Source organism: Hermetia illucens, chromosome 1 (genome assembly GCF_905115235.1).
Source record: "Hermetia illucens chromosome 1, iHerIll2.2.curated.20191125, whole genome shotgun sequence".
In the NCBI taxonomy this organism is placed as follows: domain Eukaryota; kingdom Metazoa; phylum Arthropoda; class Insecta; order Diptera; family Stratiomyidae; genus Hermetia; species Hermetia illucens.
In genome coordinates, this window is record NC_051849.1 from 208,217,349 (window position 1) to 208,361,527 (window position 144,179).

The following is a 144,179-nucleotide window of genomic DNA, read 5'->3' on the forward strand; positions in this document are numbered from 1 at the left end:
CCAAATGGAGAGCAACTTGCTCCCACTGTTTATGGTCCACGGATTTCTCTTTTTGGGTTCAACACCCGAGGTTTAAAAATTAGAAGAGAGACGAAGACGGCTAGGCTACGGTTTCGTACCAAGTCCACGGCACCTCATCAGACGCTGCCTCACCTCTGCCCTGGGAGCAGTGTGACCGAAGCGACTCGCAGATGTTATTACATTCCCTTTTATAATTCGCAAAACACGGCAAGGGTGCGAATTATATTCAACGTAAATCCGCCCACAGTTCAGACCAAAGCTTGGCCGGAGGTTGACACTTTTTTTTTAGGAATTTGGGAGTCCAAACTGTGGGCCATCTGCGAGCCGTTTCGGTCACGCTGTTCCCAGGGCAGAAGTGAGGCAGCGTCTGATGAGTTGCCTCAGCCCTGATATGAAATCGTAGCCGTCTTCGTCCTCCTTTAACTTTTTTTTGCTTCAATTTCTCTGTTATCACCCTTAATACTGTGAAATCGATAAGCCAATCGTATCTGTAGAAGCACACAGTCAAACATAAACATTCATGACGACTGGCGTCCAAGCTTGAGATAACGACATTATGTCTCTTTTGCTGTCGATAACAAAAATAATATCAATCAAATATGGATCCAGCCAGCTTTAAATATTTTTAGGTATCTTGCGTGCTACCATTTCATTAGAAAGATAACAGTCCTGGGGCACGTGAAAAAATACATGGAAAGTATGATCGATGGAGAGCAGGCTGGATATCGCTGAGCATCTTTCTAAACTGATCACATTGCAACTGTGCGGATCACTTTCGAACAGTGTCCGGAATTTAAATCTTTCTTTCACTGACTTTTCATCCATAATGATTGTTGTGAAATTGCTCCACCCATTAGTGCAACCTGGATGATGTGGCGTTTCACAACTGGTGTCGCAGTGCCGTCCGTTCTGTCGCCCTCTAGGGTTCTGAGTGTTGGTCAAGCAACAACGAAAGCAATGAACGCCGTCTTGCGGTAATGTAGACGAAAATGTTGGATTGGACTATGTTTTGATCACATCCGAAATGAGGATATCAGCGATCGATATGGGATTGCACCTATCATGAAGAAATTGCGAGAGTGGCGTCTTTAATGCTATGATCACAGAATTTGCGCTAATGAGAATTCACTCGTCAAGATTGGTCTGAATATCGAAGTCGATGGTAAACGACCAAAAGGCCGGCCGAAACAACGGTGGCTTGATACGCTAGATGATGATTTGTCCGAGGGGGATACCATGCATGCTTTCAAATGGCATCGTTTGGATCGGAGAAGTTTGCAAAATATGGTGATTTCACATTCACATTCGAGTGGCAAGGGAGGTTAACGTAAATCCCTGTAGGCATAATTCCACGGTCCTGTTCAGACACGGATTGATTTGAAGACTACAATCAAAGTCCCATCGAGGCTTATACTGAGGCCATTCTAATACTTCTGACGCAATTAAGGGGTACAATGCCCGAGTTGCACAACGTAACTCCAGAGTAGAGCCCACAATCGGGCGGGGAGCACATTCCGCAAGTTTGGATGTGATGATCCTCCTTGAACGCGTGGGGGTGAACTTCAACGACATGTGTATTATCTCATTTGTCTAGTTCTTCCAGTACACGAAGAATATCCACAGTTTTTGCAAACATACTTGGGCAGAACAACGTCTGCCGGGATCAGCTAATAATATATAAATAAATGGGGAGTTTTACCACAATTTATGGTCAAAATTAAGGATTTTTTGGACATTAACCTGCGTCTCCTAGTGACAAGATTCTTCTTCCTTTTCTTCAGCCTTTGTCCCGTTCACAAGCGGGGTCGGCTCGTCGTGATCGGCTTCGCCATTTGGCTCTATCGAATGCCTGATCTGGGTGCAATCTCGAGGCTTTCAAATCCCCATCCAGCGTATCAAGCCACCGTTGCTTAGGTCTGCCTTTTGGTCGTTTACCATCGACTTCGATGTTCAGACCAATCTTTGCAAGTGAATTCTCGTTTGCACGAATTGCGTGACCATACCATCGAAAACGCCTCTCTCGCAACTTTTCCACGATCGGTGCAACTCCATAACTATCGCGGATATCCTCATTTCGGATGTGATCTAAACGTGTGACGCCACTAGTCCAACGTAGCATCTTCGTCTCCATTACCGCGAGACGCCGTTCATTGTCTTTTATGGTCGGCCAACACTCAGAACCATAGAGAGCGACTGGACGGACGACATTGCGGTAAATTTTAGATTTGAGACGTTCGTTGATACGTCGATCACAAAGGACACCAGTTGTGGAACGCCACTTCATCCAGGTTGCGTTAATGCATGAAGCAACTTCATAACGCAGCTCTCCATTGGCTGATAGCGTTGACCCGAGGTATTTAAATTGCTCGGATCTGGGCAGATCACTGCCGCTGACAGTGATTGTGCCTGTTTCATGGGGATCGGTCGTCAAAAATTCAGTTTTGTTTAAATTCAATCTGAGATCGTGTTGCATGAGGCGATCATTCCATTTTTGAACAAGTTGCTCCAGATCATTTTTGCTATCAGATGCTAGGAAAACATCATCTGCATAAAGCAGAGTGTAGGGCGCTGGACGTTGGATATCCCGTGTGACGGTGCCCATAACAAGGACAAAGAGGAGTGGTAAGAGGGCACTTCCTTGATGAACACCAACAGAGACACGAAGCGGTTTTGATACACCCGCCATACTTCGAACTTTACTTTTCGGATCGTGGTAGAGCAATTGAACCCAACGCACGAGTTCTTCTGGCAGTAAGTGTTGACCATACCGGATGAGTTCGTGTGGTACACTGTCAAACGCTTTCTCTAGATCCAGAAAGGCAATGTAAAGAGGGCGATGCTTTTCACGGTGTTACTCCATGAGTAACCGCGCAGCGTGTATTGCGTCAGTAGTTCCGCAGTTCTTGACAAATCCGGCTTGATTCACGGTTATTTCAACGATTTCGCGAATACGGTTGTCAAGAATGCGTTCAAAAATCTTCATGGTATGGGAAAGTAACCGGATCGGACGGTAATTTGAACATTCTGCTGGACTACCTTTCTTTTTCCATATTGGAACAGTGGTACTTTCTTGCCAGTCAGATGGTGTTCTTCCTTCCTGAATAACCCGGTTAAAGAATTCACTCAGCCACGGTGTTGGGTCCCAGCTCTTTGCTTTCCAGAGCTCAGATGCGATGTCGTCAGGTCCGGTTGCTTTCCCCGATTTCATTTGTTTTATTGCCTCCTCGACTTCAGTTGCGCTGACTGGTGGAACTGCTCCAAATGTCGGCAATGATTGTGGAAGTGGAGGATGAGCAAATTCTTCAGTTGAAATCTGCTCGAAGTATTCTCGCCATCTATCCGTCGCGGCTCGACGATCAGTGAGCAAAGTACCGTTCTTGTCATTAACACAACAGAAGTGTTCAATATCCTGTGTGCGTTCATCACGGCTTTTAGCAAGTCGGTACAGATCTCTCTCGCCATCCCGAGTGTCCAGTTTATCGCTCGGGTGACAGCGACCGCTTTCTTTGCTTCCCGGTTGGCATTCTTATAAATTTGCCAATTAGCAGGCGTTTTATCGTCGAGAAATTTATGGTAGAGGCGTTTCTTTTCACGGACCTTCATTTCAACATCATCATTCCAAAGCCAAGTATCTCGGTTGATGTACCGCTTACCCGGCTTGGTGACCCCGAGGGTTGCAGAGGCCGCTTTGTGGATCGTGTCTTTCATTTGGTTCCATGATTCTTCCACATTCGTAATGGTTGGCAATCGTATGAGTGAGACCGTTTCTTCCCGCTTCTCACCAAATCGCCACCATTTAATGCGCGGCGGGCCAGTGCGTTCCTCACGCCGTTTTATCGGTGGCTTAATTCGCAGGACAGCAATCAACGGCCGATGTTGAGGTGCGATGGTCTCATAGGGAACGACTTTGCAATCAGTGACAGTGGTAAAATGTTGGCGTCTTATGAGAATATAGTCGATTTGAGTTTTATTGTTCCCACTATAAAATGTGGGAAGATGAGACAATCGTTTGATGAACCATGTATTCATAAGTACAAGGTCATGGGTGTCCGCAAAATCGATTATACGCTCGCCACCTTCGTTGCGCGCTCCGAACCCCTTTCCCCCATGGCACCTGTTACCGTCTGCCTTTTCACCCACATGACCATTAAGGTCGCCGGCAATGATTATGTAATCGTCAGCAGGCACGTGACAAGTCTTTTCATCGAGAAGTTGCCAGAAGGCATCTTTCTCGGTATCAGGTCGGCCTGTCTGTGGTGCATACGCGGTGAAGAAGTGAATAGTGCGATCAGCTGATATAATGGTGAGCTTCATCAGCCGATCATCAAATCGTTCGACTTCTGTAATGGCATCACGGAAACCCTCTGAGATGGCAATGCCAACACCATATTGAGTGTGTGGGTTACCAAAATAGAGAAGTTTGTAGCCATTTTTACCGCGTTCGCGTTCAATGTCGCAGCTTTTGGAACCAGACTATCGGGTTTCTTGCAGAGCGCAGATGTCAATGCACCTTTTCCGAAGGGCTCTTGCGAGTTCCTCGGTCTTTCCAGTTAGGGTACCAACATTTAGCGTGCAGACACGTATTTGTTTTGTTCGTTGTGTGCGGACTAACTTGCTTACGTCCTGACGCCGTCCATGCGTCAAGAACCCTTGCCCATTTCTCGACAGGACCGGGGCCCGTCCTGCCGCGTCGACTGAGGTGGACGCCCTAGCATTTCTCCGAGGCCTGTGACTTAATCCGATCATCATGTTTGTAACGACATTCTATGCATTTTCTTGGTCGACCTGTCGCGGGGCCTGTCACCAAGAGAGATCAGGTAGGATTTAGCATAGTAGAATAACTCCAACTATACTCTATTTATCTCTTTCCCTGATCTCAGCATTTTATTTTTGTTTTACTGAGGATAGTACAGAGTACGTTGCCTCAAACCCTCCTCCTTTACCTGGGCTTGGGACCAGCATACTATGTTAATATCATGGCGGAGTGACAAGATTCAAAGTCCATATTTCAATACTTAATCAGATCATTATAATTAGCCTAAAATTTTGTTTTGGTTGAATACGCTTCATGCGCTCACAGCAGAAAAACCTATACCTGATGAAGGTCGCATAACTAAGGTACTTTGGGTTTTACAGAACTTGCAATTATTCATCATTATTTACTGTTCTAACTTATTTGCTCAAAAGGTATCAAAAGAAAGGTCATTGATTAGTATTAGTAGGAGTATGAGAACAATTTTCCAATCTCATAAAGATTCGCTATTTATCAAAAAATATTTAAAGAATGCTACTATCTTAAATAAATAAGACTTAAAAGATCGTTTCTATATTCATTTAGATAGCCTTCCATTGTTTGCTTGATAGTATGTGTAAAAGCACGTGGTGTCAACTTGAAAAACCCTGTACCGTTTTCGAGTCTACCTTATATGCTTCACTTATCACCAGTACTTTAGTGATTGACTAATTGGTTTTCCACACCATGGGCAGTAATGCAAATGATACTATTTCTTAATGTCCGTCTACCCTACCTTTGCTTCCTAATCTTCTGGTATTTGACCTGTTCAAAAAAATGCATTGCATTCGAAATTAGATGGAATGATGAAACGATGAGAAAGCGATGGCAACTTTTCATTTGTACAACAATAAGGAGGAGATTCTATTGCTAGACAATTTCACCTTGAGAATTTGGAAATTTAGTGTGAAATATGCAAGACCATTTTCATGATAAGTAACAGTAAGATACCCAATAATGAAAGAATTCTTTTCGGCTCCTATGTTGCAGTACCATAAAATGCACCGCATGGTGTTGTAAAAAGAATAATTCCAATCAGACTATAGGTAACTCAAACTCGATTAAAAAATGCTCAAGCGGAAAAAAATCAACTCCACTTTGACCATAAAAATAGGATAGAAGGGATGAAGGGATATCAATTCACTTGAGAGATACACTTGCCCCCGAACAAATAGAATAATTTTTCAACTACCATTATTAATCCGCTCCAAGAAAAATTTACATTTCAATCATGTTCCAGTTTAAAAAAAAAACTGCTTTTAAAAAAGCGACGCCCTAGGCGTAACTGATGCATTCTATTGTCAACTTCTAAGAACTCCCACATGAAAAATTGCATTCCAACTGTTATATCCCCGCAAATAATCAGCACAATACTGTATTAATCTAAATCCTTATTCCAGATCAACAAAGTCAATTATTTTCTTTTACCATTTCTTTTTCCACCCAATTAAATCTTTCAGCCCACCCACTTGACTTGCGAGCCGAAATCTTAATCTGAGCAAAAAAAATGCATCTGATTTGCTATTTATAACGTGGGAAACTTTCATGCCCAATGGGAAGCTTAAGAAATGAATTATGATCCATATTTCGTCCACAGATCTCATGCTGAAAGTTTGACAAGAAAAGGAGCCTTAAAGAGCCATAGAAGGAACAAAATAAGACACTCGGACAGATCATTAAAATGCAATAAAAACTTTAATTGTTCATGATTGGCTGTGTTCCGGGCAAAAAGATCCAGCCACCAGTAATCCATTCAGCCTTATTTAGTGTAACGATTCGGTTATCTTTTTAGTTTTTATTGGGGTATAAAAGATGAAATGATCGTGATATGTTTTAATTCGCCAAACCCACCAAGTCATGATCTTGTTAATTTGATCAATTTTTTTATCGGATTACGTTTTCTTCATATCATTTTATTTGGAGTGTTTTTCAATGCATGGTTGTTTATTACTCTTTTGGTTAGGAGTGAAATTATTAAGATATTGCAGTAATCATATTTCAATATAACTTAAGATTTTTCTGTAATTAAAGTGGACCTGGAAGAACGTAATATATGTACAAAGGGTATGTTAGGACCACCAAAGGTAAAAAACCCAACCCAGACGACGAGGCCGATACGGTAGAACACTGTTACCGAATTCCTCCTTTGTTTAATTCACTCTAAACTCCATATTCAATAGGGTCCTTGCTGGTCTTTCTGCACCATATACATGCCTGCCATTCTAGCTTCTCTGGGCCTAATAAGATTGGAGGCGCGCGTTGCTAGAAATGCACACCCATTAAACGGAAAAGGAAAGGGTGCCATTTGAGGTCCGATACGAGCTACCAAAGGAGTCGTCTAACTTGGGTTGGGGTTCTCCTTCCACAATGGAGATCATTAAAACCGTTAATCGTAGGACGGTTCGACGTCTAGGCACGCCGATGACCAAGATCATGGCTCCGCTTGCTGCAGCTGTTTCACTATATGACGACCACTTCAGCTAGTTTGCGTAGGCACCGAGTGAAAAGGATTGACGCACCTCTTTATTAGCCACTCCTCCAAGGTAAAATATAATATTTCGCATTGTTGCACCAAAGATTCGTCGAGCGTTTCCCGTATGTGACTGTACAGTATACTGACAATGACTGACGCTGACCAGTACCAGCGAATCAATCCCGGCGACCATCACGAAGCGCGTTCAATTTAAGGCCATCGCAGAAACTGATGCTGTGTGTAAGGTGATCAGAACTTAGCATACAAACATAACCTGACAACGAAAACATTACCAGTTTACCGACATGAAGCGCAAACAATACTCAACAGTTCTGCGTACGGCATGCATACGTCTAAAGAAGGTGGTTGTAATTCTAATAATACCAGCTGAAGGTATTGTTAGTAAGTCCCTGACAGTTTCCCTAGATGTGCTAGATCTCTCACATAATCTGCTTCAAATCAACCATAAGCAGGTTCTCAACGGATCTTCCCATTAGTCTTTCATATTCCACCAACACCGCCAAAGGGGGGAGTCGAAGAAAAATATAACTCTCCTATTATAGGCTAACGATAAAACCTTTAGCGATTAATGATATATAACAGCCCATTGGGCCAGGACTTAAAGATGCTCTCAAAGTATTCCTTGCTTATCGGAAAAGGCGACTAATCTGGTCTAGACCTGCCTTAGTAAGGAACTTAAATACCCCGGCTTTGTGTCGAGGTCTACCAATTCGATATCCCTAAAAGCTGTTTGGCGGCCAGGCTTAAGCCATCGTTCCATCTCAGGCAGACTCTGCCTCGTCTCCTTTTTCTACCATAGATATTGCCCTTATAGACTTTCCGGGTGGGATCATCTTCATCCATACGGATTAAGTGGCCCGCCCACCGTAACCTATTGAGCCGGATTTTATCCACAACCGGACGGTCATGGTATCGCTCATAGATTTCGTCATTGTGTAGGCTACGGAATCGTCCATCCTCATGTAGGGGGCCAAAAATTCTTCGGAGAATTTTTCTTTCGAACGCAACCAAAAGTTTGCAATTTTTTTTTGCTAAGAACCCAAATTTCCGAGGAATACATGAGGATTGGCAAGATCATTGTCTTGTACAGTAAGAGCTTTGACCCAATGGTAAGACGTTTCGAGCGAAACAGGGTGTGTAAACACAAAACCTTATTAAAATCGGTTTACTGTCTGTCTGTCAGCCTGGGCACGCCAGAGTGTGGGATTTTTACCCACTAAAACCACCCCCGACTCCCCCCCTACCCCGTGGGACCACCTTTAGGTATTACATCACGGGGCGGAGTTAGCTTACTTTAGCTAGGTCTCCTTCCGTCTACCCGCGGGGTTCGTAACCGCGTCTTCCTCACTTCTTCTGTTCGCAGTTTTTCCTGGATTACAGCAATCATGGAATTGATCGCATCCCAGTCTTCCTGACAGGCTACCATTCTTCGGACAAAATTTTCCGGTGATAGCACTTCACCTAGAGTTTCCTCCAGGTTCCTCCTTTCTTCCACGAACCTAGGACACTGGAAGAAAACGTGCGCCGGGTCCTCTGGGACCCCGCAGTTTGGACAATTAGGCGAGGTGTCCAATTTAAACCTGTACAGGTATTGACGGTATCCTCCATGGCCGGTGAGAAACTGGGTGAGATTATAATTGATCTCCCCATGCTTTCTCTCCAGCCACTCCCCGATGGAAGGGATCAACCTGTAAGTCCAACGACCCTTTTCTGACTGGTCCCATCGCTGTTGCCACCTGCTTATGGATCTCTCCCTTTCGGCTTTTTTCACCTGAGATAAGGGAGAGATGGACCTGGTGTTATAAATGTTCATCATTTCGGTTGCCAGGATGTCAATCGGCATCATTCCCGAGATGACGAACGCTGCATCGTCTGAGACGGTCCTGAAGGCAGAACACACCGTTAGGGATGTTCTTCTGTAGACCGCACTCAGTTTATGTGTATTGCCTAAAACCTGCAGTGCCTTTCCCCAAACTGGGACTGCATACAGCATAATAGAGCTCACCACCCTGGCTATGAGCAGCCTGCAAGTATGCCGCGGGCCTCCTACGTTCGGCATCATCCTTGCCAGAGAAATACTCGTGGTGGATGCTCGTTTACAAGTATGCTCTATGTGCTGCTTAAAATTAAGTCCTCCGTCTATCATCACCCCCAAGTATTTGATGGCCGGCTTGGAAGTGATGATACGATTCCCGATTCTAATGCAGGCGTAATTTCTTTTGCGGCGCTTAGTGATGAGGACCGCTTCCGTCTTTTCCTCCGCGAGTGCCAGTCCAGCACTCTCTAACCAAGCCTTAATAACACTGATTGCTTCGCTTGAGTACAACTCAGCATCCTCGAGATGCTTTGCAACCACAACCAGTGCTATATCATCGGCGTAACCCACCACCGTAGCCTCCTCTGGAACCGGAAGGTTGAGCACATCATTATACATGATGTTCCACAGTAGTGGGCCCAGTACAGAGCCCTGGGGGACACCCGCAGAGACAACGTACTCTTTGGATCCGTCATCGGTATCATACCAGAGTGTCCGCTCTTTCAAGTAGCTATCGATAATAGCGGCGAGGTAGGTGGGAACACCAATCGTCGCCAGAGACTTTCGTATAAGGTTCCAATTGGCCGAGTTAAATGCATTCCTCACATCTAGGGTCACCATCACGCAATATTTGCTGGTACAACCCCTTCCGTGAATTGCATTTTCGGCCAAGCCAGTAACCATTTTGATGGCATCGATGGTTGATCTGGCTTTCCGGAACCCATACTGCCTATCTGAAAGGCCCCCTTGGCTCTCGACGACTGGAAGTAATCTATTATAAATGGCCCGCTCCAACATTTTCCCCATAGTGTCTAGAAGACATATGGGTCTATAGGAGGACGGTTCACCTGGAGGTTTGCCAGCCTTAGGCAACAGTACCAGCTTCTGCCGCTTCCATGGTGCAGGAAAAATACCCTCCGACATGCACGTTTCAAACAGCTCCGCGAACATATCCGGTCTACTTTTGACGGCAAGTTTGAGAGCCTTATTCGGTATGCCGTCAAGACCCGGGGCTTTACTGTCGCCTATTCGACTGCAGATTTCTAGCAGCTCCTCCCTGGTGACTGGTGGAATCGGCGTCACATTTAGGGGGCGCTGGAAGGTGTCAGCACCCCCCTCTTGCTGGGGAAATAACCCCTGGATTATTTTCAACAAGAGCATAGGGCACGTGATCTGCGGAGACGATCGGCCTCTGAATCGTCCTGTCACGATTTTATAGGCGCTACCCCACGGATTTATGTCCGCCTCCGAACAGAGCCCCTTAAAGCATTCCCTCTTACTCCGCTGGATGGTGAGCTTGAGGTTCTTGCGAGCTTCCCTATAGGCATGCTCCTTTTGCCCCTGATCGATCCTACCTATTGCCCTCTGAGCCGTTCGTCTGGCTTTGTGGCAAATCGATCGAAGATTGGCAAGTTCACTATTCCACCAATAATTGGGTCTTCTAGTGGGGAATGAACATCTCCCAGGCATCGACGCGTCACATACTTTAGAGATGCTCTGTGTGACATGGAGAGCTCTATCCGTGGAGGTGCCTGCTTTGCTAGGCAAGTCTAGCCACACCTCCATGAATGTCTGCTCATCCATCGCTTTGGCAGACCATCCTGGTGTTCCTCTGGATTTCGGCTTCCGGGGTGTGGGTCTCCTGCCTTGTGGCTCCATCCTTAGTTCAAAGGTGATTGCCTGGTGGTCGCTGTACGTGAAGTCCTCACTGACTTGCCAGGACATGTCACGTGCTAACGCAGGGCTGATAAAAGTCAGATCTACAATTGACCCAGTTCCCCCTTTCCGATAAGTGTTTATATCGCCTTCGTTGGCCAGAACCACATCCAACTGGGCGAATGCTTCTAATAAGCAGCGCCCCCTTGCGTTAGTCTCTTTGCTGCCCCACTCGATAGCCCACGCATTAAAGTCACCGGCTATCACCTTTGGACTCCGTCCCTTTGCATCGTGAACAGTTCTTCAAACTCGGGCAGTGTGAGGCTCGGTGGGGCGTAACAGCTATATATGAATATACCGCTTATTTTTGCCCACACAAAGCCTCTAGTCGCCTGACCCATGCTATATTGTATGGCTTGACGACCGCACGCCCATATCGCTGCTCCACCAGTCGAATCTGTGACCCATACAGCACCGTCAAGATTTCTGTACGGTTCACTGATGATAGCAATCTCCATTGCGGATTCGTAAGTGGTCTGCGCAAGCAAATCTTGTGCGACCCTGCAATGATTAAGGTTTATTTGTATTAACCTCATTTTTTCACTGCAGTTAACGCCTTCCTAAATTCTGGGCATTTCCCACTTCCGGCAATATGCCGGTTATCCCTTCCCTCCTTTTCTTCGCACAAAATGCATTTGGGGTCTCTATTGCACTCCTTGGCCCTGTCTGTCTGTCTGTCCGTCTGTCTGTCTGTCTGTCCGTCACACGCATTTTTCTCGGAGACGGTTATAGCGATTGACACCAAATTTGGTAGAAAGGTGGAAACTGCGAACGCTCACGCATACAGTGAATTTCATCCTTTTACGTCAAATTTAAGGGGGGGTCCCCATACATGCAAAAGGGGGGTGTAACATTTTTATTCATCAAATATAGTCATGTGGGGTATTAAATTAAAGGTCTCGATTAGTACTTTTCAAAGCCGATCTTAGTTTTGACATTCGTTGGAAGGGTGGAGAGCGCGGGGGGTTGAAAGTGATCACTTCTTTAAGGGGGCCATTCTCAGAAACTACCAAACCGAAAAATCTGAAAAAAATCAGGAGGCTGTCACTATATGACGCCTGGGCTCCGAAATACCTTCCATGCCGATATCATACATACTAAGAAATACACAAAACCTTTCGTACCTGAAGCGTCCAGCTTCCGGTTTCCCGACTTGTTGTAACTTGAAATAGGCTCTGTTACCAGGTGACGATCGTTTTGATTCTGGTATGAAATAATTGAGCCATGTTTTATCCATCGTCATATATTGATGGATAAATTCGGGTTTTTTATTGAGGAAGAGCTTCAAACACGGCTGAGAATCGTCAGCTTGTTGTTGTTTTTAGTCGATTTTGAGTTCGCGCAGCACCCGCTTTGAACAGAGCTTTCGCATACCCGAACATTCTTGAGCTATATGTCCAAGACGTTCCCTTGATATCTTTTGAGCCTCACCTATCTCAATCAACTTCACTTTGCGGTCATCCAAAATTATTTTGTGGACTTTTTTGATGTTTTCGTCGGTAACAGCTTCTTTGGAGCGTCCACTGGGTGCATGTCCTCGCACAGCAGTCAAATTTGTACATGTGTTGAAGGTCAGGGTTAACTAAAAAACCATATGGATTTAATACTGATAACGCCATCTGTGTGTTAGCTTACGGACTTTTCAGCTCATCTGTTATGCATATAATTCAACCAAGAGCTATTTGTTTCGATTCTTGTATACCAGTAAATGAAAACACGGATTAATTGTAAACTCAAAATCAATCATTAACCTTACTATTTCAGTGTATGTCCAACGAAATATGTTCGGGGTAGATTCCCATTTTTCCTTGCTATGGAACTGCAATTCATCAGAGCCCTTATAATTATAATTCCCAATTATGAGACCTCTGTTTCTAGTTTCGCCTTTTGGGTGATGGCGCTTGCGCTCCCCACTGAATGGTACTATGGTGTCCTTGATTGGATTGATACGCAGCCTTGCCTCTAGTGATTGTAAGGCCAGTTTGGAATATATCACATAGAGTATCCTCATATTTCTCCTACAGATTAAAGCATCAGCGTGACCCTAGGCTTGTATTCCAGTATTTTGTATCTCTCCTAGGAGTTTATCAGCTGCCATACTCCATATATACGTTATGTGAAGCAAGTACATGCACAAATGCTTATTTCGAGCAATAAATACTAATATAGAAATAACTAATAAAAAAGACTAAACAGAGACAGATAAGAGGATCCCATACAAACTCCCATTCATATGAGCTAATTTTCTTATTATAATGATGACGCCATGCACCTCTAACAGTGGAATAAATGCACATGAAATAGGAAAAATTACCCTTTTATAACTTTGTTAATAATTGTTGGATTTCACATAAACTTTCCCAAAATATTCCTTATATTAGCAGTTCTACGAATGACAAATTTTGCACTGAAAGAAAATATCCTATCTCTGGCTAGGCGAAGGTCGATAGAAACCCCGAACTACCCGTTCCTTTTCGGAGTTTCACTTAACTGCTGTCAGAAGGAGAGTCCAGAATCGACTTCTCCCGGTCTTAAAGATGGCGATGTAAGATTTAGATGTGCTAGAAAGAGGTGCTGCCTTGATGGACACTTTTCAGCCAGTTACGACCAGGTCTTTGTTTTTTATTGTCATCAGGTGAACACGGGGGGGGGGGGGTATACCCGTGTGATTTAAATGTTCTACCCAACTAAAACTCCTTACACCAGTATGCAACTTTGGTCACGGGAGGAGTAAGGTCCGCTTATGTTCCTATCAAGTTTATTTTCTCCATCTCTATATTTTGTATTCAACGGCTAATATTCAGAATAATGTAGCTTAAAAACCTTTTAAATAATTTTTGGGATCTGCAACTAGTAACCTTATTCCCACTCCAGGCTGTATATATTATGTAACCGTCATACATCCTTCCCATTTCGTATCTGAGAAAGGATCGCCAGAAATTAGCTTATCATGATTTGATTAGGATATTTTTCGATAATAATTATTAATTTTTTTTACACTTTCAGGCTTAATGTGTTACACTAAATATGGCAAATGACCGTCACAAAATATACATCGCCATAATACTCTTTGGAACTGTTATAGATTCGATAGTTGCAGAAAACCAAAAGGACGGTAAGTAATTATTCATTATTATTTGAGTTGAAGCCATGAAGCGTGACGAATCGAAATCGTAAAAGGGTTAAATTGAGACCACAAAACTAAAAAAAAAAAATAAAGAATTAGAATTCTCATAGCATCACAATTGGCAGACATTCACATATCTAGCCTTATCTGCCTTTTTGTCTGCTTTTTAAATTTTTGAAGAGGTGGGAATCATAAGACACTGGCCTGGACATGCCAATGAATTTGAATTCACTCATCGCATTTCACTCTAGGTTAATCCGATCATAGAGTTGGAAGCCTCTCAATCTCTTGACATCCCAGTATCCTCCACACCAGATTTTCTGATACCAGTACTTCTCCTAGGGCTTCCTCTAGGTTAAATTTTTCCTTTCTGACACAAATTTTTGATAGTGGTAGAAAACATGCTCTGAGCCTTTTAGAATTCCGTCGCAGTTAAGATAATCAACAACTGCCCCGTTTGAACTGGTACAAGTACTGCCGAAATTCTCTACATCCCCTGAAAAATTGAATGACGTTATAATTGGCTTTGCCATGTCGTCTCTACAAACATTCCTTGATAATAGGGATCAGCATATGTGCCCACCGACCATTCCGAGCTTTCCCAACACACTTACCATCCATTTACAGACCTCTTCCATTCCGCATTCTTCTTCTGCGATAAAGAAGAGACCCGTATATAGTCGTCATCTCATCTGCCATGGTGTCAACTGGCATCATTGCCGAGATGGCAAACGTTGCATAATCTGAGACAGTTCTCAAGATAGAACACACTTTTAGAGCTGTCCTTCTATAGACTGCCCTCAGTTTATTACCGCTAAATTTGTTCTGAAATGCAAGGGCCTCCTTTTCAACAACAAGGTCTACGATAGATTACTCAAGTAGTTTCCACACAGTGACCAGAAGATATATGGATGCGTAGGAGGATGGCTAATCTGGATTTTTACCGCCCTAACTTCTATCGCTTCCATGCTGCAAGAACTATTCCCTCGGAAATGCACACATAGAAAATCTAGCGAACATGCCTGGTCTTCATTTCACGGCCAACTTAAGGGCTTCATTTATGCCGTCCAGACTTTACCATCGTTGACCTCTAACAGTTGCTCTCTGATAACTACCAGAACGGCCGTCACATTCGCTGGAAGCTCTGAAAGCCCCTAGATTTCATACCCCGTTTATTTTCGCCCACACAAAACAACTGGCCGTCTAACGCCCATATCACCGCTACATTAGTCAAATCTGTACCCTTACTCACTTAGGCTAATTTCATACGTATAAGGTTCCATTCGGTTCAGTTAATTATCGGTTTAGTTTCGATCGCTGCCAACATATGTGAAACGGTGTTTCCGTTTCAATTCGTTGTCTATTCGATATCTAATTGAAACCGCATAGTGCCGAATGCTTCCACGACAGGAATAGGTTTTATCAGGTTTCAATACGGTTCGAAATTATGTGGGAACAAAAAGCTATCAAGGCCTTCACACACGCACGGTTCAGTTTGGTTTTGAATTCACAATGAGTGGATGTTAATTATAAATTGTTTAAAGTCATCGAGTTCTATTTGGGTGAAATTAGTAGTTTACCTCCTACCGTTTGTGAATCGTATATGTATGAACGGATTTCATTCAGTTCGGTTCGTTTTCGGTTGTGATCGAAATCGTAGCGAACCGAATGGAACCATATACGTGTGAAAGAAGCTTTATAATGACAGTTTCCGCTTTGAAATCGTACGTGCTCTGCAAATTTATTTGAGTCAATTTCAATTTCTCATTGCAATTAACCTCTTGCTAAATACCGGGCATCTGGAACTTCCGCGACTCTTATCCTTCCTTATTCTTCTTTTCCTTCGTAACATATGCATTTGTTATTCCTATTGCACTCTTTGGACATGCATATGTCCTTTCTCCTCACTATGACTTCTTGGTCGTGATACAGTAGACGAATGCTCCAAGACCTATATACATAGACGACACTTCCGGCTCAGTTGTAGCGCTTGACCCCCTTGTGGGAGTTTCGTGGGGGTTGCGGTTACGTTCAAGCGAACAAGAAACCTTCGAGCCCCAAACGGGGTGTTGCGTTTCAACACGGGTGCCGTATTCTAAAGTTCGGTAGAGATTCAGGTAGGTCTTGCATCTACCAGTATAAATAAATTGAGCCATGCACTCAGTATAGACTGGTACCGTTGTGCCTTTTTGCGTAAGCCATTTGTTGCTCACGTGTTCACCCAAGTCCAGGAAGGAGCTGTCTATCTTTACCTTCTCCAAGATCTCCGAAAATGTCACCTCACTTGTTGTTTTTAGATGCGGCGGATCTTGCCCATCTACTGTCGCGACACCGGTCGACAACAGGGTAGACATTTCTCCTCTGTGTAGGCTGTCTTGGTCCATCTTCTAATGATATTTAAAATTAATAAACTAACAAATTATATAATAAGCCACTGAGCACAACAACGGCCATGGTACTTGTCCGAGTAATTATTACTTATATACACTGTTCAGGAGAAAACAACTAGAGTTTACTTTAGGAAAGGGAACCAAAACTCAGTCTGCGATTGATCTCTTGTGACAACGCAACTGAGCCGTCGGCTCCGGTACTACACTACACGCTCAATGATGTTTTTGTCTCAATGTAGCACTATGTTATGATGTCTGTCTGTCACACACACTTTTCTCAGGAACGGTTGTACCGATTGACACCAAATTTGTTGGGAAGATGGGAACTGTAATCACTAACACGTGTAGCGGAGCTCCGAAATACCCTCCATATCGATATCTGCTAAAATAAAAGTTAATAATAGTATGTTTTTTAAATTTACTGCCAACCCTTCTTAAATTCATCCTAGGTCCATAAAATATAACGTTAATATGGAGCCGCTTGCTGGAAAGTTTGGTGGAAATCCTACTATTATCAACAAAGTTACTGCAGGTCAATGTTTCCTCTTTTGCGTCAAATTATTACCCCCTAAGGCATTAAATGTCAGTACTACATCAAATTGAATATCCAGTACGTTCAACATATATAGACTACGAGTTTTTTATAAATAAAACCATCGTGTACCCGAATATTATTACTTGAAACATCAACAAAACCTTTGATACCTGAAGTGCCGAGCTTCCGGTTTTCCTGACTTGTGTTGATATTATATACACTATTCTCTTGAAGTTGTACCTAGATAAATCCTACGCACATAATTCTCACCCACTGAAACCACTCCCACATATCTGCTTCCCCGCGAAACTACAGAGGAGGAAGGCGCCCTGGTTTATACGAGCACAATTAAGTCACGCGTCCGTTGCGCTTTCCACGCTCGATCCAGTTTATGCCGCTTTTCGTGTATCGCAGTTACTGTTGCGTTTACCACGCTTCAACTTAGTTCCGACCTAAGCATCTTCTTCATAAGATTATACATTATTATCTCGGACGATTTAACATATTGTGCTCCGAGTCCTCGGGTGTAGCAGCGCATTCGGGATAGTCTGGGGATTCATCCAATGCGAAGCGACCCAAAAGAATTCCCGTACCCACGGCGTCCCATAAGGAACTTTATTAGGTGGTGATTAAATTCTTCGTATTTTCGCTTGATCCAGCTTTCAATACGCAGGATCCGGGAATAGAATGGGTTCGTTGGCCTTTTCGGAAATATCCCACCGTGCTTGCCATCTCTTCCACAGCTCTTCCCTAGTGGTTTTTCGAAAGCCCAAAGTCACAGTACCAGAAGGCAACACATGTTTTGATCAAGATTGTGAAGAATAAGGAGGCCGGTACTCATACAAGTCGAACAATAACTCGGAAACCAAGCAATCTCTGCAAACAGGTAATCGGTAATAGCCGGCCGACGAGGCACGAACTGCGAAACCCTTCAGTGATGTGACCAGGAGTCGCTTGTATGTGGCGCTGGCGGATAATAATCCCGCTAGCACCAAACTAGTGTCGGAGGTGTGAACCAGTGTTGGAGCCAGGCTATCGCAGATGACCAGCAACCATCTCCTGGACTGCAAAGGAGAATTCATCCGTTAATACGATTCCTCTCAAGTGGTCCATAAAATATTATATTACGGTTCCATGCTGTAGCATTCAAGGGCCAGTTCTGCAGGGACTTTCTTCGTTCGTGCGTCGCTAAGATCAATCATTCCATAAGACAAGATCCCCAGATCGGTCGCTCGCCACTGGTTGCTCAAAACCCGCATGGGTAAAGAAAGTCTGATCCAATCCCTGCGCCATTAAAGTCCCAGAATTCCCATCGACTACTGGGTGGTTATCATGGATCAGGAGGAATCCCTTCTGCTCCATATAAAGGGAGCGTGCTTGGAGCCACTGAAAAAGACGGATTACAAGTTACATTCGGAGTCAGGAACGCAAAGGTGAACGTGTTACATTACGCGAAACCAGATAATGATTTAGTTTCAGTAGACACCCTTAAAGAGTTGATGGAAGTGATGAAAATCGACGGTCCGAGGGGAACTGACGAACCTCCTACTCAAGTAGATCATGCTAAGGGTAGTGCAGATAAATCTTCAGCACTCGAAGTGTTCCTCAGATAATCTCTTGGTCTTCCTCCTAGAGGAAGACATTGGCTTCACTAATACAGGAGCCCTGAATCGGAGGAAGCCAAACCAACAGAAGGAGGAAGAAGAGCCTGTATGCTTTTCTGTATCTGGACCTGAGTTCCTGTAATTTAGCAAAAATATACACATTCTAGTATATTTCTTCGGCTTACATAGTTCAGCTCTGCCCAAAGAACTACGATATTTGACATCCACGATCGCAGCAAAGAACGTCAACCTGTTGATAGGCTGCGACGCCAATGTAAGGCATACGCTTTGGAGCAGCTCGGAAATCAATGAAAGATGTGAGTCATTCTTTGATTTTATTGTTAACACAAATCGATAAGTATGCAGCACTAATGTTCCATATTCCCAGCGCGGAGAGCTGTGATTGTTAGAAGGAGGTCCTTGATGTCCCCCAACTACCCGGCAGTGACCAGAGATTGTGGTCACAAAATGAATCCGTATCGTAAGAGGACCGTTGGATTAAGTCAACTTGACAGGTACCCATCTTCTAAATCGATGGGATTGACCAATGTCGCTAGTGCATGCCTTCGCGGAATATCCATACACGAGGCATTTGAAGTCCCGCCCTAGTGAGGTTTGTTCTCTTAAACGCCAGACTATCCATCCAATCCGAATTTTCCTGCCGCTAACAACTTCTGGGCTGCCTAAACTATAGCTTTATCAGTTCACCGACCTAAAAAGTCCACCTCGATTGAAAGGCAGACTTCCCGCAGATTACTTGGCTTAACAAGAACACAATATATAGACTGAGTTTATAATTTAGATGATATGTTAGATTACGTAGTGCTTCTCATAATTGTATCACTCAACGAATATTACATTTTCTCCTCGTTTAATACATGCGTATGAAAATCCATAAATAATGATTATTATAAGTTGTATCTAGCATGATTCCAAAGGACCCAACAAGATGAAATGTAAACAGATTTTGAAAGCTAATCTAATTGAAATCCCCTCAATCCTTATTGCGGCAAATCACGTCGACTTAGCTTTCATTATGCTTCTCATTTGCCAACTAATATTTCAATTATGTCTAATATAAACATAAACATGCATTACCCTTGCATTTTAAATAAAATAGAATAACCAATAAAAGATTCAAGTTTATCCAGATTCACTAATCTCATGAAACCACAACAAGTTCAGATTGCAATGTTCAAACCAACGAAGACATTTAAGTTTTTCGTGAAAGTGAAATGTTTTTACTCAACGCGTACGGACACTGGATAATGTTATGATTACGATAACGATAATGATAGGGATCACTCACATTTCAATCTGAAACAGGCACCAGACCGGCTACTTCTGTGATAATCAACTGAAAAACTAATAAACTCAAATGTAATAGCATTTTATGAAAGTGAAAAGTCTAGTTGGAGGCACATGTGGTATCTGGACAGAGAGTGGAGTCGTTCAAGAGGTAATTTGAGATTTAGTGTAATAGCTTATTACCATGAGATAAGATCATAATGGAGATGATTTACAACAAAATTGTTGAAATTATGCTCATATATGCGGAGGAGAATAGTTTGGGCAGAAGGTTTAATTGTACTTGTTGAGGCAATGAATGGGAGGAATGAACCCCTTAATCCGACCTGAGAGAAAACTCATCTCTCTACATAATACGATAGCGGAGTATCCAAAGAATACCAGGCATAGATACCCCAACATACCTATTAATTTCGAAATGATTCTTCTCTCACTTTCAAGTTGATGGTCATTATAAGAACTCAAGAGCACTCCAGAATGCATCTCCTCCAGTTGACACGGTCTAGCTACTGCGATCCTTGTTCATGAAATCTAGACGGCCAACACATTGCAGTTCACATCATCTCTCCTTCCTTGATTCGTCCATAAACTTGTTTCGTTAACTTTAGTGAGAAGGACCTTATGGTTCAAAGTCGAATTTCTTGATGTCCATTGTCGGTCCTAATAAAAAGGTCTCTACCCAGAGGCACTGGTCTATTTACTTGCCTTTTACCTACCACGCTAATTTGTTCCGGAAAGTAAGTTTTCCCCATAATACCACCACCAACCCCAACCCCCCGCCTTCCGGCTAATATCCAAGGATATGAACTGGTCATAAGTTCTCATTCGCTTAATAGCGGGCTGACCAGTTGAGGAAGGGCCCCCTCTTCCATACCTTAGCGAAGATACCTTAGTTCCCAGACCACTTGTGTATAGACGGTATGTCCACTTTAAAAAAACACTCAGGAAATAGCTAACGGTTTCATCCAGGGCACCTCTTGGGGCCATTTTGTTCATGTTTCCGCTGCTTTCGTCTGCAGATTTTCTCTACATGTTGATACCTTCCAGTTCGGCAATTTTCGAACTTTTTCCTTGAAATTTATAATGCTCCTCTTCTTCAAATCATATATAACCATCGTATAACTATACTTCTCTTTTCATAACTTTGTCAAAGCGTGCCCAGCAGATCTCCATATTGCTCCAGTAACATCTGCCACCTACTTTGTGCTATCCTACCTATCTTTTAGGGATGCCCTTACTCCTACTAAAACATGGAATGCCTACATCCAATTTCCGTGCTTTTCATTTGAGTTCATTTGCAGCGTAAATCAATAGCGGTCTCCTTCTCTAGATAAAAATTCCTTACTGAATTATCGTATATACAGTACTCATATTTCGGGTACCATTTTGTTCCTCTCTTTGGTTAGAAATCTTATGCACCTTGTCACGGATAATTTCTCCCTACACATATGTCGCTTAGATTCTACCACCATCTTTAATTCCTTATGTTCTCTATAGTATTCAGAAAAAGTACTAATTTATACGGACGACAAGTCAGTAGACGACAAAATCGTAACACGAATTGAAAAAGAAGCATTAAGAGCAATGATTCCCCTTGCTAAAAAAGGTTAGGACAAGAAGACTGTATAATCATATTTAACTTCCAGCGCATTGTTCGAAATTTTATGGTGGAAAAAAAACATTGCACATCTCTGACGTCGACGGTAATTGCGGGAGAAAAATTCCCCCCAAAAGGTCTAGTTGTAGTGTCGTGTAAGTGACGGAGTGTATTCATGTGCGCCTACGTGGTTGCGAGCACATGGCTGCAGAAATGAGATGAGGAAACTCTTCTTCTTTTTCTTCAGCCATTGTCCCGTTCACAAGCGGGGTCGGCTCGTCGTGATCGGCTTCGTCATTTGGCTCTAACAAATGAGATGAGGAAACATGCTAAAGAAAATTATCTAAGCGCCGTCGGCACACCGAGACGGATCAGTTACCCCACCCACTCGTCGGCCATCTTGTTCAGAATGTTGGTGATTATAGCCTCAGATTCGTTTCTGGAAAATTCATCCATTTTTTGACGTTTAAATTGCTCTTGACTTGAACCACCCTTAACCATCCGATGTATCTCTCGTGTTCGGCATGCATTGGAGATCGGGAAAGCTTAAAGGTGAATTTGAAAATTACTTTGTCTCAATCTCTACTTTCTTTTATTCATGTCGTGGCTTTCGAAGATTTACCGCTGGGCACATGGTAGAAGCTGCCATGAGTCCGCGAAGGATTTTAAAACAATTGGCCTCACCTGTTTGGTGTTGAAGACTCTGGAGCGCATCCCTGGGCGTCAAAGTACGGAAGATTATGCAGAAATCGCCTTTCTACAAATCTTAGCACGATTACCTCAAAGTCAAATCCGCAGAGCCTGCTCTTTACGAGATAATTAGCACATTTGTGCGGTGGTTACACTTCAAGAAACATGTAGATATAGAGAGCGGTCAACAACGTTAGTACCAAAGCCATCAAGAAGGCTCCAACGAAAATAGGATTGAAGGGATGTCTTCAAGGCGTAGGGCGTAGTATCCATGCTTAGAACCAGGATAATCTAGTCTGATCTGGGGGAGGCCACTTGACAAGGGTTGTGAGTAGGACACCCCAGAGTAACGCCACCTGTTCTGGTTGATAGAAGTGGATGCAATTCTACCATATTGGATAGGAGCGGCGTGAAGGCGGCGGTAGCCTGCCACTTAGTGATGCTGGTGTAGGAGATTTTCCCCTATATTATGTGCGAAATTGGGGATGGCTCGTCGAAAAGGGTATGCCTGCAAGATTCAAGCTCGGCAGAAATTCAACCAAACAAATTTTGTTGGTGCTATTTACCACCGAGGTAAGGATACCCAAATTTCACCTTCTATGACCAAATAAACATGGATTGGCCTTTTCTTCTAGATGGAATCTCTAGATTGCAAGTTAATTTCGAGATTAATCATGGAATGACTTCAACGCTTGCAAAAGGACCTTCGTGGGAAAATGGGGTCTACCGCTAAGGATGATTCCTTGGATGTACCCAGCCGTCGGAAAAAGCCCTACGGGCATAGAAGCTTATTAGACAAAGGACGACAGGAACTCTGGGCGTTCCTAACGCACTACGCGACACACATGGCGCGCTTCGGGAGTCTAGCCCTCCTATAAAAAGATCCAATCACGATAGCTTTTGAGGCAAAGACGTGCAGTATAACGGCAGTTTGCACAGACCACTGGCCAATAGGAAACTAGGAAACTATGCCATAGTTCATCTAATAAATAGTATCCACACTCAGTGAACTGGACTTGCGAATGTATTGGGGAAGCTTATACGTAGACACCATAGGCACTAAACTACATATACATACTGCCAGATGTTGAGGGTCTATGATGTGGTCCATTGAGTGTGGGTACTGCCTATTAAATATACTGTGACTATGCCACCACCTGTGCGGAGTTGCCAAATCTCCCATCAGGCGCGTCCCTTCGTGCGGATAAGGGAATGCTCGGCGAATGTGTCATGGGCATGCATATGCACGCATCCGGAGATGTGCGTGTATGGGCATGCTTATGCGCAGGCCGGGTAGGTGGGAAGTAAACGCCCACCCGTGGATAAAAATTGGCTATGGGAAGGACACCCAGAAATTAAACCAAATATGGAAGAGGAGAAAAGTAGTTTTTTTACGGTGCAGGGCTTCGGAAACCCAGTGCCGGCGGTTTTTGGGAGTGAGCAAGCGGGCTCCCGGCCGTCGATATCCAACGACCGCAGTGCCTCAGTAGTGGGAAACTTGGCTACTGTGGCATCTAATGCTACAAGAGATAATGGTGGATTGGAAATTAGGTCCACACCGGATCCCTTTAGGAGGAGTTCGAAGCTTGGGAGATCACCACCGAGAACAATGGTTCTTTTTGGTAGTCGAGATTCGTCGCGGGACTCTGAAAGAAATACGAATAGTCCCTTAATCGAGATCATTCCTTGTGGCGCAAGGCGCGAAAGCAAACGAGAACATACCGGAATGGCGTTCGTTACTCTTGGGGAACGAATAAATGAACTGTGTGAGTTCATCAAGGAGAGGCGGAATATCCATCAAAATATTCGAGCCTTGATAAGAGGCATTAAATTGTCTTATATCAAGGCACTCGAAGAAAAGAATTCCCAAGCGTCAGTTGGCAAGGTCACAAGGGAAACGCAGGTGACGCCTCCCCGTGATAAAGCAGGCGGGAAGACAGGAAAACGGGCTAGAGACGGTACCAGCGAGCCTCTTGGACCACAGCAAGCCCCGAAGAAGAAAAAAGCCTCTTCACCAAAGAAGGCGGAGTCGGCGAGAGTACCCGCTAAAGTCGGTAATCTCACGATTGCAGCCACAACACCTACAAAAGTGGAAGAAACCAACGCCCGGAGGCCCGAACAATGGACTAAGGTGAGCAACAAGAGGAAAAAGGACAAAAAGAAGCTCCGCCCGGAAATAATAATTATTTCCAAGAAGGGAAATATGTCCTATGCCGACATTCTGCGAAAGGTGAAGTCAGACCCGGAATTGAAGGATTTGGGGGATAATGTGAGCCGTATTAGGCGAACACAGAAAGGGGATCTGATGCTGGAGTTAAGTAAATCCGCCGACAAGTCGGCCGATAACTTCCGCGGGAAGGTGGAAAGTGTACTTGGAGAGGAAGCTGAGGTAAGAGCTCGGAAACAGGAGATAGTGGTTGAGTGCAAGGACCTAGATGAAGTCACCTCACGGGAGGACATCTGTGCTGCGCTAAAGCAGCAGTTCAACCTCGGCGATATAGACCAGAGTGCCATAAAAAGGATGAAGAAGGCATATGGTGGCACACAGACCGCTATTATTAGTTTGCCGGCGGAATCAGCTATTAAGTTGATTACCGCGGGCAAGGTAAGAGTAGGTTGGGTCGTGTGCAGGCTCAGGGAACAAATCTCTCTAAAAAGATGCTTCAGATGCCTCGATTTCGGCCATTTTGCGGCGGCATGCACTAGCCAGCATGATAGGTCGAGGAGTTGCAGGAAGTGTGGGGAAGAGGGCCACCTCATCAAAGATTGCACCGGAGATCCACGGTGTATGTTATGCAGTGGGAAAGAGGGCGTGGACGGCCGGCATATTGCGGGAAGCAGCAGATGTCCGGTATATAGGAGGGAGCTGAACCGCACAGGAAAATGAGATTGATACAAATCAATCTCAATCACTGTGAGGCAGCTCAGGACCTGCTCTCGCAAACCATTCGAGAGTCGAATGTCGATGTCGCGGTTATTTGCGAGCCATACAGAAACTACGGCGGTGCGACTTGGGCGGTGGATGCGTCTGGCAACGCCGCAATCTGGGCGTGCGGAAGACAGGCCATTCAGGAAGTCATGGCCCCCCCGGCAGCCGGTTTTATAAGGACGAAGGTCAACGGTGTCCATATTTACAGCTGCTACGCTCCTCCTAGTGCAACCTTAGCACAATATGAGGAGATGTTAGACAGTCTGGTGTTGGATGCTAGAGACCGCAGCCCTAAAATCATTGCGGGCGATTTCAACGCGTGGGCCCTGGACTGGGGAAGCCGATCGACGAACACCAGAGGTCAAATTCTGTTGGAGTCATTTGCGGAGCTGGACATCGTGCTGGCCAACGTTGGATGCGTGCCCACCTTTCGAGGAAGAGGGTCGGGTTCGATCGTTGACCTGACATTTGTTAGCACTTCACTGGTGAGGGGGATGGCTTGGCAAGTGAGTGAGCACTACACCCACAGTGACCACCAGGCCATCTTTCTCCACATTGGGAACCGGGGAAGCAGTCAACGACGCTCTGGAGGTGGAAAGGCTAAGGCGGTTGGCTGGTCTATCGGAGCTTTCGACGAGGAGATATTCCTGGCCGCATTGGAGGGAGCCCATGATCCGGATGGAACAGCGGTGGAAAGGGTCACACAGCTGTCTCAGCGTGTAACCGAAGCATGCGACGCTACGATGCCACGACGACGTTTGCACCACGGCAAGAGGCCAAACTACTGGTGGAACACGGAGATCGCTGCCTTGAGATCCTCTTGTCTCCGAGCGAGGAGACTTTCCCACAGGACAAGAGGAAGGCCGGAGCACCAGGAGCGTGAGGAAGAATACAGGGATCTGCGAAGCAACCTTAAGAAGGCCATTCGGAGAAGCAAGCGGGAATGCTACCAGAAGCTCTGCATGGAGGCTAATACGAATCCGTGGGGTACAGCCTACCAAATTGTAATGAAGAAGATCCGCGGGCGAAAATCACCTCAGGTGACATGCCCACGGCTCTTGTTGCAAATAATTGCAACTCTTTTCCCGCAGCAGGAGCAGGACGAAAGAGAACCCCAACTGGCAGCTCAGCAGGACGTCTTCTCGATCCCTGATGTTACCGAAGAGGAACTTTGGGAAATCTGCAGACGTATTGGGGACAGCAAGGCTCCGGGATTGGACGGAATTCCGAACAGGGCTCTGAAGGTGGCGGTCAAGGCCAGACCAAGGTGGTTCGCAAGCACATTCGAATCGTGCATGGCGGAAGGAGTGTTTCCCGCCCAGTGGAAGAGGCAGAAACTGGTCTTGCTACCGAAGCCTCGAAAACCACCCGGCGTGCCCTCTTCATATCGCCCTATTTGTCTCTTAGACACCATGGGGAAGATGTTGGAGAGGGTGATATACAACAGGCTGCTCCCGTTCATCGAGCTTGCGGGTGGTCTTTCAGAGCGGCAATATGGGTTTCGGCGAGCCCGTTCTACGGTCGATGCAGTAGCAAAGGTCGTGGAATTGGCTCGAAATGCGATGGCCATGGGCAAATGCTGTGCTCTGGTGACGCTGGACGTCAAAAATGCTTTTAACTCAGCCAACTGGGGCTGGATTAAGGGCGTTTTGGCCAAACTGGGTGTTCCTAGCTACTTGGCTCGGCTCATCGAGAGTTACTTTTCGGATAGACTTCTCTGGTACGAGACGGACGACGGGCCGAAGGAGTACATTGTGACAGCAGGTGTGCCTCAAGGTTCTGTATTGGGACCGCTGCTGTGGAACATAATGTACGACGGAGTGCTTGGCCTTAGCGTGCCGGAGGAGACAACGCTGATTGGTTTTGCGGACGACTTGGCGGTAATTGCAATTGCAAAGCATCCCGAGGACGTGGAGCTTTATGCAAATGAAGCCATTCATACCATCAAGTCATGGTTACGAATGGCCAAGCTGGACCTGGCGGACGAAAAGACGGAGGCGGTCCTCATTACCAACCGTAGGAAGAACAACACGGTTACCATCCGGGTTGGTAATCGTGAGGTCGTCTCAAAATCGGTTGTCAAATACCTGGGGGTGATGATCGATGCCAAGCTGAGTTTCAAGGGACACTTGGATTATGCGCGAGAAAAGGCAGCAAATGCCAGCTCATCCCTTGCAAGGATGATGCCTAACGTGGGAGGGCCGAAGTATAGTCGCAGGCTACTCATCGCGGGAGTGGTGAGGTCGATCCTGCTATACGCGGCCCCTGTCTGGGCGGGAGCGTTGAACCACGCGGTCAACCGGAGGAAGATATGTTCGGCATACCGGCCAATTGCGCTAAGGGTGTGCAGCGCATTTAGGACGGCGTCGACGGAGGCAGTGTGTGTTATCGCAGGAATGATCCCTATAGATCTTCTAGCGAGCGAGGCACACTGGCTCTACGAAAAACGGAAGGCAAATCCAGCCGAGGTGAATGCGGATTTCCGAAAAGCCATCAGGAGAGAGTTGTGTGGCAAGTGGCAACAACGATGGGATAACTCCGACAAGGGCAGGTGGACCCATACATTGATCCCGTGCATCGAGAAATGGGTTAACCGAAAGCACGGAGAATTGAATTACCACCTGACACAGTTCCTTACGGGACACGGTGGCTATAGGAAGTACTTGCATCGCTTCGAGTTGGACGAGTCTCCCAACTGTCCTGAATGCGGTGCTACACTCGAGGACCCGGAGCACGTTATGTTCTATTGTCCCAGATTTCTACAGCAGAAAAGGAGGTTGAACAGCATCTTAGGGGCGGACATCAAGCCCTCCAACCTGGTGGAAGAGATGTTGAAGTCGGAGGAAAACTGGATGGCGGTAAATGAGGCAGTAGCCGTGGTGCAGGCAAAACTCCTGGAGTTGGATCGAGCTCGGAAGGCGGCGCGACGGAGACGTGACATGGACGAGCTGGTATAGCGAACCAGAGCCTCCCCCGCGAAGTAATACTTCACGGTGGTCCCGCGGGGAGGGGCGGAAGAGTGGGGGTGGTTTTAGTGGGTGTGAATCCCACACACTGCTGCAACCTGGCGCAGCAGCGTCTTTCTAAGATTTCCACCTCCATCCATAAAAAAAAAAAAAAAAAAAAAAAAAAAAAAACTATGCCACCAAACTTGGCATACCCTATAATTCGCATTGTCAGAGATGCAAGTCGAAACCCTCAAACACTTCCTTCAGCTCAGTTCTAACTACAGCCGGGCTGAACAATAGGTGAACAATTGGTTGTGGGGACCTGAAAGAGATTCCTGATTGTGGGGTGATCGAGCTGCTGTGCTTCGTGACTCTGACGATCTGAAACGACACAATTCAACTTCCTTTCCGCCTCCTACAATTTGTAAATAGAGTTTGTAGCATCAAAACGACGCTAATTGAGCACGTCCATAGAACTGCTTCTACTTTCTCATATACGACATTGAATTCAATGCATTTAGTTACAAGAGCGGCTTATTTGTTGCCTTTAAGCTGGTATAACTTTTTGAATTTCCGTTGTCCGATCGCAGTGCCTACAAGTGGCAGGCCTATGTGCCGACCAAGTTGTTCGTTTGGGATAGTATTAGGCCAGCGCACTCCGATGATACGAAATGCAAATAGGGAGAACGCGGTGACCCGTCAGGCTGAGAACCTTGGTTTTATTGGGTGTTTACCTTCAGTCCAACTCTATTTACCCTCTTTCCAAATCCAAAGCCATTTGGGCAAGGTCCATGACTCCGTGAGAGAGATATCAGATGTGATCAGCGTCGTCGTTGAGGAAAGATGTCATCGTCCGTTGACTTCCTCCACATCCTCCGGACAAGGCAACATGAAGAATGTCATCGATAACAAAACGGTGGCAGGATACAACCTTGGCGGACTCCACTTTGGACCGCAAAATCCTCAAAGATTTTACCTTATTGCTACATGTGCCATTTTGCGCCATCATGCGTCGCTCTCGTAATAACTCTGGGAAAATTCTCGGGTTCCCAAGATTTCTGTTCGAGTGTAGTAGTAATTGCAGGTACAGCAATAAATAACCCTGCGGGGTGACCAACAAGCGCCGCGGCTTTACTCCATTTGAGTGCATAGATGGTCAAAATACTTTCTCTTCTGCTTGCAGTAACAGTCCCTATCCGCATACGGGACGTGGCCGACGACCTGTGTAGTGCCCGAGAAAAGAGCGGTTTTAATGGCGGCCCAATGTTCATCGATATTCTCAGGCGAGTTACTCAGTATATCTGCCGTTCGATCAGCAAGATAGCACTGCCAATATCGAGCGACAGCTGGATCACACAAGCAACCGATGTTGAACTTGGGAATCGCAGCTTTCAAATTCTACAGGAATTGGCGGAGGCAACACACAAATGAACGTAAGGAACCATCAGATGGTGATCCCCTTCGAGGCCGATGTCAGCACCTCTCTTGTTGCGCACATCCAACAGACAACTTCTAAATCTACTGCTGAGCGCGGAGTGGTCGATCAGTTGAAACCCTGTTGAATATATGGCAGGCCCCGTGCTCAAATAATGTGCATATAATGGCGAGGCGGTGGAAGTTACAGAAATCCACGAACCTCCCATCATACGGTCACCAAAACCGTGTTTCCACATCAAATGTCCGAGTAAGGTGTTGTCATAGCCCACCTTGGCATTAAGATCATCCATCACGATCACAATGTCACCTTTAGTAAGCCTCCCCTGAATTCCGTTTAATTGCTCGTAGAAAGAATCCTTTTCCGCTATATCGGAAGTCTCCGTTGCTGCGTAGCATTGTACAATTGTGATGCTCCTTAACCTGGACCATAATCTTGCAGTTAGAAACCAGCTCCCAGGTCAACACACCTTGCCGTTGAAGTCAGAAGCAATGCGACATGGGATTTGCGTCTGCGACCGCTTGGCTTTCCAGAGTGCAAAAACACATTGCCATTAGTGTGACAAGAGGGAGAGGAGTACTCTCCAGAGTCCCACCATTTTACTTCCCTAGGCCAGTTTATGTCGCTGGAATTCCCGCTCTAGTTGCAGAAAGCGAAAATTCTAAGGACCCTTGCAACCGTTATTAGATGGATATCGTTCAACGAGCGGAGGCACATAGCCGTCGAGCTCGAAGAGTGGTGCTCCGCGTAACGCTAGACGTCAGAACCTTTAATTCTGTAAAATGGAAAGACATTCTATGCACACTAGACAATACTTTCCACGTGCCGAACTGTATCTTACGGATATTAAAGGACTATCTGAGGAACCACTCCCTGCACTATGAAACACTAGAGGGTCAAAGGAGGATGGAGTTCACGTCGAGGGTAGCATAGGGATCCATCCTCGGCATACTGATGCGACGGGTAAGCGGATGGATGACTACACATGGTTCCAACTTTGCACTGGAAAAAACCGAAGTAGTCATCCTGACAAAAAGAGAATTCCGACCCTGCGTCCCATAGCGTTCGGCAAGTCGATAGTCGAGTCAAAACCAACGATAAAGTACCTCGGGCTGACTCTTGGCTCAAAGATGAGCTTTTTTGAGCAAATCAAAACAGCAGCGAACAAGGCTGCAGCTAGAGTTTTGGCGTTAAGTAGGCTAATGGCAAACACTAGAGGTCCTACGTCTAGCGGGCGACGTCTCCTGATGAGTTCAATGCAGTCTATCCTACTCTAAGGCGCAGAGATATGGGCTGACACTCTTGACAAGGAAGTATATCATAGACGTCTTGCGTAAGTAGAAAGACGGGGAGCTTTGCGGGTGGCGTGTGGGTACCGCACTGTCTCTCAACCAGCCGCGATAGTGATCGCAGGAGTGTTTCCCGTTGCCCTTCCTGTTAAGGAGCGTCAAGCCATATACAAGCTCAAGGGAGATGCACCAAGGGAGGTTGTTGCTCATGAAGAACGGCAACGCTTCTAGACAAGTGGCAGCTCTCTTGACAAAATAAAACTAGAGGCAGATGGACTGCTCAGCTCATCGGCAACTTAGGTGCGTGGCTGAATCGGAAGCATGGTGAGACTCTCTATTTCCTTATCCAATTTTTAAGTAGGCATGGAGGTTTTCAGGCTTACCTGCACAAGATTGGAAAGGTGCGATCTCCGGATTGTGTGTTTTGCAATGGAGTTGTGGATCACCCCCATCACACTTTTTTTCTCTGGAAAATGGGATGGGATTCGTCAGCAACTCTATTTAAACACAGGGGATCTCTCTCCAGACAACATTGTCGAAAAGATGCCGAGGAGTGCTGACAGGTGGAGCCGTGTTGCCCATTAAATTCGGGTGCTTCTCGTTGCTAAAAAGATAGGGCTCGACCGGTGGAGGAGCCGGATGGCAGGGGATTCCTTGAACCGACAATTCCCTTCTTCCTCTCCCCTCCCGTTGATGAAGAAATTCCCTGATTTGAAGGCTCCGCAAGGCGCGAGAGTTCAGGGTCTAGCCCGAAGTAATGTGACGAAGGGTCCAGGCTCTGACGATGGGGAGGTGTTTAGTTGGTAGTCTGTCGACTTGCCGAACCAGGAGTCCAACACTGTGTGCGTAACTGCATTCACCTTCCCTACCCCAAAAAAAAATCTTTTATATCGGGTCAACAAAGTCGAAAAGAATCCGTTCACTGGAAAGAGTCATATTTCCCATCACTGCTGAAAAATTCAAATTTCCCTTGCTACAAGAGCAAATAGCAGAAAAATTTAACAAAACATATAAAAACTTAGCAGTCAACTATTGGTATTAAAAATTCTAAGGCTGGAATCCATAAGTACACAAGCGTTCAGTTGACACTTACCTACTTTCTTAATTGGACAACTCTAAAAATAAATCTACAGATAACGTTCTTCATGGCTCTCATCTAGAATTCCACTGAATAAGTGCAACAGTAAACAAGAAAAGAATATCTTCAAATACAATTTAAAATTCCTCACACAATCTATCTACAATTCAGGTACTAAAACCACGTTCAAGTAGGGCTCAGTATCCATTTCTCAAGCATGTATCTATACTCTTTAGATAGCTTTTGAATCTTGTCTTCCGCTACTCCTTTCTGACAGATATCCACCTTCCACGTTGACCACACACATGCCTTGCTTAAAACAGTCAATTATTTTATATTTCTCTGTATTATTTGGAAATAGCCTATAATTTCGCCGATACATGATTGGCAAACCTCCCAAAAGATAAACAGAGGACAGTGAAGAAGCAGAAAAAGACACGAAATCATGAAATGCCTTACTTGAAAAAAAGATCGCTTGGGGGCATACTTGAACGGACCACAACCGTATTATCGCATTAAAACACTTGAAACGTATACTTGAATTTATGAGGACCCCATCGCCAATCCAGCTCTAGAGTTCAATTATGTTGACGAGCTTTTCTGTGTTAAGATTTCATGGTATCTGAATTGGTAATTACAATGTAAATTTGCTAATAAAAATTCAGCTAGTTTCACATTCTTGAATGGGATGGATCTTTATTTGGAAAGAAACTTGCTGGCAAATACAGAACATAGCAACTCCGTATTGTATCTTAATCTGGTAATTGGTTATTATTACTATTCTGTTATGGGAGGGTTGCACTGCGTCCTTAAAGAACTTTTGAACCCCTTTTACTGGTTATAGTGTAAATATTGATCATAGTATCTCAAGCAGGCCTATAACTGTCAGGAACTTTAGTATGTTCCCTACTTCCAGATCTTCCAGTTTTGCATCTGGTATTAAGTGTTCACCCAGATGCCTCGACCTACTTTGCACAAGTACCGGACACTGTCCCAGGGCGTGTATGGAGGTTTCGTCATACTCTTCACAAAACCTGCAGGCAGTGTCCGTAGATATCCCTATCTTCCTCTTCATTTCTTAGAGTCATAGCCATGAAACCGTTTCAGATTCCACAGAAGGGTTCTGGCCCGTGTAAAGGCGTCCCTGCTCCCTTCTTGGATAATTCGTCCGCAGCCTCATTGCTTTTCAACCCAGCATGGCCTGGAACCCAAAGTATCCAGACCTTGTTGGACGAGCCGAGTGTATTCAGTCTCTCAAGGCATTCCCATACCAGTTTAGCGTTCACCTGGTTGAACCTAAGTACCTTGATCGCTGTTTGGCTATCGGTAGGAATAGCAATGTTCTGTCCCTTGTAGTTCCTTTGGAGATTAAAGGAGGCATTTGTCTATGGCGTATATTTCCGCCTGGAATATGCTAATGTAGCTGCCCAGTGGCTCAAAGTACATTTTCCTTGCACCAATGACACCAGAACCCAGTCCCTCTACTGTGAAGGATCCATCAGTGTACCAAGTAATCAGTTGCTGGTTTAAGCCGTATGTCGCAGCCATGCTATCCCAGTTTGCCTTGTTACTCCAACGTGTTTCAAACTTCTTATCGAAGTGAAACCTCATTGTCATGTTATCCCTTGGTATCAGTAATTCAGGATACCGCCTAGAAAGAATATCAATCTCCCTTCGGTTTAGGCAGCTCCCCGCCTCACTGATACTCCCGGTCATCCTGAATATTGCCCTCCTTGCCTGCATCTGTATGTACTGATGGAGAGGGGTTACTCCCAGAAGGACCTCCAGGGATGCCGTTGGGCATGTCCACATTGCCCCACTGATACACACGCAAACCAGTCTTTAGAGCTTATGTAATTCCCTGGCTTGTGTGCTGAGTTCGGTTCTTTCTCCCCAGATTACCGCTCCATAGGTAATCACTGGCCTTACTATGGCAGTATATATCCAAAGTAGCATCTTCAGGCTGCAACCCCATTTATTTTCTGCTATGGATCTACAAGTCATCAGAGCCCTCGTGGCTTTTGGACAAGTGTTTCCGACATGTGTCTTCCAGAGTAATTTTTGGTCTAGCGTAATTCCCAAGTATTTTACCTCTGTTTCTCGTTTCACCTCCATATCATGCAATCTTATGGCTCTTAGGTGATCAAGCTTACGCCTCCTAGTGAATGGTACTATAGTGGTTTTGGCTGGGTTGATCCGAAGTCCCACCTTCCTGCACCAGGCACTAGTAACCCTTAGTCAAGTTTGGATTCATCACATTGGGTATCTTCATTTTTGCCCCTACAGATTAAAACAATGCCCTCCACCTAACCCTGGACTTGTATTCCAGTATTTATTAGCACGTCCAGGAGTTCGTCCACTACCATACTCCACATAAGCGGCGATAGTACCCCGCCCTGTGGACAGCCTGGAGTAGTGTTCATGGCAATAGAATTTGTACCAGTCGGTACTTCTATTTGCCTGATTTCTAGCATTTTGCCCATCCAGAATGCCAGGGTGTTTCCCACTCCCTTGCGACTCAGGGCATCTTGTATCTCTGTGTGCGATGTGTTGTCGAATGCTCTTTCAAAATCCAAAAATGCAATTTCTTTTGTTTCTATGGCCGAGGTGGGTGGAGGTACTGTCAGCTGATACAGAGCAGTTTCAGTTGACCGTCCCGCCCGGTAAACGTGTTGACAGTGATGTAGGAGATTACGCTTTAGAACGTTAGTTCTAATATAGTGGTCTATGACTTTCTCCACCGTTTTGAGTACGAACGATATTAGGCAAATTGGTCTGCAAAATTTAGAGTGAAAAGGATCCTTTTTACCCGCTTTCGGGACAAAGACCACTTTTGCCCGTTTCCATGCCCTTCGTATGTATCCCAGTGCTATGCTCCCCGTTACCACCCTCAGAAGAAACTCTAAGATAATTCCTAGGCCTCTCTGGATTAGTGCTTGGAGAATGTCATCTACTGCGGGAGATTTTGGTGGTTTAAAAGTTTCCACTGCACACCTTGCCCTAGCTTCTGACCACACCTCTCTTGCTAGATTCCAGTTCTCCTTTCTTCCCCTTTTATTCATTGTTGGGGTGTCAGGCAGAATGTTGTCGCCTGCCACCGTGGGGTAGGACACCGGGAAATGAGTTCTGAGAAGAAGGTGTACCGTATCCTCTCCACTCTTGGTAAATATCCCATCTTCTTTCTTCAAACAGACAGAGGATATTCCCCCGGACTTTGGCAACAGCCTTGTAAAGCATGGTTGCTTCTGTGATCTGTTCGATCCCTTCACAGAATTCCCTGAAGCTGTTCCGTTTTGCTTCCCTGATCGCGTTGCTATACGCAGTCAGTGCATTTTACTACCTCTACCAGTCCCCGGTTTGTTTTGCCCGGTTGAAGAGTTTTCGTGCCTCTGTTCTCATTCTGGCCAAGTTCCTATTCCACCATGGTACATTCCTTGATGACTTAACTGTCTTAGCCGGACAGCTGGCCTCTTATGCGTCAATGATGACCGTGTTGAGGTTTTCCACCACTGTTTCTAGTTCCAGTTCGCTCCTGATGTCACCGCCCCCTTGAAGGTGGGCAATGTTGTTGCTCAAGGGCGTTGCGTAGAATTCCCAATCCGTGCTCCTGAGATTCCTTATTATTCATTTTATTTCGGAGTTACTCTCAATGTCGAATCTGATTATCCTGTGATCAGACATAGAGTGTTCATCCGACACCCTCCAATTCCTGGCCATTCCATTCATAAGAGTATTTCCTAGAGTTATGTCTAGTACCTCCTGTCTAGTGCTGGCCACAAATGTTGGAGTGTTCCCTAAGTTATATATTTCTAACTTATTGCTAAGAATTAATTCAAGAAGGTACCCACCTCTACGATTGGTGTCGCTGCTTCCCCAGACTTCGTGGTGGGCGTTGGCATCACAGACCGCGAATCTTCCCCCGGTAAACCCAGGGCTTCTGAGCCAGCACTATTCCAATGTTCTCCTTGGAACTTGTCCTTGCAATTACCGTAAATGCAGCTTTCGCATGGTGGAGATTTATCTGGGCTATCTTACTGCTGACCATTGGCTCCGTTATTTTCTGGAGCTCTTCTCCACTATTGGAGTATCGCTCTCCTCCTCCGACATGGCGCTTTCCTGCACATCGCTATCCACCCTGAGCCCTAGGAGTCCTAGGTCAAGGTCGGTCAGCTTCTGCTCTTCACTGGGTAGCAGGTCTACTTTCCTAGTTGATCCAGTCCTTTCCACCTCTATGGCCTTCGACACTTCTTCGAAGACCTCGGTATGCTTTTCACCCGGTGTCTCCTCCGAGGTGGCTTTTCCCTGTGCACATGCACGGGTATGTTGCCAAATCGGTGGTTGATATGGCAACTCCGACGTTTGATTGCCTTCAGCGATCGGTCATCTACCACGATCATGAGGAGTTTACCCTTGCCCTCCACCTTGCCTCTGAAGACTCTCCATAGTCGGGTATGGAGATCTTCATTCTGTGCGATTAGGAGGCCCAAAAGGTCTTCCGTTTCTATTGTCGCGTCTTTTGCCAGAAAAACTGTCACCATGTGGGCTCCTAAAATATCATCCCCAGTACATGTTGACAGTTCCACCCAGCCTGGCAATCTAGGAACTATAGTTCTAATCCACTCTGCAGTGTCTTCCGTCGCGCAGTCCACCAGTATAAGGCCTGGTCGAAAGCGTATCCCGGGGAACAGTATGGCCAGTCGAATGCCCTTGGCCGCACTAGCATAGCTAATGGCGGGCTTTTTGAGTCCTGCCTTCACCCCTGACCTGCCCGGGTTTTCTCTCTCCTTGGGTTCAGGTTTGGATTTTTTGGGAGCATTCCTTTCATGCGGGCTGATCTCTGCTGCTCCCCGCTTTCTCGGCTCCGGTAGAGATGGCTTAGCTCTGTCCTGAGCCTTCTTAAGGGTTTCTTCTGGTTTCAGGCCTGCCTTCAGATAGCGCAGATACCATTTAACACTTGCGCCACTGAGACCTGTCTCCTTCCTGACCTCTGATATATTTATCTCAGACGTGCTTTTGCTTGTCCCTGCTTTTTGAGCAGTGGTGTTCGTTGATTGTTGTCCACGCAGTATACCAATGTTAACCTTGGATCCACTGCTTGACGTCCCAACTTCTCCCTTCTTGGGTGTAATCACCTGGCTCTCAGTATTTCGGAGGCGTGCCTCCGCCTGATTAACCAATTTCTGTGCGGTACGGGACCCCACTCTGTTAGTTTTCGTTTTCTTTTCTTTGTTGCTTGTACTCATTTGATTCCCACGAGTATGGGGGTTAGGATGTCCGCCGTGTCATAGCCCCCCATAGCACGGTAAGTCTAACTTACTCACTGAGGCGACGAGGTATCAGTGAGGCTCCATTCGAATACAGTCAGTTACCCCTGACTGCAAACTATCCAATGGGCACGGTTCGCATGACACACTGGATTGGGGGAGGTGTTTTTCGACTTCCCAGTCTAGATCTGTAGCATTTTGTTAATAATAGGATCACCTCGTACAGGGTGTGACTATCACCACTCACTAACGGTCTTGGTAGACGAGAGGCCTCTGAAAAGCCACGCACCGCCCCAGAGGAGAGACAGCTCATCCTCAAAGAGAAATTCGTTGGCCTCAGGGAGCTATGTTCTCCTGCAGTGTACTGCTTGACCCCTGGTGGTAATTGGTTACTCAAATAAATCTTTCGTTCTTTCAATACTAATTTATCTAATTATTCCTTTTTTCTTTCAGGCAATGTAGGACCACGAGCGCTATTCAGTCCACGAGTCGACTATAATGAATGGATGCCCGTAGGACGAGGAGACCCACTTAAAAATGATCCCACGTTTGACTACAGTCCACCCGTGTTAGATCGAGTACAATATTGGGGAAATTCGAACAAAAGCAAAGAAAAGAAAGATATTTTACTTTTAGGAGTAACTTCAAAACGATCTCACAAAAAGGAGCCAAAGCACAACACAATAATGCGTAGAAATTTCTTTTCACATCTCCCAACAAGACTTATGCCACCCCCAATGCAAACAATCTCGCCCTCAATGAAACATTCATCGACAGAAAACTACCATGGCGCCTATTACCATAATCATTACAACATGCCCAGTCAAAGCTGGTCCCACAATAGTATAAACTACGGAGATAGTAACGTGGAGGAGTCCATTAACTATGTTAGCGTATCACGTCCAAATAAGAATAGTATTCGCAACGAATATACCCAACACAACACACAACCCCCTAGGAAGCCATGGTTGCACGCTTTACTTGAAAAGGAGGTAACGAAACCTACCGCGAGCAACTATGTCATGCAGCCTTCGAAAAGTGTGTATGAGTCACATCCTCCACCTTCCTTGGAACCCCTAAATCCAGTTCCGTCCTCAACAGTCAGAACAACAACCAGCACTACCTCCACAACCTCCGAAGCTCCTTATTTTCAACCCACTGTCCTCCCTGAAATTATTTCACCAACTACAGATCCCCTGTTTGCTCACTATGATCAGCCACAAGGCAGTGTAGCTAGACCTATGTACCTTATAATTGAGGGTCATTCCAAAGTCAAGACGTACGGTCAAAACGACAACTCAACAGTGAGAAAACATATCCCGAAAATTGTCCCAATCAAGGCTGCAGAAGAATCCATTATAAAACATGTTGTATCCGAAGATGACACCGGGCATGCCATGGAAGTAATGCATTTGCATACAACACAGCCACCAACTCCTTCTACTACTCCAAGTCCATCTGCAATGGGAGATCTCTTAAGCTTGCTGGACTCCTCCTTAGGTAACTTTTTCCTTGGGGAAGATTCAACAACAAAGAAGTCAAAAACGAAGGAAGGCTCTGACAAAACCAAATCTGAAAAGACAGAGAAGCCTGAAAAACCCGAGGACCCTAAGGCATCTGTAAAGAAAGATGCGTCCGAAAAGTCAGATAACTTTGATAACGCAGAACGTGAAAGTCGCCAAATTTTCGACTACGACAATCTTCCTGAACCAATGCTTCGGGAGGAGGATGGAATGCTTGCTCATGACTTCCAGATCACCTTGCAGCCGAAAAACGCTCAAGGGGTGACCTTCGATACAGAGTTCGACTACCCATCCACGGAAATTGTTTAATTGTGCATCTTATTCAAAACAATCTTACAACTACAGCGAGCATCCTTTTTTAATCGAATAAGACAAAGATAAATTTTGAAATTCTTAGCTGCAGCAGGGATTTTGACTGTGAATCTGATTCTGTTGGGAAATGCTTTCAGAAAAATAGTAACATTCTACCGCAATTACAGTAATTATACATTAACATAGTTTACGTTCTAGATTTATTGTGTATTTAGATGTTTTTGTATTACCTTCGAAGATTGTGAGTATTCAAAATTCTAGATTGTTTTAGAATTTCGATTCATATATCTTTTAACCAGAGGATTACGTGTAGAGATAGCAGATGAACGGATTGATTTTTAAGATAAACTTTTCGAAATTTTGGAATCCGAAATTCAATTGGTTTTAGATATTTAAATGGAATATTTCGGTCAATATTTGGACACATTTTCGATTTTTCAAAATAACCTCCACATCATGGCCATTAGAAATCTTTTAATATAAATTATTATAGATATCACTATTTATTTGCATAGTTTCTAGGAATTTATTTATTTTTATTTATATATTTATGAAGAATTTCTAAAAAATGACATGTTCATGTCCATTGAAAAGATGGATGAAATTATTTTACCTTCCAAAATAACACTCATGTAGCAGTAAATTTAACAATAATTGTAGTAAACCATAAGTTATTTATACTTATTTATACAAAACCGTAATTTATGGGAGACATTTTTAAATAAATATGATTGAGAGCTACCCCTGCGTTTAAAGTATCTTTTTTATATTTGATTTATAAACCGCAGCTACAGATCGAGCATAAGATATTCCTAAATAACCGAAACCTCAACTGATAATTTAATTTAGATTTTTTTAATTTCACACAGAAATACAAGTTGCCCACAGGTGAAGGCACTATCACCGCTAGGGTGGGATATACGAGTAGTGGCTGACGAACTCCTGGGAGAGTTGACAAACACTGAAATAAAGGTCTAGGATTCAGTTGACGTATTTATTAATTTATAAGGGTAAGTATAAGGACACCCTACGTTGCGGACTCCAAATGGGCTGCACATCAAACCAGTCAAGAACACCTTGTTTCTAGGGTAGGGTAGGTGAATGCATTTACGCACACAGTGTTGGACTCCTGGTTCGGTACGTCGTCGGACTGCCAACTAAACACCTCTCCATCGTCAGAGAGCTAACCTGGAACCGTTGTTCACATTAATTCGGGCTAATCCCCGAACTCTTCCACCTTGCGGAGCCTTCAAATCAGGTAATTTCTTTCACCAACGGGAGGGGTCAGAAGGCAGGGTACTGTCAGTTCAAGGAACCCCCTGCCATTCGGCTCTATCACCAGTCGAGCTCTTAGCAACGAGAAGGACCTGAGCATAATGGGCAATGTGGCTCAGCCTGTCAGCACTCCTCAGCATCTCTTCGAAAATTTTGCCTGGAGATAGAACCCCTGTATTTAAATAGTGCTGCTGAAAACCCCCATCCCACCTTCCACAAGAAAAAAAAGTCTGATGGGCGTCGTCCACAAATCCATTGCAAAACACACTACTCGGAGATCGTGCCTTTCCAATCTTGTGCAAATAAGACTGAAAACTTCCCTGCCCACTTAAAAATTGGGTAAGCAAATAGTCAGTCTCACCATGCTTCCGATTCAGCCACACACCTGAGTTGCCGATGAGCCGCGCAGTCCATCTGCCTCTAATTTCATTTTACCTAGAGAGCTACCACTCGTCTAGAGTGCGTTGCCGTTCTTCACGAGGAACAACCTCCCTTGGCTCATTTCCCTCGCGCCTGTATATGGCTTGACGCTCCTTAGCATGAAGGGCAACGGGGATCACTCCTGCGATCACCATCACGACCGGTTCAGAGACAGTGCAGTATGCATGCGCCACGTACAAAGCTCCCCGTCTCTGTACTTGTGCAAGACGCTTACGATATACCTCCTTGCCAAGAGTGTCAGTCCATACCTCTGCGCCCTAGAGAAGGGCAGTCTACGTTGAACTCATCAGGAGACGTCGCCTGCTAAACGTAGGACCCCCAATGTTTGCCATTAACCTACTTAGCGCCGAAACTCCAGCTGCAGCACTGATCTGCTCAAAAAAGAGTCAGCCCGAGGTACTTTACCGCTGGTTTTGGCTCGATTATCGTCTCGGCGAACGATATGAGACGCAGGATCGGAATTCTTTTTTTATATTACGGAAGTAGTCATACTTCGGTTTTTTTCCAGTGCAAGGTTGAAACCATGAGTAATCATCCATCCCCGTATCCGTCGCATCAATATGCCGAGTCTGCTTTGCGCCTGTTCGACAGTGCGTCCAACAACAAGCGCCACGATATCATCTGCATAATCAACCAGGCGCGACTCTTCTGGCATGTCGAGTCTAAGCACACTATCATAGGGAGCGTTCCAGAGATCCGGCCCTAGGATGGATCCCTGTGCTACCCCCGACGTGACCTCAATCCTCCTCTGACCCTCTAGTGTTTCATAGAGCACGGAGCGGTTCCTTAGATAATCCCTCAATATCCATAAGAGATAGTTCGGCACGTGGAAAGTATTGTCTAGTGTTCCTATAATGTCTTTCCATCTTACAGAATTAAAGGCGTTTCTGACGTGAAGCGCCACCCGTCGAGTTTGGCGACTATGTGCCTCCGCCCGTCGAATGGCATCCACGACTTGCATGATAGCACCAACTGTTAATCTCCCTGCTCTAAAACCAAACTTCCGGGGAGATAAATCTCCAGCAGCGCGTATCGAGTCTACTTCTGATGAGTCAAGCATACATAGTGGGCGGTATGAAGACGGTAACTTCACTATCCCATACGGGGTGCGCAGGGAATAGTGCCCGTAAAATGCGGTCCATCTGCTCCGCATTAAGTAAACAGAGATTCCGCAGAGCACCAATTTTTCGGGTTACCAGTATATAACCGAACCAGATCCTGCCAGCAGCGAACTTGGTTCCGGTTTATTGCGCTGTGGAGTACCCCCCCCCCCCCTGATTTATACTCCGTCATTATGGTGCATGCCTCCTCCCGGTTGCTTAGACATTATGTTAAACGGCGGAGCCTATGATATTCTTTCCGGAGCTCTGCGATTTCCACTGTTCGCCAATACATAGAAGGTTTGCCACGTCTCGATGCCCTCCTGGGCATGGAGGCTGCACAGGCCGTCGTCATCAGGTTCATTACTGAATTTACGACAGTGACGGATACAACGTCACCGCCCCCAGGAGTACCCTCCGGCGCGACACCACCTGTTCCAAGAGTTTCGACAAACCTCCCGGTGTTTACTTTCGCGACGTTCCATTCACAGAAAGAGCGCTGGGGTGGCGTACACCGAAAGTTACTCGGGAATGCTACCCTCGCAGCCCAGGCACCGGAACGTTGCGGTGGATCCGGTGTTTAGAACTACCAGTCCTGCTGTTGCCGTCATTTCCAGAATTCGTTTCCCTCTGGAGTCTGCGTGAGGCATGCTCCGCCCAAGATCCGCCCATCTGTGGTTAAGATAGCGTCCTCCGAAGCATCAAGGCCGGTATCGTCTCATTCGGCGTAAGATATACACGGAAATACGTTATCCCTAAACACCGAATCCCGACAAAGCCGTCCCTTCGGCCTTGGGTAAGAACCCTATAGAGGGTGCCGTCCCGAACCCAGATAGCAGTGGTACTTGATATATCAGGGTTCCATGAAACTGGATCCTTGTTTTGGTACTACTCCAGAAGATCTTAAGACCATTCACTAGGAAGCGTCAACTTGATCACTTGAGAGCCATTAGATTACATGGCATGGAGGTGAAATGAGAAACAGAGGTTACTTATTTTGAGATTACACTAGACCGAAAACTACCCTGAAAAACCTCCCCCTTCGGACACCGCCTCTTCGAGGTACTACACTAAAGTGTCCAAAACATGAATGTGCTAACGAAAAATTTAAGAAGTCACAGACTTCGAATTCACCCGAGAACATGAGCAATCATCTCGCTTCGAGGCGCGGATTTTGGGAGCAGCACCACATTCATCATTCCTCAGACCGTCAGACTGCTGTGTGAAAGCCAAGGAGAGCAGAATCACCCTGTATCGTTCAGGAAAAGTGGCAGCTGCCCCACTCTATAACCAAAGATCTCTATAAGGTTGTATACCAGGGCCAGCTCCTCCTAGACTTAGAGCAAATAGTGAGCATGTCGCCCAGACTATTCAACGCGCCTGCAGCATAAAGTACCCCACTAGCCTGGAAAATGTCACCATAGAGTACAAGACCCGGATAACGGACATCTTTTTTTTCCGAAGGTGGAAATCTTCCAAAGACACTGGTATTCATGTTCCAGCGTGTGACATTTTTACCCACTAAAACCACCCCCTAACTCCTATCCTCATCCCCGCGGGACCACCACAAAGTATTTCGTCGCGGGGTGGACATAGCTCTAGCCTCTCCCTTCCCCCATCGATTATCGCCTCTGCCTCTCTTAACATGCCCTGAATCCGCCCTACCATATGCACTGCATTCCAGCCCTCCTGGCATGCAAGCATTTTTCCAATTATAATTTCCGGTGCTAGCCTTCCCCCCAATGTCTCCTCTAGACTCTGCTTTTCCTCAGCGAATCAAGGACAATAGAAGAAAACATGCTCCGGGTCCTCCGGAATACCGTCGCAGCTGAGACAGTTGGGTGAGCTGTCCAGTTTAAACCTATAGAGGAATTTACGATAACCGCCATGTCCCGTGAGAAACTGCTTGAAATCATAATTTATCTCAATATGCATTCCCCGCGTCCAGACCTTCCTCATCATCATCATCATCAACGGCGTCACAACCGGTATCCGGTCTAGGCATGCCTTAATAAGGACCTCCAGACATCCCGGTTTTGCACCGAGGTCCACCAATTCGATATTCTTAAAAGCTGTGTGACGCCCTGATTTACGCCATCGCTCCATCTCAGGCAGGTCCATACTGCCCTTATAGACTTTCCGGGCTGGACCACCCTCATCCGTACGGATTAAGTGACCCGCCCACTGTAACCTATTGAGGCGGATTTTATCCACAACCTGACGGTCACGGTATCGCTCATAGATTTCGACGTTATGTAGGCTACGGAATCGTCCATCCTCATGTAGGGGGTCAAACATTCTTCGGAGGATTCTTCTCTCCAACACGGCCAAGAGTTCGCAATTTTTCTTGTTAACAACCTAAGTCTCCGAGGAATACATGAGGACTGGCAAGATCATTGTCAGTTGTACAGTAAGCGCTTTGACCCTATGGTGAGACGTTTCGAGCGGAACAGTTTTTGTAAGCTGAAATAAAACTAGGTCTGCGGGGGATCCTGCCACCCAGAACGTAGAGCCACATCGCCTCATGATTCAAGACCCTCTCAGCAGGCCTTGTGAATACCGGATAGCATGGAAGGAATTCGAGCAACTAACTCAACAGGGTATCTGCCAACCTTCAGAAAGCTATTGGGCATCACCACTCCACATGGTCCCTAAACCAATCAGCGAATGGCGTCCCTGCTTCAACTACCGAAGGCTAAACGCCCAGACCATTCCAGACCGATACGCCACACCACTCATCCACGACTTTGCGCATCATCTGGCAAACTCCCGCAAACCTTTCAAAGGTTTATCGACTCGGTCCTGCGAAACCTTGTTTCTGTTTCGTATACCTGGATGGCGTTCTGGTCGCTTGTTCCACTGAGTCTGAGCATTTGACCCATCTCGGGTGCGTTTTCCAAAGTTTCCTTGAGGCCACACTAGTTCTAAGCTTGGGCAAATGCAGGTTTTCTCCAGAATCAGGCGAGATTCCTCGATAATTCCATTACCCCTGACGGAATCTAGCTAGCTTCCCGCGTTCTAAGACGGTAAAGGAGCTGCGGCGGTTCTTGGGCATGCTAAACTTCTATTGTGCTTTCCCGCCCAGGGCCGCCCACCACGAGTCTGTTCTGAACGCGCACTTGTCTGGCCAAAAACCAAGGACACACGAGTGACTGTGTGATCTGAAGGGGCTGTCCAGCCGTTCGAAAAATCCCGACAGCAGCTAGTTGATGCTACACTGTTGTCATTCCCTCAACAAGATGCACCCCTAGCCGTATTCATTGATGCCTCTGACGTCGCAGTAGGTGCTGCTCTTCACTAAATGGTGAATCAAGTCTGGCAACCGTTGAGTTTCTTCTCTAAGCAACTGAACTCCGCTCAACGGATCTACAGCACTTACGATCGAGAACTGCTCACCACATACTTGAGCATCAGATACTTCCGTTTCTCCCTAGAAGGCAGGCTGTTCACAGTGTGCACGGACCACAAGCCTTTAACGTATGCTTTAAAACAAAAGCCCGACAAAGCGTCCCCTCGTCAGCTTCGACACCTAGGCTTCATAAGCCAGTACACTTCTGACATACAGCACGTATCTGGCAAGGAAAACATAGTTGCTGACGCTTTGTCGACTTTCCGGCTATCGCCAAGGCACTAGAAGATGACGCAGTACTTCAAAGCTACCCAACCCCAAATACAAATTTCGGGAGTGGCCTATCTTCGGCTCAAACCTCACTATTTTCCGCTAAGACTCGGAGAAGGGACCTCAGCCATACATTCCGGCCACTTTTCGTAAGGAAGTGTTCCATGCAGGTCATGATTTGGCGTACCTTGGCATTAGGACAACCAATCGGATAGGCATGTAAGTAAAGAAGTGGGCTCATCCCCTCGAAGGACTAAGCGGTTCCACACGATCCATCTAGACTTCATACGCCCTCTGCGAGATTCGCACGGCTTCAAGTATTGCTTCACAATCATCGACAGGCGGTGGCCTCTGGCTGACATTACAGCACAATCTTGTGCCGAAGCCCTCTGTCGAGAGTGGATCCCGCACTTTGGAGTCCCGGCAGTGATAATCACTGATCAGGGAATGCAGTTCGAGTCCACCCTTTTCCCGAAGCTAGGCAAAATTGCTGGGATTCAAACGCCATAGGACCACTGCATACTACCCGCAATCCAATGGGATGCTAGAACGTTGGCACCGGACGCTGAAATCCGCCATTATGGCCCGCGTTGATCCGTACTGGAAGCAGGTCTTGCCTCTCGTCCTACTTAGCCTCCGAACAACCCGCCGAGAGGAATTTGCTGCCAGCCCTGCGGAGCTGGTATACGGGGAGAGCCCAAGGCTCCCAAGTGACTCGGTTTTCGACAGGAGATCAGGTCTCACAGACTCTGGAAGCCGTCTGGAAGCCGCTGCAGCCTCCATACGAAGCGAGCGGGGGAAAATATTTCTTCATTCTTTTCTTCCAGCTCGATATCGGGGGACAAAAAATGGCTGTCTCCTTGTCCAGGCTGAAGCACGTTTGCGCCCCAAATTAACGACGCGTTCGCTTCGCCGAATGATGGGAAACGTAGTTCCGGGTTCAGTCGCTGAAACGACATATCGAGCCAGTTGATGTGGAGTTATCAGATGCTGCTGAAACTTGGCCGACTGAACAAAACGTTCCTGATGTGGTTGTCGAGGCACTCAAACAATGCTGGGGTCTGGATCCACAATGGTGAGGCCAAAACCAGCTTTTGGCATAAGCCCGTCCACTGTCAAGTCTACTCTGAAAGGTGAAATTGCAAGGATTCACGTAGCTGAGTGGAGAAAGCAGAACTCTTGCCGGCAGGCGAAAATCCTTGTGAAGGAACCTTGGGTCGGCAGAGCGGCATTTTTGTTGTTTCTTAAGAAGTGGAACATGAAAACTCTAGTAGGGCTGGGGCACTGCTCCTTAAAACTACCATATGGGAATTATTGGGGTCGTGGTTTCGGCTATGTGCAGCCAATGTGAGGAGGAGACGGAGACAGCCCTACACTTTATATGCAGCTGCCCGGCCTCCTCAGATCTCAGAAGAAGACACCTTAGTAAGGCTTTCTTCAATGAAGAATCTGCAGACTCTCTACCTCTGGAGAATATTCTCACATTCGCTAAAGCCTGCGAACGCCGTAGACAGGAAGCCATAGAATAAGAGATTTACAGGGATAATACAATAGGCCTAAATATGGCCTGAATGCTCGGAGCTGCGGTTCCCCCCGGTAAACTAACCTAACTAGGCTTCCTCCGAATAAGGTGAGAATTGAATATGGGGGTCAGCCTTCTTAGATGTTACAGGGCTAACCGAGAATAAGAAAAACAGTATTTATTAAGCAAACTATAACCTCGCAATGAAAATATGACAATTCACAAACTTACAAATCAAAAACCAGAAGATTTCTTACTGTCATCGAGCATCGAGTCAAGCGAACTAACCAACATATCCGTGAAACGTTTAACCACATTCAACGTGATATCATCGTTCATATTCTCCTTGGCATGTCTAATAGCGTCCTCAGACAATTTCATAAAATTCAGACATCTTGCATCGACATTTGGTATTTGCGATAGAGCCTTGGCTATTTGTTGGATCACTTCAACACTACAAACTTCAGCAACAGGAAGGACCTCTATCATTGCTTTAAGGATCTCCTTGACAAGGTCATGTGTTACATTCAGCACTTGACTACGAAGAACTGTTTCCTGAGCACTGTTGATTATCCCAGCCAAAATGTCGCTGGTGTTAATAACATAATGTCGATCTTGGACAATGGTCACAACATCTGCAAAAAGCTTGCGAATGTCAGGATCTTTAAGGTATTGATGACAATTCGCGGGGATGGTCGAGTGAATAAATTTTACAATACATTCAGTTGCATTCATGCTTTGCTCCCGGTCCAGATTGTTAGCTACATATGCCAAATGTTTGGCTATTTTCTTAACGTTCTTCCGAAGGGAGGTGTCATCCATATAAGACCCCAAGGTTTTAATAAGGTACTTTCCGACAGCTGTGTTGACCCTCTCGAAAACGTCAACTGTGGGATTCACGCTTGGTGGTTCTTTACCTTGAGCTAGGTCGTGGACTGCCATGTAGACGTATTCCTCGTAGCATAGTTCATCTCGCGGTGGTAGCTCCTCCCTGTATGCTGGTGGCTCAGTTTTTTGTTCATCGGCACAAAGGAAGGTTTTTGCTTTCAGACGCAGACTACGGATTTCCTTTTCGAGGTACTGAAAGGGCGGTTAGATAGGTGCTTATATAGATACAAAAGTAGAAAAACCCTCCATACCTCGATTTGTTCCTGCTGTTGCTTCTCGATGTCCTTCAACTTATTCAAATCATGTCGAAAGTCAAGCCCTTTGTCAATTTTACTGGTCATTTTCTCCACCATTTTCGTTTGGCGCTTTAGTACTTGTCTCAAATAATTCTTTTCTTCTTGCAGAACTGTTAGTATATTTAACTTCTCAGTGCCCATTTGAGTTTCCTGGATGTACTCCCGTTCCAGCTCAGCTAGGTACTCCTAAGGTAAACAAAAACAAAATGGGTGAAACTAGTGGAAGTTTCAAAAATGTTAAACAACTGCTAATAAGGTCAACAGCTAACCCTCATCCCTAAAGCTCAAAATATTTCAGTTGCAGACTTGCCTTTAACTTAGAAATTTGATTGTCCGCTTCCTTCCTTTCTTCCTCAATGTTTGTCCTCAAATTGAAGACAAATCGCCTTAAAACAGATTCTTCAAGCTCATCGAGGTTCACAACCCTCCCAAACTTCTTCACCATAGTTTGTTCGGTTTCCGTTTTAAGGCGTGCAATAGTTTGCTCCATGTGCTTGCAGTCGGCCTTCATCCGACTCAAATGGACAATATTGATTCGATGTTTCTGCTTTGCCTCCTCAGTTTCATCATATAATTGCCCAACACGTGAATATAATTTGGTAACATTCGGCATATGGAACTCCAGAGTCTCGTCAATATCACAGATGTTATCGTCCTGCTTAAAGTACTGCATCTGATCCATCTTAAGGACGATTAGAGTTTCGACTTTGTTCAGATAGCGCTGTTTCTCTCGCTGGAATGAAATTTTATTTACTAATTTTTAAGGACACTCAAATGTCATATACAATGAACGAAATTATTATAATTGTATGGACTTCGCTCCATTGACTTCCCTGTAGACTCAGGAGTCCCACAAGGCTCCATCCTAGGCCCTAAACTTTTTAACATCTTCCCTCACGACATACCCCTGCCTCCTGTAAATTTCACCTGAAGGCCAACGGTAGCCCAGGTTGCGTCACGTCCGCCCTCTCCTACCAGCAATAATGGCCCTCCCGCATCAGGAGCGATCCTCCCCACGAACAACACCATTCTGTACCCGAGCTGGCCCAGGCCCTCCTTAGCCTCTCTCTCTCTTTCAAATATCTGACCAATAGAGTCATATCATACTTCAGCCGATGGACCCTCACTGTTAATTCCCATAAGTCTAAGGTTACTTGCTTCAGAAATCCCAGCGAGTAGTGTCACAGATGAACAATGCCAGAAAGTAAAAACCGACAACTACGCACTTCCAATCAAACTCTCACACCAAAATCTAACATTAAATATCTGAGAATTTCAACAACAAACTTAAATGCAACCCCCATGTCACATCGTCTATAGCCAAAGCTTCAAAGGCCTCTGCTGCTTTAAAAAACCTCCTCTCTTCCCGGGCTTCGTTCCATGCCACTAAAATCCTCTTGTACAAAACCCAATTTCGAAGATTTCTGACCTATGGTTTCCCAGCACGGATTACCATGTCATGTAGTTGAAGCAATTCAACGCTTCGTAAGGACCATCCTCAGGAAGGTCATGGCCAAATACAAAAGTCCGAACCCAAAATTCCACAAAAATTTTCTCATCTAGGCCCTTTATAGGGTTTATCCCATAATCCCGCATATTTCAAATTCTCAAGCGATAGACTGAAGAAGTGGCTGTCCCGCCCTAATCCACTAATACAAAATTTTGTCACACCTAACGCTTCGTTGGGCGAGCGGTGGTACTACGGGCTACGGGCTGCCCCAGACATTCTCTTCTCAATCATCATTCTTTCCCTTCTCTTTCATCCCTACCCTTTATCAAGGGTTCTCTCCAGACTAACAGCGTTTTGCTAATGCCCCGGCAGTCAATTATCGCGCAGGTGTTGATCACCTATTTCATTTTATATTGCTTAGTCTAGACCAAGTTCTAGTGATAAGTCTGTCGCCAACACTTATTAGCTAGTATAGTTTTAGATCACCTATGTTAACCCCTTCCCAGAGCTGAGGCTACTGCTTCCACCATCTAATCTCTCCAATCCACATCTTCTCCATTTCACGGGTCATCAGCAAGCTTTAATACGATACGGAGAGTGACGTCCCCGAGGTACCCGAGTAAGTATCTCGGACCCCCTAGCTGGCAGTATACTTGTGTCCGAGGTAGTAACCTTGAGAAAGCCTCTCGGTGAAGAGCGAACCGCGAATTACCGGTAGACGTCGGAACATGCTGGGAGTCCCCCGAGCCGTCGACCGGTGAAGAGTGAACCGCGAATTATTAACGAATGATTCCCGCTCTTTCAAAACGGCCCCGTGGCGGGTTGCGTCCCCTTCCATTGTGCCCGGTATCACTAGACCCCCAGCTGAAACCTAGGGGTCTCGGCGAGAGGACCCGCGGCGAGGCTACTCGCTACACTCCCTGCACTCTGGGGCTCTTGCCTCCTTCCAGTGCCCTCTGCTTCCTCAAAGAAAGGCTTCAGCCTGTCCAAGGCTTATCACCGACGTCTATATTGAACTCGGGCTCCCCATGGTCGAGGACCTTATAGGGGCCCTCGTATGGTGGCTGTAGCGGCTTCCGGAGGGCATCTGTCCTCACCACAACATGGGTACAAACTTCAAGTTCCTCAGGGGTGTAGACCGCCGGCTGCCAGTGACGAGATGGCGGAGGTGCCTTTAATTTGGGCACGGCCCTTCGCAGTAAGCAAAACAATCCAGTCTTTCAAATGTCATCGCTCTTGTCGAAGACGAGGTCACCAGGGAGTCGAAGATTCTCTCCTTACTCCAGCTCAGCAAAGCTGGCTGCAAATTCATCGCAGACGGCTATATGGAAGCCACGCAGAACGAAAGGCAAGACCTATAAATAGGACAGCTCGTCGCGGATGGAATGCAGTTCTCCGCTGACGTTTAAATCCCAGGAGCTTTCCGAGGTCCAAGAGTAGATTCAAATGCATTCCTTGGTCTATGATGATGACGGCGGGAACACCAAAGCGCGGAATCAATCCCGACAGATGGCCTCAGTACTGACTGTGCTGTTATATCCTTCAGGGGTATTGCCTCAGACCACCGCGTAAACCGATCAATGATCTTGAGGCAGGACTTGTAACGGTGCTAGTCTCGCAAAGGGCCTATAATGTCAAGGTGTATAATGTGGAAGCGCCCTGTCGACCTAGGGAATGTACCTTTATCCTTCTTAGCATGTCTAGCGACTTTACACTTTTAGCATGTGATGCACTCACTGGCCCAAGAGTTCACATCCTTGTTCAGAAATACTTGCTGGAGAGCAACCCATTTGTTGTTCGAATGCCACGATGCGCAAGACGGTACGCCGAGCGATATATCGCCTAGTCCCTTTTCAGAGATCCCTTTGAACTTATATCTGGAGTCCGATTGCAAACTCTGAAGAAATGCGTCAGCCTTCAGGGACACAGCGATTGCCGAAAAATCGACTGCGGTTGGGATGTTGATCTCGGAGATCCGGAAGAAAGCGTCAGCGACTAAGTTGTCCTTACCAAACACATGTTGAATGGCAGATGTAGACTGGATGATGTAAGCTCAGTGCCAAAGTTAGCGAGGGGTCGCTTTGTCAGAGGCTTATGGTCCGTGAACACGATGAAGGGCTTACCTTCAGGGTAATATCGGAAGTGCTTAATACTCAGGTATGCCGCTAACTTTATGATCGTAGGCGCAACAACCTATATTGGACCATGAAGTGTGTTAGAGCACGTCATTCAAGACCGTATCGGTCCACTACAGGATTGCAGTACCCTGTAGGAGGCAATATGGTCAGTATTGCGCTCGTCCGGGATTATTAACCTGATTTGACTCAGGTATTCATTCATAGCTAAGTCGACTGGTATCCCGCTCTTTCAAATCAGCTTCGTGGCAGGTTGCGCACCGTCCAGTGCGCCCGGTATCACTCCACCACAGATACACTGAGTAACACGCCTGTGAATATTGATGAGCATTCGGCCGCCGTAAAAAAATGTTCTTCCCTCTGGTGCTTCGCAAGCTGTTGGTCATGTCCCGAAAGGGTGTCATAAGATCTGCCTGCGGAATCGTGAAAGTGGATCGATGAACGGAAGAGGTTGAAGGTACTATTGACCGCTGCGAATGATGGCGGACGTGACGCCCTCGAACTCCGATACCGAACGAAATCCCGGGAATTTGCTATTGCGCTGATAATCGAGGGTCTTGTTAAGGACGTTAACAGTCGGATTCTCATCTACGATGACCAGCAACTGAAGAGGTGGAAGGAACACTTCACCACGGTTTTTAGCCCTCCTTTTGTGGATGAGATGACTAGTCACCGTAACATGCGAATACGGATTGTTCCTCCAAGCATAAGGGAAATCATTCCGGCCTTCAATGCATTCAAACGGAATTAAGCCTCTGGGCTTGACAGCCTCGCCACAGACTGGTTTATCGCTGCGCCTGCAGTCACTGCAGATCTGCTGCTTCCACTCGCACACAAGTCTTGGCAATCCAAGACCTTTCCCAGAGAGTGGAAGCAGGGGTGATTGTTACGATTCCAGCGAAGGGCACCTGTTTTTACTATGACAATTTTAGGGGTCTCTGTGCTCCCTGTCATCGCAAAAATAATAACTAAAAATAATCCTGTAGCGCTCCAAAGAACATCAAGCTTTCAGATCGATATAGAGCAGGCTGGTTTCCGCTCCGAATCCTGCTTCATTGACCACATCAACACCCTATGGATCATTTCGAAACAGTGCGCGGAATTTTGGTCATCGCATCAGCTACTCTTCTTTGCTTGCTAAAAACTTTCGACAGCATGAATAGGGAGTGTATATGACGTGCTCTACATAAGAGAGGCCTGGGTTGCATCATCACCTATATTATTTCTTCTTGTTATCAGTGACATTCTTAATGCTGCTTTGTCTGCAGGACGTGGAAGAGTCCAATGGTCGATGACATATTTCCTCAAACGCCTCGATTACGCTGATGACATCTATTTACTCTCTCACGGGGTCGTGGAACTTGACCAAATGGCTCTGAATTTGGAAAGAGGGGCAAGTAGAGTTGGACTGAATATCAACACCAAGAAAACCAAAAACCAGTCTGACAATTCCATTGTGCCCTCACTACCTGCATTAATGGAAAGAGCATCGAAAGCGTTGACCAATTAATGTTATACATCTTGGAAGTGTAGCTTCTGCCGACGAGTGACACCGAATTGGATGTTGGCCGAAGCATTAACAGTGTAAGATCCGCTTCTGCTTTCTTGTCTAAAATCTGGAAATACCATTATCTGAGCACCAAGATCAAGCTGAGACTATCCAGTGCTAGTATTCTTTCTGTGTTACTATATGCACATGAAAAATGACACCCACTGTCACACGAAGACTCCAAGCCTTCATGAATAGCTGTCTGCTTCGTATCTTCGAAGAACGCTGACCTGATACTGTTACAAACGAAGAACGTGGTGGCCTGGCTGCAATGTATTCGGAAGGTGGAAGTGGCAATGGATAGGTGACACATTAAGGAGTGGCGGCATTTGCTACGCTATGCAGTAGAATCCACTCTTCCAAGATGACCAACGAATGGGTCGCTACAAGGGCTCTTGGCGCAGAAAAGTAAAGCAGTGCAGGCCTCCCAGGAAGCTGTTGGGGACCTGAAGGGCAATCCAGGTAACCGCGAACGATGGCACCCACAGACTGCTCTATGAATGATGTTCCTCGGATCTCCTAACAAAGCTGATCTCAAGCAACTTCCTTTGGAGCACTGCCTGAGACTTTATCTGAATAAAACAGAACTTTTGACGGTTGACCCCAATGAAACGGACACTGTCACTATCAATGGTAAGGACTTCCCGAGAACTAAGCAATTTAAATATCTCGGGTCAATGCTATCAGCCAATAGTTAAGTGCCTTATGAAATTGCTGGCTCTTATCTGTGATCCAAACATTTACGAATGCATCAAATCCAAAATTTACCGCAGTGACATTCGCTCATTCACCATTTATGGTTCTGAGTGCTGACCGACTATCAAAGACACTGAACAGCGCTCCGCGGTAATGTGAGAGGCCTCTTGAACGATTACTAATATTATTCTAAATATCGAAATCGAAGGGAAACGACCAAAACACCTACTGGAGCGGCAATGGATTGATACGATGATTTGGGAGCTTCGCGATTCTATCCAGATCGGACCTACGACCGAACAAAAAGGCGTAATCGCTCCAGACGAGCCGATCCCGCTTCTGAACGAAACAAAAGCTAAAAAAGAAGAGCACGTAAGGAAATTAAGGAAGCTATCTACCATACCCTGAACTCCATCAATGTATCTCGATTTGCAGTCAATTGAGCCTCAATTGCCCTCATCTTAACATTCAACTCCTCTATTTGCTTTTTAGCTGCATCAATAGCCTTGTGTTCTTCATAAACTTTCTGCTCTAAAACGTGTCGCTCCGCCCGTAATTCAAACGTTTTATCATACAAATCCCGGTCACAACCCGGAGGACAATAATTTTCATCAAGACGCATTGGCTGAACATCCAGGGAGTCAATACTTTTAGTATCGTCCTCTTCTTCCGTGGAGGATGTCTCCGAAGAAGCACTGCTTTCATCGGACTCTAAAAGGAAGAAATTCACGTTTAAACCAAAATCCTTATAGAAGTCTGACAGAACTCACCATCAGCTGCAGCTTCCTTTGGTGGCTTATATTTTTTCTTGAAGATCCTCCGTAAGAAATCAGCGAATTTATTATTTTTGATGCTGCTCATAAACTGATTTTGAATAGCCTTCTCTTGTTCTATCATTTTTTCAATCGCCTTCCGATGCTCCTCCATTGAGTTCTTGACCCGAATGATATTCCCTTGCTTATCATTGCGCTTCTGAACACTTGTCTCCACGTGCTGAACCAAATCATCTTCAAGCCTCTCGAAATCGCGTAGGATATATAATTCTTGGTTTAGCGTAACCAAGAACAAATCTAGGAACTTCGTGTCCATTTCAATTTGAAGGCGTTTTTCGGAAAGTTTCTCTAGTTTATTGTCAAATTCAGTGATTCTGATCTCAACATCCCGGACGATGCTATCCTGAGCGGCCAAAGTACTTAGACCCTTGCTGAATGCCAACTCCTTTTGCCAGGTTGACAAACGTTTGAGTAGTCCAACATTTTCCATGGAAGTGCGATGTTCGTCCTCTTGGTGGTGGGAAGTTGAGTGCTCATCGATCAGGGAGCAAATATTCTGAAAGTTGACAAGTTCAGTGTTAGGGCTCAAACCAAGAATTTGCCATTCTATCCAAGCGTATTTGTCCTCTTGTCTTTTCTCTGCACGAAGAAGTGATCCTCGATATACTTCAGACCTTCTTAAGAAAAGATCTTTTACTTCGACACCAGTTCCGGTTTGGGTTGTTAACTGAAAGACGCATATAGTCATTAAAACAAAAAAAACAAGGGTTAGATTAGAGAAAGGAAGAGGGGCATGGGAAGGAGTGATTTAATCTAGGTCGGGGGTTTTCTGAAGGGCCCGGAATAGAGGAACTCTAAGAAAATTAAGCTGATTGTGTAATTTCAGGGGTCTGCATAGTTATTACCCCGGATCTCTCTACGAGGCTTCCTGAGGAATCTAAGAGCTTGACAAATGCCTTAAGACTAGGACTAACCTTACCCTTGAAACCACTCGAGAAAACCTCATAGGCAAACTTACTTTCAATGCATCCTCGGGATACTCATTGTCCATATTGATCTCCGGCAGTGAAGTAAAATTCTTCCTCTTTCCCGGTGGCAGTTGTGCATGCAGATTACTCAACTCTTCCTTCTTGCTCTCAATATACTGATAAAGGTTACTCTTGTCCTTTCGTAACTGGAAAACCTGACCATTATACTCGTTCTGCATATTGAAAAGTTCCTCCCTTGTCTGAATGATTTCTCTATATTTCTGCAAAGTATTCTGACTTTCATCGGGTTCATAATTGGGGTCAGTTTTCAGTTTATAGTCGCCGATTGATCTCTTCGCTTCCTCTATGGCTCGAACGTCATCCGGGTGGTTCAGATTAGGATCAGGTCTTTGGGCTTCTACCAAAATTCTCTCCATATCTCGAGCACGTTCTTGAGATTTTCTATAGCGATGTTTTTCAAGAAGACGCTTCATTTTTGAGCCCAGTTTTAGGTCAATAGTGGAGGTTGTTAGACCTTGCAAAAAGGATTCAGTGGATTGAACTGGCGCTTGAATGTCAACAGCAAGTTCTTCAGGAAAGAACTGAATATCCCTGAGGATGTCAAAAAAGAAAAAAAAATGACGTTATTTTCTATAGCAAAATGTAATTGGAGGTATGAAGGATGGACCTAAACTCCTTTACCCTTTTATAATCGATGTTTTCCTTTCATCGCTTGCATGTATTAAATTTTATTTCAATTAAATTAGAACAGGACACATTTTTGGTTAATAAAATAAATATTTTGATCTGCTCCTTACCATCTCTTATCCTTCCTCTCCTGAATCATTCTTTCCACATCTTCTTTCATTTGATAGAAATCGTCATCTAACTTTTCCATTCGAAATGAACTCACGCTCTTATCAGTCCTGGAATGAATGATTGTCATGATTAGTTGAAAAGGATGTGAATTTCTTTATTAACAAGATCCAAAGATCGGGGGTTCTGAAGTGAATATCCTAAAACCAAATCATTGTTACTCAGAGCATCCAAGCCTTCGTTAACGCGTCTCCACTGTGCCATCACTGTACTCGGGCCTGAAAAAATCTCGACTGAACTGAGTCAGGGTGCGAATCAGGTACCAGTAGATGTGTTAGTTAGAGGGCAGAAGTGGCAGTGCATAGGTCATGATTTAAGAAAAGGCCCATTTTTGAATAGCGAGAGACCAGTGGGTCAATCGACAAGCACATGGTTCAGAACAGTAGTGGAAGACTGTTGGCTTCTCAGGAAGCCCTGGAGAAAGGTAAAACACATTTCGCCCAACCAGCAACGAAAATTAATGAGAGTGATGGGGGTGTTAATGAAGAATCGTAGGTATCCAGATAGGCATTCAGTTTGTTCAAGAAATAGAGAAGCTGAAGCCCTATAATTACATTATAATGCTACCTCAAGACCGTAAACTGAGTGTTTAAAAGTAACAACTGAAATAGTGACAATAACTGTCTCACCAACATCACTGTCTGGATTTTCATCGGTGGAAAATCTTGTGACATCAAATGTCTCGGTAATCCTGCGGTATTTATGCAGATTCAGATCTCATCACATCACCTTTTGCTGCATGACCTATCATGGCTCCAAGCTGGTAGCTACGATAGAGATGCTTAGCAAACAGTCTACGGCAACTATTCAATGCATCGTTGAGGATTCCTCATTGTTATCACAGCCGCTTGGTCCCTCTACCGGTGGTATCAGCAGTTTCTACAGCAACTGCTGCTTCAGCTGTTTCTAGATTCCCTTTTGCCAAAGCCGACTTAACCGAGTCCAGTAAATACAACACTAAATACCCTGAAGAACGTGAATCGTAACAATGGCACAGTGCCCAGAATGCCACGATCTACTAAGTCGTCGCTGCCTGCTTGTACCCGGCGACTTTGGAATTTGTTTGACGTCACTTTGAATTCAGAAAATGCACCTCTTACTATGCTTAACAGTGCAGCCTCAACGTCTTTTCAGGAGCCTGTGAAACAGGCCTCCCAAGCTGACTTGATTTCGTATAGTTTCACTCAAAGGCGGAGCTATCATCTACAATCCCTTCCTACATCAGGCATGCTTCAACTGGCGCCTTTAACGGAACAACATCCGCAGCTTCCTAAACAGGTCACGAATCGGAACATCACCACCCCACCCTTAGAAATCATTCCCGTCATTAACGAAGCTCCACTTCCTGCTGCTGCTCTAGACACTGGTAGTTCATATAATCATGCCAGTCGCCCCGAGTTACAGATGCCTCCCCACCAAAACAGTTGTTTATCTCCGGGCCAGCGTTCGCTACTTCTACGCACGAACTACTGCAATACATTAAAAGCAAAGTAGGCGCACTTTCACCATTTCCCTGCGTTAAACTAACAAAAGAGAGCAACCCCGACCAAGTGATATCTTCTATCAAAGTCACTTATCCCCACGAAATTGACTTAATCGGCAATCCTTCTTTCTGTCCTGAAAGTGTGTTCTTCGAGCCGTACAAACGTTCCTATTCGCGGATAAATTTCAGGACGGCCTGCCTGCCTCGCTGATCAATGTAACTGGCTCCGTGTTTACTGTCAGCCTATTCTATCAAAATGATAGGGGTTTAAGAACCAGGCTAGAGGCCTTCAATTTATCGACGCTGGCTAAGCAAGATCCTGCCATCTGTATCTCTGGGGCCTGGCTGGACGATAATATATTAAACTCCGAGGTCCTCGAATTCCTCCACTGGTGGTCGGGTCCTAACTGCAATGAAAGATTCTATCCGCGCCGAACTCATCTTCGCCTTCTCTGCCTCTCCTTATGATTGTGTTACCCTATGTCCCCTGTACTTGCCTGTCTCACTTGTACGAAGATTTGTTTGACAGTTTGTCGGATTTCCTTGCTATCAAGAACCCTTCTTCCTTTGCGGGGATTTTAACCCCCCGATGCTCAACTGGCCTATCCATACTGGCCTTCCAATTCCTTCCAACAACCTCTCCCATTCTTCCCTTTTACTCTTTTCTTTTGTGAACACCTGTTCTGTCCTGAATTTCGATACCACCAAAAACTCCTTGAGCCGCAATCTCGATCTCTTCCCTTCCAACCTCCCCGACCGCTACCTCTCTTTATTTCCTTGCATATCCTTGTATGTCAAAATAGACGCTCCCCACTTGAATTAGAAGCAGATCTCTTCCGTTCAAACTCCAAAACTGCGCCTAAAGCTTCTAAGTTCATCTTCTGTTAAGCCAACGTTGACGGTCTCAACTCACCCGTAGTGTCAATCAACTGAAATCACGTATTATCTAACTGAACTTCTGATCAAAATCTTAACACCTTTTACAATATCCTGTTCAGTCTCCTCTCCTGTTATGTCCCTTCTTTGCTTACTTTTCTACATTCTTACCCAACTTGGTTCACCGCGGAGATCCATAATAACATCCGCCTGAAATACGCATTGCGGAAGAAGTTTTGGGCTTTCAAGACTCATTTCAAGACTATGGGATCCATTGTGAAGTTTGAAACCGTTTTGGTCCCACGCTCGTTATTTCCGTAACCACACCAAATCTTCCCCTTCTACCATTAATTTTGAAAATTCCACTGCCAGCTCCCCACAACAATCGTGCTACCTTCTCCGCACCTACTTCTCTTCCGTGTTTTCGCCCTCGACCCCTCCACCTCTACACTTCTTCTAACTGCAGACTGCTCCGAATCTCTAGCTATTCCTCTCCTTGCGCCTTCCTTGGTTGAGTTCCTCACTAGTCATCTTAACCCCAATGTCGGACCTGACCCCGATGAGCTTCCCAACCTCTTCCTCCTTAACTTTAGGAAAAACATCTACGAAGATCTACGGCTTCAAACCTTCTGGCCTTTACCAACTTCGTTCCTAAATGCTTTAATTCACTACAGGAGGTAGGTGCTATTTATACTGATTTCTTCAAAGCCTTTGATACCGTTGACCATAATATTCTCCCCTATAAACTCTCATTCGAGCGCAATGCTGACCACATTGCCTCCTACAGTATACTGTAGGGTACCGTTTCGGCATTGAATGAAGTGCTCTAACACACTTCAAGGCCCTGATCCAATATGGATTGTTGCGCCAACGATTATTATAAACTCTCATTACTCCACCTCCCTCCCTCAGCCATCTCCTCGCTTTCCTCCTATCTCTCATACCGTTCCTATGAAGTTTTTTCATGGTTGCTCATCTCGTTCCTTCTCTCCTTCCTCTGGCGCTCCCCAAGGCTCTATACTTGGGCCCCTACTCTTCTTGTTTTTAATCAATGACCTCGCCTCCATCCTCTCCGCAGACGACCTTAAATGATTTGCCTCTGTTTCGTCTCCGCTGGACTGTGCTCTGTTGCAGTCCAACCTTGATAATTTGATCGGTTGGTATTCGGTCAACAAGCTAACACTGAATGTCAGCAAATGCCACTGGATATGCTACTCCCTTAAAACCAAGATCCTTTTCTTATTCTCTGAGTGGACAACCCCTTTCACTACTGATCTCCTTCCAAGAGGTGGGTGTAATATTCGACGAGAAACTTCGTTTCAATTCCCACTTCGTTGACATCATCAATAGAGACTTCAAAATATCTGGTTTTATCCTGCATTCCTCCTCCGACTTTACCTCAATTTAGCTATCCTTAACACTCTTCAATTCCCTTGGAGGAAACATCCTTTAATATTGCTATGCAATCTGGTCCCCCTTCCACATCCGTGGCTGTTGTGCTCTTGAAGTTGTACAACGTAAATTCACCCGGACCGTCTTTTACAAAAAGAACCATCCACGGGTTGACTATCCGCCACGACTCCTCACCCTCAATATGACTGCCCCGCCAACTCGGATATTACTTTCCGTACCGCCTCTCATAACACACGTAATGCGGACATTTATGAAGTACCCTTCGCGGAGTTCGAGATTTACTTCCACTCCCCGATCCCGAGGTTATGCCGGTTCTTCAACGCCCTACAACTTGGGTCCCCTGACTCTGTCTCCTTCTCTGGTTTTAAGCGTAAGGTAAGCCATTTACTGACTCCTCCCTCTGAGGACAATATGTAATAAGGAATTTATTTTCTGGGTATTGTCTTCATTAAATAAATATATAAATACGGAGCTCTATTGTCGCCCCTTGTATCTATAGAAAGTAAGTGGAGAATGCCCAATACGAAATGTGGTTTGCCTAGACCACCCCACTTCTTTCTGTACTAGGAAGCATAAAAACATGAGCTGATGAAGCGACCATGCCCAAACAACTGATATATGTTGTAGATAATACCCAATAGTTTTGCTTACAGGGGATATTAGAACCATCAAATTTTCCTAGGGTCTCACAACCATGGTGATCCCGAGCCACTTATCCAAACATGGAATGTTCGTCACTTGTAGCGTAGTTTTTGGGCGGCCAGTGAATCCGGTGACACCACTCACTATCAGGGACAGTGATCTACCCAGAATTGAACTATTACCTCAGATTAGAGCTCTCGCCCAATGGTATCACCCCATCCTGGATGGTTTGGCACTTCACAACTGCCGCTCTTTTCAATTGATGTATCAGCGAACACCTCGAATCCGAAATGTACCACAGTGTCGTCAACCACAACGTGATCCTTAGGTCCTAGCGCTAGACAGGCACTCAAGGACGTTGCAGTGGCTCAGAGGCATAACTCACTGCATCCACTAACCAAGATAAACATCCAAGTTCGTCCGAAATTACGATGACTTGATACGCTAGACGGTGATTTGAAAATCCCCCATTTGCACTTGGGCCAACCTTATGAGCGAAAAAAATGGCGATCCAGAAGAGCCGATCCTGCTACCACAAACTAGGATCATGTCAACTTAACTTAAACTTAAAAATATAAGAATTTGATTCCACTCACCTTATAGCCGATATTGTCACCTGCAAATTCTGTATCGGATTGATGAAATGTTTCACCACCTTCTCCCGAGCCAACGTTGCCTTCTCAACATCAAACGCCATTTTTCTACGAACCAATTGAAGTTGCTCATTCAACCCCTCAACAATATCCGCTGTAATCCGGGAATCCACTTCCAGGTCATCATGCGTAAACTGTTGCGACGGTGGCAAGGCTCGGTTTCTCTTCATAATATCTTTAAACTGTAGCTTATAATCAGAAAGGATATCCAGTGTCTTAGCCTTGCGTTCATTAGCCTGCTGGGTTTGAGTATCATTCACAAATTTCAGTTTGTCCTCTTCCAATGAAAGAGCATTTCTGTCGTCAATATCGTTGAATTTCGCAGGAGGCATGTGCTTCACGGTTTGCATGACCGTATATGGTGGAACTGGTCCATTCCATCTATAAGAAAATAAGTTTCCATCATCTCCTATAGAGAAGAGATTGTGATAGTCGTAGCTTGCACAGATTCCATTGATCCTTCCATTGTAGTTATCGTGCATTGTAAGCTCCCAGTAGTCGGAGAGATCCCGAATGTCTGACTTTTCTGAGACAATGCGAAGGGTTCCATTGGCTAATCCAAAAATTTGATAGAATTCACTGGAATAGAGGTTGTATATAAGATAATAGAGTGAATAGTAGTAAGAAGAAAAATATCGCCTTATTGAAGGACACTTCAAAATTATACCAGTGAAAAGTGGCACTCCCGGTACCAGGTGCATGGACCACCATATTTGGGTAGTTTCTGAGAACGGGTCCTTGAAGTAACTGACCCCTTTCGGACCCCCGAACTCCTTCCCTTTGAAACCTTTCATTTGATACCCCACATGACTATACTTGGTGAACAAAAATTTACAACCCCGTTTTGCATATATTCCCCCCCCCCCCCTTGCATGCAGTTGGATTCATAGGTCCTACCTTTCTACCAAGTTTCGTATCAATAGAAGGAACTGTTTCTTTGATGAAAGGTGTGACAGACAGACGGGCGGACAGATAGACAGGCAGCGCACCCACAGCGATCACCAGGCAATCTTTTTTGAGACGTGTGTCAAGCCCCAGGGCAAAGAGCTATCATGCCCGAAACCGAGAAAGGTTTCAGGCTGGTCTGCAAAATCTTTGGATGAGCAGACCTTCATAGAGGTGTGGTTAGATCAACCTGATAAAGCGGGTGCCTCTCCGGAAAGAGCTTCCGTCCATCTAGCTCAATGCATCGCCAAAGCATGTGACGTGTCTATGCCTAGGAGGTCCTGTTTCGCTAGTAGAAGACCAAACTACTGGTGGAATGATGAACTGACCGGCCTTCGATCAGCCTGCCATCGAGCCAGAAGATCGGCTCAGAGGGCGGTAGACAGAGTCGATCAAGGGCAAAAAGACTGCGCCTATAAGGCATCCCGCAAGACCGTCAAGCTCGCCCTCCAGCGAAGCAAGAGGAAATGCTTTAAGGAGCTCTGCTCAGAAGCGGACATAAACCCGTGGGGGAGTGCTTATAGAATCGTGATGAGGCGATTCAGAGGCCGTTGTTCCTCTCCGCAGATCACGTGTCCCACCCTCTTGCTGAAAATCATCCAGGGGTTATTCCCCCAGCAAGAGGAGAGCACCGACATATTCCAACCACCTCTGAATGTGACGGCAATTGCGCCAGTCACCAGAGACGAACTACTAGAGATCTGCGGCAGAATAGGAGACAATAAAGCACCGGGTCTGGACGGCATACCGAATAAGGCCCTCAAACTTGCCGTCAAATGTAGACCGAATATGCTCGCGGAGCTGTTCGAAACACGCATGTCCGAGGGTATCTTCCCTGCACCGTGGAAGCGACAGAAGCTGGTGCTGCTTCTTAAGGCTGGCAGACCCCCAGGGGAACCGTCGTCCTATAGACCCATATGTCTTCTAGACGCTATAGGGAAAATGTTGGTGCGGATTATTTATAATAGACTACTCTCAGTCGTCGAGAGCCAAGGGGCCTTTCAGATAGGCAGTATGGATTCCGTAAAACTATTATAGATCAACCAGTGATGCCATCAAAATGATTACTAGCTTGGCTGAAAATGCAATTCACGGAAGGGGTTGTACCACAAATATTGTGTGGTGGTGATCCTGGATGTGAGGAATGCATTCAATTCGGCCAATTGGAATGTAATACGCAAATCCCTAGCGAAGGTTGGTATTCCCACTTATCTAGCCGCAATTGTCGATAGCTATTTAACTGAAAGGAGGCTCTGGTACGACACTAATGACGGACCACAGGAGTACGTCGTTTCCGCGGGTGTCCCGCAGAGCTCCGTATTGGGCCCACTACTGTGGAACATCATGTACAACGATGTACTTAATCTTCCCCTTCCGGAGGAAGCCACAGTGGTGGGTTACGCTGACGACATAGCACTGGTTGTTGTCGCAAAGCATCTTGAAGATGCCGAGTTATACTCAAGCGAGGCAATCAGTGCTGTCAAATGCTGGTTGGAGAGCTCTGGTTTGACGCTTGCGGAGGAAAAAACAGAAGCGGTCCTCATCACCAAGCGCCGGAAGAGAAATTACGCCTGTGTTAGAATCGGGAATCATATCATCACTTCCAAACTGACCATCAAATACTTGGGGGTGGTGATAGAAAAGGAAGCTCAGCTATAAGCAACACGTACAGTATGTTTGTGATAAATCATCCACTGCCAGTATGGCCCTGGCAAGGATGATGCCGAACTTGGGAGGGCCACAGCATACCTCTAGGTTGCTTATAGCCAGAGTGGTGACCTCAATCATGCTCTATGCGACCCCAGTTTGGAGCGAGGCATTGCAGATGCCAGTTAGCACTAGCAAACTGAATGCAGTCTACAGGAGGACAGCTCTGAGGGTATGCTCTGCCTTCAGGACTGTCTCAGATGACGCAGCATTCGTCATCTCTGGAATGATGCCGATTGACATCTTGGCAGATGAGATGGCGAATATATACTATGCGAAGCCAATCTCTCCCTTATCGCAGACGAAGGACGCTGAGAGGGAGAGATCCATAAATAGATGGCAAGAGCTGTGGGAACGCTCGGGAAAGGGTCGGTGGACTCACAGGCTCATTCCTGCCATCAAGGGGTGGTTGGAGAGACGACACGGTGAGGTTAATTATAATTTCACCCAGTTTCTCATGGGACATGGAGGATATCTCCAATACCTTCACAGGTTTAAATTGGAGACCTCACCCGACTGTCCAAATTGCGATGGAGTCCCAGAGGACTCAGAGCATGTATTTTTCCACTACCCGAGATTTGTGGAAGGAAGGGGGAACCTAGAGGAGACTCTAGGAGAGGTACTGGTACCAGAAAATCTGGTGCCGAAAATGCTAGCACATCAAGAGAATTGGGATGCGGTGAACTCCATGATCGCATCTATTCAAGATTAATTGCGAAAGACAGAGGAAAGGAGAAAAGCGCGGTCACGTGCGCCGCGTGTGGAAGAAATGGGATTAAGCTAGAGTGGGCTGACTCCGCCCCGTGATGTAATACCTTATGGTGGTTCCGCGGGGCAGGGAGGGAGTCGGGGGCGGTTTTAGTAGGTAAAAATCCCACACGCTGGTATGTCCACACCAGTGTCTTTTGAAGATTTCCACCTCCTCAAAAAAGACAGACAGACAGTAACCGATTTTATTAAGGTTTTGTCTTACACACCGGTTAATGAGGTTGACAGGTGATCATCTGGACCCAGAGAGGAGATCGTCTTTGTCTTTTAGGGAGATGAGTTCGGCTGGAGTTTATGAGGTTAGGAGGATTAATTGATTTTAAATAAAGAGCGGTTCTGTTATCGCGGCTTGACGAGGTGCTTACTTCCTTGATATGAATTGTTGCTTGTCGGCCAATTGTTAAACTTTTCCTTCAAAATTTACTTACATAGGAAAATTTTCGTGATTTGAAGTCGAATTAATTTTTGTCTTTACAATATTTGCTCAATCAAGCAAGCAGTAAACACAACAAAGCTATTTCTTCCAGCGACTATTTGAACGCCTGTCTTCACAGCCGGGTTCGACACACACATCGGTTAAAAGGACACGTGAACCTCTGTATGATTGCACGTGAGGGATCGAGTTGCACAAAGGAGACTATCTCATCATAATATGCGATTGTAATTAAATGGAATTAAACTGAAAATGTCGTACTTCCCCCGATATATAATTTCAAACTCCTTTAACTCCGACTTCAGGCAAAATATACTCAGCGATAATCGTCCCTTGTTCTCCTGCTCTTCAGCTTGTCCCGTTAATATAGCTACTGCCAGTTGTTCTGAAAATCCAGGAATCATTATCTTCTTCAGGAAAAAAACGACGATCAGTTTTCGTACATCATGTTCCAAAAAAGACATTCTAATAGGGGAGTTATCGTGCCTAGACAAGGACACTTTGGGCTCATCATCTCTCTTGCATAAAGAGGCCATTCTAGAATACAACCCCTGACTAGTTACACTTAAGGAATGAAATCTGACTTCTTCAATATATTGTGGTTTAGCTCTAGCATCCTTTTATGTTTTTTGCGGAGTTACTAGATCTCCCAACAGACACACCTTTTGTTGCTGATAAGGAAGTGCATTGACAGTCAAGGGACCTAAAATAAGGCATGTGATGCTACGACGATCCGACCACCGACGACCAAACCACTGGCAAAATCGGTAAACCTTGAAGGTAAGATCATCTTACCTGTGAGCGGGGAGACTTTGACAAAGGCCAAAAGAAGTCCGGAACATCAAGAACTTTAGACACAATACCGAAATCGTGGTATCATTGTAAAGGTCATACGAGGGTGCAAACGAAATTGCTATATGCAATTACGCTTGGGGCAAACAGAAACCCATCGGACGCTACCCACACATACGTAGGCAAAAACGACCCCAAGTGACGCGCCCGCACCTCTTGCTTCCAATAATGACAACTCTTTTTCCGCAGTAGCAAAACCTCGGCTAACGGTTCGACAGGACGTCTTCTCAATTCGCGGGGTTATCGAAGAAAAATATGAAAAGAAACTGGTCCATTTAGTACCTGGCGCGCACAAAACCTTTCTATCCTCAAACAAACATGAGAAAGTATTGAGGATACCAAGCCTCCAGTATTGGATGGGATTCCGAACAAAGCACTCAAGTTGGCTGCTAAGGCCAGGCCTAAGCACTTTTGGATTGTGCTCGGTAAAAGGAGTATCTCCTGCTCAGTCGAAGAGGTAAATGTTGATTCTACTACCGAACCCCCGAATATTACCTACCGTAATTTCTTCATATCACCATATCGGGGTTTCCACATAATATGAAAAAGACGTTGGACGGGATGAAATACCAAAGAATGCTTCCGTTCGTTGAACTAGCAGATGCTCTTTCAGAACCACAGAATCAGTTTCGTCGAGTCAGTTCTACCGTTGATACGATAGCAGCGATCGTAAATTTGGATCTCGAGGCATTGTCTCTTGGTAAATGCTACATCATAGTGACGTTAGATGTCAGGTAATCTTTTAATTGTGACAACGGGGGTTAGATCAGAGGCTCCTTATTTAAAATAGGTGTCCATGCTTACTTAGCTCGGTTAAGTTATGGTCTTCTCTAATACGAGAATACTTTGAAATGGCAGATATTCCCCAAAGTTCTGTATTGGAACCTCTGCGGTGGAGCATAATGAGTCATCAGATTGAAAGCACTGAGGAAGGCGGCAACGGGCTCCCAGTATATTGTTATATGATGTTAAATATACTAGGGTTGTCCCTATTAAAAAACATTGTTTTTTTTTTCATTCAAACACTCAGGAAGCCCACTGCCTCTACCAAAGAAGAAAGAGGAATCCATCCGTGGTGAGGGCGAATTTCCAAAAAGCCACTAGGAAGGAGTTGTAAAGTATGATAGATAGCGATTGCCGCCAGTGGGATAAGACCCATAATAATGTCTCCTTGATGGTTATAGGGTGCGTATTAACTTTAGTTTGTCTAGAGTGGTATCTACTATTAAATACTCTCCAAAGTGTCTTGACCTACTTTCCACAATTACTGGACATTGTCCCAGAATTTGCATGGCTGTTTCATCACTCTCCCCACAGGTTCTGCAAACAGTGTCCTCAGCTTCCCCAGGCCATAATTTAATCGACAATGACCAGTGAGTATTCCCACTATTACCCTAGGGCTCTTCTTGGTGAGGTTTAAAAAATCCTACGAGCGCTTAGGTTCGTATCCCTTCATGAGCATGAGTTCGTCCAGTGTAGTTTCGTCAACCATCCCTCTTCATTATTTTCGTCATGGCCAGTAATCCCTGCCAATTCCACAAAAGTGTTTTGGTCCATATACCGACATCCCTGCCCCTTTCCTAGCCAGCTCATCCGCTGCTTCATCACCTTCTTACCTAATATGGCTTTCGAGCCAGAGCATCCAGTCTTTATTGTGCGAGCCAAACATATTCGATTTATTAAGGTATTTCCATAGCAGCTTAGGGTTTTCCTGGCCCTAAGTGACTGTCGGTTAGAATCGCAATGTTCTGCCTCCTATAGTTCCTTTGAAGGTTAAAGATGGTATACCAATCAATGGCGGTTATTATACTAGTGTGGCTAACCCCTGCACCCACTCCTTTTGTTGGGGGAATTCATCTGTGTACCAGTTGATGGTTTAACACATAAGTCATTGGTACGCTCTCCCAGTTTGCTCTTTTGTCGTACCGTGTATCAAATTTCTTGTCAAAATGAGGCCTCATTGTTATGCTATCCCTTGGTGTCATTCGGGATACCGCCTTGAAAGAATGTCAATTTTCCTTCGATTTATACAGCTCCCCGCCACACGAATACTCCCGATATTCTGAATATTGCCTTCTTCTGGAAGGATGAGAAGAAGCCAATCTTAAAAGACCCCCAGGGATGTCATTGGACTTGTCTTTTTTGCCTTAGTGATACACAGACAAGCCTGTCGCTGAATTTTGTTCATCTCCCGTACTGCGGGGGGAGGGCCAGATTACCGCTCGTACGTTTGAAGATATCAGGCTTCTGATCAAGGACCTACACAGTGGGCCAATATTAAGCTTAGTTTCACCGCCTGCCATCCCGGCTTCTCCCCCCTTGATTGCAATCTCAGACTTATCTGTGTCGCGGAATTGTGACTTCCCCTGATGGCCCAATTTGTGTGAGACATGGGGGCCCGCTTCTTATTTGTCTCTTTTGTGATAATTTTATGCATTCGATTCTCACAAGGTCTGCCATGCTATAGCCCCCCGTAGCGCGCCAAGGTCGAACTTACTAAATGGAACGACCAGATATGAGTGATGTTCGATTCGAATACATTCAGAGGGGAAAAATCCGCGCCCAGAGAGAAAATTGCACAGAAAACTGGGCTCGGGGTGAAAATTATGCGAGACACCCGTATAATCGCTTTTGTCATTGAAATTTTTCAACGTACAAACCCGAAGTCTGGGGGAACCCCTTCCTTTCCATCCCATTCTCGCTAAGTGTGGCTACCACCATGGACGCTCCTACAGAGCCACACATCAACTCCCAAGAGAGCGATAGGTCAGCTCTGCATTAGTCTACCATACTCCTATACTGATCCAGTGTATTGAGAGATGGTTCAAGCAAAAGCATGGAGAATTAAATTACCACCTGGCTCAGTTTCTTTCAGGACACGGTGGTTATACGAAGTATTTATATCGCTTCGGATTGAATGAGTCTCTCGACTGTCCCGTATACGCTGCTACACCCGGATCCTCCAGGGCATGTTACGCTCAGAGAGTCATCAATGAAACAAGGAGGTTGAGTTATGCCATGAACGTTGTTATCAGGCCCCATTATCTCATGGAGGAGGTACATAGCTCCTGGGAAAATTGAAGCTTGGTAAACGTGGCTATTGTCCCTTGAGCCCAGAAAGCGCAACGGATCCGTAATTTGAGATGTGGTATAGACAAGAGTTCTCCATGCGAAGCAACACATAACGCTGGTCTCGGAAGGACATCGGCGAGTTGAAGTAAATATCAATGTCATTCTATACTTACTATCTGAAATATGAAGTTATTTCAATATCGTCTGCATCCGCAATCAACGTTGCTCTGACCAAGCCAGTCTGCTGTGTTTCACAAACGCACTCGTACATATACCCAGCATCGTAGCCTCCCATGGAAAGCCATATCGTATTCTCGGGGGTATATTTCAGCCACAAAACTGGATTCGGAATTTTAGGATAGAAAAGGGGTTCAAGCTCCTCTTCTGAATCAGAGTCCTCTGTAAAAATAAAGACCCGAGATTGACTCTGACTTTTGTAGACAGTATATCCCAACCTAAATATATCTCCAAATCCTTCTCTATACTGGGATCTTCTTCCTGCATTTTTTTCAACTCCGCTAGTTTTCTCTCCTTCTTCTCGTGTTTCCTTTTATTTATAGCGTCGATTTTATTCTGCCTGCGGATCTCACTCTTCACAGATGTAAACTGGAACTCTTTACGTTGCATGTGATCCAAGCTATAAGAGAGGTCAGTGTAAGACCGTGGTTTATCCGGAACATCAATTTCAACAACATGTCCTTCATCACATCCGATGACAAGTGTTAAAGGCTGGAAGTAACGAAAGGAGAGAACTCAGTTTAGAAGCATCTAGGATAACTTGCCCGACATTAACATACCCTTATAGGACGCCAACTCAGGGCAGTTGGTATGGATGGCATAGTGATGAACCCAATTGGAACGAGTGTGACAAAAGGGGATGAAGGAAGGATCTGATGAATGAAAACAGTGAAATCTTCGGATGCTGAAGTTAATATTGTTTGTTTGCTATTCATTGAAATTTTTGTTATCCCTTTTGAATGGGCTTTGACTGCATGAATGAGGGTTATGCGTTGTGGTATTGCCTTCATCTCATTTGTTTCTAAGAGAATTGTTCGGATAACTCCATCATCGAATCCCCCGATTACAACCAGACCACTTGGTTCGATCTATGAAGTGATTATATTAGTTTGAAGTTTCGTTTACAGGATCGAGATTAGGGGCTGCAAAATGTGCATAAAGTTCATTAAGCATCCTTACCGAGGGGTGTAGCCAAATCAAATCCCGCCCACCGCCTGGAAATTGTTTCTTTGCTAATAACCTCTTATTTTTGTAGTTGTACAAATGCAGCCGACCTCCCTCTCCTAGAGTAGCAATGTGCCTCGATGTAGGACTTGCTGCTATCGCCACAATGGCACCCTCATGGCATGCAAAAAGTTGTTCAGGTGGGGCCGGAGTTTTTTCAGGGTTGAGGTCACATATCCATATTCCGCTTACACCGTCCTTTCAAAATGGAGATCAATATCGAAAATTTATCTAAAAACAATCAGATATGTCAATACAGTGGGATTATACCTGGGCGTAAAACTTATAGTCGTTTGCCTTGTCTGGTTCCTTTTTGATGAGATGCCTTAGTTCGCACAAATGAGACTTCGACCCAATTCGAAACTCATATATTGGTTCAATCTCAACAAAACGATCGTCTTCCGGAGGATCGGCCAAATCAACAGTTTCCCAGAACCAAATCCTTACATACCCATCCATCCCTACTGTCATCACTTCTCCCTCCATCATGGAAATCTGGGTGATCGGAGCATTATGGCATGGCTTTCGATTCTTCCGGCAAACCTCCAATTTTATAAGTCCTCCATCCCAAACTAACATATTCCCCCACTCGCAACCGGATATGACCTTCTCATCAGGCAGCGGATATATGGCGTAGATATCACAGATCTCGGTTTTACCAAAACGACCTAGTTCTCCTTGGAGTTTGAGTCCTGTGAAGGTTTCGTTCATTTTCCAGAACTTAATATGACCGAGGCCACAGGTGGTGAGTTGAGTCGGGTTATAGGGTGAAAACATCACGTTCAGCACGTCATTTTGGAAGGATTTTGCACGTAGGATTATTTGATTTTTTCTCCAATCCCAGATGGTGAGCATGTAGTCAGGCTCACCAGCTTGCGTTGCAAGGAGCTCCCCGGTTCGGTTGTAGTCCATATGAGTGAAACATCGTTTGGCCCCATCGTTCAGCACATGGACAATTTCCATCTTGGGGTATGTATAAATGATGACTGGAGGCCTGATACCATTCTCGGCGACAGTCAGGAAGTTGTGTTCAGGATTAGGATTTTTCTGGAAAAACAAACAGAGTTGCTCAATCCTTTAAACAGAGAGGAGAGCATTGAAAGTACCACAACGAATCCAATTCCACCCCCGAGAGCACTTCGCCGAAAGGTCATCTCCCTTGTTGTAATATTAAAAAAATGCAAAATATTCCCAGATGCAAACACCAACGTATTGGGGTCAACCAGGCATAGGTTAAAAAGCTTTTTGGAATTATAACAGAACGAATACCTGAAATAGGGCCAGGATCAAATTAGGAGCCAATACTCAAAACTCATAGACGGGCACATACTCAAACTCCAGAAGGTCCATTGGCATCGTGCTATTCGGAGAAGTTCTGGGCTTTGATATCCATTCACCAGAAGGACAACGGCATGAGATATCCGCCCCAGATCCATCTGATCCTTCGTCACCATCGGCCATCTTATTTATCTCGTTTTGTGATACCTCCGGCTATTGATCTGAAGTTTTGAATTAAATATTTATTTTTTTTTAACCGGCTTCAATCTTTTTGAAATTTCAGGACTTTGTTCGTTGTTATGTTTTTTGCTAGTGAATGGTTGCTTAGCAATGGTTCAGCGTATTTATTTTCTGTCAATAGTAGAAATGAAGAGTTGGCCCTTCCTTTTTGATTTGTATATTTATTGTTAGAAGGGAGTCAAACCCCTTTAGTTAGCTGGTATAAATAGGATTATGTCTACAAAATTGCTTGGGATATTTTTGAATAATGCTCGGATTTTTTTAATTTTCTTTTAAGATTAAAGTATATTAGATACAGAAAACAGCCTTTAAGAAGTGATATTCATTGAACGAAAACAATCCCGCTTGCATTTGTATAAGGAATAAAGTTGACTGTCTCTAGTGCCTCAGACAGAATAATTATTGGGAAAAAATTGAAACGAGAAATAACCACCGATACAAGATTGGAGATAAGAGCTTTTCAGGCTTCAAATGTTACTTTCTAGATGTAGGCAAGTGAAACCTTCGAGATTGATGTTCAATTACCGCAGTGCCTTACTGGGGCTTTGATGCCACGAATGTACGCTTAACTTTTTCTAAGGAGCATCATCTCTTCTTTCTGGTAAGAGGTGCTGCAAGAGAGAGAGAGAGAGAGAGAGAGGGATCTTAGATCTAACATCAATCCCATTCGAAAGAAGTTCCATATTGTCATGATCTCCACCCACATACATGTAACAGATTGTCTAAAAAGTTCGTAGGCTAACACACAGATGATGCTACTGGTAATAATTCCATACGATTTTTAGTTAACCCTGACCTTCAAAAGACACGTATAAAAATTTGACAGCTGTCGGAGCATTTTGACTGAAACAACTTTTGTTAGTTTGAAGAAAATGGACAAAAGAATTTCGTGTGTTAATAAAACATTGCTTTTTGACAAAAAAACACTCCCAAGCCATGTTAAACATTACCCGGTTTTCGGACCAGAAAAATCAACCGTTGAAACGTGGTTTGTTAAGTTTAAACGAGGTGAAATGAGCGCCGATGACGATATACGAGTGGATGCTCTAAAACATCAAAAAAAATTCAAAAAATAACTTCGGATGACCGCAAAGTGGAGTTGATCGCGACAGCTGAGAGTCTAAAGATATCAATGAAACGTATTGGACGTAATATGCATGAATGTTGCGCGAACTCACAATCGACCAAAAACACCAACGGGTTGACAATTCTAAGCAGTATTTGAAGGTCTTCATCCATAAAAAAACCGAATTTATATGTCGATATATGACAATAGACGAAACATGGCTCCATTATTTCACACCCAAATCGAAATGATCATCATCGAATTGAACTGAAACTTTGTGAATATACTATAAAGCATGCAAACACGCAACAGTTCTGAACTTTTGTTCTCAGATTGAACTGGCAAATTGGGAGCATTTTCTCCAATGCGGACGGAAGCGTTTCTCGTGCACGGGTATTGTGTTCCGCGTGAAAACAGACGCTAGTACATCGTCAACGGATGGGGGAGTCCATGGAATTTCCAGTTGATTTTTCATCGTTTTCGTACGCAATTCTATAATGATTTCTTTAGCTTTCGACCGGCAGCACAGTGCGTCGACGGAGGCGAATTCAAAACGGCAATGTCGTGGTTCATGACTCCGAACAACCGCACATCACTCCGCTCCCAACGATCTGCCAGAAGGATAATGAGGTCCTGTGAACATGTCTCGAGGTTCCTTGGGGTGTCAACTTCCGGAGTTGTGTATCGTGAAGGCGGAGTCGGCCGTAGTTTCAAAACCGCGTCCCTGAGCAGGGGCAGCATGCCGGAGTCACTTAATCCTGCTCTGATATCCAACACAGGAGCGGTGGGGAGTAGATGGCTCTCCCCATCTCCGCGGGGCTGGTGGTAAACTCCTCTCGGTGAACTGTGCGGAGGCGAAGGAGGGCGAAAGGCAAGGACTGGGACCACGACAGATCATCGCGAAACATTAAAACGGTCTTGAGTGTCTGGTGCCAACGTTCCAGCATACCATGTGTGGCTGTGGGTGGTATGCAATAATTCAATGCCGCTTGAAGCTAACGAGCTTACCTAACTCCACGAAAAAAGTAGACTAGGATTGCATTCCCTGGTCCGTCGTCCTGATGCCTGGGCGCCCAAGGTCGTGTATTGCGTGAAATACTTCTCTGCGAAAATCGACCGGAATGAATGGCCTGGGCCCCTTATCTGAGGTCTCGTAGAGAAAAGCGTTTACGTCCTTGTTCACGGATGGCCAGAAGTATTTTCCTGTGACTAACCAGTTCGTCGTCCTCATGCCTGAGTGCGCGTGAACTACTTCATTGATAAGGTCGACCAGAATAAATGGCCCAGGTACCTTATCTGAAGTCTTGCAGAGTAAGTAGGAGTTGGAAACAAAAATAGGAAACTCCTTGAACTTGTATTTGGAGTCTGATTTCAGGCTCTGAAGCTCTGCGTTGTCCTTCCTTGCCTCATAATCGACCGCGGCAGGGACTGAAACCTTCGATATTCGATGCAAAGCGTCTGCAACAACATTGTCTTTTCCAGACACGTTGAATATCAGAAGTAAAATGGCTGATATAACTCAAGTGCCGAAGTTGGCGGGGGACGCTTTGTCGGACTTTTGTCTAAGCGCGAAAGTGTGGGCCTTGTGGTCCGTGAACACGGTGAACGGCCTGACCTAAAGGGAGAAACGGAAGTATTTTATAGCGAGCTACGCGGCGAGTAGCTCACGATCGCAGGTGCTGTTGTTGCGTTGAGTTGGGTTGAGCTGTTTTGAAAAGAAGCTTAACGGTTGCCAGATTTGGTTCACCCATTGGTGTAAACCGCCTCCTACCGCTGTATCTGAGGCACCAACGAACACAGCTAGGGTGCATCTGTCTGAGGAAATGACAGTTGTGTTGCATCAACATGCTACTGTTTGAGTGTCTCAAACGCATGGACGGCCTCAGCAGACCACAAGTTCTTAGTCTTTAATGTTGAACCCAGACAAGTAAGCGTTCAGAATTGCTTGGTGAGGAGCGGTGTTGGGCGAGAAGCGACGATAGAAGTTTAACATGCACAAGAACCTTCGCAGATCCTTTACCGTGGTTGATAAGGGAACGCTGTTTATCGCCTCAATCTTGTCTAGGTCAAGTTGGATACCGTCAGGGGTTATCAAGTGGCCGAGAAATTTCAGTCAGACGGATCCCGTATTCAGGCGATACGTCGGCTCCCATAGCTTACATAGGGATATCAATGATAACGGATTGCGGATTATTCAGTTAGCAGTATCGCACGAAATGGTTGTTGGAAGTACCTGGTTTGCGCGGAAAGTGATCCACAAACATACATGGGCCTCTCCAGACGGAAGAAGGAAGCCTGGGAGAACCAACAGGTCTGTGAACTTAAAAAATACAGGGAGCAGCCACACCAGGCACGCAAGTTTTACCAACAAGTCAGCAGAATGAAGCCTCGTACACCTCAATGCTCATCCTGTCAAGACAAAGAGGGAAATCTGATTTCTGGCAGAACGCAGCTGCTCAACAACCAAAGTATCGGCGAGTTGGAGGTCCCGCCAACTGAAGACGACGGACAAATGCTGCCACCACCAAGAATAGAAGAAACAGTCCGTGCAATCCACCGGCTTAAAAACCATAAATCGCCAGGAGTCGATGGAATTACAGCCGAATTGGTTAATAATGGGGGCGACCAGCTATACCAAGTGGTTCATCAATTTACGCTGAAGGTATAGGATAGCGAATCAATGCCTAACGACTGGCAACGAGGCATTATCTGTCTCATACATAAAAGGGGGATATCACACAGTGCAGCAGTTATAGAGATATCACGTTGCTGAGTACCATGTGTAAAATATTCTCCGCTATCTTGCTAAACCGGATGGCACCATACGCCCAGAACCTCATTGGCCCATACCAAAGACGCTTCACTTCAGGCAAATCAGCAACAGATCAGATTTTCTCTCTGCGGCAAGCGATGGAAAAAATGTTAGAATATGGACATCAGCTGCACCATCTTTTCGTCGACTTTAAAACCGCCTATGACAGCATAGCCAGGGTAAAACTGTGCACAGCCATGAGAGAATTCGTTATTCCGACGAAATTAATAAGACTAACTAGGCTATCCCTGACCAATGTGCGGGGCCAGATAAAAGCAGCAGGATCACTCTTAAGACCATTCGACATTAACAACGATCTAAGACAAAGGGATGCCCTATCATGCGTCCTCTTTAACCTGGCCCTGGAGAAAATGATCCGTGATGCTGAGGTAAATGCGAGGGGTGCGATCCTCTCTCAATCCACCCAACTGCTGGCCTATTCTGACGATATCGACATCATGAGAAGAACAACCCGAGATGTACAGTCCTCCTTCATCCAGATCGAGCAGGCGGCGCGGGATCTCGGACTGCACATTCACACACGGTCAAACGGGAAGAATAAAGATGGGAGACTACAACTTTGAAGCCGTTGATGGACAATTCCGTAGCATACATAACAGCGAAATCTATGAACGATACTTCAACCGTCTGGTTGTGGATAAAATCCGGCTCAAAAGGTTGCGGTGGGCGGGTCTAATTGATGGACCTCGGCGCAAAACCGGGGTGTCTGGAGTTCCTTATTGAAACAGGCCTAGACCGGATACCGGTTGATGATGATGGAGGAAAGGACTTCCTTCTTCAACTCCGACGAAAAGTATAGCGATCAGGTTTGCAGCGGTCACTCCTTAAAAAGTTATGACACTTCAAGTGAGCGGTATTTTGACATCATCATGGTGAAGTTCGCTTTGCCCCGAAGAAGGAGAAGTGAAGAGGGTACGTAAGAGAAAGAAAAAGATCCCTAATTTCTATACCCGCTAAAAACTCTTAGCGGTCACTATTTGATATCCTTCGTAAGCTTATTGTTGTGTCAACTATTGGTCATGTTGTGCAGAGGGTTTCAGAGAGATGGACATCACCTTTCCCCTCCACCCCGCAACTGTTTAACAGAGAATGACACGATTTTTCAAAGGCATTAAAGAAGGGAACCTTCCCCATTACCCCTCCCACTCAGGAATGATCAAAGTCCATTTGGAGCGTCAAAACTTTTCACGAAGGCGTAAACGTTATAATTTTTTAACGAGGTTTGGAAAGAGTGTTTCCGCTTATCCTTGCGAGGATTCCACGCCGAAACACCTACACATATTACTGTGATTGGCTTTTCAGATTACGTCACTTTAGGTGCTGTAAGTTAAGTGTTTTCTCACTAGACATTATTTTCGAAAATCAAACATTCATTTTTCACTAATAAAGATATATTTGTAAAATTCTTGCTATAACTATTAATAATCATTGATTCTTCCTATCTTCAAACGATCCTTCTTAATCTCCGTTTTGAGCCAAGAGGGAACGCCTCTAATAGGATGTGCGTTCGGGAACTTGAGTGGTGGTTCAGGTCCTTTGAACGGATGTGTTGTTGCTAGAACTTTTTTCAAGTAGTCCTTATTTACCTATAATAATAAAAACAAAAATATTGATAAAACTCCGGAGAGGGGGCGGGTGTGTATGGGTCAATTTACCTCTTTCTGATCACGATGCTTGTCTAAATACAAATTGAACGGTTGTCTCAGCGGGAACCACTCTGGGTCTCGTAAGAATGGTTTGGGGAAGTCATATTCGTAACTTGGTTCTTTCATTCCTATAAAAACAATTTTTTTTAAGACGAACCTTCGATAGTGAGTGAAGTGAGGGCTCACCTAAAACTTTGTGGTAGAATTCAGTGATGTTCTTATCCCATGTGGATTGGAAAAATGCCAGTCCAGCTGGTGTTATATCTGCTTCATACTTTTTATAGAAGTCATGGGTACTGAATGTTCGCTTCGTTAGATCGTTTCTGGAAAATTAAGGGTTAGGTATCAAACTCTACTATGTCTAAGCATTAATTTGGTGCAATACTCACAGTTTCTCCACTTTGTATGAGGTGAAATCGAGCTTTTTGTTCTGCTTGTAGAGAATGAAGATAAACCGCTGGTAGCCAAGACCCTTCGGAGGGAACGGCTGAATGTAAGGCGCGATTACCTCGCCTTTTTCTACTTCGCCATTTGGAATATTTGATCTGCGAAAAAACTAAAATTTGTAGATTTTGCGGCTAAAATCAGTAAATTTTTCTTACATGAACCAGTGAATGTACTCTTTCTCTTCACCGGAGAAATGTCCGTCTGGATTGGTAGCAATCAAAGTCCAAAAGGATTGTTCATTTGTTTTCTGGTGGAAAATTTGTTCATTATCGTGCAACGTAAAATATAAGACTCTTCTCACCTGCCCAGTAATAATGTCCGTCGACGCATCAAACTGAACTTTCGGTGGTTTTGATGCTTCGGTCGGTGAAATTAAGTTTCCAAAATAGACTGGCAGGGCCTTGTCCTCCGAAATTGTAAACTATAACGAACGAATCAGTATTTAGTACCCCAAAGGCAATGTTAAAAAATATAGACATCAGTTGCCTACCTGAATATCGAGGGGTACCCTGGGCACGAAGTAAGCAGCGCCAAACAAATCCTTGTAAATGCCGAAATGATGAATCAAATCCACTAATTGATGTTGGCGGTTAGACTTCAAGCTATCTGCTCGCACTTGATCCAGGTCGATTTGCACTAAAGGAGGATATTTTTGGAAAAAAAAGGAGCGTCTTAATGAGAACAACATTCTGGATGCTTTTCAAAAAAGGTTTCATGATTAACTCCGGAATTATGTTTCCCAAAACCCCAAGTCAAGGTGTGACTACCGTGCCGAGGGCTGAATGGTCACAGGGGTTAGGATGTTGCCGTGAACGGTGAACTTTGGGTACCAGGCGACCCCCAGTTTCAACTAGCCTTGTCTCGGCAAAAAGGGGCTCTGCCAAGATCGACCTACTTTCCCCGATAAAACTGAGACCACGGCAGCCAATTATGAGAAAACGAAAACCTTTTGAACAAATACAATTAAACCTCTATCGTGACGATCCAACCCCGAGTGAGGGGCAACCCTAAGCTCATTGATAGAGAACCTGTATCTAGACTCATATTCTCCATTTACTCAGGTGGGAACCAATCTAATCGGGACCTAATCCTTAAGGGACGAGCCGAAGCAGACCCCTTCTGTCAGCACTCCTGATCACAGACTCCAATCGGCGCCACTTACTGCGGCTAAATGCTTGCCCATGGGTAAGCACCTGTAAACGGATGCCAAACCGCCTCCGGGCAAATCATAACCCAAGGGATGTGAAAAGTTGAAGGGAAAGAATCGTTTGGGGCACCTGCGGCTAAGAGGAAACCAAAGCGGCAGCGATCCTCAGACGATCCTAACTCTTCGACACAAAAGTCAGCAAAAAGGGCTCGGCCTGCAACGGCTAGGCCTTCATTTGCAGCCAAGGCTACCGAAGTCGATCGATGGGTCTTGTTTGACGACTCTAATCCATCCGGTTACGATACCGAGCAGTGCGAACAGCTTAGGAGGAAACTCCTCCTAGTTGTAAGGATCCTCGCAAGGCATCAAGTTTGCTTTGAGTCGGTAGGTGTATACCGTAAAATGTTACGACTAAACAGTACTGCTCCTCCCTCAACGATGTGTGGGAGGGTGCGCGACTAACCTTGAAAAGGATCTCTGAGCTTCCATCATTCAAAAAGTGCTTCCTCTGGCTTCCAGAGGAAGAGCGTTGGTTGCTGCTAGGCAGCAAAACAGGAGAGAGAGCCGATAGGCCGGGAACTTTTCTCAAATCGGGCTGCCGGCTCTACTATGAGCTAGGGACAAGTGTCGGCTCCTAAAATCATTGAAGCGGGCGTGCAGCCCTCGGCATCTTCATCTGAAGCGTAGATGAGGTGCCACATTTCCCAAATAAATTTGCAGCATTGTAAAGAGGCAACTGGACTTATCCAACATGAATGCAAGAGGATCGAGACCACTGGAGTATCTAGTAGGAACCAATTTGCAGATCCTTAGTTTGGGCAATGAACTCACTTTCTTCAACGTAGTCATCGACATCACGGTGGCATCCCCTGACATCGCGGCTCTGGTCGGAGAGTGGAAAGTATCAAACGATATCACACTCTCGGATCACAGACGCATTGATTTCGTAATGGGCATGGGTCCACCTTCACCCACTCCATTTCGAAATCCGCGGAAGACAGATTGGGTGACGCATAAACTAGAATTGAGCACCCAAGTCACGGTCCCTTTGAAGCGCATCAACTCCATTGCTGGGATTAAGAAGACAACCCAGATGATCTCAACTAGCATAAAAGAAGCTTTCGAAGAAAGCTGTCCACTCAAGATGCCAAAGAAGGGTAAAACACCATGGTGGAACTCGGATTTGGCAAAACATTTGGCGGCAAAGGAGGAGGCAACCTCAAAGCTGAAGCGGATTCTGGTTAAAGAACGTAGCCAGAAACTGGGTTATTTACGTTTACAGAACGGAAGATACACAGAAAGCGATGACGAAACGGTAAACCATTTGTTTGAAGTGCACTTCCCAGGCAGCATCCAAAATCTAATCTCGGAGCCAACAGCTGAATACAGCCCTCAACCGAGAGACTGGAATCTGGCATGCAAAGTAGTAGTAGTGGAGCGAGTAAAATGGACATTTAACTCGTTCCATAGATACAAATTTGCAGTTCCGGATGGCACCATTCCTGCGCTAGTGATCGAGGGAGTGAATGACATCGGTCTACATATTCGGAATATATATATCGCGCATGCCTAGCACACGGTTATATTCAAATTAACTGGCATGATTTGAAGGTGTTATTCATTCCCAAACCAGGGAAACCCACCTACACAGACGCAAAAAGCTTCCGACCGATCAGTCTAACGTCCTTTCTACTAAAAGGACTAGAAAGACTAGTCGATCGGTTCATAGGCGATACACACATTCCTAAGTGGCCACTTCACCATAGACAACACGCCTACCAGAAAGGCAAATCCACGGAGACAGCACTCCATGAACTCACGGCAAAAATTGAAAAGGCGATGTCCGAAAAGGAATACGCTTTAGGCACATTCATGGACATCGAAGATGTCTTCAATTATGCCTCGTTCGCGGCAAGACAGCATGGAATCGAACCGCTGCTAATCAGTTGGATCTTTCACATGCTAGAGTGGAGAAAAATCCACATATCGGTCGGCCAGAAGTCTATTGAGGCATGATATCTTAGGGGCTGCCCACAGGGAGTGGTTCTCTCTCCGCAGTTGTGGCTCTTGGTAATGGATACCCTGCTGTGACTCCTGAAGGACAAAAAAGTCTTCGCACAAGCATTTGCGGACGGCCTAGCCCTATGTGAACGCCTGAATGCAACTCTGCATGAAATCCACAGTTGGTGCCTCCGCAATGCACTCACGGTGAAAGCTAGGAAGACTGGACTAGTTATGTTCACTAGGAACGTCAGGTGAGGCAGCTATACGCTACCCACTTTAGCAGGAGCGGAAATCCAGCTGGCACAAACAGTCAAGTATTTAGAAGTACATGTCGATTCCGAGTTAACGTGAAAGCACCATATCCAGGAACAACATCAGAAATCCTGAAGATTGCTCTGGTGCTGTAGGAATGCGATAGGTAAAACCTGGGGACTTTCACAAAAACGGATACATTGAATGTATACATCCATAACAAAACCTATTTTGATGTATGCATGCATCGTTTGGTGGCCGAGATTGAACTTTGCTAACAGCAGGAAGCTGCAGAGGCTTGGTTGCCTAAGTATTACGGGAGCAATGAGTGCGGCACTTGGAACTATCCTAAATCTACCCTAAATATCCCCTATTCACTTGGAGGTGAAACGGAAAGCAGTCAACGTCGCATATAGACCGATACCATTAGAGGGTCAAAAGGCGGCCAATCTAACAGTCATGCGTCTATCTGAAAATTCCTTGACAAAGATCCGATAGCTCTGATGCCGACCGAAAATATGGTTTCCAGATTCGTCTTTGAAAAGACATACACTGTCGTAATCACCGAGTGAGAAGAATAGTCGACAAATGGCCATGAGTCTTTTCAGATTACAGACTTAATAATCTTCACCGAAGGGTCAGTCATGGTGGGCGGATCGGGCGCAGGGATGTGCTCTGAATCCGATTATGGAACTGGCCCGACCCCTCGGAAAAATAACGACCATATGCCAAGCGGAGATATTTGCCGTTTCATTGGCAGCAGAAGAATGTCTGCGACAAAAATGGAGGGATCGCACTATTCGAATCTGGAGGTTTAACGTGGGTACCTACCGTGTAGGCATAATCCCACGGTCCTCTTCGGACACGGATTGATTTGGGGACCACAATCAGAGCCCCGCCATGACTGGCGCAGCGGTACTGGTTTATACTGAGTGCAGGCTCAGCATTCATACCAGTGGATGCACGGCCTATCCAACACCTCTGCCGCAACTAAGGGGTACGACACCCGAGTTGTACAGCGCAACTCCACACTTGAGCTCCGAGGTGTTCTGTCCGCGATATAGGCATAACCAGAACCACCATGAAACTCCCACAAGGGGGCCAACCGCAAATAACCGGGCCGAGAACACACGAGAATTCTCCTGGAGCATTTGCTCTCAGAGGGCCATCCCGGTTTCCATAGTATCAGATAACCTCCGGTGAGGCTTCGTGGCAAAAGTCACTTCAGATGAGTCCCTTGCAGACTCGGGTCTGATCTCCATCCTGGAGTACGTGGGGACGGCACTCCCCAACGGGTTAACTGGAATCTGTTCCGAGAATCAAGCGGCATTATCAGCACTAAACAGCAACGACATATCAAGCCAGTTGGTGTGGAGTTGACATCAGGTGCTGCTGAAACTTGGCCGAATGAACAAAACATTACTGATGTGGGTGTCGGGGTACTCTAACATTGCCGTTAATGAGGAGGCTGACAGACTGGCTCGCCGAGGGTCCACAATGGTGGGGTCAGAACCAGCTTTTGGAATCCGGCCATCCACTGTCAAGTCTACTCTGAAGGGTAAAATTGCAAGGATTCACGCAGCCGAGTAGCCGGCAGGCGAACATCCTTGTGAAAGAGCCTGGGTTCACTAGAGCGGCATTTTTGTTACCTCTTAAGAAGTCGGACATGAAAACCCTAGTAGGGCTTCTAAAGGGACACTGCTCCCTAAACTACCATATGGAGAAGATTGAGGTGGTAGTTTTGGCTATGTGCAGCCAATGTGAAGAGGATTAGAAGGAAGAAACAGCCCTGGACTTTTTATGCAACTGCCCGGTCTCCTCAGATCCCAGACGAAGACACCTTGGCAACGTTTTCTTCAATGAAGAATCTGCACCCCCTCTGCTTCTGGAGAATGTTCGCAGATTCGCTAAAGCCTTCGAACGCCTTAGGCGGGAAGCCATTGAATAGGCAATTTCCGGCATAGTACTGTGGACCTAACAATGGCTTGAGTGCTCGGAGCTGCAACTCCCACCAGTAAACTAAACTACGGTTCCCACCACAACTTACAAGTGTTACTCGTCGCTTTCTTCTCCAACTCAACATTTTGCCTCTTCTGTTTCTCAAGCTTAATACGTTCCTTGAGTTCCACTGAACGAGGTGCCCTGAGTTTCGGGAACCCAATATTCACTGGTTTCACGACCTCCTCATCAACAGGATTGTCATCTGCAAAGGTAGAATAAGAAATGCGCTAAGACGTCTTAAGACATAACCCTAGCAAATATTATGATCTACCTCGCAGCCGTTGTTCTATGCTCCGCGCAACACCTGGAGCCTTCCCCCGCAATGTATGTCCGAGTCTTGCTTGTATGATTGCCGGAATTTGATTTTTTAATATAAAATCACGGCCAAACTTATTTATAGGAATGGACAACATTTCTTGAACTCGGTCAGACCGCACTCTCCGGTATTGAAAATGTCACTTTGACAGTCAGAGAATTGGATGGGTTGAAAACATGGATAGATGAATTTGTTGCTAATAAATTTGATTTGACATTGTAGATGGCACTAAAACGGAAATAAAGGTGATTTTTTCGGATGTTACATGTTATTACCAATGGATTAACTCGGATTGTTTATTATTTTGTGATTGATTTACGCATCAAAATGGCAACCGCTTTTCTGTAAGGTCAAACGACAACAAGAAATAAGTGAAGAAGCACATTTAAAACCGATTTACTACACCAAAATCTGTTTATCTGCCACCCTTATTTGTATGAGCAACGGTTTGTCAACCAAATTTTCTGCTACCTTTCCAATAAAGATAATGGAATTATGAGATCTAAGACATGTTTTACATATAACTAATTGTCCATTTGCCGTCGATCGGTGATTTATCCGTTGATACATACGTACGTCCTTCTTCGAAGCTGGAGCTGGCAGATCAAACTTTATCATGCTAATATCAAGACTCCTTCAATTTTAAACGCCATAACTTTTTAAAGGGGCTGACCGCTGCGAATTTCCAATGATGCTTGAGGGAAGGGATTTCTCGCTTCTTTCTTCATTCTCTCCTTTATGCTTGTAGGGTTGGGGTGCGAAGTTAAACCCAACCGTTTCAACATCAAAATAGCTCCACTTTGAGGTGCCATGACTTTTAAAGGGCCCCTGGCAGCCACAATTCGTCAACGGGATTAGGAAAGGGGACCTTCCTCTTTCTTCTTCAAATCCTCTCGCCTTCCTGAGGTAGTGTTGAATAGCATTCCGTGTTGCGCCCGACATGTTTGCATTGACAAAATTCATATCCGAACAAATAAACAGATACTAATTTTCTTAAATGATTTTCGTTTATTTTCCGAATACGTATTTCGGATCCCACTTACTGGCTTCTTCAGCGGAATAATCCCAGAAATATCCTTAATCTAAATACATACTAATTATTTTAATCTAATTATCTTAATGCCTAGGATTTAATTATATCTTAATTAACATATTCCCCTTGTGGTATAAGTGAATATAGATGCCTCGTTGTGTGTGCATCTTCCTCCTCTCTTGTTTGAACAAAGTTGTTAGGCGATTCGTTCCTTCGTACCTTGCATCTTCCTAATTAAGCTCCGGATTAGAGTAGACCGAAATCCATTTTTTGTGGCTGTATGCGCAATGTATGTCTCTTCTTTTTCAAAACTTTTTTTGCTAAGAGGTATAGACAAAAGTCTGTACACCATGGATTGGTAGGTGGCTACTTCATGCTGGTGTGAGTGGTTAGACCTCCTGACGATGGTACGTTGTGTACTCGGTGGCTTCCTATATATGTCGAATTCGAAGCCGTTATTCCTCTTTAGTATTCTGTTGTCGAGGAAAGCAATGCCACCGTTTGATTCCTCTTCCATCGCGAATTTTATATTAGGGGACCACTTGTTGACTTGGTCAAGTATGTCTTCCTTATCCCCCTCCTTTACAATGGTCAGAACATCATTCACATTGCGTAACCAAACTCTAAGTTTGGTCATCTGTCGTTCCATTTTCTTTTCTAGGTCTGCCATGAAAATTTCACTTAATAGTGGGGATAATGGATTACCCGTCGCTGTCCCTTTGATCGTCTTATAAAATCTATCTCTAAAAGTAAAATAATTTTCTGACATACATGTCGCCACTAGTTTGGTATACAGTTTGGACTTTCTTTTAGCCTCCGGAGTACTATCGATGCTAGAATGCTAAAAAATAGTGCCTTTATATCTTATGAGACCAGGATTTCGTCGTCCTCTCTACGGCACTCCTTCAATCTCTCCACGACTTCTGCTGTATTTCTTACTGTTCTTGTGCTATAAATACTTACTTACTTTTCTCACAGTAAAATTAAAAAAAAAAAAACTCGCAAAACGGCCTTCACATGAGAACACCAATTTAATTGAATTGAAAATGTTAAATTTTATTGTTTCAGCTTCCGATATAAACTACTAAATTCTTTTTAAAATCAGCTCAATTCATTTTAAGATAGTTTAAATTGAAAAACATAAATAACACAAGAACGCTCACGTTATAACATCCGACAACCGAATGTTACTTTCAAGAAATTCTTCGTTTGAAAATTCCATTAAATCGCCTACAGAAATTTCCTCTTTCCCCAAATTATAGTAAGATCTTATTTCTTCTTTTAAGTTGGCCATTCCCACATCTTCCAGGGACTTTTCTCCTTTCTCTTGTTCCTGCGCTTGTAACGACATATTACTTTATCGGCTGCAATACAAGTCATGTGACAATGTTCACCTCCTTGGTGGGATCCTTTCCTGATTTTTAAATGAATATCTGTCAGCTTTTTTGATATTTTTTGCAGTGAATCGTAGACGATTAGTTTTAATAAAAAGTGCAATTTTACAGTGGTTTATCTCGTACTTTATTAGCACCAAATTGTATACAATTTTGATCTTTACTTGGGAAACTACACTGTTGCTTATAGGGTAAATTAAGAAGAAAAGTAGAATTACTTTCGAAAAGAGACCTAATGAACATACCCGACTCTCTATCACAGAGATTGAAGTTCGATATTTCATTTAGAAAGAGCCTTTAGACGTGCGGCCCTGAAATGTTCCCCGCAATTCATTCCTTTGGTGGGACTTACTCAACACCGAAACGAACATTTGACGACGGCCTCAGATCGTGGAAACATGACCCTTTCATCAACTATCAATCAAAATATGGAACCTGGGAAACGCCTGCTGAACCAACACCAACAGCTCTACTATCAAACCCTATCTTCACCTCCACGTGGTGACTGCTGGGAGCTCTTTCTTAATAAAAAGCTGCAGACGGAAAAGGATGAAGGCGAGTCGCCCGTGCCTAAAAACGGGACAAATTGTACTACCTGGTCCTCCAGGTTAGGGGTCGGGTAGGGCTGACAACCCTACACGAAAAACAACTTGTTACGAAGCCCCAACAAGATCCTGGGACTTGACGGATAATACAACGACGAACCCGGAAACGACAAAGGAATTACGCATTTTCTCATGGAACGTGCGCTCCCTGTACAGAGATGAAGCTGCCAAGCAGCTAGCCGATACCCTGTTCCAATATAGGGCTGATGTAACAGCGTTGGACAGCAGTCAACAGAGATCCTGGAGATGGAACATCAACAAATGATCTTCACAATCACCTAAAGAACGTTATCATAAATACGGCCACAAACATGCAGAACGTTATCATAAATACGGCCACAAACATGCAGAACGTTATCATAAATACGGCCACAAACATACTTGGCCCCAGCTGCAAAAAGAGTCGGAATGGCTGGTTTGACGATGAATGTAAGCTAGCTACGGAACGGTAGAATGCCGCATACCGAGTAATGTTGCATTCTCAAAGGACGCGGGCACGCGCAGAGACTTATCACGAACTCCGTCGAGCGGAGAAGCGACTTCACAGACGGAAAAAGGAAGTCAAGGGAACCAACAAGTCTCTGAACTCGGAAAGTACAGGGAGCAACCGCACCAGGCGCGGAAGTTTTACCCACCTCGATGTTGATCCTGCCGAGACAAAGAAGGAAATCTGATTTCCGACAGAATGGACATATTGGAGCGATGGGTTGAGTACTTTAATGAACTACTGAACAATCAGAACATCGGCGAGTTGGAGATCCCGCCAACTGAAGACGACGGACAAATACTGCCATCACCAAGTATAGAAGAAACTTGCAATTGATTGGCTTAAAAATCATAAGTCGCCAGGAGCCGATGGAATTACAGCCGAATTGGTTAAATATGGAGGCGACCAATTACATCAAGTGGTTCGTTCATTAACTTGTACCCAAGGTGTGGGACAGCGAATCAATACCTGATGACTGGCGAATCATAAGATATTCTCCGCTATCTTGCTAGAATGGATAGCTCTATACGATCAGAACATCATTGGCCCATACCAAGGAGGCTTCACTCCAGGCAAATCAGCAACAGATCAAATTTTCTCTGTGCGGCAAGCGATGGAAAAACTGTTGGAATATGAACACCAATTGCACCATCTATTCATCGACTTTAAAGCCGCCTATGATAGCATAGCCAGGGTAAAACTGTACCCGGCCATGAGAGAGTTTGGTATCCCGACGAAATTGATAAAACTGACTAGGCTGACCCTGACCAGTCTGCGAGGCCAGATAAAAGCAGCAGGATCACTCTCGAGACCATTCGACATCAACAACGGTCTAGGACAAGGGAATGCCCTATCATGCGTCCTCTTTAACCTGGCCCTCGAGAAAGTAGTCCGTAATGCTGAAGTAAATGCAAGAGGTACGATCCTCTTTAAGTCCACCCAACTAATGGCCTATGCAGACGATATCGACATCATGGGAAGAACCACCCGAGACGTACAAACTGCCTTCATCCAGATCGAGCAGGCGGCATTCGGGGCGAGATCTTGGGCTGCACATCAATGAAGGCAAGACAAAGTAACCAACCAACAACATCAAACCGCACTGGTCAAATGGGAAGAATAAAGATAGAAGACTACAACTTTGAGACCGTTGATAATTTCTTCTATCTAGGGTCAAAAGTTACAACTGATAACAGTTACAATACGGTTGTTGGCAGGCGGTCAAAGCTCTTACTGTACAAGACAATGATCTTGCCAATCCTCATGTATTCCTCGGAAACTTGGCTTCTTAGCAAGAAAAAATGCGAACCCTTGGCCGCGTTCGAGAGAAGAATCCTCCGAAGAATTGTTGGCCCCTACATGAGTATGAACGATTCCGTAGCCTACATAACGACCAAATCTATGAGCGATACCATGACCGTCAGGTTGCGGATAAAATCTGGCTCAATAGGTTACGGTGGGCGGGTCACTTAATCCGTATGGATGAGGATGATCCAGATCGAAAAGTCTATAAGTGCAATATCAATGGTAGAAAAGAAGACGGGGCAGACCCTGCCTGAGATGAAGCGGTGGCGTAGGTCAGGACGCCAGGCAGCTTTTAGGGATATCGAATTGGTGGACCGCGGCACAAAACCGGGATGTTTGAAGTTGTGCTGTTGATGATGATGAAACTATAAGTCCCTATTTAATGTAATAAGCAAGTATTTCACATAAAAAAAGTAGTTCATGCATTAAAAAGGTGGGGACTCCCGCAATCCTCAGAAATAAAACGTTATAGATTGATCAATTTTTCCACTTGATACTCTCATCCATCAGACGCTCCCCCCGGGGCCTTAAACAGAAAATCACAGCTCAAAGCGAAAGTTATACGGAAAAAAAGCTGAACCTCGGATGCAAACTATGCGGGCACTTCTATTATGTCTTTTTTCTAATGAAATTTCTATTCCGACTCCCTGAAAAAAACTCCGTTTCAGGGGAATCCCCTTTTCTTCCTCCCTCTCATTACTTTAATAACAACAGTAAAAATTTGAAAGTAATTTTGAATTTGAACTGACGTCACAATTTTCGTCGGGTTCTGAGCATGGCTATAGGTCTTCGCGGATCTGTGGCTGGATTCGCTGAATATGGACCAATTGGCACAACGCAATGAAGATGGACAATACGACGAACAAAAAACGACCAAAAAAGTCGGTATAGCAACAGACTCCGGTGCGTCCATGAGGAAGAGCTGGATTTCGTTAGGTTTGTCAACTCGGCGGCGCTGGGGTTTGTTTTGTTTCGTTTCACTTTTAATAAATCTTTCGATTTGTAAACGTTTTTCGGTACATAGTAGTTGTGAGTGGCTAATTTACTTTTCTATTGAATGTAATGTTGAAAGCAGGAATAATGTAAAAAGAGAAAAAGGAACATTAATCACTGGTAAGTTGAGATTCTGAATAGATCGGCTCTAATCGAGAGGATAAAGTTATTCTTAGGAATCGTTTCTTTTCTAGAACACCAAGAGCTTCCAAAGTAACCTTGGAGAATATTTCGAATACTAGAATGTCTGCGATAACCGAAAAATATGGATCAGAAGACCTGTGCATTGCAAGAGGAAGTACACCAAACGCGCCTGGAACACCGATCGCCAAGCGTACAAGGAGTGCACGTCGACGCAATCAACACGCAGAACCGTTCCTCCAATTGATGCCAAATGCTCGCAAAATTCAAAAACAGAAAAGAAACGTTAGGAAGGAAGTAACATTAACTTCTGTTCTTGAAGTAAAATTGCAACGAGTAGTGATTGAGCCAACTGTGGGGTCTAGAGATGATCAGAAAAAATCAGAACATGAGGAATCGAAGGAGACCCTTGAACGAGTTATTCCACAACTTGAGATAGTTCGGCGACCAATTACCTATAAACTTTATCTTAGTGGTGAATTATATGTTTTCTCGCCTGGTTTGGCAACAATACGAACCTTCAAGCCTGTTATCATAATTAAGGCGTCCAGTCTAGATCGTAAAGTTAAGATAGATGAGTCGACCTTGATAGGCTACATTGTACCCAATGGTAGCCATTCCAACCATATTTCGTTCGCTCTCCATGTAACTAACATAATGCATAGAAAGTCGAATCAAATCAAATTTAAAAAGGAGGACGATGCAGCAACTGCAGGACCAAAACTGAATTTAGGGTTCGATTATAACAACACGAAATTCAAAGTTATCTCAAAACTAAACGAATTACTTAGCAACAGTTTGGTGAAAGACAAAATACTTAAAAAACAACAAGACCCACAAAACTTTAAACAAGGGATCATAGGCAGTGAGTTAGTTATCAGGAGAATTGTAGGAAAAAAACCACAAGGAGGCGTGAAAAAATGTCGAAATGGATCAGAGTTAACAAATCAAGAAATCCCTCAAAAAGTGCCTTCACAACAATCAGCTAAAAACGGTAAGCAGCGAATTGAGAAGCTTCCAAAAAAAGTCAACCAAAAACAAATTTCAAATGTTACTGATCGCTATCCATTGAATACCAACACAATTCAATTAGCTGCTCCTAAAATTGCAGGTTTGGAAAATTTAATATTCGAACCTTATGTGCCGGATAAATTTCGAAAATTGAAACCTTCAGTGCCCAAGGCTATAATCCTAAAAGATGACTCAAAGAATCCACTTAAACCATTCAACGTTCCTCCTCCCAAAAGTCTTCCGAATACACTCAAGTCGGAACCGAAAACGAAGCAGACAAAATCTACTCTTAAAGTTAGAAGTACAGTCTCGCGGAAAAACGCGAATTGCGAAAAAACCTCCGGAAATCGAATGCCCAATGTGCAAATAACAACAATGCAAAGAAACGTGGGTCAACAGATTTTTCAACCAGAGATTGCTCAAAATCATTCAGCGATTCCGACGATCACAAACAATTGGTTGGTCAGTTACAATAATTTCTTGCAAATCAATTACTTTCCAAACTATATTTTTTATCGTATCACTCCATTTCCTGCCCGTGATAATGTAAGGCCTCTACGAGAGGAAGAGGTTGTGGAGCTAAAAAATGATATAAGTCGAACATATAATTTGGTTGGAGATGTTGTTTCGTTAAATGAATTATTTCTTTTGGATAATAATCAATTTCTAAGCAGTAACGTGAGGATGTCTGATATATTTCCATAAATAATTTGTCTGTCTTGCATCTTGTTATATTGAATTTTAATTACTATTCACTGGCTTAGTGACTTATGTTTTTTACACTATTGTTCTTATGTTCTGTTAAAAATGTAGCTTTTTGTTAGACCGTATATGGACTATATTAAATGTTAGTTCGAGTAATTTAATGCTTTATGTATTTCAATGTGGAATAAATCTTCAATTTCTCAGGAAAGGAAATCAGGGTGGAGATAACTACTAGATTTTTGCAAATTGTTTCCAGTTTGACGAAAATAAATTTCTCTTTTTAGTTAAAATCCTGGTCAACAAACCAAATGCAGTATCTTCTTTTTCTTCAGCCTTTGTCTCGTTCGCGGGGTTGACTCGTACAAACCAAATACAGTATATCGAAATCCAATTGTCTCTTTCGTTTCTAATTTCTAACCCATATTAAAGTGGTTGGCTGTCGTTTTATTTTTATTAATAATCGAAGACACAACAATTCGAAGCCTTGAAGAGCACTTAATTTTGAGACCGTAACGATAAGCTAGGAGGCAATGTCATTTTTACTTCCCAAATTAGTGCTCAATGTTCTAATTCATCATGTATAGCACAACGACCTTAACTGAACCCTGTCCTGTTTCATCCTTGTATAATTAATGTTGATTCTGTAGCTTAGTTTTTTAAGGTACTACTTTTTACCTTCAGCCTTTGTCCCGTTCACAAGCGAGATCAGCTCGTCGTGATCGGTTTAACCGTTTGGTTCTATCAAATGCCTGATCTGGATGCAATCGCAAGGCTTTTAAGGAGGTTATCCCGTGTGTCGGATCCGAGGAATCGAATCAATTGTATCTAGGTATAGTGTAGAATATATGGGCAAAGGGATTTTTTGATATTTGTAGTTATTTGGAAATTACAGTGTTAAACAGGTAAAATGTCACATGCCAGCTTTATGTCGATTTCGGTAATAAGCGTATTTGTCGGTCCAAATGACTTTCCTAAAATCATAAGAATTGAAGCCAAGACTTTACATGTGTTTCTTCAAGAAATCTAAGGTTTATGGAGTAGGTATAGCAGATTAACGGTCACTTAAGATTTTATAGTTGCAAATTGCATTCTACTTTTTAAATGCGTTTTTCTCGAAACTGCAAATCTCTGAAGTTTTCAGGGCTTATTCAGAACAGATTTCTACGGTCCGCAAACTAGGATAATTGCGATTCATTCGGTAGTTTTTTTATTCATTAAGAAGCCTTGAAAAAATACAAACACAAAAATTTAGCCTTCAATATTTTCTAATAATCCTAGTTGTTATCGGACTGGAAAAATTACTATGCATGCTTAAGATATTAATCAATATATGGTGAAAAATTCGTATTTGTACCTTTATCCAGTTCGTCACAAAAAAGCGAAAAAAAACACACTTCACACGGGATGACCCCCTTAAATCTCCATCCAGCGTATCAAGCCGCCGTTGTTTCGGCCGTCCTCTTGGTCGCTTACCATAGACTTCAATGTTCAGACCATTCTTGGCAAGTGAGTTTTCATTGGCGCGAATTACGTAACCATACTATCGAAAACGGCTTTTCCGCAGTTTTTTCACGATCGGTGCAACGCCATATCGATCACGGATATTTTCATTTCGGATGTGATCAAACGTGTTACGCTACTAGCTTCTATCTTCTTCTCCATTACCGCAAGACGCCTTTCATTGCCTTTTGTAGCCAAACACACAGAACCTTAAAGCGCGACAGGAAGGACGACATTGCGGTAAATTTTAGATTTGAGACATTCGTTGATCCGTCGATTACAAAGAGCATCTTTAAGGTACTACTACCGTAAGAAGTAGTGAAATTTACACAAAATTCAAAAAAAAATTTCCCACCTATTTTGATGCATATGACAATGAAACCTTTTACTAAACATTATTCTAATCTTCAAGAGCACCAAACAATGTGTTTTCTTTTTATATCATTTTTCAAAGAATTACAGAAGACGGTGGATGTTATTAACTCCAAAAATGCATCCTTAGAAACAAATTATAAAAAGCATGTTAAGAAGGATGTTTTTTTATATGACAATTTACCATCTTTTGTAAAAAATACATTAAATATACAAAACGGTGAATGCTTGGAAAATAATGGTGGGAGTTTTCCTTGAACTTTGCTCTTAAGCATACATTTCGGTATTCTGCAAGTCTCCCTCTGGTCTACATGACCTATCAACTGGAAAGTTCAAAGCATTTATTGTGAAGAAACTATGGACCGTTTTGAATCCCTTGCCTTTGCCACGTTGAACTTTTGATGATTTTGTAAGGACCCCCGTCTTATCACCATCATCATCACGGACGCAACAACCGGTATCTGGTCTAGGCCTCCCATAATAAGGGACTCCAGACACCCTGGCTTCACGCCAAAGTCCACCAATTCGATATCCCTAAAAGCTCTCTGGCATCCTGACCTACGCTACCGCCCATCTCAGGCAGGGTCTGCCGCGTCTTCTTTTTCTACCATGGTTATTGCCCTTATAGACTTTCCGGGCTGGATCATCCTCATCCATATGGATCAGGTTACTCGTTCACCGCAACCTGTTAAGCCAGATTTTATCCATAACTAGACCGTCGTGGTATCACTCATAGATTTCGTCGTTATGTAGATTACGGTTTTTTTGCTAAGAACTTAGTTCTCCGAGGAATAAATAAGGACTAGCAAGGTCATAATCTTTTATAGTAAGAGCTTTGACCCTATGGTGAGGCGTTTCCAGCGAAACAGTTTTTGTAACCTGAAATAGGCTCTATTGGCTTGGCAGCCAACAACCGTGTGCGGATTTTATCGTCATAGCTGTTATCGGTTGTGATTTTCCACCCTAGATAGGAGAAATTATCAACGGTGTCAAAGTTGTTGTCTCTTATCTTTATTCTTCCCGTTTGACCAGTGCGGTTTAATGCTGTTGGTTGGTTGGTTTTCGGTGCTGACGTTGCCACCATATATTTTGTCTTGCTTTCATTGATGTGCAGCCTAAGATCTCGCGCCACCTGCTCGATCTGGATGAAGGCAGTTTGTACGTCTCGGGTGGTTCTTCCCATGATGTCGATATCGTCAGCATAGGCCAGTAGTTGGGTGGACTTGAAGAGGATCGTACCTCTTACATTTACATCTGCATCGCGAATCACTTTCTCCAGTGCCAGATTAAAGAGGACGCATGATAGGGCATCTCCTTGTCTTAGACCGTTGTTGATATCGAATGGTCTCGAGAGTGATCCTGCTGTTTTTATAAGTCAGTCCTATCAATTTCGTCGGGATACCGAATTCCCTCATGACCGTATACACAGTACAGTTTTACCCTGGCTATACTTTCATAGGCGGCTTTAAAGTCGACAAAAATATGGTGCAACTGATGGCCATATTCCAACGCTTGCCGCAGAGAGAAAATCTGATCTGTTGCTGATTTACCGAGAGTGAAGCTTCTTTGTTATGAGCCATTGATGTTCTGGGGGTATGGGGCTATCTGGCCTAGCAAGATAAGTCTCGTGTTAAGTCTCTCCCGTGCCCACGTTCTTAGAGAAAGCAACATTACTCGAAATGTGACATTCTTTAGTTCTTTTGCTAGCTTACATTCATTGCCGAACCAGCCGTTCCGACTATTCTTGCGGCTGGGGCTAAATATGAAATATATATATATATATATAGGTCAACGTCTTAAATGTTTATATATACCTGGGATTGAATTGAATTTAGTCGTTAAAATACCAAAAAGCCTTTTCCCGGTATAACTTTCAAAGTCCGGAGGGATTTACATTAAAATTCTTAAATATATAGTTAAAGCGATATACCCGGAGCGGTTTTTGAGTTGAGGAAAACAGTCAGAGGTCACACGGAGCCAACTCAAGTGAATAAAGCGGTTGCAGGTCGATGAGAGTGGAATTTTTGGTGACAAATTCACGAAGAATCTATGCTCTTTCGCAAGAAATTGGACGCTTTTGACCCCAAATGAGATTTGACTCTCTGAGGCTTAAATAATTCATCAAAATTGTTGCAACTGATCCAATTGAAACCATATTCACAAAGTCTCTAATTGTCAATGATTTTTAAGCACCGACTCTTCAATTCTCTTCACGTATTGCTCAACAGTTGACCTTTCTGATCGTCGAGACTTTCAAGTCATTAACACGTTCTTTCCTTCCTTTGAAGTCTTTGCATCACTTATAAACACAGAAAAATCCGCCGAAGGCGTTCACCTTGCTTTTTTGTTTCGCTTAGGTTGTTAGGTTCCGCTATAGTGTTCCACCTCTGCTTCACTCATTAGCTGACATGTCGAAGAAAGACAAGCCCGCGGGAAGTGCGATACCCCTGTAGCAGTGGTTTAGGTGCGGGTTCCCCTCTTTTGGTGGCGCAAGCCGCCGGCATGGTTTCGCCAATTGGAGGCACCACGCGTTTTACTCACGCCCCCATTAAGTCTCGACGAGGAGACAATTGGTTTAGTCACGGACGTGTTGGAGAATTGCTCCTAAGTCAGGCTTAAAGAAGAAGGTAAGCTGAATCACTTACTGAACGAGCTCACGCTGGGCGACCATAGTCCCAGCCAGCTGCACCGAGAAATGAGGCAGCTGGGTGGGGATAAGGTCGGCTCAGATCTGTTGAAGTCCCTCTGGTTGCAGCGGTTCCCGGAAAGCACCCTCGCTACCTTAGCCTACACGGACTCGGGGTCATTGGAGCTGTTGTCTGCCACGGCCGATGAATTCCACGAGGTGTACGCACGCACCGTGCTCGTGGAAGTTTCTTGAGACACAAGTTGGGAAATTGAAAATCTAAAACCAATGGTAACGGCACTTGCTTACACAGTCCCGAAGCTTACGACAACGATAGGTACTTTGCGTTCAGGTAGGTCAAAGTCTCCTTACCGAAAAGGTTGTCCCGGTAATCGCACACTGGCATCCTCATCGGCCTCGACGATTTGCTGGTATCAGCGTAAATACGGAGCTCAGGCGACTAACTATACCACCGGATGCGCTTTCAACGCAACAAAAAACTAGGCTCGGGTACAATTTTCGACTCTGAACAGTCGTTACTTTCTGATTGGCTTGGGTACTGAGATATCGGTTCTCCCCGTTGATACTGTAGAACTTGCGAATGGCTGTCGGCAACTCCTCTCCCACCCGCACTTATGGCTACAGGCGGCCAGCAGCCAACAATTTGCTGATTCTACACTACTAGCATTTCCTCGGCCAGATCCACGCCTAGCTGTGTTCGTCGATGCCTCAGACACAGCGGTAGGCGCCGCTCTTCACGAACGGGTGAATCAGACCTGGCAACCGTTGAGCTTCTTTTTGACACAACTCAACCCAGCTCAACATAAATACAGCGCTTACTATCGGGAGTTACTCGTCGCGTACCTCTCCATTAAATACTTCCGCTTCTTCCTTGAGGGCAGGCCCCTTACTTTCGCGCTTAAACAAACGCCGAAGTGTCTCCTCGGCAACTGAGCTTCATTAGTTTACTTCCGACATACAACACGTATCTGGAAAAGACAACGTCGTTGCAGACGATTTGTCACGAATCTCGGAGGTCACAGTCCCTGCCGCGGTCGATTACACGGCAATCGCCGGAGCGCAGAATGACGACGCAGAGCTTTAGAGCCTCAAGGCAAGCTCCAAATACAAGTTTAAGGAGTTTCCTATCTTCGGCTCAAACTCCTACTTACTCTGCAAGACTTCAGATAAGGGACATAAGCCATTTATCCGGCCGACTTCCGCAAGGAGGTACTTCACGCAGTAGACGATTTTACGCACCCAGGCATGAAAACGACGAACCGGTTAGTCACTGGAAAATACTTCTGGCCGTCCGTGAACAAGGATTTAAACAATTGGGCCAGACAGTGCACCGCGTGCCAGAAGCGCAAAATCGCCAAACACGCAAGAAAGGAAGTAGGCGTATTTCCTAGGTCGACCAAACGCTTCCACGACATCGAAAGGTTTACACGGTGGCCTGAAGCAATACCTCTGACTGACATTACGGCACAGTCATGTTCCCTCTGTCGAGAACGGATCACGCGCTTTGGTGCACCAGCCGTAATCACAACGTACCAGGGAATGAAATTTGAGTCTGCTCTTTTCTCGGAGTTAGGCAACCCCCTGATTTCAAATGTCAAAGGACTACTGCATACCATCCGCAGTCTAATGGGATGCTGGGGCGTTGGCACCGGACACAAAGGCCGCCTTAATGGCTCGCAACGATCCGTCGTGGGCACAGTCCTTGCTTTTCGTTCTCCTCGACCTCCGCACAGCTCATTCAGAGGAGTTTACGGCTAGCTCCGCGGAAATGGTGTAAGGGGAGGCTGGCGCGCAAACTTCGACTCTTCTGATTTAGAGCGCAAGCAGACATGATTTTAAAGAAAACGGGAGGCGTTGGCTTCTGGGATTTATTTTTGGAATTTTCAGTCATTGCGGTGTGTGAAATTGGAGAAGCTTCGGCAGGGGTTGTATTTTTTTCAATTCGTGTTCTTAAAGAGTCGCTGTGATCGGCACATAAATCATTAGTCAACACCCCGTCGAGGAACACTGGACCCTACAAGCAAGCCAATATTTTTTCAAAATTGAGGCAGTACATTATGTAGTTAATCAGGTCTCTGACTTAAAATGTCTTGTGGTCATTGGGTCTTAGTGAAACTCAGCAGGTGCTAATTTATAATTTAATTTTTTCGTGATATCGAAATTGGTCCAGTCCAGCCAACTGGCCAATATTTCGATTGTTCGGTAGAGGTAAGTTCTAAAGCGATATCTTGATTCAGTGAAGTCAACAAAGAACAAGAATAATAATAATCGATGACCCAACTACCCAATTTGAATTTTGAACTTGAAGCATATTTGATTGTTTAAGGCGAACAAGTTTACTAATTGGATTAGAAGCATTTTATGCAGCAATATGGGAATACGAAAAGAACAGCTGACATGTAGCCGTGAAGTATAGTAACTCTTTTGCCATATCAGCAATACTTCTCGGCGATAGCAAATAATTAAGTTGGGAAACCGTCAATTAATCGATAAAACAAATTATTTGATTAAAATTCGAAGAAATTGTATATACTTTACTTTTTATTTGTATATCTTATAACAAGTTTTCAGTCATTTCTCATACATAAATACCTTAAATATGAATGTTAGACATTAGTGAAACTACTATTGTTATAACTATTGTTTGCACTTTACTGAACTATTTTAATTGGACGCCCTTCTATGTATCTAAAATGAAACCAACCAATTTTTCAGCAACAAATTATTTGCAAATGTTCTTAAAAATTAAAATGAAATGTTATAAGCGAAATAAAATTCTTTCAAACTTAAATTAAAATAATAAAATTGCAGTGCAAATAATCTTAGATTACTGTATTCTAATAAATTTATATTCAGTACTCTTTCATCTAAAAAAAAATCGCTTCAATTTGGAACAAGATAGCTTAATAGGCAATGGTTATTTATTCCACCGAAATCAAAATAACTCCCGCTGATTTGCGATTTTGGTGTTGTTGTTTGTCGACCGCAGTGTGTAATGAAAACAAGTCGGGAAACCGGAAGCTGGGCGCTTCAGGTACGAAAGGTTTTGTGTATTTCTTAGTACGTAGCACGTAATAAATGCATATATTATGTGAGAATATTCACTTTCGGATGATATTGACATTCATAGTCTTGAATTTGCAAGGAAGCGACAACTTTGACGTATTATAACTTTGTTAGTAATAGTGCTATTTCGACCAAACTTGGTGAGATCATGCTCTATGTTATGCCCTATGTTATTTCATGGTGCTAACATGAACTTAAGGGGGATTTCGCAGCCAATTACTAAAAATTATGGTAATATACTATTATTAACTTTATTTGTACAGATATCAGTATGGAAGGTATTTCGGAGCCCAGGCACCATATAGTAGCAGCCTCCTGATTTTTTTCAGATTTTTCGGTTTGGTAGTTTCTGAGAATGGCCCCCTTAAAGGAATGGTCACTTTCAACCCCCCGCACTCCCCACCTTTCCAACAAATGTCAAAACTAAGACCGGCTTCGAAAAGTACTAATCGAGACCTTTAATTTGATACCCCATATGAGTATATTTGATGCAAAAAAAATTTACACCCCCCTTTTTCATGTATGGGGACCCCCCCTTAAATTCGACGTAAAAGGATGTAACTCACTGTATGCGTGAGCGTTCACAGTTCCCATCTTTCTACCAAATTTGGTGTCAATCGCTGTAACCGTTTCCGAGAAAAATGCGTGTGACGGACAGACAGACAGACAGACAGACGGTAAACCGATTTTAATAAGGTTTTGTGTTTACACAAAACCTTAAAAAGATAAAAAGATATCTCTTTTTAAGGTTTTGTGTAAACACAAAACCTTATTAAAATCGGTTTACCGTCTGTCTGTCTGTCCGTCCGTCACACGCATTTTTCTCGGAAACGGTTATAGTGATTGATACCAAATTTGGTAGAAAGGTGGGAACTGTGAACGCTCACGCATACAGTGAGTTACATCCTCTTACGTCGAATTTAAGGGGGGGTCCCCATACATGCAAAAGGGGGGTGTCATTTTTTTTTTCATCAAATATAGTCATGTGGGGTATCAAATTAAAGGTCTCGGTTAGTACTTTTCGAAAACGGACTTAGTTTTGACATTTGTTGGAAAGGTGGGGAGTGCGGGGGGTTGAAAGTGACCATTCCTTTACGGGGGCCATTCTCAGAAACTACCCAACCGAAAAATCTGAAAAAAAATCAAGAGGCTGCCACTATATGGTGCCTGGGCTCCGAAATACCTTCCACACTGATATCTGCACAAATAAAGTTAATAATAGTATATTACTATAATTTTTAGTAATTCGCTGCAAACCCCCCTTAAGTTCATGCTAGGACGACGAAATTTCGCAACAATATAGGGTGTAATATAGAGCGTGATGTTACCAAGTTTGGTGGAAATCGCACTATTGCTAACAAAGTTATAATACGTCAAAGTTGTCGCTTCTTTGCAAATTCAAGGCTATAAATGTCAATATCATCCGAAAGTGGATCTTCTCATATAATATTGTATATGCATATATTACGTGCTATGTACTAAGAAATGCACAAAACCTTTCGTAACTGAAGCGTCCAGCTTCCGGTTTCCCGACTTGTTTTAAATTAAGGAGAAACTCAGTATATTTATTCAACTTTCGAGTCGTTTGCTCCCTTTCTAGGTGTTTATCCTTCCGAAAAATCGATATTTGCATAAAAATGTTCCTAATTTAAAAAACGATCCCCTTTTTTCCTTTATAATTCTCAATATTAAGTTGCTTTGCAATAAACTAGCCTAAAGTAAAACAAAAACTTGGACGCATTCTGTTGACGTTATTTACCCTTAATTTATATAAAGAGCAAGAAATGCTTTCAAAAACTTAAAAAATCAACAACAATGCATGGCCGTTGACAGAAATAGCCTTTCATCATTTCAGAGTGAAATTATGCGGTGTTTCCAACGATTAATTAATTGAAGTAATAAAAACAAGAACTTGTTTGCACTGATGAAGGGAACAAGTGGTTCCCGAAATATCGGTATTTGCAAGAATAAATGCCCACACCAACGAAAAAGAAACAACAAGTTTTTATTACTTCAATTTCATCATTTATTATACTACACAGGTGGATTTACTTCCCTAGCACGTCTGACACGCAGGAAGCCTTAGAGCTTCATGGCGTAGGATAGAAAGGGGGGGGCAACTCGACTGGTGGTAATTTGAGTGGTAGACTATGAATATTATTGGCATGAAATAAACAAATCGTAATAAATTTAACTTTGTGGTATCATCCTTGACATTCTCAATGAGTCCCTGCCTGGGTGGAATGCAAAAGGAGAAGTTGAAAAACAGATTACCTGGAAAATACTTTGTACTTTGTCTGGTCTTCCTGATTAACAGACGAACAAACGATATTTTATTTGTGGCCAGTATCAGAAAAACACCGAGGCTAATAGCAGCCAAACATTGCGGGAGGAGCCATTGTTCCGACGCGGGGGATTAGTATAATCTTCTTCAAGTGGAAATCTCTAAGGTTATTATTATCAATAGCAGAAATGGGCAAAAAAGTTTCCTTTTCCCCACAGCGAAACAGTTAAGCAGAAAGAAAAACCAAATAGCTGTCGAACTAGCCTAGCAGTGCCTTACCTAATACAATGACCATCAAGGCCCTAGCAGCAAAGACATTGTCCGTACTCAGCTAACAAGCCAAAGGAGCATTCAGAAAGAGCAGAGAAACACTTTTGCTGTATCCTCAACGGGAACTTAAATCTTTCTTGGTATTATATCTTGAAAACAAAATAACATTTGTAGCAATACGAGATGTATTTCCCGGCGAAATTATGCTAAAGGCTCTGAAGAAAATACCAACGCTAGCCAGAAATCTGACGAACCCAAAGATCGGCACAACGAAAAACAACGAGCATTCTTATTACGAGAAATTTCGGTATTATATGACTGTTTCCGTGTTAAATTCGAACTATGGCATACCAGTGAGCATCCCAGCACTAATGTGATCGAAAGAGTATGATTAACACGAACGACACGACACGAGAACGCAGAAGAGGAAGCCATTCAACAATTTCGAGAATCTTTAGGCGCCGATTTATGAGCGTCGTTTCGTAACCATCTCTCTCCCTTAGGTGTATCTAGAGCCACATTGCACTGAATTTCCCACCTCAGATAAGAAACTGCATCCCTGTAAGATGCATTAACAAAGGAAGGGGAACTAGAAGACTTTGAAGCGAGATCAAATTTTGCAAAACCATTCAATGTCACTGACTTCCTCACAGCGTGAGCAGCAGGTCGTTCGTAATATATTGATATACTAAAGTGTGCATAAAAGTACTCTGAATAAATATTTTAGTGGTTTATAAATAGACTCTTGTATTAATTATTTCACTGAACTCTGCTTATTAACCATAGGTTATGGGCCCAGTGGCATAAATAAATAAAAGTTAGTGAAATAAAATAAAAGAAAGAGTCGTGAGAAAAGTTAATTTGTGACCGCGTGGCAAAGCTAAACTATAAAAATGAATTGAAACGGAGGGTCGAAAATTGCATTGTTAAACAAAAGAAATTAGGATGTCTGGCAAGTGCGAATGAAGTCCATTCTGATAAAACATGACCGATGGGGTCCAATTCCGACCGAAAGTGATGCAACAGAACGCGATGAGAAAGCCAAGGTCGATATTATCCTGTCGATTGGCGACGCGAAATTGAAAACCATGTCCAAGTGTACAACATCGAAGGAAGTTTGGGACAAGTTCCATGAAATGAGAAGCTGAACATATTCACCAGCGCAGTAGAAGAATATGTTCAAGGTATGAAAATTGATATACCTAATGATATGTTAGTGGTATTAATACTAAGAGGTCTGCCGCCGAGCTTTGAGAATTTTAGATGCGCAATTAGGTCCAAGGACGAATTGCCAAATACAGAGACGCTGACGAGCGAAAAAGTAGACAGTCTACGGAACCGGAAGAAGATAACAACGCACTCTATGCCAGTAATCGACAGACAAACAAATAAAGCAAAATCCGGAAAAACGCACCCATGCCATATTTTCGGTGGTATAAATCATTGGGCAGTGCAATGTCGAAATCGTAATCGAAATACAGCGAAGAAGGTCAATTCAGCGATAGAGACGAACGAGAACCACTAAATTGAGGTAGCACGACCAGAGGAAGCCAAGAACGTGACATCCACGACGAGATGGTGTTTGGACCGCTGACCGACATCCAGGAATGTGCGGCGACATTGAACATGGCGAACACGCCATCGACAACAGCGAGAGCCAAGCGCATGGCATATAATGGTAATGTACAGCTGAATTTGCATAACACTTTAATTGTCAAGGATCTTAGGATAAATCTCATTTCTGTGTCGAAAATCACTCGAAACGATCGGAAGATTTTGTTTAGAAAAAATGACCCGATCATCAGGGACTTAAATGGAGAAGTCAAGATGATTGCAGATCGAATTGGAGATCTGTACTACCTATGGGAAGCTGTAGAACAAGTGAAGGCAGCGACGCCAGAAGAAACTCGCATAAAAGATGCGGATTTATGGATTGCAAGTCTAGGCCACACGGACGCCGTGGTCAATTTATCGAAGGGACGAGCCATTGGGATAAACAAAAATACGTCGTCGTGCGACGTATGTCATTGAGGAAAATTTACGTCAAAGCCGTTTACATCCAGCAGAAGAGTAACCCATACAGATTTGTGCCAGCCTTCAATTATAAAATCGTACGGCAGGAATAAATATTTCGTAACGTTTATAGATGATTGCAGTGGATGGTGCGAACTATAATTGGTCAAGAGCAAGGAAGCTATATTTGAGACGTTTAAAACGTACAAAAATTTTGTTGGAAAACAAACTGCAAACTGTTGCTTCGAGCCATCCTTTAAGTCGCGAAGGTTTGTCACAGAATGAAGATGATCATTCAGAGCACGATGGCGAAGTCGACAATGATGTTTTTGACCAAGAAAGTGGAGAAGAAACTCGAGGAGCAAAACGACCGGTCGAGACATCGTTTGTGCCAATTATAGAAAAACGTCCAAGGGCAGATACACGCGTGAGCCAACCAGATATGTAACCTGGTAACGACCAGACGGATGAACACGACGACGAATAGATGGAAGTGAATTTCATCGAACAAATGGCTCTAATGGCAGATATTGACGTCGAAGAAGCGAGTCAAGGGCCTGAATCGCAGTAATGGAAGCGTGCTATAGCAGAATAGATACATTCTTATCTTAAACACGAGACGTGGGAGCTCGTAAAGCGTCTAGAGCAAGGGGGAGTAATAGACTCCTAATTGATAGTCAAAAATAAGACAGATGCCTGGATTCGACTACGATGAGATATCAGCACCACTGGCAAGACCGGGAACCATTAGATTGCTGGCGGCATTGCCAATTGGAATGGGAGCGGGATTGCACCAGATTGATGTGGAAACAGCATATCTCCATAGAAAAGTCCACGAGGAGCTATACATAGAAGTTCCAGCGACGCTGAAAGAAGCTCTAGAGGATATTCTACTGAACGCAGCGAAAATGCAGAAGAGCCTTGCAGAAGGAAATCAAGCGTGCAGGATACGCAAGCCGATTTACGGGTTAAAACAATCCGGGAAAAAGTGATTGCTTGCGCGACTAAGCGCAGTACTCAGAAAATTGGAATTAAAACCCACAATATCAGGCCCGGTTTATTCAAACGTCGACATGGACGAGGAATTTTATTATTGGCAGTCTACGTGAATGATTTATTAGTAACGTCGAACAACGAAGAATTGATCGAGGATCTGAAGGGAGGGACTAAAACGAGAGTTCTAGATAAAGGATTTGGGTGAGACGAAATATTGCCTTGGGATTGAAATCAAGCAAGAAAACGGACGTATGAGCTTGAATCAAAGGAAATATGTCGAAGAACTTCTGAAAAGATTCGGCACGACCACATGCACACCGCAGAATACACCAGCAAGTCCAACATCAAGGTTGAAAGCAGCCGAAACCGTCGAAGAATCCATACTACCGAGAGCTAGTGGGATCACTAATGTATTTAGCCGTAGCGATGGGACCGGATATCGCGCACAGAGTAAACGTGCTGAGCCAGGTCAACGAGGATCCAAAAGAGGAACATTGGGGCGCGGTAGAGAGAGTGGTCAGATATGTAAAAGGAACGCCGAATCTAGCAGTTATTTACGAAGGACTAGTGAACAAGTTATTCGGATATGCTGACGCAGACTGGGGAAATGATCCCACAGACTCGAAGTCGTAAACAGGATACACATTCACACACTGGAAGGAGCAACGATCAGCTGGAAGTCCAGGAAACAGAGAACTGTGGCGTTATCTACGACAGAGGCAGAATACAAGGCACTAACTGACGAAGGAGTCGATGTACTTGAGAGGCCTCCACAACGAATTGGAATTCCCAGGATTATCAGATGGGATGATTTGTTGCGATTATCAAGGCGCAATAAAATTATCAACGGCGACTGGATTTTACGATCGAGCAAGACATGCCAGAATCCGCTTCAATCTCGTCAAGGAAGCTGTTAAAAATAAAGACATACAGCTTGAACAGATGCCGATAAATGGTCTTCGACATATTCACGAAGTCTCTACCTCGAGAGAGACACATGTAACTCATGCAGGCAGTGGGCATGAGCAAGATGGACTAAGCACAGATCATAAGTACACGTTCACGTTAAGGAAAAGTGCTGCTTATTAACCATAAATAACATTATCTTTTCCGATTTCGTGAATAAACAAAGACGGTATTGGGCTGTTATCTAGTGAAAGGTAGTTTGAGTTGGAATCGCAAGATAGGATATCGTCGGGGCGTTTATTTTTGAAGACACTCTCAGCCGAACAATAACTTCAAAATTGGACGAATCGTGAGATTACAGCAGGGAAACTTGATATCAATAGGCTGGACTCAAGTGTCATACTTTAAAACAGAGCATTCGCGTGGAAGGGATATGTTTCCTGTGAAACTTATTTCACGAAGAGTCGTATATCCTTTCCCATGAAGAGCCCAGCAGACATCTTTTTATGGGCACACTTTAAAAGCAAGGTATACCGTAGTAACCTCACAATGTTGCCGCAATTGAAGTGGAAGGAACAGAATCAGTTTCAAGAAATGATAGGGGTCCTAACCGTCAAGTACATCATCTGAAAACATAAAATTACATTTAATCAACTTTAAATTGTTAAAAAATAGATATAATAGTCTTTTTCTTTCAACTTTCCAAATTGATTTCTTTCTGTATCACCTTTTATAAGCGGACATTTCGTTGTAAATTGACAAAATAAGATTAGAAACGCAAAAAATTTCTTATTGGGCTCGTTAAAATGTGCATAAAATATTAAATATTTATTGTTTTATGTGTACGTTCAAGAATTCATATGTAAATTCTAGTTTAAATGTTTGTATTAGGTCCTTGCTACACACAGTTCCTGACACTACATAAAGATGGTAGCATAGAAGGGATATTACTGTACTTTACTTTATAACGAAATTTCACACAATCTAATTTCATCTTGTAATCCTTAAGGCCACATTTGTGCGGGCAAATTCATATCTAACTTTCTCTACGAAAAGAGCTAGCCGTGGTTGCCTACACACTTCTTATATCATAAAATTTTTACACTAGGCGAGATTTGGGTACTTAAAAGAATGTTATTAAATATAACAAACGTTCAATAACAGGCTCTGTGTGGACAATGATTAATAAACACTCTGACAAAACCTCTATGCGGCTTTATAATTCGATCCTGGTGTCTTTTGGATGTTAGCATCTACCGTCCAAATTTCCAAGTCGCCCACATATTGGGGTTGATTTCCAATTGCAGTTATTGTTAGGCAACTTCAATACTTGAATCATCAAATAATTCACTCATCATATTCTCTGGTGGGTCCACGTTCATCATTTGATCAGCATTGAGAATTGAGTCTCCGAATGCAAAGTTGTTAACATCATTGTTCCCATAAATTGTAGTGTTCTCGTTGACGACCACACTAGTTTCAGAGCTATTCCCGTTCTGTTCAGCAGATTCTTGCCGCTGTTGTTCTCCATTGTTCTTATGGAACTTTTCAATGTGCTGTTTTAATGATTGCTTGTAGCGAAAACTGTGATTGCAGATATCACAACGGAACGGTGTCTCCCCAGTATGACTCCTCAAATGGACGTTATAGTGGTGTTCATACCAAAACACTTTAGAACATTGCTCACATTTGAAGTATTGTTTTTGTACGTTCTTGGCATCATGCTTAAGAAGCATGTGAGCTCCTAATTTCAATTTATCTGAGAACTTCTCCGAGCATATTTCACATTGAAATGGTTTCTCTCCTGTATGATTCCGAAAATGTTTCACCAAATCACATCGATCACGAAAACTCTTAGGACACAGTTGACATTGATAGCTTGTTAGGTCTTTTGTATGATATAGTTTTTTGTGTCTGTTGAGACTCTGAATGAACCGAAATGATTGCTTACAAGTTTCACATTGGTAGGGGGTCTCCTTTGTATGTGTTCGAACATGCTCATCGTAATGACTTCTAACAGCGAAAATTTTACCACAATCCTCACACTTGTAACATCCGGTCTCTTCCCTTCCATCAACGTGTTTTTCTGCGATATGAGTTCGGAAATGACGTTCAGATGTAAATTTCTCCGAACATAATACACATTTGAAGCCTTCTCCTCCCGAATGGGTGCTTACATGCCGAATGAACACTGTATAAAGCTCGAAATTCTTTAGACAATGTGGACACTGGTGCAATTTATTGGGTTCATGTGATTTCATATGTTGCGTCAAGTCCACTTTACGTTCAAACGTTTGTAAACATGTTTTACACTGAAATTCAGGATTCGATTTTATGTTCTTTTCCCCATGTCTCTCGCGTATATGCAGATTCAAGATTTGCTTGTAATTGAAACTTTGCGAGCATAGCTCACACTTGTAAGGTTTCCCTTCCATGTGCATTTTTCTATGTCGAGGCATGCTTGATTTGTTGCTTAATACTTTGTGGCATATATCACATTCGTAGCCTTGCTTCTCATTCTGCTTTACTAAACATCTTTTGCAGTCATTATTCTTCATACCCTTGCAATCGGTGCAATGTTTGAAACGAATATGACAATTCAAATTATGTTTGAAGCGAAAAGTTTGTGCACATTGATCACACTTAAACGGTTTCTCCATTTCATGCATTTCCAAATGAGCTATCAAAGCTGACTTTTCATTGAAAGCCTGGGCGCATGGATTACATTTGAAGACCTGTTGCCCGTTGATATTTTGGACAGGATGTAGGCTTTCTGCGTGTTGATTTAAATCATCCTGACTTAAAAATGTTTTCGCACAGAATTCACATTTGAATAAAACTTCCGGGACATGGATCTTTTTGTGTTCTTCAAGTTCTTTTGCTTCACTAAAAGGTTGGAAACATATCGAACATTCGAAAATGTCATCTTCGAACGTTTCCTCGATAATCTCGTCGAACAGATCATCACTTACGCCTTTATTCAAACCATTAACAGTGAGCTTTTCAATTTTTGAGTTCCGAGCTATATGATCCTTCGCAATGTGTTCATCTACATCAATTTGTAGCTTGAAGCGTTTAGTGCAAAATGGACACTGAAAGTCGTATCCTGTCAGAGCGGGTTCTCCTATGATTTGATTGTACTCCAATTGCGAGCCCATGTGAGTTGCGAAGTGTTGCCTTTGGCTGCCGATAATAGCTAGAATGAGGTAGGAGAAAGATTAGAAGTTAGTCGTGGTCAAGATTTCAAATTCTTATTATAGAGGGAAATTTCTGACCAGATATTGCACTATAAAATCATAAGTATTTGTATTATGTTGACAATCATTAATTTTTGGACTTCATTCAATTAAAACAAATCGGGAAACCGGAAGCTTGATGCTTCAGGTATAAAAGGTTTTGTGTTTCCCTATGTGAGGAACGGTAGTTAAAAATTCCATTGTCCTCTAACTTTTAAAAAGCGATTTAAAAAAATCGTTTCATGGAAAGTAATGTACTTCACACTGTTCACATTCGCATACTGTACATATATATGCACCTATATAAATTGATCTTACCCATGTTTCCGACTTACTTCGTGCACAAAAGCATGCATATATACATATATCGTACGTATATTAAATACGGCTGGTTTAATGTACAAATATATCTATCTGAATTAGACACTACCCGCAAACTTCATTAGCAACCTATTATATATCCATACACACATGTCTGTTTGGAGTAATTGATTTGTAAATGACTAAAAAACTAAAACAAAATAATTCTTTCCGACCTCATTAATAGAATAATAGAAGCTCGCTTTGTTGTGGTATTGACAAATTGATATTGAATGATGACGTCATACACGTTGTAGAATGCACAAAATTCACAAAAAATGGCAAAGTTTCACCCCGTATAACTTTGTTAATAATAGTTGCATTTTCTTCAAACTTGACCAAATTGTGCACTATATTATCCCTTACACCCAAGTCAAATTTTGAACTTCCGGGGTGCCGGGGTAAATTTCTAAAATGTGGAAATATACTATTATTAACTTTATTTGTGCAGATATCGGAACCGGATGTATTTTGAGCACTAGATTTGGATCGATGTTCATATTTTGAGCCCTCCCATATTTTTCATCCGATATCAAATATTGAACCAATTTCGAAAAGTACCAATTGAGGCCTTTCATTTAATACCCCATATGGCCACATTTAATGGAAAAAAATTTGGAGCAATGCCTCGGTGGTGGATTACTTGACCAACGTTGCATCGAATACTACCAGTAACCTGGAGAAAGAGGCATTTAAAAGGAGTACATCACTCCCGACAACGCCTGTTCAAAATACACGGAAAGATGCCCCACAAATTGGTCATTCATTACCCCATAATGGGATGACTACACCTGGTCAGAACATGCCGCAGGACTTAGTGTTTGATCCATTTAGGAAGAGCTCGACGATCCTGCGATCTCCTCCGAAATCTACGTTGAAGGAAGGAAATCCGGGAAGCTCTCGGAAGGCTAATAAATACGGAAGTGCCCAGTGGGAAAACCAAGCAAAGGAGCAGTGCTAGAATCCGGACGAATCATCGTTTGCCCTATTCGGAGGTAAAATAGTAGACTTGTCTGAATTTATAAAGGACAAACACAACGTGCACCAGGCCAACAAAAACATGGTCCGTACCATTCGTGTACTATACAATACTGCCAAGGACGAAAAAAATGCCTCGAAGAAATCAAGCGTCACCCGGACAACACAATTGACACCCCCTCAAAATCCAAAGGACAGTAAACTTGAAACGAGGAGTAGAGAGGGCGCAAACTATTCTTTCGGATCCTCACAGGACGCGAAAACCAAGGCAAACAAAGTTACCAAAATCGTGGAAACTGTGGGGCCGGCTCCAATCGACCCAAGGGAGGTAAAGCCCCAAAAAGGAACCAAAGAAGCATGGACCAAGGTTGGCGGAAAGAAAAATGCGACACATAAAAAAAGATTACGGGCCGAATTAATTATCATCTCCAGGTGATATGACTTACGCCTCGACAGTTACCTTTCGGAGAGGACACCGGTTACTGCAGGAGTACCACAGGACTCAGTGCTGGGTCCTCTCCTGTGGAACGTCATGTACAATGGGGTCCTTGTCCTTCCCGTGCCAAAGGAGGCCATGATAATCGGTTTCGCAAATGACCCAGCTGTGGTTGTCGTCGCGAAACAACCTGAAGCCGTTGAAATGTACACTAACGAAATCATTAAGGCCATAAAAGCGTGGCTGGAGATGGTGCAGCTTGACCTTGCGGAACAAACGAGAGAGAGGCGGTCTTGATTACCAACCGTAGGAAGCGGAATACGGTTAATATTCGTGTTGGTGGCCATATCTTCACTTCGGAACCGGTTATCAAGTACCTAGGGGTGATGATTGACACTAAAAGCAATTTCAAGGGGCACCTGGACTAAGCCTGTCAGAAAGCGGCAAATACCAGCGCATCATTAGCGCGGATGTTGCCTAACATTGGAGGCCCAAGATACAGTCACAGATTACTTGTGGCCAGAGTGGTTCGCTCCACACTATTATACGCGGCACCAGTTTTGGAGGAAACACTAGCGTATGAGAGCAATCGGCGCTAAGGGTGTAAAGCGCCTTCAGAACAATATCAGGCGACGCAGTGTGTGTTATTGTGGGAATGATCCCGATAGACATTCTGGCAAGTGAGGCACGCTGCTGTACGAGAAAAGGAAAATGAATCCTCCTGAAAAGGATGCAGAATACCGAAAGGCGGCAAAGCGAGAGTCACTGGAGAAGTGGCACCAACGGTGGGACGACTCGCAGAGGGATCGCTTGACACACACTTTGATTCCCCGTATTGAGGAGTGAATTCAGAGGCGACACGGCGAGATTAACTACCATCTGACGCAATTCCTGTCAGGACATGGTGATTACAGAAAGCATCTGCACCAATTCAGGTTGGATGATTCTCCCTTTTGTCCTGAATATGGCTGAGGACCCGGAGTATGTTATGTTCCACTGTCTGAAGACTTCCTGAAAACCAATCTAAGCCCGCAGAACATCGTCGGAGAAATGTTGAAGTCGTAGGGAAACTGGTGTAAGGTGAACTCTGCAATCAAAAAGAGGAAGAGCGGAGCGCGCAAGGAGGGCGCGAAGAACGGAAGACTTGATCGCTTAAAGCGCAGTCAACTCCACAAAGTAATGCTTTGCGGCGGTTCCGCGGGGAAGGAGAAAGTGGGGATGGTTTTAGTAGCTGAGCACACACGTTGTGATTTCCACCTCCATCCATAAAAAAAAGACAGACAAACAGACGGACAGACAGGCATCGACTCGATTCTAATAAAAAAAAATAGAAAGGAAGAGTTAGTCAACGGCGGAGAATCATCTAAGCACTTCAGGGATAGATAGGAGAAAGATAACCTTCAGAACATAATGTTACATAAATACAATTTAAAGGGGGCAGGCATTTACCGTTACTTTTTTGGACATTTCTGTGTGCGGCTAAGCAAATTTCGCTTACTATATTTATTCTGTATTATACTTCCAGCAGCAGGATAAACGCGATCATTTGACTTGATTTGAACCTGGGAGGCAAGGCGAGAGATTAGCAGTAGAACAAATAGCTCGGCCTTCGCTTCATGAAAATCTAATATAAACTTCAAGGTAGAAAAAAAAACTTGACGTTGTCATCGTGAATAAAAATAACGAATGATTGTTTCACAAATTTTCGATATATTTTGTTAGGCTATCACGGAAAACTGTAGCCACGAATTTTCCACCTCATTGGGACACCTTGAACTTTAGTCTCAGGCTCATAAAGATGAATACAAGTTTAATTTCCACTAACACTCCGGTTAAAAATGGCTACTTTGTACCAGTTTTATGCAGACCTTATGCAGGATTGTCAAAATGGTTGTAGGTGACTATCGAATCAATCTCGCAAACTTTTCTGTCTTCAAAGAAGCATCTTCTAATCTAAACCTTTTTTAACATTTTCTGCTCTGGTAACTTCCTCTCCGGCCTAGAATCGTTTTCCAACGAATTACTGCCTGACTTAAAAAGATGCGCCACATAAGAGTTTAAGCAAAAGTCCTTGTAAACAAATGACCCCAAAATGGCTTCAGGAGGTTTTCCTTGCTTGGTAAGAAATTTAACCACAAAGGGAAATTCGATTTTCCTCATGCTTCCACTTTTTTATCGGATTAACTGACAGCCAGTTGGAATATCATTCACTTAGAGGTAAGGAAATTCTGCTGCACAAAACCAGAATAGAAACGAGACAAAGAAGCACTTGCTAGGGAACTGGGAAACCATGCATGAATCCAATATAGCTAGAAAATGATGCCAAATATATGTGGAGTCTAACTGGGTAACAGAAAGCCTGATGGTGTTTCTAAAACAAAAATGTTGAGCCTATGAAATTTACCCGACTTAAAAGACCCACGTTGGGCGCCATTTGTAAAAAAATCTGTAAATGAAAATGTTGGACATTATCGATGTTGTAGCAATGTTGATTTCAGGGGGCTTAACGTGAGGCATATCTAGCACCTCCATCATAATTAAGAGATACGGCTCTTGAGAAATGTAGCGCAACTCTACGCGTTGAGCCCACAAACTCTGCCCACGATATGAGGGCAACCACAACCACCATGAAACTTCCACAAAGAGGACACTTGCAAATAACCGGGCCGAGTGCACATCAATTCCGTGTTTGCAAAGTACTAGATAACCTCCGGAGATACTTTCAAACGGTTACTGCCCCATACTATCTTGGTATCTTGAGACGGTTGTTACATCGCATTCGGCCAGAATATCGTGAGAAAGGAAGCTGGCGTTTGTTGCACGAAAATGCGCCGTCTCATCGATCGACGCTCATCACCGATTTTTTGGGCGTAGATCGAATTTTATCAGTCAATCATTCCCCGTATTCGCTTGATTTGTCTCCCTGTGACTTTTACCTATTCGGAAAACTACATTTGCCCATGATGGACATGCGCTATGCTGACATTCCGGCTATTCAAAACACGTGTATCGACATCCTCCGAACCATGCAGATCAACGACCTAAAATCGTCATTCGAAAAGTTTTTAAGTCGCGCAAATCAGTGTATCGAAGCGAAAGGAGACTATTTTGAATAAAATTAAACAATTTTGCCGAAAAAAAGCATTTGTTGTTCTTATTTTGAAACGTCCTGTTTACTTTGAGACAGACTGTGCATTCAATTAGATCATCGTGAAAAACGTTTGGTTTCTGCTGTTAATCAAAAATTGGCACCTATCAGAAATGTGTTTGATCAAGGGACGATTTCGAAAAGGATAAATGCAACAAAAATTTACCAAGGACATCTGTTTATATGGTTCAATCCATTAAAACCTGCCAAATATGAAATAAAAAGGGAATTTTGTGATTTGTCGAGCCATGTTCTTCGTCGTTACATTATCTCAATATGAGCAGCATGAGCAAGAATAAGAAATAAAAAGAAGAAATCGCACATCAATTAAAATTAAAGCAAAACCAAAAATTTGTTGATGTAATGGACCAGATTTTGGTCACATACATATACAGGATGCGGCAGCATAACTTCCTTTTTTAAAATGCGCGCCACTCAGTTAGTTGATGTCATAGCGGAGCGCTAGTGGTCTCGTTCAAGAGGGAATACTGTAAAGTTTTGTCCCGACATGGTTCAGTCGCCATCATGCGTTGGAATAGTGAGGGGCGTGCCTTTGCCGTTGAGGTTTACTTTTCTAGCGGATGTTCGGTTATTGCAACACAGCGTGCATTTCGGAATCGCAAATCAATTGTTACATGAGTCACTACATTCAAACTGCAAGTGCGACAAAAGGAAGAACTGGAGTCCCTCGGCCCGTTAGATCACCTGAGAACATTGAAGCAGTGAGAGCGTCAATGTTGCTAACAAGAGTCATGACAAACGCCAGAAATCGGTTTACGCAATGTATGGAGAATGGGGGACGTCACCTAACAGATTTGATCTTCAAAACAATGTAAATAAAAACTTTAGACTTGTCCCTACATTATAAAAAATAAATAAATATTTTCCGATGCATACAATAGTTTTTATTGAGTTTTGGAAAAAGGAAGTTATGCTGCCGCACCCTGTATAAGAGCAAAAAAAAACCATTGACGAATGTCGTTATTTTGTAATCTGTTTGTGTATATGTTGGCTACCAAAATGATTTGTGTTGAAAAGCAAGCAATCCTTCGGAATGGCAACTGTATTATTTCCACAAAATCTACTTACCCGTATTACATATCGTACACATATTTCCAATTATATGATTCTTAATCAAATGTTTCTCCAACCCCTCCGCGGAGACGTGCACATAGGGACACGCTGGGCACTCAAAATTCTCATCTTCACTCGCCTGATTCACTTCATGTTCAGCGACCAAAATTTGGTTGCCTCTAACATCCGGTAAACTGTTCGCTGCGTTGTTATCCGGATCATTGAATACATCCTCTTCGATAGCCTCACATAGGTCGGAAGGTTCCTCCTTAATAATAACATTATCCAAGTCCATATCAACCGTTGCGTCTCCATGTGATCCACTCAGCTGTTCGAACTGTATCAAATTCAATGGATCGTCGATGAATTCTACGTAATTTGTTGACACAGGATTGCTCTTCGTCGAAAGGTTCGACGGTTCTGCATTGTCTGCGATTGCATTGAATTCCGCTGAATTGGTTGCATGCTCAATGGTAGTCATGTACTTGGCATGACTGAGACCATTAACTACCGTTGGCTTGTCTTTAATAATTTCGTTGCTTTTATCCGATTTTAACTTTCGTATTTTGATTTTAACGTTTCTTAGTTGCATGAGGACTGTCTGCGAATATTCACACTTGGTCTTGAACAAATATATTCGTTGCAGTTCGAAGTAGCAAATTTGACAAATTTTACTGGATAAGCCATCATCTTCCTCTATCTGAAAACACAAAAATGTTGTCATTATTTTTAAAGTACCGAATAATGCTGGCATTGCAATACAATCATTCGAACGTGGTGTCGTATTCAAGTTTTATCTTGACATGTTCGATTGTTAAAGAAAAGCCAATGTAAGCAAATTCGACGAGCAAATGTGATAAGATCTCTTTTGCTGTTCACTGTTTCGATTAGTTCAGCAGATTCTCGCTAAGAATGAACGAACATTTTTCATAGGAGATAAGCGGAAATTATGAGAGACTATTTGGAAGTAGAGCGACAATAGCTAGTTTCTCCTAATCGGACTAGTCCTTCGATGGCACTTTCGCGACAATCTGAGTTAAGCTAAAACTAATTGCGCTTATAACCAACTACCGGCAAATATGCTTCGATAAACTTAATTTTTCCAATCAGTTGTCTCGTCATGGGCGTGAAAATTGATACGCCCCAAGCATATCATATACCGGGACAGGAAAATCCCCGCATCCATAAAGGGAAAAAAGAAATCTGCAAGCCTCTCTTACTCACTGATTAACGATTGCAGCTTGCGAAGGCCAAAATCGTGACCTCTGCTATTGCAATATACGCGTCACTATCTCTTGGCAGCCGGATACCGCTTTGAATCACCAACCCCGGTCCTGCTCAACAATTCGTACACTACAAAGTTCATTTCCGCGTAAAATGGAAGCCCTCCAAGTTTAAGTTCTTATTTGCATGAAATAACATATCCAACTACACCTTATTAGCATCTCAACCATGAAAATTACTAGATTCCAAGCAGATGTGTTTACACTTCAAACTATGCTAGGGAAAAACAACAAATCTTAGTTACCGCCGTATTCAATAACAATCCTATGAAATCTGCCGCCGAGGCTTTGTCCCGCTCTAATTGAATTCTATCTGGACCAAAAAGATTATGCAGGATACCGGTGGAGCCTAAACACGTTCGACAAATTTGTTCCGGCGACATGGCGCAAGTAGAATTATTCGGAAATTTCTTGAACTTGTTGATATACAAACTCTTTGCGCCCTTGCACTGAATGTCACTTTGACGTCTTCAACAAGGATTCGCAGCGCAATTGTCGACATCTGATGGGAAAGCGACGATTGTTCTACTAAGAATGCGCCCTCTGGTTATTTGAATGATTATTCTATTTGAATGTTGGTTGTGTTTTCTCGAATATGCCTCGGTTTTTGAAATTACCAAAAGATTTGGAATTATAGTACTATGGAATTGTTGAAGATCATCATCAACGGCGCCACAACCGATATCCGGTCTAGGCCTGCGAGGAATACATGAGGACTGGCAAGATCATTGTCTTGTACAGTAAGAGCTTTGAACCTATGGTGAGACGTTTCGAGCGGAACAGTTCTTGTAAGCTAGGCTCTGTTAGCATCAAACAACCTTGCGCGAATTCATCGTCATAGTTGTTATTGGTTGTGATTTTCGACCCTAGATAGGAGAAATTATCAACGGTCTCAAAGTTTTAGTCTCCTATCTTCATTCTTCCCGTTTGATCAGTGCGGTTTGATGTTGTTGGTTGGTTGGTTTTCGGTGCTGACGCTGCCATCACATATTTTGTTTTGCCTTCATTCATGTGCAGCCCAAGATTTCGCGCCTGCTCGACCTGGATGAAGGCAGTTTGTACGTCTCGGGTCGTTTTTCCCATGAGGTCGATATCGTCAGCATAGGCCAGTAGTTGGGTAGACTTGAAGAGGATCGTACCTCTTGCATTTACCTCAGCATCACTGATCATTTTCTCGAGGGCCAGGTTAAAGAGGACGCATGATAGGGCATCCCCTTGTCGTAGACCGTTGTTGATGTCGAATGGTCTTGAGAGTGATCCTGCTGCTTTTATCTGGCCTCGCACATTGGTCAGGGTCAACCTAGCCAGTCTTATCAATTTCGTCGGGATACCGAATTATCTCATGGCCGTGTACAGTTTTACCCTGGCTATGCTATCATAGGCGGCTTTAAAGTCGATGAACAGATGGTGCAACTATTGTCCATATTCCAACAGTTTTCCCATCGCTTGCCGCACAGAGAAAATCTGATCTGTTGCTGATTTGCCTGGAGTGAAGCCTCTTTGGTATGGGCCAATGATGTTCTGGGCGTATGGGGCTATCCGGCCTAGCAAGATAGTGGAGAATATCTTATAGCACTGTGTGATATCTCCCTTTTTATGTATGAGACAGATAATGCCTCGTTGCCAATCGTCAGGCATTGATTCGCTGTCCCATACCTTGAGCACGAACCACTTGGTGTAATTGGTCGCCTCCATATTTAACCAATTCGGCTGTAATTCCATCGGCTCCTGGCGACTTATGATTTTTTAGCCGATGAATTGCACGGACTGTTTCTCCTAAACTTGTTGGTGGCAGTATTTGTCCGTCGTCTTCAGTTGGCGGGACCTTCAACTCGCTGATGTTCTGGTTGTTCAGTAGTTCATCAAAATACTCAACCCATCGCTCCAATATGCCCATTCTGTCGGAAATTAGGTTAGATTTCCCTCTTTGTCTCAGCAGGATGAGAATCGAGATGTGTAAGGCTTTATCCTGCTGACTTTTTGATGAAACTTCCACGGCTGGTGCAGTTGCTCCCCGTGCTTTTCGAGTTCACAGACTTGTTGGTTCTCCCAGGCTTCCTTTTTCCGTCTGTGAAGTCGCTTCTCCGCTGGCCAGAGTTCGTGATAAGTTTCCGCGCGTGTCCGCGTCCTTTGAGAATGCAACATTGTTTAGCATGCAGCATTCTTCCGTTCCGTTGCCAGCTTAAATTTATCGTCAAACCAGCTGTTCCGACTCTTTTTATGGCTGGGGCCAAGTATGTTTGTGGCCGTATTTATGATAACGTTCTTCAGGTGATTGTGAAGATCATTTGTTGGTGCTTTATCTCCAGGATCTCTGTTGCTTGCGGTTATTGCGGCATCCATTTCCCTCTTATAGGTGTTGCGGAGAGCTGTGTTGTCGGTAGCTTCAATGTTAAGTTTCACCTGATTGTCAGAGGGGATTCTGGGTTGTGTTGTTATTCGCGCTCGGAGCACCATGCCAACGAGATAGTGATCCGAGCTTATATTGCGCCCCCCCCCCCCCCCCCTCCCATTATATGATGTGACATTCACCAAGGCTGAGAGGTGGCAGCGTTCGATCAGCCCGTGGTTAATTTGGTTGAAAGTGTTTCCGTCTGAAGAGGCCCACGTATGTTTGTGGACCGCTTTCCGCGCAAACCAGGTACTTCCAACAACCATTTCGTGTGACACTGCTAATTGAATAATCCGCAGCCCGTTATCATTGGTATCCCTATGTAAGCTATAGGAATGGAGATATCGCCTGAATACGGGTTCCTTCCCTAGTTGGCTGTTGAAATCCCCAAGTATGATTTTGATATCATATCTAGGATAGGCTTCGAGGGTTCGTTTTACTGCCTCGTAGAAGGTATCCTTCTCTGACTCTGCAGTCTCCTCTGTAGAGGCGTGAACGTTAATGAGGCTTATATTTCTAAATTTACCTCGCAACGCAGAGTATCGGACGCAGAGCACCAAGAGGAGGCTACACAAACGTCAATTCTGGGAATTGATAGACCAGTAACTTACTCCAAACTACAATTTTTATTTTTCAGTGTAGCAATATATATTGGGAGCAACTTATCCCCTTCATCAGTACAAAGCTGGTCTATCAATTTTGGGCTAGACTACAAATAGAAGACAATATCTAACCTCTTAGTGAGTTCCGGGTCACCTCAACCAGCAAACGATACCTACTTAAGACCCGGTTTAGTCAAGGACAAAAAAGAATATACTGAAAAAAACGGCCATTATAAGATTTCCTGCCCCTCTATGTAAGGTAAACAAAATGGTTAGTCCACACCTGGTTTTTAGAACTCATAAAGGAGGCAGAATCCGAATAACCCACACATAAAGTCCGCGGTTGCCAGACATATAATAGAGCAGGGACACAATTTGTCGTTGGACAACGCTAATATTTTGAAGGAAGTGAACGACGCTAGAAAACTAGACTCCTGCCAAAGCCTCCACATCTTGGAAATTCCCCATGAAAAAAAAAAGGCTAAACACGGACATGGCAACAATTGTTTCACCTTGGTGGAACTTTAAGGGAGAACTGGAAGAAGAATAGAAGCATAATTAAGATATCATAATTACAGGAATAGCTATAAAAAAAAAAAATAAATTGTCAAGAAATTTTTCAGAAGATAAAACACTGAGGAGCTGGTCCCTGAAATACGTATTTGTATACATTACCAAATACTTTTAGCCAATAAAAAGGAAAATATCTTTAAAGAAAAATCTTTCACTTAAAATTTCGGTTAACTAACGAACAGATCATTAATGTAATACTTAATCGAAGGTTTCAAAACAACGATTGGATCTATTCTTCGAGGGGAGGTTACGCAGTTGGGCTATAGAAAAAAGCCAAATTTTTCTCAATGAACTTTGTTTTGTTCTTCGTTCTCCTAAACTAGAATATATGTTCGTTTATGTAATAATATCATAATATCAAGGGAAATTGTTGTTCGCCTAAAGATTTTCATCCTAAATCCAAGAGTACAATTCCGTCCAAAAGTATTTTATTAATTCCAGTTCAGTGTATTACAATTGTCAATTGTCCCTTGACAAATCTGTCAAAGATTCTTCGCTCATCGTCGTCCGCGGCTTTTGAGTTTTACAAGTTTAGGGTATAAGCGCGAAATCTCTAAGCATCGATCTTTAAATAAAACAGAAAATTGTTTTAAAATAAAAGTTTAAGTGAAAAACAGAACGATGGCTCCAAAAGCGCAAACCAATTTCGCTAAACCGAAGAGTTCGGCATACAAGGATAAAACAAAGCCGGCCGATGTCCGTCTGAGCAATATACAAGCCGCAAAAGGTAATGGGAGGATGCGATGGTGGAAATTTAAGTGAAATCGACTTTATTGGTTTCTAAATTGTGTAATTAGTGCAGAATGGGTTCTCGTGGATTCAGTTTTAAGTGAAATTTAATTGAGAAAAGTGTCAGCTGGTCTAACCTGCAATGGGTGTAAACAATGTCGGTGGTGGTCTGGAATATTCTGAGTCATGAGTTTTTTGGTGTAAAGATGGTTCTAGATTTCGAAGTGACTGCTAACTGTACTGATTTGTCACGTTGTCATCCTTTTAGCTGTTTATTATGCGGGGAAAAGAAGTAGTTCTGAATGCAAAACGATAATGATTGACGAGAGAAATCATTGGTTTGAGGAATTCTCGGCGATTCAATGGCAGATGTCATGGTTCACGTGATGATATCAATCGAAATTGAATGAGAATATATTCAAGATCCTACTTGATTATTGTTGGAAGATGTTGTGTTCTGTTTCCTAATTGACGAATTTATAATTGGAAGCAAACAACGTTCAGCCAGTATAAGATTTTGTGTTTTGCTCCACAACACTCAATGGAACTTAACGCCTTGGAATTGTGCCGGCTCAGTGGAGGCCTGCACTTTCGCAGCATTCTGATATATGATCGTAGTCTCAGAACCCGAGAAAGTGATAAGACATAGATCGATTCGGAAATTTTAGAAGTAGAAATCGATGCCAAATAGCACATATTTTAGCTTAAACTTAGTTTACCTCTATTGATGAGATTATCTTCCACCAATGTTCAGCTCAGTGAATTGGAAAGTTTCCTAATTCTTAACATGTAATTGATGTGGTCTCCGGTGAGGGATTCAGCAGCTCCATCTTTATCGATTATACCACTCAGTTTAGTGTCCGAGAGGAGTTCGGTTGCTTGAATTTGAGTTCAATCAAGTTGATTCCCTGACTTCTGGGAAAAACTGCAATTATCTTCTTTAATTATAATAATCTTGCTATCTTCCGCTCTGGAAAAAATGGGCCAAAGATCCCACCGCTTCACAAATTACACAACTGAGTCGATTGGTATCCGACTTCAAGTCACGATACAAATCCCTCTGCCATCAGTGAGATTTGAGCCGCGACCTTCCGTACGACAGCCTTGTGCTCTCTCCGGACTACCTGGTCTAGCTCTCCGGACACCACGCACATCTAAAATTCGAGCAAAAAAATGTAACAAAACGATGATGGTTCTGCTTCATTTCCTGAGAAATTTAATTTTGTAAAAGGAATAACCTGAGATCTTTGGCAACATTTGATGATTTTGTCGACGTTTCGTGATTTCTGTGTTGGCTGTAGCGAAAATAATATGCATTTTGGAAGGTGTTGTTTTGAACCAACGATCAGCGAAATATATTCTAATAAATTATGTATAACAATAAAAGCCAAGCAATTACAACCCTCCCAATCGACAACCTGGAGAGGCGTCTCTCTTCACTGACTCAAGCAATGTATTTTTTAGACGTAGATCAACATTCCCATGAAAATTAAAGGTGAAGCAAACAAAACACTATCAAAATTCAACGAAATAATGACTGTAGCTGCCCAGCTCTCAACTTCAACCCCGTATGTTGCCAATTTTCCCAAAAAATTGTAAACCGTATAGAATACGTACTAGTCCAAGTAAAACCTAAGTTGGGAAAAAAATGCAGACGTATAAATCTCCAGACAACAAACAATTCACAAGGGTAAGTCGTTCGCTACTTGAAGTCCTCAAGGATCATTAAGAAAAGGGGGTACAAAACTACTTACGGGGCATAGTGCCTACTACATCCATTGACTTTTCCCTGTGCAATGATAATAAAAGAATGAATCTGTTCAGCGTAAATTGCCACTAAGATTAGCAGGTGGCAGCTGGGCGAGGAGTAATGCCGAAAAAATGGATGGCATTGGAAAACGCAGATTAAGATAAGACTTTCAAAAGTATCTATGGTTACGCTAAAGACGAACTTCTAATTTCGAACCAATCAAATCTCAAGTCATTAAAAAACCAAAGGTTCCAGAGAAAACCCCAAGAAATGACTTCATCACGGGAAAAATGTTGGAGGAAGTCCCGGGATTGAGATATTCAATGCAATTGTCGTCAGGTTTGGAAGAGTTGGGAAGAATCAAACTCAGATCGCATACTACAGGTCCTTTCAAAGGTGTTCGAAAAACTACTAGTTTAAAAAATCACACCATTTCTAGTGGAAAATAAATTATAATTATAACAATTTTCGAAAATATGAAGCAAAATTTGCTTAGCCGCATTATAATTAATTGTTAAAATATCCAAATATTATCGATAGTTTTGAGAATTTTGAGTTTCTAATAAGCCGCCAAATTTGTTGATTTTTTGAAAAATTCTGTTTGGAAGTAAATTGATTAACTTTCGAAGGGTTTTCATGTCCAAATCCAACCAAGCTGTACTGTCGACCATTTGCGCAAACAGCTATTGCCAAAATGCCCTAAACGTTTTGCGATTGGATTAACACTTGGTCTTCTGACTTTCCAGTCAAAAAATAGTATTGAACGAAGTGGCTGTATTTCCCACAAAATTGTCAGCTACAGGTATTGTATCTGAATCCCCCACTGCTTCCCTTGATATCCTGTTCTGGTTCAAACCATGCAGAAATACACCACTCGCATATGTGTTTGATGTGGCGGGGAATTCTCGACAGAGGCGGATTCTCTCGCTAATCTACCACCGGCCACCATCACCAACGCCTCTTTATCTATTAACTAGGTAGAATCGCCCGTTTGTCACTCCAATCTTCACACTGCGTAAAAAAGCTGCTGAGGACGAATTTAAAAGTGGCTTACAAAATTCTCTTGGGGTAAACAAGTTTCACTTAGAAGAGATACAACTGCGCTACGGTCTATCAATGGCGTAATGATCCCTCAATTTGTTGCAGAAATCCCACTCCAGGATACTAAGAATGGTTAACGCAAAAACGCGATAATTCAAAATGACCTCATAGTTGCGGGAAAAGAGAGGAGATTTCATACCAAATAATGAAGAAACACTACCTTCCCACCCTAACCCTTTAGGCAGGAGAGGCAGTCAGTTGAATTTATTGGAAAATATGAAAAAATGAAGCAAATCGTCATGTAGATGTGGAATAATTTTACTCTGTAAATATACTATTTGCAGGGAAGTTAACAGTAAGACCTGAAATTTTTTTTTAGTTTCTTATCTACTTCAGTACTTGCAGATTGTCGGTGTTTGTTTTATAACCGCATTCCACCATATAGTTAGCCACTAGAGATTTTGTTTTCGAGAGTATTCAATAGCCATTTCTGTATCCCCCCCCTCGAGTAGACTCCCTAAATCTATTGGTTAACAGCCTTTTGTGCTTGTATCCAGATAGCTGAGTGGTTAAGGCTGTCGTACGGAAGGTTCGCGTTCAAATCTCACTGGTGGCAGTGGGATTTGTATCGTGATTTAATGTCGAATACCAGTCAATTCAGCTGTGAATGAGTGCCTCCTACAGTGTCACTGTAGTGTACCGTTACGGTCTTGAATTAAGTGCTCTCACACATTTCAAGGCCCTGATCCAAATGGATTGTTGCGCCAACGATTATTATTAATGGCCTTTTTGTTTGTCTGCGGACATTCTGCGCAAGTGATTTGAATAACGCTCATTTCATTTACAGCTTTCCGATCCTTTTTCCTAAACAGCAGAAATTTTAGCTGATATATTCTACTTGATCTTATCAGTTGTATGTCGAACATTTTCAATGTGCTTTGTATATGCCGCATATAGGTTTGAAAAAGGTGACGCTTGATATTTTTGATGGGATTGATGTCGATTGTTTTCTGCACAATTTAGTGAGGTTGCTCCATTCTTCTTCTTCGTGCGTGTTTCCGAATCAAAGCAAAAGCAAAAACTGATAGGATCATGTAGAATAGATATTATGGTGATACCGTAATAATGATACTATGTATAAAACTCCGCCGCCTGTAATTGTTTTCGTTTACAGAACTGAACTAAATGAATAGAGAAATGAAATAGTACCGTAGTTTCCTTTCGCCAGGGGTTTCTATAATGGCAAAATTGCCCGTCCGCAATTACTGCAGCTCCACTGAAGTTCTTCATCCTCTGGGTTCCTGGTAATAGGAACGTACAGACAATGAATGGATAATCTGTCCGCCTGGGGACTGTTAAGGGTGGGATCTACTCGCACTTAGATGGCGAATGCTTACCATTTGTGCTAAGTCAGGGGGTGCATTTATAACAACCCAATCGCGAGAGCCCTTGTGCCGAGCAATGCAAATAAGATTCCAGCTATCTGCACGGGGAACTGGCCTATAGGGGACCAAGCTGGAGAAGAGGGGGAAACCCTCGGGCACTTTCTTTGCAATTGCTCAGCTCTAGCTAGAACCAGTCTGCGGATCCTAGGTAAGCCATTTTTTGAGGATCTCAGATCTGGGCAGGGTGGGAGAGTTGCTTTCCTTCGTGAATGCTACCGGCTGCTTCTGAAGATCTGACCCGGCTGCATTTTGCCCCTTTGCTCTGATAGCAGCAATCATGTCATTCAAACGAAGCAGCGCTAATTGGACCCCTCAGGGCGGCCGCTGATAACTACTTTGGCAATTGCCTGAGTCGGTCTACCAGGCATAAATACATTTGCTAGTTAGTTAATGCAATTCTTTTCTCATACAAAGAAAGAAGTTATAGAATTTAATACAGAAAATGAAAGGACCAACGAAATTATCCAAAATTTGAATTACCAAACTTGGGAAGAGGAAATTCCAAGAGAAAAGTTCGAATTATCCACGATTTTGAATTAAGTTAGAATTATCAAGGTTCGATTGTAATGGTAAAGTAGGTTTTAGGATTTCGGGAAATATAAAGATGAGAGCATTATCTGAGATAAATCTATATTAACTGTCTTTATACACCCGAAAATATTTAGAAATTCTTTGCTTTCTCTTAATACTTTCAAGCCTCCATCACAATGTGAATATTGTTTCATTACAAAATTACATTAATGTCTTCTCAATTTTCAGCCGTCTCTGATGCAATTCGTACAAGCTTGGGACCTCGCGGAATGGACAAGATGATCCAAGCCGGCAACGGAGAAGTCACAATCACCAACGATGGAGCTACAATCCTAAAGCAGATGAATGTCATCCATCCAGCGGCTAAAATGCTTGTGGAACTTTCTCGAGCACAAGATGTCGAAGCCGGAGACGGAACAACTTCAGTCGTTGTCATTGCAGGTGCCCTCCTGGAAGCTGCAGAGCGCCTACTACAAAAAGGAATTCACCCAACTGCGATCTCAGATTCTTTCCAAAGATGCGCACGCAAAGCAGTAGAAATTCTTGCAGAAATGTCGCGTCCAATTGAATTAAAGGATGAAGACGAACTGATCAAGAGTGCTTCAACCTCGCTGAACTCAAAGGTGGTGTCACAACAAAGCAGTTTGCTTGCCCCAATTGCTGTGAATGCAGTATTGAAAGTTTCCGAGCCTGGAAATGAGGCAAGCGTAGACTTGAAGGACATCAAAGTAATTAAAAGCTTGGGTGGAACTGTCGAAGATACCGAGTTGGTTGAGGGATTGGTTTTCACTCAACGATCCTCTGGTACTAATGCTCCAAAACGTGTAGAGAAAGCCAAGATCGGGCTTATCCAATTCTGCATTTCTCCACCAAAGACAGACGTAAGTTGCTCTAAGGCGGTCTCGAATTATAGTTAGTAAATTCGTATTATACCATTTGCAGATGGACCACAGTGTCATTGTGAGCGACTATGCTGCCATGGATCGTGTGCTCAAAGAGGAACGTGCCTATATTCTAAATATTGTAAAACAAATCAAGAAGGCAGGATGTAATGTTCTACTTGTCCAGAAATCAATTCTCCGGTAAGTTTTCATCATTTTTTTCTATCTAAACATTGTGTAATTTAACGATTCATTTCCCCAGTGATGCAGTTTCTGATCTCGCCCAACATTTCCTCGACAAAATCAAAGTATTGGTAGTAAAGGACATCGATAGAGAAGATATCGAATTTGTCTGCAAAAGTTTAGGATGTCGTCCAATCGCCTCATTGGATCACTTCGTAGCTGAGAATCTTGTGAATGCCGATCTGGTCGCTGAAGTTTCAAGTGGATCGAACAAATTCGTCAAAATTACTGGCATCCAAAATCGCGGTCGTACCGTTTCCATTATAGTTCGTGGATCGAATAAGTTGGTATTGGACGAAGCGGCACGTTCTTTGCACGATGCACTCTGTGTGATACGTTGTTTGGTTAAGAAACGCGCTTTGATTGCTGGTGGTGGAGCTCCAGAAATTGAAATGGCTCTACAATTGGCCGCATACGCGCAAACCGTGGAAGGTGCTGATGCTTATTGTTTCCGCGCATTCGCAGAGGCGTTGGAAGTCATTCCGTCTACCTTGGCAGAAAATGCTGGTTTGAATCCAATCGCCACTGTTACGGAATTGAGAAACAGGCACGCACAGGGTGAGAAGAATGCTGGAATCAATGTAAGGAAGGGAGCCATCACAGACATTCTGGCTGAGAATGTAGTTCAACCACTTTTAGTTAGTACGTCAGCAATAACACTTGCATCGGAATTGGTCCGGTCAATTCTTAAGATTGACGATATTGTAAGTATTTATTCCTTTCTCATGGTGGAATGTGAAAATTGATCCTTGTCTCTGTTCCGTTGCAGGTTAACACTATTTCATAAATCTCTACATTACAAGCGACATTACTGCATCGGCTTGATTTCTTCTGTCAAGTTCCAGCACGCAACTTCCTAATTTAATACTTTATTTTAATTTTGTCATTAACATAATAAAAACTCGCTACCACTCTAGACGATAATCGCATATTTGTCGTTTTTATATTCACTTTAAACACTACCAAGACAATGAGGACAATGCATGGTCGCCTTGACGGAAATTAAATACGAATGAAAGCTGAATTTACATACAAATAAAAGCCAGGAAAAGATAAATATTATTTCGCCTTTCAATAATATCAAGTTATATGTACTTGAATAACCTCGAGAGAGCATATCTCTCTACATTAATTCAAATTCGATAGTTTCTTTTGCATATGCGGCCTAAAATGGTTGACTTGCTTACTTAAGCAATACCAACTGTGCTGGCCATCAAAGTTTCTTTTTCCTTCAGTAATAGTCGTTATTAATTGAAGTAATAAAAACTTGTTGTTTCTTTTTCGTTGGTGTGGGTACAACAAGTTTGCACTGATGAAGGGAACAAGTGGTTCCCGAAATATCGGTATTTGCAAGAATAAATATCCACATCAACGAAAAAGAAACAAGTTTTTATTACTTCAATTAATTAATCGTTGGAAACACCGCATAATTTCACTCTGATTAGTCGTTAATAATTTATTCCATCTTAAACCCACTGAGGTATTGACTCCCCCGTGAAGTGGGGGTTAACAATCCACTCGTAGTATCCTCTGCCTGTCGTAAAACGGGGGCTGCAGCCTGCAGATTTCGAATTTTTAATTGCTATGGAAGCGTTATTCGTGACTCGGATAAGGACGGACCTACCGGTAACAACCTATGGCTATCGTGTCAGGAAACGAGTTGGTTTTTGAAATGTGTTGAAAAGCTCTCTTTTTTCCAGCTTGAAAGTAAGTTTCTGCGTTGCAGGCTAGACGTTCTGAGTGAAGTGGAGGTTAGATCGTGGGACTCTGGGAAATCTGGCGAAAGTAAGCATGAATCCGATCTACGGGAGCACAGCAACGCACGCCCTCATTACTTAGGAGCCCGTTGCGGACAGGATACTGACTGCGAAATTCTGGTCCAAAATGAAGATCCTTTCAATTAGTACAGTGTTATGCACCAACGGGGATTTCTGATGTAGAGGTATCTGACGGGTTTCGCACTCCTTATCGAAGGTGCTGATCGCTCTGTATATCTGGGAAGCGTTGTTTCAGCCGGCGATGGAACCGAATTTGATGACGTTCGACGCATTAACAGCGCTAGATCCGCTTCGTCTGATACAATTTTGAACGAGGGAGGAGTGCAAGCTTTTCTGGAATTTTTGGGAGAACTAAATCGCATTTTAGCAATCCGTGAACGATGTCATGTAGGCATGTGTAACGCGCTACATCTCATTAGGAGGTGATTGGGAACGGCTATGCGTTTATCGATTATAATCTTAAGCTTCGATACAATTTATGGAATGGATACATGCCACATAATAACGATGTCGAGAGTTTCGTAGAGTCCATCTTAGCGCAAGCAGGATAATTTGGTGCGTCTCTAAGAAGCATCTCTCTTATTGGCTGCGAAATCAATATTAGCGAATAAAAAAATCTTTTGTTGTTTATTCGATTTTCAGGCACCAGTTATGACCTTCAATATACTTTCAAGTACTTATATGGGGGGTGACTTCTGCTACTTATATATTTGATCGTTTCTGAATCTTTCAATTACTTAGTGATATTCCAATTAAGCAAATAAGGGACACAAACAAAGAACGGGTTAGATGAGACTCGAAGAATGGCTTTATCGTTTGATAAATTAATGCTAGGTAGCGACGGGTAATTATTGAAAGATGTCTCAATTGAAAGCCACAAATTTATATTTTATAGCGTCTTGAAATTTTTTTTGAAAGGCTGTAACCTGGGCCTAATACGACTGCAAAGATTAAAGCCAAATAACTTGCTAACATAAAGGATAATATAAAGACATAAGCAATTGAGGAACAGTTCCAGTTCTTCAGCGAAGTGAACCAGTGTGTTGGGGTTGACCACAAAGTCTTCTCCCTATAAATGAGAAATCTTGGTCGCAGCTGGGTGAGAGGTGGTTTTGATGGCTAAAAAATCCCACGCTCTCAAGGCACCTGAATCCTGAGGTTAGTCTTTTACAGATTTCCATCAAACCAAAAAAGTCTTCTGACGACAGCGTATCACTGCTCGGATTTCGAAATTGAAGGACATAATCAATAGATCGTGGTGGTTTGAGGAAAGGCATCCTGAAGGCCAAGTACCGGGGGTTGTAAAGCGTCGACAACGACGATGGTTTAATCTATTATCCTCTCTTTCGCGTAAGTTCGCCAGGCTCTCTTGTTTTTTCAGTTTCCTACTACTATTCCTGCATTCCGAAATTATGTACACATTGTCCCATGTGATGTTACATCCTTCTTGCATAATATATTGTGCTACAATCAATTTCAGGGATGAGGTCGTCCTTTTATTTTTCCTGGCTGTTTTCACCTTTCTTGGGTTCTCTCCCCATCGTACATTGCACAATGTGTGCATAATTAGGGAGTGCAGCAACAGCAGGTTGCCGCTCCCCCAAATTGTGATATTATACTCCTATGTGGGTCATAGCGCGCCAATCACATCTACATGTCATCGTTGTTGGTTTCTGGTAATTTGTTTCAACTACCTCCACTATTTTCCGAGAAGCTTATAATCCTCCATAGTTCTATGCCACACAGTTCAAAAGCGATTCATTCGTCAGCCTTTCTGGAGTAGTTGATACCATTGAATGCCATAGCTTGCAATGGAGTTATCTTCCTTTCTTAGTGTCTGACCTACCCATTGTTTTTGCCGCTTTCTGATCATCACGAGTATTTGGCTTGTACGTCGACGAGTTGTTTTCTCAGGCCAGAATAGTCAAATGAACTGATGGAAAATTGGAGATTTTCAGTAACAGTGGCGGTCACATTCCATATAGCATATAATATAATAGCATGTTTTAGACGAAACAAGGTTGAAGAAGCAGTAGGTGCCATCAGCGCAGTCGAGGCGTTTCATGTCCTCCAGCCAAGGCAACGTGGAGAACCTCACCGACAACAGGAAGAAATAATATCGGTGACAAGATGCAATCCTGCTGGCCTTCGCTTTGGAATTCGAATTCCATGACACGTGACAACTTGCACTGTTACATGTGTAACTCCGACAAAAAATGAAATTAATGGGCAAGATCTATAAATCACAATTTACAGGATCAATTATAGGGAGTGGATAATTGGTAAACCCCTAAGCTGGCGAGTTGGGCAATGGGCTGCTTGTAATGACTTTATTTCGCTGTGATCAAAAGACCATCCTAGTGTACTGAAGTCGGCTAAAATGGCGGAGCTATCCCAAAAACTTGGAAAGATGGCGAAATTGACCGTGCGAATCCACCCGCAAATATTGAAGGTCCAATGAAGCGTCCCGTTGAGAAGGAGAGAGAGAGGAAAACCAAAAAAATTGAATGAATGAATGAATGAATTACATCATCGACCGATTTTTACTATGCTTTAGATCTTTAGGAGACGCGGCCTTTGCGGTTCTCATCCTTCTTTGATATCCTCAGGGTATAAACATGGGAGATACCCCTTTGCTTGCTAGCTAAAAATTCAAAATGTTCTTTGATATATTCAACTCAGCGGTTCATATGAGCTCACTTCATGTGATCATGATGATATACACGTCTTAGATTGCGATGAATTTACGTGAAATATAAAATTTTGATCGTCTATAGCTTTGCACATAATAGTTGTATTTTTTTCAAACTTTTCAAAGCTGTGTAATACTTTGATGGTACCAAATTTCGTATTTCTAGGATGAACTTAGGGTGCGTTTTCGGATGAATTGCACGAACTTTCTTCTATACTTGGTGGTGGCAGTATTAGTTCGTTGTCTTCAGTTGGTGGGACCTCCAACTCGCCGGTGTTCTGGTTGTTGAGCAGTTTATCAAAATACTCAACTCACCGCTCCAATATGCCCATTCTGTCGGAAATCAAATTTCACTCTTTGTCTCGGCGCGTTCTTTGAGAATGCAACCTTCTTCCGTTCCGTTGCTAGCTTACATTCATCGTCGAAACAGCCGTTCCGACTCTTTTTGTGGCCGGGGCTAAGTAGGTTTGTGGCCGTGTTTATGATAACGTTCTTCAGGTGATTGTGAAGATCATTTGTTGATGCTTCACCTCTAGGATCTCTGTTGACTGTGGTTATTGCGGCATCCATTTCCCCTTATAGACGTTCCGGTGGACTGTCCTGTGGATGGCTTCAGTGTTAACTCTCACTTGATTGTCAGAGGCGATTGTAGGTGGTGTTGTTATTCGAGCCCAGAGTACTATGCCAACGGGATAGTGATCCGAGTCTAAATTGGCCCCCCTATATGTTCCGACATTCATCAGGGCTCAGAGGTGGCGACGTTCGATCAACATGTGGTCAATTTGGTTGAAAGTGGTCCTTTCTGGAGGGGTCCACGTTTGTTTGTGGACCGTTTCCGCGCGAACCAAGTACTGCTGCTAATTGAATAATTCGCAGTCCATTATCATTTGTATTTTGATTTAAGTTATTGGAGCCAACGTATCGCCTGATTACTGGCTCCGTCCCTACTTGGCTGTTAAAATCCCCAAGTATGATTTTGATATTATACCTAGGATAGGCTTGGACAGTTCGTTCTACTGCCTCGTAGAAGGTAGCCTTCTACGACGTTGCAGTCTCCTCTGTAGGGGCGTGAACGTTAATGAGGCCTATATTTGCCTCGAAAGCGAAGAGTGCATAGCCTTTCGCTTATGTTTTCCAAGCCGATAAAGGCAGGTTTCATTTTTTGGCTGACTAAGAAACCTACTCCGAGCACATAGTTTACTGAATGGCCACTATAATGTATGGTGTAGTGACTTTTCTACAGGAAACCAATTCCTGCCCAAGGCATCTCCTGCAATGCTGTTACATCAGCTCTATACTGGGGCAGGGTATCGACTAGCTGCTTGGTAGCTCCTTTTCTGTGCATTCCATGAGAAAATGTGACTGTTGCTGGACTTGTCGTTGTGTAATCAGTCCAGTACGAGGCTCCTTTTGTGGTTTCGCAACAGGTTGTTTCCGTGTAGGGTTATCAGCCATGCTCAGCCCCCCCCCCCCCCCCTCCCCGTTTTTAGGAGCGGGAAACTCGCCTTCATCCTTCTTCGTCTGCAGCTTTTCGTTAAAAAAGATCTCCCAGCGATCACCACGTGGAGGTGTAGATAGGGTTTGGTATTAGAGCTGTTGGTGTTGGTTCAGCAGGCATTTTCCAGGTTTTATGCTCCATCGTGGGTAACAATCCATGTTTCGCCCTGGGACCTATACTCCCCTTTGACTTAAGGGATAGCAAAAATGTTGTTCTAAAGGTTTCGGATTCTTTGCAATTTCTGGTTAGCTGCGTGAACACCTGTAACTTCATCCTTTAGAGTCGGTTTGACAATGAATGGCCTAATGCCAAATGCTGGCTCTGGTCTCACCATTGTGGAGCCAGATCCCTGGCTAGTAAGCCTGTCAGCTCCCTTATTGATAGTAAATTCCAAGTGCTGGATGCCTGCATTGAGTGGTTAGGGTACTGTGGCCTGGGATACTAACAAATGAAAAACTTTGTCAGTGTACGGACCCGATAACCGTGAGCGAGTTGATTAGGAGGTGGGAAGAACAAGGGATAGGTAATACATTGCCAAAAGGCGACGATTCTCGGGTAAGCTGTGCCACTATCTTAAGATGGTTGGTGAACAGGTTGCCGAAGGGTTATACGGCATAGTGGAGGAAGAGTGTGAGCTTGTTTGAAAGTCCTTTCAATACTCGTGTTTTAAATGAACGCATACTATCCAAACCTCGAGTTGCGTGGGGTTAAGTAAGCTCCACTTTGAAAAAAGATAAATAAATCTTAAAAAGTAGAAATTTTATTGAAAACAAAACTAATCCTAAACTACATTTTCGTCCCGTACGCCTCCGGCATCCTTTCTATCGCGTACTTATGCTGCGCTACATACATTATCGGTACACCGGGTATCTTCCTTATCCTATTCTTCAAGTCCTTATCATTCGTCGCCACAATGTAACATTTGTGCTGAGTGATTTTATTCACAATGCAGTCATCAGCGTAAGTGCCCTTATGCAGGCAAGGCAGCCTTTCGAATCGTGGATCTGTGATTATCCTCAACGCCAGCTTGTACTTCGCCCCCAATTTCTCCAGTTCAGCACGAACGCAGTCCGTGATGTAGGGAATGCACTTGGCGTAGAGGCAATCCATCATATTCTGGATGATATCGAGTTTACTTTTTATGCTGAAGTTGATGAAATTGGTATCAACGATAATGTGGTATGGCGGACCCAGTTGCGTGTTGTATTGGAAGAAGAGCGCTGAGCTGATTTGTGGCGCATCGTGGATTTTGATTGTGTCCAGGTCAGGTTTCTTCTTTTTCACCAGACGAAGTTTATCTTTGATGCGGCTGTCGGTGGGTTTGATGATGCGTTTCAGCTGGGCCACTCGTTGTTTTTGTATTTTGCGGGTCTTCTTTTGCTTTCCCTGGAACGATATACGTTTAGCATTTTTGATTTGATATTATTTAAGCTATAATAACTCACCATTTCACTACTTTTATTTAACTATGGAGCCGTAGAAGTACACGTGAGAATTGTTTTGACATATGTGCATATGTGCTGCGGAGAGCCTAGAACTCCAGTAAATACACAGAAGAGAGACATTTTTAGTACCATTAAAGTTGGTTTGTGTACTAGATGAACACGAACCATTTGACAGCTGAAGATAGTGCTTGCACACAAGATCCAAAAATTTCTTTGCTAGAATAAGGGTGTTTGTTTAAGCCGAGACAACTGAGGATGGTGCATGAGATGAATTCCAATTACAAAGAGCTATCAAATTAAATTTGGGGAAATAAGTGATAGCGTCACCTAAATATGAAATCACAAAATAACTTTCATAGAAAAATGTTATAACTTTAGGAACTATATTGCATTATATAAGTGGGAATATATTGCATAAAGCTCAAATTTATAGTTTCGAAAAAATTGGTGGGACTGTATACTCCATTCGGGGTAGTTTAAGCGGGAATTTCAGAGGTACGGACTAGGCATTTTGGGGCTAAACGCGGTAAGATGGTCGCACTTTGGGGAGCACATTCTCTCTCTCTTATGGCATTCTATTATTTTCCTCTGAAAACCTTATCGGAACCAAGAATGAATTTGCTCCTTCTATCTCGGGGGGCCGTTTCAGACACGATATATGCTGTGGGATTCGGTTCCAGAATGAGGAACATTTCAATGGTACAATGCTGCGCATCAACGGAAACTCCACTTAGAGAGAAGTTTTCTATGAACGACTGAATGCAGTTCAGGTGAGTTCTTCTAAAGGTGATACTGGGGTCAAGCAGTAGACTGTAGGATAGACTGAAGCGGAATACAGGTTACTGGGAGTCAACCGCTCTCGGGGTTGATGTGCGAGTCTCCAGAAGCCAAGCCTCCCGTCTACCAACACAGTGACTTTAATATTTACATAACGCTACGGATATAAACCGAGGAGTCGAAAAACACCACCCCCTAATCCAAGGTATGCGGACCGTGCCCATTGGATAGTTTGCAGTCGACTATATTCGAACGGAGCCTCACTGGTCGCCTCAGTAAGTAAGCCTGATCTTACCGTGCTAGGCGGGGGGTATGACATGGCGGACCTCGTAATTCCCATACTCGTGGGAATCATATGACTATAGAAACGAACACAAAAAGAAAGGCGGAGGTACATCTCGGTAACACTGGGAGCCAGGTGACTACACCCAAGGTCAACATTGGCCTACTGCGAAGACCACAACCAACGAAGGTCTCTATATCAAACGTCAGGAAGGAGACAGGTCCCAGTGAAGTATCTGTGCAATCTGACGGACGTTCCGAAACCAGTTAAGGTCTTGAAGAAGGCTCAGGACAGACCTAGGCCTTCAACGTTAAAGCCAAGGAAGCGAGGAGCAGCGAAAATCAGCCCTCAAGAGAGAAATGTTTCCAAGAAACCTAAACCTGAGCCCAACAGAGCGGAAATCTCGCGGCGATTAGGGGTGAAAGCAGAAGCCATGAAACCTGCGTTAGCTATGCTAATGCGGTAAAGAGCATTCGATTGGCCATACAATTGAAAGAATTTCCGGAGCAAATACTCACCCGGGAAGAGGAGGAAGTAATTGAGACCCCCATCGTTATGAAAACGTGTGCGGGATGGAGTAAGGAGCTCGTGTTCAGTGGTATACGCTTCCGACCAGGTCTTATACAGGTAGACTGCGCGACTGAGGACACGACGGGCTGGCTTAGGACTAGGATAGAAAGGAACTGAACTCTCGACATGTGCTGGGGATGATACAACAGGGGCACAAATAGTGACGGTCTATCTTCCCAAAGCCACAGCGATTGAGCTGGGGAAGTTTCTACGCCTCTTCATCATGTAAAATATGGACGTCCACACGCGGTTATGGAGAGAAGCAAGGAGGAGGGCAAAGACAAAGTCCTCACGATTGGAGTAGACGACATGAATTACAGATTCTGTATACCTGGCATACCTATGTACGTGTACAGGGAGAAACAAGGGAAGGGTACTTCGTCGGACACATCCAGTGGATCGCTGAAGTTATAGGAGCTGGGAGGGCACGACAGAGCAGTGAAGTGGAGAAGCTGGACGACTTCGATCTAGGCCTTCTAGCGCTCAAGTTGGACAATTTTATCTAGATATAGTGTAGAATATATGGGCAAAGTGATAATAATCGTACTCGTTTGGAAATTAAAGTTTTAAAGAGGTAAAATATCACATGCTAGGTTTATATTATTTATCGGTCCGAATGACATTCGAATGGCTTCGCTAAAATCATAAGAATTGAAGCGAAGATTTCGCTTGTGTTTCTTCAAGGATTAGGTATAGCAGATTAATGGTTAGTTAAGATTTTCATCATCAACGGCGCAACAACCGGTATCCGATCTAGGCTTGCCTTAATAAGGAACTCCAAATACCTCGGTTTTGCGCCGAGGTCGACCAATTCGATATCCTTAAAAACTGTCTGGCGTCCTGACCTACGCCATCGTTCCATCTCAGGCAGGGTCTGCATCGTCTTTTTTTTCTATCATAGATATTGCCTTTAAAGACTTTCCAGACTTGATCATCCTCATCCATACGGATTAAGTGACCCGCCCACCGCAACCTGTAGAGTCGGATTTTATCCACAACCAGACGATCGTGGTATCGCTCATAGATTTCGTCGGTATGTAGGCTACGGAATAGTCCATCCTCATGTAGGGAGCCAAAAATTCTTTGGAGGATTTTTCTCTCGAACGCGGCCAAGAGTTCGCAATTCTTCTTGTTAAGAACCCAAGTTTCCGAGGAATACATGAGGATTGGCAAGATCATAGTCTTGTACAGTAAGAGCTTTGACACTATGGTGAGACGTTTCGAGCGAAACAGTTTTTGTAAGCTGAAATAGGCTTTGTCGGTAGTGAACAACCGTGCGCGGATTTCATCATCATAGCTGTTATCGGTTGCGACCCTCGACCCTAGATAGGAGACATGTTCAACGGTCTCGAAGTTGTAATCTCCTATCTTCATTGTTTTCGTTTGACCAGGGCGATTCTTTGGTTTTTGGCGCTGAAGTTGCCACCATGTACTTCATCTTGCCTTCATTAATGTGCAGCCCGAGATCTCGCGCCGCCTGCTTGATCTGGATGAAAGTAGAATGCACATCTCGGGTTGTTCTTCCCATAATGTCAATATCGTCAGCGTAGGCCAGTATTTGGGTGGACTTGAAGAGGATCGTGCCTCTCGCATTTATATCTGCATCGCGAATCATTTTCTCCAGGGCCAAGTTAAAGACAACGCATGATGGGGCATCCGGATATCCGGATGGGATGGGATGGGTGATGGGGTGTCCGGATAGCTCAGTGGTTAGAGCACTAGGCTGTCATACGGAAGATCGCGGTTCAAATCTCACTGGTGGCAGTGGAATTTGCATCGTGATTTGACGTCGGATACCAGTCGACTCAGCTGTGAATGAGTACCTGAGTCAAATCAGGGCAATAATCTCGGGCGAGCGCAATGCTGACCACATTGCCTCCTAGTGTACCGTTACGATCTTGAATGAAGTGCTCTAACACACTTCAAGGCCCTGATCCAATATGGATTGTTGCGCCAACGATTATTATTATTATTATATTATGATGGGGCATCCCCTTATTTTAGACCGTTGTTGATGTTGAATAGTCTCGAGAGTGATCCAGTTTCTTTTATCTGGCCTCGCACATTGGTCAGGGTCAGTCTTATCAATTTCGTCGGGATACTGAATTCTCTCATGGCCGTGTATAGGTTTACCCTGGCTATGCTATCATAGTCGGTGAAAAGATGGTCCAACTGATGTTCATATCCCAGCAGTTTTTGCATCGCTTGCCGCACAGAGAAAATCAGATTTGTTGTTGATTCGCCTGGAGCAAAGCCTCTTTGGTATGGGCCAATGATGTTCTGGACGTATAGGGCTATCCGGCCTAGCAAGATAGTGGAGAATATCGTATAAAAGGTACTCAGCAACGTGATACCCCTATAATTGCCGCACTGCGTGATATCCCCCCTTTTATGTATGGGACAGATAATGAACCTTCGAATAAAATGCATTACTAACTCTTATTTCTGGCTAAAGTGAAATATTGTACGTGCGAATACTGCAATCTTGCGGTACCTCTGTTGGGTGAATGCCGGCTGAGCTGGTGCTGGGTAGTTGAGTTGCGTTGTTAACGCGAATTCTTCTTCTTTTTCTTCAGCCTTTGTTCCGTTCACAAGCGGGGTCGGCTCGTCGTGATCGGCTTCGCCATTTGGCTCTATCGAATGCCTGATCTGGGTGCAATCTCGAGGCTTTCAAATCCCCATCCAGCGTGTCAAGCCACCGTTGCTTAGGTCTGCCTTTTGGTCGTTTACCATCGACTTCGATGTTCAGACCAATCTTTGCAAGTGAATTCTCGTTTGCACGAATTGCGTGACCATACCATCGAAGACGCCTCTCTCGCAACTTTTCCACGATCGGTGCAACCCCATAACGATCGCGGATATCCTCATTTCGGATGTGATCTAAACGTGTGACCCCACTAGTCCAACGTAGCATCTTCGTCTCCATTACCGCAAGACGCCGTTCATTGTCTTTTATGGTCGGCCAACACTCAGAACCATAGAGAGCGACTGGACGGACGACATTGCGGTAAATTTTAGATTTGAGACGTTCGTTGATACGTCGATCACAAAGGACACCAGTTGTGGAACGCCACTTCATCCAGGTTGCGTTAATGCGTGAAGCAGTTTCATAACGCAGTTCTTCATTGTCTGATAGCGTTGACCAGAGGTATTTAAATCGCTCAGTTCTGGGCAGATCACTGCCCAGCAAGTCGATACAGATCTCTCTCGCCATCCCGAGTGTCCAGTTTATCGTAAAGATTTTTGAAATGGTTCGTTCGGGTGACAGCGACCGCTTTCTTTGCTTCTCGGTTGGCATTCTTATAAATTTGCCAATTAGCAGGCGTTTTATAGTCGAGAAATTTGTGGTAGAGGCGTTTCTTTTCACGGACCTTCATTTCAACATCATCATTCCAAAGCCAAGTATCTCGGTTGATGTACCGCTTACCCGGCTTGGTGACCCCGAGGGTTGCAGAGGCCGCTTTGTGGATCGTGTCTTTCATTTGGTTCCATGATTCTTCCACATTCGTAATGGTGGGCAATCGTATGAGTGAGACCGTTTCTTCTTTCTTCTCACCAAATCGCCACCATTTAATGCGTGGTGGGCCAGTGCGTTCCTCACGCCGTTTTATCGGTGGCTTAATTCGCAGGATAGCAATCAACGGCCGCTGTTGAGGTGCGATGGTCTCATAGGGAACGACTTTGCAATCAGTGACAGTGGTAAAATGTTGGCGTCTTATGAGAATATAGTCGATTTGCGTTTTATTGTTCCCACTATAAAATGTGGGAACATGAGAAAATCGTTTGATGAACCATGTGTTCATAAGTACAAGGTCATGGGTGTCCGCAAAATCGATTATACGCTCGCCACCTTCATTGCGCGCTCCGAACCCCTTTCCCCCATGGCACCTGTTACCGTCTGCCTTTTCACCCACATGACCATTAAGGTCGCCGGCAATGATTATGTAATCGTCAGCAGGCACGTGACAAGTCTTTTCATCGAGAAGTTACCAGAAGGCATCTTTCTCGGCATCAGGTCGGCCTGTCTGTGGTGCATACGCGGTGAAGAAGTGAAAAGTGCGATCAGCTGATATAATGGTGAGCTTCATCAGCCGATCATCAAATCGTTCGACTTCTTTAATGGCATCACGGAAACCCTCTGAGATGGCAATGCCAACACCATATTGACTGTGTGAGTTACCAAAATAGAGAAGTTTGTAGCCATTTTTACCGCGTTCGCGTTCAATGTCGCAGCTTTTGGAACCAAACCATCGGGTTTCTTGCAGAGCGCAGATGTCAATGCATCTTTTCCGAAGGGCTCTTGCGAGTTCCTCCGTCTTTCCAGTTAGGGTACCAACATTTAGCGTGCAAACACGTATTTGTTTTGTTCGTTGTGTGCGGACTAACTTGCTTACGTCCTGACGCCGTCCATGCGTCAAGAACCCTTGCCCATTTCTCGACAGGACCGGGGCCCGTCCTGCCGTGTCGACTGAGGTGGACGCCCTAACATTTCTCCGAGGCCTGTGACTTAATCCGATCATCATGTTTGTAACGACATTCTATGCATTTTCTTGGTCGACCTGTCGCGGGGCCTGTCACCAAGAGAAATCAGGTAGGATTTAGCATAGTAGAATAACTCCAACTATACTCTATTTATCTCTTTCCCTGATTTCAGCATTTTATTTTTGTTTTACTGAGGATAGTACAGAGTACGTTACCTCAAACCCTCCTCCTTTACCTGGGCTTGGGATCAGCATACTATGTTAATATGATAGCATGGCGGAGTTGTTAACGCGAATTGTTCACACTTTATCTAGTTTTCATTGTGGGCAGAGTAGATACGTGTCAAGCAGTGCGCCATTTTAAGGAAAATTGGTCTGGTGATCAAGGTAGGAAAGTACTGACTTTGGTTAATAATTTTCTATATAATTTGTTGAGAAATCAAAATCCCCCATCTACAATCGTTTTGGCCACGGGGGACTTTCAGATGAACAATCTACTCAGTGGTAATTGTAATAATCACATTGTTCAAGGAGAAATCAGCATTTTTTAGAAGAAACAACAATGCCTTTGACAACGGGCTTTTCGACATTTTTGTACAGCCGGATGGAGGACGCCGATATTTGTTTTGACATTGGTTGCAAGGGCGAGAAGTGCGGGGGTTCGAAAGAGGTCATTTACTTTAAGGACTCGTTTTCAAAGACCACCTAACTTGAATATTTCAAATAAATTATGTTCGTCCATGCACATGGTAGTTAGGCCTCAAAATACTCTCCTTATCCATAAGTTTAAATTAAGTTAATAATAGCATATTACCATGTTTCTTATTAATATATTTTTTAGAAATTATTTAGAAACCCCCCTATTATAGTGCATAATACTACTAAGTATGGTGGAAATCGCACTGTTGTGTGTGTATAAGGTGGTCTATTGTTCTCGATTCCTCCGTCTAACGGAATATCCCGGATTGGTTTATGTATGGCAGGATTTCCGTTTGCGATGCGCTTGCCCTCCAACCACTCGTCAATTACCAAGGTTGACACACTTAGCATCGCATACACTTTAGCCTGCAAGATCGTTGCTTATTGTTCCATGAGAAAAGCCCACTTCTCATTTTTATTCGAGAGGTAAACTCCTGCTCCAGAATCTTGTTCTGTTTTCGAGTAGTTAGTGTAGGATCTACTACCAAACAGATGTGTAGAGATCCGAGAATCAGAAGGCATTGCGAAAACTGGCTTCTTATTTAGAATAACTCGCAGATATTTTACTTTTTTGGAGAGTTGAAAGGTTGTACCTTTCATCTCTGGAAGCCAAAGACCAGTTTCCTTGTTTTTGTGGTTGGTGGTTTTACTTGGATTTACAGAAAGTAAATGCCTGAGGCACTAACTGTTAATCGAATCAACGGCGCGCATCATTTCGAGAACTCAACTAGTACAGCCAAGGCTTTTGGAAAGACGCACAGTTAAACGCCCCTTCAATGCCCAAAAACACCGCCATCATGTATCCGTCTTTGAGAGTTGCGACTTCTATCTTTGAAACCAAAGAGTAAAGAGCAGACTGACAGTACTTTCCATGCTGGTAAGCGTTTCGGCTTTCATTTAGTGGGTGCAACTTGAATCTAGTCTCTCCAGACATTTCAGCGAAAATTATGTTAAGCTGATTTATCTTTGGATTTGAATAGACTTCTTTCCCAGGCTTAGGTATGACGATTACCCTAACCTTCTGCCAAGAGGTAGGCACGTAGCAAGACATCCTCGAAAAATATTTCTTAGAAGTTGCTATCCTCCTCTAGCATCGCTGGGCAGGTGCCATCCATGTAAGGTGCTTTGAACTCTTCAAACAATAGTATAGCAGCTTTCGCTATTTCATTGGTAACAACCGTTCCCTGAATCAAGGTTTGTGGAATCCGTCAATTCGCCTCCTTCCACTTCTGTCACGTGTTCTCCCGGGTGGTGTAATTTCAAGAGAGTCTGTGCAGACTCAACTCTGGCTTTTGTGAAAGTTCCATTCGATTCAAGGGGATTCTATCTTGGCCGCCTAACTCTTCACTGCTTCGAAGCCTCCCTTTCTCCTTCCAGTTCCTTACAGAATACTCTATTGTCAGATGCCTTAGTTCCTGCGTTGGCAGAGGATACCAAGAATCATAGGGTAAATAAGTAGACGCAACTATGACGTTTCTCCTCTTGCCATTAATCTGGTACTGTAAGTTGATCGCAACAAGGTCCTGGGAACAGATTTGTTTTGGCAATGTTGTCTCGGTCTTGAGGATCTTTCATTGAAGAAGATCTAGTCCCCTTTACTGATCTAATGCTAGAGATTTTGTTAAAACGAGCCCATGGCTTTTGTACCAGAAATATATAAGGACATATATATATATAAAGTTGCATGACTCTTTGCCTAACTTGTTGTCAGTAGATAGGAAGAGGCTTTGGCATGCTGGAAGTTCATTTGGCTAACCTTTATGTTTGTAGATATAAGTGTAGTCTATAGTGTTTCGTCTAGTGTGGATCTCATCGGGGTTTCTAGCTTTTGTCCTCATCTTCCGCCGAAAATTCCGCTTTCTTGCTTGAGGACTCGTCAAATTTTGTTAAATGGTACAGCAAAAAGGTAAGCAAGCGTGGGTTCACGGAAAACTTCGTTGGAGCGTCCACATTTGCGGGCAGATTTTCACGGTCAATTTCGCCAATTTCTTTATGTTTTTAGGATAGTTTTCCTCTCTTGGCCGAATTCGACCACACAGGATGATCGTTTGACCATGGGCTGATCAATTGAGTCATTACAAATGGTACGCATGACGGCCTAAAAAAATAATAAACTGTTTACTGAGTTAATTCTACTGTGATGAATGTGCGCATGTATAAAAATATGTGTTATTGATGACACGGGTGAAACATTTTATATTTGAACATCATTAGGATTTCCGTTTGAGTTCTGGTCCCATGGCAAATCACTTCTGGATTTTGACTTACTCTACGACCAGTTGCCCTTTACACTTCAGCCTGAGTTTGTTTGCGGATCGCGGATTTGTGCATTGTGGTTATTAAATTGACGACAATTTCATAGAATTAGTTTTTAAAAGGAATAAAGGGTTAACAATAAATTTGGAGTAAAATGAATCAATACAATGCTGTCTTGTAAAATTTACGAAAATTTCGTCCGTCCTGTCGTCTTCTACGGTTCTGAGTGTTGGCCGACTATAAAAGACAATGAAAGGCGTCTTGCGGTAACGGAGACGAAGATGTTGCGTTGGACTAGTGGCGTCACACGTTTAGATCACATCCGAAATGAGGATATCCGCGATCGTTATGGGGCGTCTTTGATGGTATGGTTACGCAATTCGCGTTAACGAAAATTCACTTGCCAAGATTGGTGCGAACATCGAAGTTGATGGTAGATGACCAAAAGGCAGGCCGAAACAAACGGTAACTTGATACGCTGGATGGGAATTTAAAAACCTCGAGATTGCATCAAAATCAGGCATTTGATAGAGCCAAATGGCGAAGCCGATCACGACGAGCCGATCTCACTTGTGAACGGGACAAAGGCTGAAGAAAAAGAAGAAGACAATGATGTCCTGTAAGAAGAATTGTTGGTGAGGAATATCTAGATGAACTCCACAAGTGGTACGCAGTAGGACAGAGGGAGGACGTGGGTGTTTTGGGCCAGAAAGAAAAGCAGACACAACATTCTCCATCGAAACGAAAACGGGGTTGTTTCGCTCACGACTACATTTAGTGAAGAGTATCATATGTATCATATGAATTACCTGAATCGAAATACTTCGAACGATTGATGAACTTTTGTCTATTAGAAAGGAACTTGGTCCACTTAAAAGTTGTTGTATGGATGGTATCTACTAGGGTGAAATGCTTGATGAAATCTGTTCTACCAAAGGCACCGAACTATAACCTGAGAGCTCTCTGGCGTAAGGAGGAGGACTTCACTGATTCTCAATCAGATTTAAGATATTGGGTATGAGAGGATATGGATCACCATATAAAAGCACCCGGTTATCCAGTTTGGCTATATAAACTAGGTGAATCCCAAGGTCTCAACTTCGCGATGCTGGGCTAAACTAGTTTCTACTTTCACCGATGAGGTATCAACTCTGGTAGGTAATTTCAAACTGACTGAATCCACATTTACAATAATAATAGAACCTTTCACTGATTCCCAATATCCAATCTGATTATTATGAAAAGCTAAGGAGCAAGTTCTTCCATTACAAAAATTAAC

The 144,179-nt window shown here is 43.8% G+C and overlaps 6 protein-coding genes across 7 annotated transcripts; 2 read left to right on the plus strand and 4 right to left on the minus strand.

Annotated features, from left to right (window-relative positions):
• The first annotated feature begins 14,085 nt into the window (after positions 1-14,085).
• LOC119647271 lies at positions 14,086-39,818 on the plus strand. The gene is made up of 2 exons (XM_038048164.1): positions 14,086-14,173; positions 37,706-39,818. Exons 1-2 carry the CDS (start codon positions 14,086-14,088, stop codon positions 39,082-39,084), a joined length of 1,467 nt encoding a protein of 488 aa, XP_037904092.1. The 3' UTR covers positions 39,085-39,818.
• Positions 39,819-47,240: 7,422 nt separating this feature from the next.
• Positions 47,241-72,222, minus strand: LOC119647279 (cilia- and flagella-associated protein 44). The gene is made up of 16 exons (XM_038048176.1): positions 72,092-72,222; positions 71,868-72,030; positions 71,032-71,808; positions 70,717-70,959; positions 70,317-70,625; positions 69,975-70,248; positions 69,693-69,918; positions 61,686-62,321; positions 56,618-56,725; positions 56,502-56,531; positions 55,850-56,411; positions 54,829-55,558; positions 54,462-54,769; positions 48,539-48,961; positions 48,184-48,414; positions 47,241-48,124 (listed from the first exon to the last, which is right to left on the minus strand). The coding sequence occupies exons 1-16, from the start codon at positions 72,220-72,222 to the stop codon at positions 47,279-47,281; spliced, it is 5,997 nt and encodes a 1,998-aa protein (XP_037904104.1). The 3' UTR covers positions 47,241-47,278.
• Positions 72,223-77,558: 5,336 nt separating this feature from the next.
• Positions 77,559-84,126, minus strand: LOC119658425 (39S ribosomal protein L38, mitochondrial). The gene is made up of 9 exons (XM_038065826.1): positions 83,947-84,126; positions 83,722-83,877; positions 78,762-78,907; positions 78,573-78,692; positions 78,427-78,518; positions 78,214-78,369; positions 78,011-78,147; positions 77,834-77,952; positions 77,559-77,764 (listed from the first exon to the last, which is right to left on the minus strand). Exons 1-9 carry the CDS (start codon positions 84,086-84,088, stop codon positions 77,597-77,599), a joined length of 1,236 nt encoding a protein of 411 aa, XP_037921754.1. The 5' UTR covers positions 84,089-84,126; the 3' UTR covers positions 77,559-77,596.
• A 22,267-nt stretch (positions 84,127-106,393) lies between these two features.
• LOC119646989 (zinc finger protein 429-like) lies at positions 106,394-116,678 on the minus strand. Of its 2 annotated transcripts, none has more exons than XM_038047702.1 (3): positions 116,480-116,678; positions 114,967-115,651; positions 106,394-108,915 (listed from the first exon to the last, which is right to left on the minus strand). In XM_038047702.1, exons 1-3 carry the CDS (start codon positions 116,615-116,617, stop codon positions 107,033-107,035), a joined length of 2,706 nt encoding a protein of 901 aa, XP_037903630.1. In that variant the 5' UTR covers positions 116,618-116,678; the 3' UTR covers positions 106,394-107,032. The 2 variants fall into 2 exon arrangements, with proteins under 2 accessions (XP_037903630.1, XP_037903632.1); XM_038047704.1 differs by lacking the exon at positions 116,480-116,678 and adding an exon at positions 115,714-115,897.
• Positions 116,679-120,267: 3,589 nt separating this feature from the next.
• Positions 120,268-127,350, plus strand: LOC119661426 (T-complex protein 1 subunit delta). Its single transcript, XM_038070769.1, has 5 exons — positions 120,268-120,528; positions 125,526-126,178; positions 126,240-126,379; positions 126,441-127,125; positions 127,191-127,350. Exons 1-5 carry the CDS (start codon positions 120,423-120,425, stop codon positions 127,206-127,208), a joined length of 1,602 nt encoding a protein of 533 aa, XP_037926697.1. The 5' UTR covers positions 120,268-120,422; the 3' UTR covers positions 127,209-127,350.
• A 5,777-nt stretch (positions 127,351-133,127) lies between these two features.
• On the minus strand, positions 133,128-133,898 carry LOC119657946 (rRNA-processing protein FCF1 homolog). Its single transcript, XM_038065142.1, has 2 exons — positions 133,835-133,898; positions 133,128-133,775 (listed from the first exon to the last, which is right to left on the minus strand). Exons 1-2 carry the CDS (start codon positions 133,835-133,837, stop codon positions 133,176-133,178), a joined length of 603 nt encoding a protein of 200 aa, XP_037921070.1. The 5' UTR covers positions 133,838-133,898; the 3' UTR covers positions 133,128-133,175.
• Between the last annotated feature and the right edge of the window lie 10,281 nt (positions 133,899-144,179).

What these genes read in the sequence shown, in the direction of transcription:
- LOC119647271 (XM_038048164.1), top strand. Translation starts at nt 14,086, where the DNA reads ATGGCAAATGACCGTCACAAAATATACATCGCCATAATACTCTTTGGA. An exon ending in TGCAGAAAACCAAAAGGACG is followed by an intron (nt 14,174 to 37,705) that starts GTAAGTAATTAT and finishes TTTTTCTTTCAG; the next exon opens with GCAATGTAGGACCACGAGCG.
- LOC119647279 (XM_038048176.1), bottom strand. Translation starts at nt 72,222, where the DNA reads ATGGCCGATGGTGACGAAGGATCAGATGGATCTGGGGCGGATATCTCA. An exon ending in ATACATTGATGGAGTTCAGG is followed by an intron (nt 48,962 to 54,461) that starts GTATGGTAGATA and finishes ATTTCATTCCAG; the next exon opens with CGAGAGAAACAGCGCTATCT. An exon ending in AACAGCAGGAACAAATCGAG is followed by an intron (nt 48,125 to 48,183) that starts GTATGGAGGGTT and finishes CCGCCCTTTCAG; the next exon opens with TACCTCGAAAAGGAAATCCG.
- LOC119658425 (XM_038065826.1), bottom strand. Translation starts at nt 84,088, where the DNA reads ATGTTGTCCATTCCTATAAATAAGTTTGGCCGTGATTTTATATTAAAA. An exon ending in GGGTACCCCTCGATATTCAG is followed by an intron (nt 78,693 to 78,761) that starts GTAGGCAACTGA and finishes CGTTCGTTATAG; the next exon opens with TTTACAATTTCGGAGGACAA. An exon ending in ATTCTACCACAAAGTTTTAG is followed by an intron (nt 77,953 to 78,010) that starts GTGAGCCCTCAC and finishes TTGTTTTTATAG; the next exon opens with GAATGAAAGAACCAAGTTAC.
- LOC119646989 (XM_038047702.1), bottom strand. Translation starts at nt 116,617, where the DNA reads ATGTCGCCGGAACAAATTTGTCGAACGTGTTTAGGCTCCACCGGTATC. An exon ending in GATTGTTATTGAATACGGCG is followed by an intron (nt 115,652 to 116,479) that starts GTAACTAAGATT and finishes TTGTGTTTTCAG; the next exon opens with ATAGAGGAAGATGATGGCTT. An exon ending in GTGTACGATATGTAATACGG is followed by an intron (nt 108,916 to 114,966) that starts GTAAGTAGATTT and finishes ACCTCATTCTAG; the next exon opens with CTATTATCGGCAGCCAAAGG.
- LOC119661426 (XM_038070769.1), top strand. Translation starts at nt 120,423, where the DNA reads ATGGCTCCAAAAGCGCAAACCAATTTCGCTAAACCGAAGAGTTCGGCA. An exon ending in TTTCTCCACCAAAGACAGAC is followed by an intron (nt 126,179 to 126,239) that starts GTAAGTTGCTCT and finishes TACCATTTGCAG; the next exon opens with ATGGACCACAGTGTCATTGT. An exon ending in GTCCAGAAATCAATTCTCCG is followed by an intron (nt 126,380 to 126,440) that starts GTAAGTTTTCAT and finishes TCATTTCCCCAG; the next exon opens with TGATGCAGTTTCTGATCTCG.